A 136,324-nucleotide genomic window follows, 5' to 3' on the forward strand; every position below is an offset into this window, starting at 1 on the left:
TCTTGATGTCATCTTATGACATTAAAGAACCAGCTTTCAATAGGTATTCCAAAGCCAAAGACAGAAGGTGGTGGTGTTGGGGGTAATTTCCAAATTCTGCCTGGAAGCTTCTGTGTCGCCTTCTGGACCCAAGCTTGACTGTTGTGGTAAAGACCATGGCTTAATCAGGGCCAATGGCACATTGGTGCTGTATTCGATAAGTATGGAGTACAGTGTGGGAAAGTGGAAAGTGCTCTGCACTGGATTCTAGTCCCAGTCCTGCCATTATGGCCTGGACGATCTTGGGTATGCCCCCCAGGGCCTGTTTTTGCCACTTACAACACAAAAGGTTTGGACTAGACTAATTTTTTTTTAATCCATTTCAGCTCTAAAAGCCTACAATACCGTGACACTTAAATATATTCATTTGCTAAGTCCTATGCTTCACAAAGGGACTCTGATGAAGCAAATCTAACTCGAATATACAGTAACAATAACGCAAACACTTATATGGTACCTATTTGCACCAGGCATTGTTTTAAGTGCTTTATTCATGTTAAATCATTTAATCCTTACAGCAATCATTTGGAATAGGTGATATTATATGAGATGATAGATGTTAACCAAAGTTACTGTGACAATCATTTCGCAATATGTATGTCAAGCCATTATGCTGTATACCTTAAACAGTCTGTGTATCAGTTATAACTATAAACCTGGGATGGGGGAAAATGGGTAATATTATTTTCATTTTGCAGAGGAGGCAACAGAGGCACAAAGTGGTTATATAATGGGGTAGGTGCCGTTCTCATCCCTATTATGTGGATGAAGAAAGTAAGGCTTACAGGTGGTGATGTGCTGGTGGCAGAGGATGGGAAGGGTCCACATGACTGGGCCCAGGAGCACGTGCCCAGAGGAGTCTGGGGAGGCACACAAGTTAGGTCCAGCACAACCCCTCTAGGTCTCCGCGGGACTGTCTGGGTCTGAGCCACACCGCAATGGTACAAAGAGCAGCTCTGGAAAGCTACCGTCCAGCCCCCCATCTCCTGACCGTGCTGCCTGGCTGAGTCTGCTTCTTGGCCGTGGTGGCCCCAGGTCTGTGGGGGAAGGGGTGGTGTCTGAGGTGACCCCCGCCCAGAGTCCTGACTGATGCCCTCAGCATTTCCCCGGTCTCCTCTCACCCGTCCCGAGGGACCCTGGTCTCGACACCCCCCACATGGAGGTGGCACGTCTCCCTTCTGCCCTCCTACTCCTCTCTCATCGCCTCCTCTGGTCCCTCAGAACAGAAGAGGCAGGTTCCCAGGTTTCACTTCCACTATGTCATACCCTCCCGTCCCAAACGGCCAGCCCATGGCTGAGGCATAATGGGCAGAAGAAGGATCTTCCCCATTCAGTGGAAGAACTCCCCGGGCCGGGTCCTCTGAGACTGGCTCTCGACCTTGTTGGGAGAGGCGATCCGCCATGTGGGTGCCTGCAAGTTCCTACTGGGTGTGCCAAGAATGCGAGCGAGGCTCTCTCGCCTCCTCCTGGCCACTTCTCAGGGTTGAGTGTGTAGGGAGCAGCCCGAGGGATGAGGTAGCCTCTTCCCCAAAGAGCAGGCTTGCTCTGTAAGAGGTGCTTCCCTAAACTCAGTGTTCCGTGGTTATGGCACACACCAGCCTCACCACCGTGTCCCCAGCCTTTCTCGCGAGCACATGGGAGTCCAGTGAAGAACGTGCAAATGGGAACAAATATTGTTTGCTCCAAAGGGCTCTATAATCTTACATTAGTCACATTCAGCCTTTAGCAACTCATTAAGAATCTTAGTTAAATCCTTGTTACCAACTTCGACCCATCCAGCAGCATCTGTTCTGGCCAAACACGTGCTCATGGCCCATTTCTCCTTGGAGGTGCCTGTCTTCCCTTAGATTTCAAGTTCATGGGTTGACCTACAACCTCAGCTCTCTGACAGGTTCAGGAAAAGTTGTGAATTTGCAGATTTTTTGGCAGACCGTCACTGAATCGATTAAGGCCTAAAACCCCGAAGAGAAAGATCATGATAAACCAACTGAATGAAATGATTCAGCAGTAAATAGACAAATTAGAGAACAAACCAGTGAGCAAGAAGAGAAGTCGCCTGGGTATCAAAAACATAACAAGGAGTGAACTGAGCTGAAAGTGAGTGGTACAGATGACTTGGTTTTCATTGGAATCCTTTCTGAATTATGCAATCCACACCCATGTTCATATATTCCTCTGATAAAAGGGTTTTAAAGTTATGGAAGGACACAAAATCTTATTAATCACAAAGTCAGAAAAATAATCAAAGCATTCCAGTCATATGTTGTTGGTGGGTGCCTCAGTGTGGGAATATAACAGCAGAACAACAGAACCCAAATCTGTCTCACTGAGAGAATCTGAACCAGCTTCTCTCCAAGAAACAGAAACTAGAAATCCAGGAAGTGCTGGCCATCATAAACTTGGCATATCTATGCCTCCCCTTTACCTATTCAATGACTCATATTAAAAACAAAATGGAGTTTCAGTGGCACAAAGTCAGCATCTAAGAGTATCCTTAACATTTGTATTCATATAATTAAGTTGCAGGCTTCACACGCTGGGATTACTGTCCGGACAAGCAGAAACACTGCAGTGGTTACAACAGTTCATGTTGGCTTCATTCAAGTTTCATTCCAGCAAAGAAACGCTTTGCCATCTGCTGACACCCGACAGTTACCTGGGTTGGAATCCGAGTTCCCAGACAGCCTGGCACCCCTAAACTATCCAAGCCGTGTTAGGGTGCTACTTGTCTCAAATCACTTTCTTTAGGCAAGCATTTCCAGAAACACGTTTACAGGAAGGCATGAGTCATAATGATATGATATGTAATATTTTAGCCGTTAGTGAATTCCTTGGACACTTTCCATTTGGTTGCTTAGAACTTAGTTTGAAGAAGTTAACTAGCTTTCACTTACTATAAGATGAATCAGATCAAGCAGACCTTTGAAACTTTGGAAATGTCGAACAATCTTAACAGCTTAAAGGAAGGGGGAAGGCATCAAAATTTGGATTGCTGGTTCCCGCAGTGGCCCAGCTGCTCTTCAGAAAAACAAAAAACAAATTCCTATAATCTCATGTATCTTCACATAAACAGATAAATAAAAACCAAGAAACTCTAACAAAAAATATACTGAATGGAATCTGAGAAAAGTCTGATGTTACCAAATGATAGGCAGTCTATAATCTCCCTTCTTCCTGGGGAATTAGGGTGTTTGAAACAGACAGGGTCTTGAGCAGAACAGAGCTTTGCAAAGAGAGGATTCCTACTGCTTCCAAAAATGGATAGTGTTACTCATAGTCACGGCCAAGTTTTCCTGAGGTCAGAAGCTTCTAGTTGGTCAGCAGCCTCCCCTAATTCCAAGCCTCCCACTTTACTAGGCAGAAGGAGGAGGTTTTTTATTGCAAAGCTGCCAATGCAAGGGCTTTTCACACAGATGAGTTTCTAACCACAGCCAGCGGAGGAAAAAAAATATATTTTCTTTGGGTGGGAAGAACATTCTTCCAGTGAATAAAAAGTTGTATTCCTTCTGTATCGTTACTGAGCATATATGCAAGAGCAGTTTGTGAAGCTGCTAATTAGCCTGGAGGAGCTGTGTGATTAGAAGCGAAGAGTATGGGCTCTGAGGCCAGACTGCTTGGTTCAAGTCTTGTCTCTTCCCTTCTCTGTGACCTTGGAGAAACTGTTACACCTGTCTGTGGCTCTGATATTTTCATCTGTGTAATGAGAATAATAAGGCTGTAGTGAGGGCTGAGTTATTGCCTACAAAAGGCTTAGGACAGAGCCTGGGTCACAGAAAGCACTCAGCAGATGTTACCTACGATTACTTTAGTGGCAAACTTTTCACGTCTCAATTGCTTGCGAGGCACAAAGCATCCTCTACCGGCCAGCGGAGGAGAAACATGAGAATTCCCATTGGGTATTTGTTAACTGAGCCTTCTCCTAAAGCCCTGCCCCATAAAGCATTTTCCTCAATCATCTTCTGGTCCTTGAGGTCACTGGCAGCTTGGTGGTTCCATTATGCCAACTGAGGAATTTATATGGATACTTTACAGATCACATCTATAGCTTATATTGGGCCCACTGGCCCGATTCTTGGGTTACGTTAGGGTTTGTGCACTCATAGGACAAATTATTGTTGTCTTTCAGAACAAGAACCAGGATGCTATTTGTATGTCAATTCGAAGATTTTAGAACTTCAGCAAAATAGATGGTTGCCTATGTTATAATGTTAATATAAGTTCTTTTATTGAAGTAGAATACATATACAAAAAAGGGTACAAATATTAAGTGTACTGCTCCATAAGTTATCACAGGGTGTAGAAACCTGTATAATCATCATCCTAAGACAAGTCACTGCCAGAACCTTAGAACTTCACCACCCCACCCATTCTCTCTCCAAATGATCATTCCTTCCCTCTTACTCAGAAGTAACCACTGTCCTGGCTTCTAACATTATACATTAGCTTTTCTGTTTTTGAAACGTATATAAATAGAATAACAGAGAATGAATTGCCACCCATTTCTTTCATTTTATATTAGAATTATAAAATCACGTAAGCTGTTGCATGTAGTTTGCTCTGAACATTGATTTCTATGTCATTTGGTGCCCTTATGCAAGCATTTCTGATGAGTGTATACCTAGTGGGAAATGATCCATCACTTGGTATGTGTATGTTCAGCTTTAGTAGATAACGCCAAACAATTTTCCACAGTATTTGTACCAAAGTGCACTCGTGTTAGCCACGTGTGAGTTTCGGTTGTTCCATATCCTCACCAAAACTGGCTATTGTCAGTCGTGTGATTTTTCACGTTGGCCATTTTCGGGTGAGAGTGGAAGTGTCACACTGGGATTCCAATTGGCACTTCCCAGATGATTCATGGTGTGAATCATCAGATGCTCCTTTAATGAATCTCGGATGCTTTGTTGTATGCAATCTTTTATCCATTAAGATTATTAGATGTATTATATAATTTTTTCTTATTTTATAAATATGGTAGATTGCATGGATTGATTTTCAAAAGTGAAAATAACCTTTCACTCCTGGAATAAACCCAGTTTGATGGTCTTCATATTTTTGCTCAATTCAATTTGACAATTTAGGATTTTTGCACCTATGTCACAAAAGAAACTAACCTACAATATTTTTTCTCGTAAAGTTCCTAGGTTATGCTGATATTATAAAACAAGATTCAAAGTGTTAGTGTTATCTTTTCCTTAAATCCAGGCTTGAAGTTTTGCTTTATTTTGCTTTAGAGGAAGGCTGTTGTTGTTCACTTCTTAAGCAGAACCTTAGGAAAGTGCACGTAAGTATACTGCAGTACATTTTCACAAAGCGAGTAATGGCCATGTGGCCAGCACCCAGATTGAGAAACATAATCAGCACATAATCAGCACATAATTAGCATTCCAGATGCCCGTTTCTTGTCTACTTCCAGCCATTTATCCCCTTCCCAAGGGTAACTGCTATCCTGAATTCTGAGACCATTACAGTAAAACCTTGGATCATGAGTAACTCGTTCTGAGTGTTCTGCAAGACGAGCAAAGATTTCTCATAAATTTTAACTTGATAAATGAGCAATGTCTTGCAATATGAATAGTACATGATGCCGAATGTCACATGACCACAACCGAGCCAATGATTCTTCTCCGTCTCTCGCTCTCCCTCTCTCTTTCTGCGGGATTGTGCGTGATTGTCTCCCATGTTCAGATGCTTGGCCTCAGGCTGCAGTGTTTGGCAGAAATCAGTGACATTTCAGAATGTTGGAAGGTGACCACAACTGGCACTAGGGTATTTTTTGTCACTTCAAAGCACCTATGGAAAGTCCTTTGCTTTTCCATACAAAAGTAAGCTTAGGAATGCTTTGCTTCCTTCCAGGTCATGCTGCCTGCCTTTCCTCTGCTGCCTTATTGCCAGTTACATTAAATACAATATGACAAGAGTTTATTAATACTTTACTGTAGTCAACATCCATGTGCGAGCATATACAATGGCCCCCATGTACAAAAAGATTCCATTGAGCCAATAGAGAGCAGTGATTCTGTTAGTGATAGTGAAAGTCGTCCTACAAAATAACCCTCCTCTCTCTTGTCGCCCTCACATCAGCCACTAAGGGTTTCAAAGGTAAGTGCAGGCTAATTTGTTTATTTTCTTTATATTTTGTATTTTCTTGATTATTTTGTATTATATTACAGTATTATAATCATTTTTATATGAATATTTTTGGGTTGTGGAATGAATCATCTTAGTGTCCATTATTTCTTATGGGGAAATTCGCTTTGATATACAAGTGCTTTGGATTACAAGCATGTTTCTGGAACAAATTATACTCATATTTAGTTTTGCTGTTTTGGTACTTTATTGGAAATCTATTAGGACTTACTTTTTTAACAAGTATATGGTTATTTTTGGTATTGTTTTGTGTACACTTAAAAAATTGCCTATTTTGAAGTTGTTGAAAGCAGTGTGCTATAGAAGTCAATTAGGTCAAGTTTGATAACTGTGTTGTTCAAATGTTGAATATCTTTAATGTCTGTCTGTGAGCTTTGTTCAGTTAGTGACAGAGGTGTGATAAAATCTCCAACCGTGTAGATTTGTCAATTACAAATTTGGTTCTGTCACTTTTGGCTTCTTATATTTTGAAGTCATCTTATCAAGTTCATAAGATTTAGAATTGTTATATTTTCTTGATGGATTGAACATTTTATAGGTATGAGAGATCCCACTTTATCTTCAGTAACATGGATTGCCTTGAAACCCACTTTGTCTGATGTTAGAATTGCTTACCAGCCTTCTCTTTGTTAATGTTTGCAATGACCTATCTTTATCTACCTTATTATTTAAATATTTTGGTATTTAAGATTTGCCTCTTGTAGGCAGCATGTAGGGTGGCCTCTTGTAGGGCAGTTAGAGTGGTGGTGTTATTCTGAACATCTTTGACTTTTAAGTAGTGTAATTCATGCATTTACAATGAATCTAAATTACTGATATATATGGGTTTACATGTACCATCTTAATATTTATATTTATATTATATATACTGTGTTTGTTTATCTCTTATTTTAATTAATTAGATTACTCCATGGCTTCCCTTTTATTAACTTGTCCTACATTCTTTACCACTTATATCGGATAGGATTTCAATTTAGCCTGAACAATTTCGTTTATTATTTCTCAGACTGCAAAACTGCTGGGAACACATTCTCTTGATTTTCAGTTATCTGAAATGATCTCTGCCTTTATTTTTGAAGGATATTTTCACTGGGTGTAGAAATTCTGGGTTAACAACCTTATTATAAATTTATAGCCCACAAGGTGTTGGTCCAAGGTCTTCTCAATTTCATTGTGTTTGATGAGGAGTGATGGTTACTGAAATGGCTGTCCTCCTATATACAGTGTTTTTGTTTATACCCTGCTACTTTTGTGATTTTCTCTTTTTCTTTAGTTTTCAGCAGTTTGACTATTATGTGCCTACGCACGGTTTTATTCATAATTATTTTGTTTTGGGTCTCCTGAACTTCTTAAATCTGTAAACATATGTGTCGCAATAAATTTGGGGGAAATTCTAGTCTTTGGTTAGATCTTTGCTGTTGTCCCATAGATGCATGAGCTTCTATTCATTTTTTTAAAATGTCCCCCTCTTCTTCACATCGGATTAATATCCATTAATCTATCTTCATTTATATTGAATCTTTCCCCATGAATTTTTAGTATTCAGGTATTGTATTTTTTACTCCTAGAATTCCCATTTGGTTGTGTTTTATAGTTCTTATTTCTCTCTTGAGATCTCCCATCTTTTTCCTTATAACAACTGTTTTCCCTTCTGATTTTTGAGCCAGTTATAATGTCCACTTTAAACTTCTTATCTACAAAGCCTAATATCTGGATCACCTCAGGACCAGTCTCTGCTGATAGTTTTATCTTTTGAGATTTGGTTATATTTCTTGGGTCTTCATTATGATAAGTAAGTTGGGGTTGTATCCTGGATATTGTGATTGTTTTGTTGTGGAAACTCTGGGTTCTGTTAAACTCCTCCAAAGAGTGTTGGTTAATTCACTTAGATTCAAATAGCAAACTCTGCCTATTGTGTGGCACCTCAAAATGCATTTCAGTATTTTTATCTTTAGCTGTGCCACTTGCAAACTGTCCTGCATATGCAAGGTTTAGGGATTAGCTGAAGATTTGGGCAGAGTTAATACTCAGAATTTGGGACTTCTCCCTTCTGGCTCTGTTTCTGGGATTCCTTCTCACTTTCTAGAGGCTGTGGTTGTCCTGAAATCTGTCTTCTGGTTATTTGAAAGACTGCAGGGTTTCTATGAAAGTTTTACTCTCCCCATGTGGTGCAGACTATGGCATAACTAAAAGCTAAAAAGCTAAACTAAACTAAAAGCTATAAAAAATGGAAAACCTTTTTTTGTGCCATTCTCTTAATCCAGGTGTCAACTTACCTTCAGATTCTGCCTGGTTTTGCTTACTCTCCAGTGCCTTCAGGTTGTTTTTAATTTATTTACAGCACTTTATAGTTTCTACTCGTACATGTGGCTGCTTTTTAAGATTTTCTGTCCTTGTTTTTCTAGAAGTTTTATTCGTATGTTGCTTTCTATTTGTCCTCTTCAGGTATTTGCAGCATTCCTGAATTGGGACTTCTTGTCTTTCATTAGTTTAGGAAAATTCTTGAACAATGTTTTAAAATATTGCTTCTGCCACTTTCTCTGTCCTCTTTCTCCAGGACTAAAATTATTTGTATTTTAGACCTCTTCCCTGTGCCATAAATCTCTGACTTGTCTCTATATTTTCCACTTCTTTTTTTTTTTTTTTTTAATTTCTTTGGGCTTCAGTTTGGATTTTTTCTGACATATCTTTTATTCATTAATTCTGTCTTTGTTGGGTTTAATCTTCTATTAAATCCAATCCACTGAGTTATTTATTGCATCTATTAAATTTTTCAGTTCTAGAATTTCCATTTGATTCTTTTTTATAGTTTCCAGTTCTCTGCTGAAAGTCTGTCTTATAGATATAATTCATAGTTATTTAAAGTCCATGTTAGATAACACTAGTATCTCAATTTCCTATGAGCCTCTTATCTATTGGTTTTTCTCCTTTCTTAAAAAAAAAGTCTTGTCCTTGGGGCACCTGAGTGGCTCAGTGGGTTAAGTGTCTGACTCTTTTTTAAATTTTTTTTTTAACGTTTTAGTTATTTTTGAGACAGAGAGAGACAGAGCATGAACGGGGAAGGGGCAGAGAGAGAGGGAGACACAGAATCAGAAGCAGGCTCCAGGCTCTGAGCCATCAGCCCAGAGCCTGACGTGGGGCTCGAACTCACGGACCGCGAGATCGTGACGACCTGAGCCGAAGTCGGACGCTTAACCGACTGAGCCACCCAGGTGCCCCAAGTGTCTGACTCTTGATTTCAGCTTAGATCATGATCTCGAGGTGCATGGGATTGGTTGGGCCCTGCATTGGGCTCTGCACTGCCAGTGCAGAGGCTGCTTGGGATTCTCTCTCCCCCTCTCTCCCTGCCCCTGCTACACTTGTGCTTTCTCTCTCTCTCTCTCTCTCTCTCAAAAATAATCAATATGGGGCACCTGGGTGGCTCAGTCAGTAGGGCTGACTTTGCCTCAGGTCATGATCTCATCATTTGTGGGTTCAAAGCCCCTCATGGGGCTCTGCACTGACAGCTCAGAACCTGAAGCCTGCTCTCCACAGAACCTGTGTCTCTCTCTTCCTCTCTGCCCCTGCCCTACTTGTGCTTTTTCAAAAATGAATAAACGTTTAAAAAAAAAATAACAAACATTAAAAAGTCTTGGCCTTTTTGTTATTTTTGACTGATTAACATTTAACGAACATTGTGTATAGACAATGAAGTTGTAGACATAAAGTTCTGTATGATATTTCTTTTTAAAATTATTTTTAACATTTATTCATTTTTGAGAGACAGAGCGTGAGTGGGGGAAGGGCAGGGAGAGAGGGAGACACAGAACGTGAAGCAGGCTCCGGGCTCTGAGCTGTCAGCACATCTGACAAGCCCCGATGTGGGACTTGAACTCAAAGACCACTGAGAGATCATGACCTGAGCTGAAGTCAGATGCTTAACCAACTGAGCCACCCAGGTGCTCCCTGTATGATATTTAATAAAAGAAAGATTATTTCAAGGTTTCAAGAGTCTTAAAGGTACCTAAATGTAGACCTCAAAAAGTGGAGCAAAGACAGCTGGGAAAATGCATTCTGGTCTTAGAACTTTGGGGACTAGAGCTGCTTCAACTCTCCCTCAGGGACCTGCTCATCTCAAAGCTGCTTCTTACCGCTGCTCTGGGTTAACCAGCTTTCACTTGACTTACTGACATATAAACCATGTCAAATGACAGTCTACCTCAGATCTTCAAGACATTCTGGATCTCATACCCACCTATTTCCTCCTGACTGATTCACTACAGTTTAGTTCAAATTGCTGAAAAAGAGAATATGAGAGGCTCAGCCAACGGATTGGTACCCGTCGGGAATGGTGTGTATTCCTGGTCTAGTCAGTCATAGCCGTAACCATAGGTGTGAACTCACATGTTCAAAAAGGGCAGCAAGATCAGGCTTGGAGGGAAGTCCCAGCAGAACCAAAGATCATCACATCTAGTATAGTCTGAAAGCACTGATGACAGCATCATTAAATTTTATGTTATTTTCTTCATCTATTAGCTTTCCTGAAGATAAATTACCTCATTGTTTTAAATTTGAATTCCATTTTTCGTGAGTGAATAGAATTTTACTTCACATATGAATAACCCATGGGAGATACATATATATTTTTTTTCTTTTTTTTCTTTTTTTTTTTTCCAGAGAGAAGTTACATCTAAATCGGTCAGGCAGTTAGACTGAGGGCAATCACGTCAGGGATTGAGTTGATTCAGAACTGAGCTCTAGTCCTGTGAGTACTGGTCTATCTCTAGCTCATCCTTACTTGTAAACCCCTCTAGCTTCTCAGAGTCCTAATCGTAAGTCTGGGGGTTTACCAAAGCCCATCCTCCTCAGCAGACTCTGAACTCAAATTTTATCACCTCGTATCAACGAGTCCTTCAAAAGACTCAGTGAGTCATGTCAGTGAGCCCTCAGCCTCTGCTTTCACTTTCAGAATGGACTATTTTCTGAAGGGAAAAAAGTGACCTCAAATACTACCTCATCTCCTTTGGCTTCTTTCTTCTTCTAGATCTTTGCCCAACAAATGTTCACTTCCTTAGTAGCCTTTCAATTCCTCAAACAGATTCTAAAAATATCTTGCCTAACTTTTGAAGCTATCCTTATGAGGAAGTTGTCAAGACAGCCGCTGTAGGAAGCAAACTTCATCTGCTGTCTACATGCTTCCCAAGAATGTCACCAATTTATAATAAGAACTGGTCTTATTTCCCAGGACCTTTGGTCCTTCCATATTATAAAAGATTTTATAGCTAACTTTTACATTAATTGTTGCACCTGGTGGTTTTTCTCAAGGCCATTATAGCACATTCTGTCTTCTTGCCCCGTTGCCTCAGAGAGACCCCAAGTTTGGCCTAAGCAACTCATGAAGGTGGAAAAGGGTTATCTAGTGGGATATACATGTCCTCCTCTACTCCAGTCATCACTTTTTTTAAATGTTTATTTATTTTTTGAAAGAGAGTTTGTGTGTGAGGGGGACAGAGGATCCTAAGTGGGCTCTGCACTGACAGCAGCAAGCCCAATATGGGGCTCGAACTCACAAACCATGAGACCGTGAGACCATGACCTGAACCGAAGTTGGACGCTCAACTGACTAAGGCACCCAGACACCCCACTTTTTTGTCTTGGATGAGGGTTGTGATTTCTCCCACTTTGCCTGGCACATGGGTAATGACAAGTGTTAACCTAATGGGATAGTTAGGACAAAGTGAGACATTTGAGTGGACCCTATTTACCACCATGACATGAGACTTTCCATAAGAAAAAAACTATCACCTCTCCCCTTGTTTCCTAATATGTCCACAGATCATTCTGGCTGGTCTTACACAATCACAACCACCAATGGCCAGGCTTCTCAAGAACTCTCCAGCTCTTATGCGAGCTGGACTTTCAGCTCTCTCATCAAACAGGAGACACATTTGGAAAGTGACAGGGGTTACCCAGCTATCATTTGATTTCTCACATTGAGAGAACCTTCAGAATATGTTTTCCAATCCTTCCACTTGACTATCACATTGAGGTACAGTCTCTCATCACCTGAGGGACCTGATATTAGGACTCCTTGGTCCATGGAATTATTCCAGTTAGTCTCCAAAGCTTGGGTTTGCGGAGTACAGGGTTGGATAATGATGGGGAAAGTCAACCTCTGATTCTTTTTTCTCTATTAAGTGTGTTACCATGCCAATGATGTCACAGTCCTGGTGGGGAGGCCCACCCAGATGCATTCTTCAGCTTCCTCCCATTACCATCCATTCCATTTCTAGATTCCTCCCCACAGGAGTGGTTGTCTCTTACCTAGTTAGGTTCTTGGTCTCCTACACTTCCATCCTCCAGAACATCCGTCAGGATCTCCTGTTTGTCAGGTGGGACTCTAGCCCTGGAGATGGCCCGCAGGAAGAAACTAGAGCACCACTGGGTGAGTCCTCTTTATCTAAGTAATCATAAATTGTCTTTCTACCTTAGTATCTCACTCTCTGTAGAGCTTACTGTATTCTTGGGAAAATTTGACCTCCTCTGATGTTTGTTCCACATTAGTAAGGGATAGTCTGGTATTCCTCATATTGTAACTCTGAGCACAGCGTGCCCTCTCATCCCACTTTTTCTTTTAATCTACCAGATGATCCATGCCAGTATCCCAGAATAATCACACAAATGTCATCAACCATTGTGCCTGCAGCTTGAAAGCCACAGAAAGCCACTGGCTGGATGGCACCACTCCAGTAACTTAGGAAGTTTCTCACGCTTGCCTTAGTCTTTCTCTGCTACCTTCTTACACATGAGGTCTTTCTGCCCAAGTGTGTTAACTCTTCACAGGGATTGACCACAGGGCTGGTCTGGATTTGAAGACTAGTAGGCATGGCATCTCAACTATGGAGACTTCCACTTTGTTTTACCACCCCTTTACCTAGAAAACAATGCAAAGTATATGCAAGCCTTCAAGGATACATGATAGTTCAAACCAGTGGACATGGCGTTACTGGGTTTCCCTTACTTTTATTTCTCTCGAGGCAATTAGACCTATTCCTTAATCATTTCTCATTCTCCTCAGGGGCTCTTCCATACTCTATCTCTCTCCTTGAACCTCCTACTTCTCCCTTCCCTCTCTCAGTAGAAATCTTTGAATCAGTCTCTGCGATCCGGTCTCATAAGGTGACACCATTTAACTGCCGCCTACTCATAGACATTTCCCCCTCTTGTCTCAGGGGAAAACTGGTCCCTTGCCCTAAGTCTCCACTTGGCTGTAGGGTCGGTTCTTCCTCCTGCTTATCTCCAGTCCCTCATTCCATCACCATCTCCTTTCTCCCCTTTATCTTGAGAATAAAAAGGTCTTATACTCCACTTCAAGAAAGGAGGGAAAAGCAGCAGGTTCACTGGCCATAGTAACATGTAATAACTACTAGAACTGGTTTTAAACTTGTCCCTGCTGATCAATGACAGCTTTGTATCATCAGTACCCATGTGTGATATTGTGACTGATAGTAAGAAATGTGTATTTGGTTTTGATCCCAGATCCTGTCATAGTTCCTAAACCCCTTGGAAATTACCTAAGTGATGAGAGGATTAGGATACCTTTTGTAATGTTAATGAGGTGACTTTTAGAAAGCCCCTAGGTAACCTAAGGATGGGGCTGGCTTCCAGGGAAACTAACCATGTGATTAGAGAGTTGGAACCTTCAGTCCCACCCCCTTGCCCCCAGGTCCATAGAAGGTCTGGAGATTGAGTTCAATTACCAATGACCAATGATTTAATCAATTGTGCCTATGTAATGAGGCCTCCATAAAAACTCCAAGAGACGGGGTCCAGAGAGCCTCCCGGTTAGGGAACTCATGGAATTTGGGGGAAAGTGGCACACTTGGAGAGCATGAAAGCTCCATGCCCCTTCCCACATACCGTTCTCTATGCATCTCTCCATCCAGGTGTTCCTGAGTTACATCCTTTTATAATAAACTGGTATATGTAAGTAAATATTTCTCTGAGTTCTATGAGCCACTCTAGCAAGTTAATTGAACCCAAGGACGGGATGTGGAAACCTCCAACGTACAGGCAGTTGGTGAGAAGCACAGGTGACAAATGCTCTTGCTACTGGTGTCTGAAGTGGAGGGGGGATGTGGCGTGGTCTTGTGGACTCAGCCCTTAAGCTGTGGGATCTACCCAGGTAGATAGTGTCAGAATTGAGTTAAATGCTTAGTGGTGTTGGAAAACTCACACACATCAGACCATGCCTTTGAAAGCCAGCCCCACACTTCTGAGTTAGCCAATCAGCAATATTCTTATTCCAGTGACCTCAATTTCATGGCTGAAGTACAACCAATCCATAAACATTCCCACTTCTGAAAAACTGGCCAATCCCTGAACATCGTGTGTTCCTAGAACTCGATAAAATTCACAGGAGAGGGCCACCAATAACCCTATCAGAGACCCAAGCAGCACACACAGGGCTGCCGTGCCTCAACTTTCCTCGTGGCAAACTTTTCTCTACACCACGTGGCCCCCTCAGCAAATTGTTGGAGGTGGACGCATCCGAGTTGAATCCTCACTCTCCCCACCTTCCAGCCACGTGACTTAGCACAAGTTATATAAACGTTCTGAACCTCCATTTCTTCCACATGTTTCCCATGACAGTTGAAAGGTGTCTCAGGAGGTGAGCATAAAGCATGTTGCCTGGCTGGCCATCTTCTCTTCTGAAAGGAGCTAAATGATGCCAGTAAGCCACCAACTGGCCTTCCTGTCTTCATCCTTCAGATCCATCACAGCTTGCTAGCAATCAACTCTCAAAACAAAGTCCATGAATATACGCATGATATTCAGCATCTAAAGTAACAAAGATGATTGTGTTGAACCGGAAAATCTAATTGTTTTCTGGTTCCCTCTCATGAGCCTGTCACCTACAATGTCATCTCATAGTGGTCAGAATTCAAAAAGTACTCTGCCTAAAAGACCCATAAAAGTCTATTCCCTTACACCCCCCGATTTCCACGTTTGAGCAAGGGGCGGGGGGGGGGGTGGTTGTGGGTGCCTTCTAGCAGCCTGTTCTTTTAACAGGGAGGGTGGAGGTGGGGTAGGGGGAGACCCAACTGCTTAGCTGCAAAGATTCTGACAGACTCCACAAAAGAACATGCTGTATGAAGACTGACTCAATTCTGATGACGCGGAGAAAGCACAGGCTCTCTGCTAGCCTGTGTGTTCTCCCTGCTACTGAGACTCGGCTCTCTGAAAATCTGTTAGCAGGTGAACTCCCCACTTTCCGAGCACTTGTCCATACCTTGGTCCCGCTTGCCCCACTGCTCCCCACGGAGGTTCTCCTCCCCTAAGTCCCTCTGCCGTATTGTCAGACCCTTCTCACCTCCCAGCATCTCAGCTTCCGACTCCCCATGCTGAACCTCGGGGGTCTTCCTCCCAGGAGTGTCCTCCCTTCTATGGAAAATGCCTAGTGGCTGGGCCCCGGGGAAGGATACTCTTGGAAAACTGACACTCCCGTGCCCCTCCTGTGCCCCTCCTGTGGAGAGCGGGCTGGGGTGCTCTGCACCAGTTTCCTCCATCTGCTGAGTGGGCAGGCTCAGGGCCGATCTCCAGAAGATGGCAGAGGTCTACGCCCTCTGTAAGAGGGCAAAGGGAGCATCTCACACCTGCTAGAAGCCTCACACTGTGTGCAAGTTTTCCACTATAGTCAGCCTTCCCCAGAGTGAACTTTGGGACTCTAGGAAGGTGTGCCTCCACCAGGAAACACGCTTGACTGTGCCCCTGCTTGATTGTAGCTGCCTCGGTACATTCCTTATCATTTGTCAGGAGATACTTCTTCTGTTAGCATCTTTTCATCAGTTGTATTGCTACCTCTTGGTGACAACCACAAACTCCTGTCCTGAAAAGCCTAATCTAATGCCGCCCCTATTGCTATCTTTGCATACACGACTAGACGCCCCCCGAGAGCTCTCCTCGGCCGAGTCCCCATCTATCCCTATAATGCCCTACTCTCCAGAGGAACTCTAGGCTCCGACTGTGCTGGTGTCTTTCTCATCTACCATTTATTTGTAAGTGGCTGATGCCACTTACAGCCAATGGGCACAAGACCCCCAGGTCCTTTCCAATTCTTCAGTCTGGTGATTTTCTATTTACTCCAGTCCCCACTCTACACTTGCACGTTAATGCCCGTGTTCCCAATTTCACACAGGAGCCCTGCCTAACATATAAAGTTTGTTGATACAATGATTATACTGAGAATCTGAAAATCAACCTTGATTAGAGCAATAAAGGAGGAATAAGAACTTGAAGCGTTTATGAGCACTCTGAGACATGCAGAATAGGCTGCTAAAATGCACGTATTAATCTATCGGGATTATGTGTGATGGAGTCACAACCCTCGTCCAAGTCCCATTCTCAAAATGGAGTGGGTAGGAGCCCCTACAGGCAATGAAGCCGAAACACGTAAGAAGCAAGGAGACATGAAATGCAGTGGCCCTTAATATACTATTGAAAGTTGGCCAACACTTTTTGGTGAATTAGCTCACTGGCTGTGAGTACAGCTGCAGCTCTCCTTTATCATCACATTTATCGCAAGATTTCTAGAAAACGCTAGCTTGAATTTCAGATATTCAAATGTAGGCAATTCTGAGATGTCTCTGGAAAAACACAAACGCTCCTCAGCTTACTTCCTTCCTGCCCTGGTTCTTCACAACCCACATGCTTCAGGGAGTGATTGCAAAGAAATTTTTTTCAAAGGACTGAATACACTTCTCCAGGAGAAGAGATTTACATTTTAAATGATGTTTTAAGACATTTCCATTTAATTACTACAGACAATTTCTGTTTTTCGGTCTCCAATTATTATTCTCAGCATAGTCTACTTACTCACCATAATTTCTAAGCAAGTACTTGGACACACGGGATGATTTTATTTGTTGTTACAATTGAAGATAAATGTTAGGAATGAATTCAGGGTGGGGGGAACCCAAACTATTTTTTGCTGAATGGGCCAAAAGTGGTAAAAGTGGTCTATTTTGGATTATCTTCTGCCCTAAATGCTTAGATAAGTAGACAGGGCCAGCGAGCTTGATGTGTTCTTTCCTTACGTGATAGGTTTGTTTCCTCCCTAGCTGTAACTAAGTTCCACTGGCAATTCTTCTCTAAAGGAATCATGAAAGCTTTTCTCTCACCTTCTGCTTGAAAGTTATTCTTCACACTAAGATTTGGGGATAACGTTCAAACGAGTCATATAGGATGATGTAATGCATACTGCACCACAGAGAACACGTCCTGCCTCCCTGTTGGTTCAAAGAAAGCAAGAAAGGTGCTGTCCAGAAGTAGCTAATTCTCTTCCTCACTTCTGTAGCCCTGGGGTGGACTCGGTGACCTTCCATCTTTTCCTGTGGGTGTTTGTCATTTTTCAGTTCACTTTCCTCTTCATCCCATTATTGCAAAAAGTGGTCTTTAAAAATGCTCTTCCTTTGAAGCAAACTTCCTATAAACTTTTTTTTTATTTTTATTTTTTGAAGTTTATCCATTTTTGAGAGGGGGTGGGAAGGGACAGAGAGAGAGAGAGAGAGACATAGAATCCGAAGCAGGCTCCAGGCTCTGAGCTGTCAGCACAGAGCCCAATGCAGGGCTCGAACTCATGAACTGCGAGATCATGCTCTGAGCCGAAGTTGGGCGTTTAACCGAATGAGCCACCCAGGGGCCCCCTGGAACCCTTCTTCCTTCAGAAATCTGCTGCAACACACCTCAGCTGGGTTTTTTGTCTTGAGCAGGCATTAGTGATTTATTCTCTCCCCAGTCTACCCTGTTTGTTACATTGCTGGAGAACTTTATTTCAATTCCTCTGAATTTTTTTAAATGTTTATTTTTGAGAGAGAGAGAGAGAGAGAGAGAGAGAGAGAGAGAGAGGAGAGGCAGAGACAGAGAGAATCCCAAACAAGCTCCATGCTGCCAGGGCAGTCCGACATGGGGCTCAATCTCACGAATGAGATTGTGTGTGACCTGAGCCGAAATCAAGAGTTGGACATTTAACCGACTGAGCCACCCAGGCACCCCTCAAGTCCTGTGAATTTTCATATAGACTAGTATTGCCCAGAGAAACACATCTCATATTCCTATTTTGTAGCACTGGATGAAGCGGCCTGTGGTTTTCTGCTGTTTGCTGTATCCCAGGTTGGGTCCTCGGTCCTAACACTGGCCACCTCCCACTCCTTACTATCCATATAGAATTAACCTCTTCCCTTCATTCCACCCACCGCCTTTGTAGGTGTCTGCAAGAGTATCTTCTTGATTTGATCCTCAGCTTTTGGTCCAAATTATCGTTGAAACACCATCGACAGCACCAGTTTAAACAAAGTACGTCTGGATTCTGTATGATAGGAATCTTGTCTTTGACCTCCGGTCTTACTTTCAAGCTTCTGGGAGTCTTAAAGTCTGGATCAGTCCTTGAGGATCTTCTCATCTTTACGCGAGGTTTCTGAGCTCCTGGCAATTCTCTGCCAAGTGCCAACTGTGTGACTTGCTTCCTTCCGCGTACATTTTCTGGGCACCCACTCCGGGCCAGAGGTCCTGCCATCAGGGAGCAGATATTCTAACGTGAGACACTTTCAGAGAGCGGTAACCAGGACTGACACATGCTAGAGACTAACCGCACGGTAGCGCTGGAGGCAGTAAAAGTGGTCATTTCCGTCCGGCTCTGGCACATAGTAGACACTCTGTTATCCGCTCAGTATTTTAGAAATATATAACCATGCGGTTGTAGATCTTCTTATCACAGTTTGGCTGAGGAGCGTTTGTACTGTATCTGGAACCGTTCTAGCTTAAAAGAGACCAAAGAGGAATGACAGCCAGATGCAACGCTTTCCTCCAGATTACGAAAACAAAATTGCTATCAAGGCCAATATCGGTACAAACAGAGAGATTTTAATCTGTGCTGTATATTAGGTAATAGTCTTGGGTCAATGTGAAATTTCTGGAGTGTGATCACTGTACTGCGGTTATAAAAATGTCCCTGTTTCAAAATTTGAGGTCTGGAGCTTCATAATGTAATTTACTCTCAAGTTCAGAAACAAGCGTACCTATCCACAGAGAAGGGCGTATGCACGCGTGTGTGTGTGTGCGTGCGCACACACCCACACACTCGGTGGTACAGAAAAGGTGGCAAAATGCTAACGAGCAGAAATTCTGGGTGACAGGTATATGGATGGGTGTTCACTGTATTCTTCCGTTTTTTTTTTTTCTGTAGCTTTGAAATTCTTTAATATAAAGAATTGGCGGGGGGGGGGGGGGCGGGGAGAGGAGAAAATAAAAGATAAAAATACTCTGGAACTACCTTCAGTGGTTTTTGAAGCAAAAGCCCGGGAAGTGAAGAAAGAATTGACAAGTCAGTTCTGAAACCAAACACAAATACTTTTTATTTATGGGATATCATTTTACATCAATTCCATGAAAACCTAAAACCAGTTTGCTGTACTCAAGTTAGGTGGCATAACAGTATTGTAGTTAAGCTGGAGTCACAGGACTTGCACGCGTTTATGGATGTAATGCAAATACTGACGACACGAAGCGTTCACAGTTACAGGTTGGCTGCTGTCCACTTAACAGTAACCCCCAAGGGAAAGGATTCTATGATAAAAAGCAACCCATGTTTTGGTCTCATTTACAGACACCCAACGTTTAGTTGGTCAATGAATTCTATACATTTATTATACAACATATGAAAGAATAAAAGATAAGGCTTACAGAGGTATTTTAGCAGTTGTAAGAATAAAAACCAAGGGCACAAACTAACTTGGAAAGCTTTCTGTATAAACTTCAAAAGCACTGTTAAAACGGAGACTTGAGAGGCAACAGATGTCCGTTGTTAAATGAGAATCTAGAGGGGTGTCTGGTCAGATTTTGTAAAAACTTAATTCAGAGTTCATGTTTCAAAAAAGCGGCACGTAACATTACAGTGGGTGTTCATGGCAAATCAAATCATGAAACTTCTGACCTACCAGGAAACACCGAAAACTTGTATTCCATGACAACGGAGTATTGCAATGTGTAGTTCAAAACACAGCGGAAAGAGAGAAATGGTGTAGACAGGTAAGAAAGAAAAACCAGAAGAAGGCACCCTAATTTCTTTAACATTAACCACTAAATAAGTGTCTGATGACTGCTCAATTTTATGTAACTTAGGAACATTTTTAAGAGAAAAGTATCTTATTACTCATTTGGCCCCTTTTCTGCTCCCTAGAAACAAGTGCTGACTGCATAAAATCAAGAACTGAGGGCAAGCACTCCACAGTCACAGAGGCTTATTTTTCAAGGAAGTTTGAAAATTATTTGGAGTTTTCTAAATATGCAAGATTATCATCACGTTGGAATACCTACTTTCACATTCTGTACCACGAACAGTTTTCACTCGGGTTTTCCGCCCATCATCAAAATGGTCACTATGGATGAAATGTAACGTCTCCCCATAACAATCCTTTTATTTTAGGATTAACTGTGCTTAGTGTTTAAAACATTCTCCAGTTTCTAACAATAACTTTTACAATAACTTTATCTGTGATTCATACTTGTTTAAACAAAACTGTAATTGATCAAATGTAAGAACTGTGGCCATTAAAGTGTGTTTTTGTTTTTTTAACTTTACAGGATACTTTTGGAAACAAATCAAGCTCTTCGCCAATTCAGACTTGGCGATGGCCAATCGCCACTGGAGTAACAGGCACCCGTTGGAACGGAACCCCTTGCAACACATCGGTCCCAAGAGCTGTGCTTGCCATCAACACCTTCCATGCTTCTCAGGTATTAATTTGTGCAAACTGGTATGAATTTGTAAGGTAGAAGTGAGTCTACAATTCCTAAGCAAGGAATGATCAAGTATGCTGAATCACTACAGAGTTTTTCACACTTCTGGTTTATTTCACAGCAAACCAAACATTTCTATTTGGTAGAAAAAGGAAGTAATTTCACTCTACCATATCATGATTTTGTATATGCACACACACCGTATATACATACAAAATTTCTGTCTTTGGTGGTTCAGTTAGGGAAAAAAATAATATGAAAATCTGAACACTGTTTGCAAATAAACTGTGAAATAGTGGTCAAGAGTAGCATCGTCTGTGTGCTTTACTCATTTAATGCCATTTAAAGGTTCACATTTAATCCAAAAGATTTTTTTGGCCAGATTTTGAAATAACCCAAACCTCTTCCAATCATTATTTAATCATGGATCCTGCTCACATCTATAGGATTCATTTGTTCAAATGCACCATTAGCTTTTTACTTGGTTTATATCATTAGACTTTTACGTTTTCACAAAACTTTAGGGACTAAATCAGGCATTCAATAGCACCAGTTAGTTGAGGGGAAACATGTTACCTAAAAATTTCCTCAAGAAGGGTAAGGCAAGGGTGGGGGGGGGGAGGGCAAAAAAAAGACACAGCATACAAACCCCCAAATACCGTCCTGTTTAATCTTGTTTCCTCATCCACATAAATAATGGCTATCACCTTTCTGTACAAATTACCCAGGTAATGAATGACGAGTGGCCCCTCCAGGAAAGGTCCTACTGCGTAATAAAGTTAGCTCAATGCTGGTGGTTTCGTGTCCACTGCCTGCAATGGACATTCTGCCAGGGAAAGCCTAGCATGAGAGAAACAAAACGAAACGAAACGAAACCTCTCGCTTACAGTAGAGTTCTTTTTCCAAAAAACTAGAAAATTAGACACCGTGAAAGCTTAACTGAAAATCCAAACCACAACTAAAAGTGCTCTGCGGTGACAAACTGCCAGCGAACCATTCGGCTTCCACGGAGGAGGCAAAATCAAGGTTACTTCGAATGGCACGGGAAGCATCGGCAGACCCAACACTGACTAGGAGAATGCAAAAGGAGAAACAGAACCGCTAAAGGAAGCTTACGAGAGTGTCAAGCTCTTTTCAAAACGTGCGATTTTCATTTGTTCACGTGTACCTATATTCGAACTACTCCGGCTTTAACCTCAGAGGATAAAATCCTACACCTCGCATGGTGGAAAGGCTTGTGGCATGGTGCGTGTCTGTATGTTCAAGTAATTAGAACTTCCGTCGTTTAAAAGCGCTCATATTTAAGTAAACCAAATTATATTTGGTATATGCCTCTGAAAATGTATGACTCCCACCTGCTTCACGAAAGTTGGCCTCTTAAACAAGAAGGTTAATTCAGGTAACATTTGCTTGTAGTAACAGTTGTTCTCTCTTGTTTTCTGAAATGCTACATTTGAGACCAAATAAAGTAGAATTGGTTCGTCTGAGAAAAGGGACTAAGAAATATGCCACAAAAATTATTTTTACAATACAGTTTTGCAGAAATAATCTCTAGGTGAAGCTTTTTCTTTTTATACACATATACAAAATTTAAACAGCAATATACACATCATCACAGTGAGGACGTTGGCAAATTCACCAATCTGTAGTGTAAATACAAACCGCAAAGCAGCCTTCCAAGAGAACAATGCTACACAGCAAGCAGAGCTGACCCGTTCAATAGCAAACACCACAACGTCCCTGCAGAAGGGAGACAGTGCAAGAAAAGCAGCATGCGCTTGGATACAAACAGCAATTTATGGCTAATGGTTGACATATCTGTGGTAACAGTGACTCTCTCGCTGCTATGCATAAAGTCCTAGGACATCTGTTTGTCTTTATACCACTCCACAAACTCGTCCAACAAAACTGGCCCTAAAGAGAGAGAGAAAACAACACGGCTATGAGGCTCTTCCTCACAGGGGGATGGATGTGCGAATGCACGGTGGCGGGGGTGTGAGGGCGCCCAGCGCCGGTACTTACACGCTCCATCTTCGTCGTAGTTGCTGAGGTCAAGGTTAATTGTCCTGCTAAACTCTAGCACATTGCACCACTGGTCTTTGTTAATAACTTTATATTTTGATTGCTGATGGAGGGAAAAGTAATATGAATTACCGACACTCAGAATTAACAAATGGCACGGTTTCAACTGCTGTATGAATCAACATAATCAAGTTCACGAAGGTTAACTCTTTCCACTTGAGGGATGTTAAGCACCAATCTAGGACAAGGATGAGAGAGAGCAAGAGGACTGAAGATGACAATTTGCATTAGGAAAATATTATGAGGGCTCAACACAAAATGACAAGCACATCAAAGAAACGTGATTTTTGTCCCTAGAAGTGAAATTCCTAACCTGCAGAAGTCCTTTTACAAAAAAGAGGTAATTAACCTACTTCACAGAGATACTGCAAGAATTAAAAGAGAGAATCCATGTAAAGCACTTCACTCGGTGCTTGGCAGAAAGCAGGGGCCAGAGAAAGAGCCGCTCCCATGAGTAACGCTGTCCTGAGCGGCACGGCTCACTGCCGGGTGTCAGCACAAAGTACACACAGCAGCGACTTACTCTACGAGAACTTACGAAGTGCTACCAGCGGTCTCAGAGCTAGGTGCTCTGTCCAGCCACTGAAGAAAGTTACTGTTCTAACAATTCAAAACTTGAATCTGATCACAAAAGTAACAAATCAAGGATACCCATGAAGTGGTTTTTCCATTCCTCTTAGACCAGAAATATGCCGCAGGTAGATTTTGAAGTACACGATTCCTGTAGAAAGACTGAAAACTAAAACCCAGATTCAACGGCTTTGGAATCCTAACCACTAAAAATCAGGAACACCGGAAAACAATACAAGTACATCAAAAAGCAAAGAGCTGAGCCAATGGTTTTGAGGATGCAAACACAAGAGAAACTCAAATGAAAGGATCGCTGTGTCCTTTGAAAAGAAAAAAAGCAAACTAATGTAAAAGAGAGAACAAAGCACAGACTACAAGTTGAACTTTCTAAGCAGTGCAAAGCAAACATCGGTCACGGAAACAGTTGAAGATGTTTCTGGAATTGTGCAGTCAGACCTGCCTGCGGCAAGGTCTCTCAGCTAAAACGCACCTCCCACTCAGGCTCAGTCTCCTCAACTCCAAGAACAAGGACCTATTTCTACTCATTTTCCAAAGAAAGCTAACATGTCATGGGATGGCCAGAGAAATTAGAACAGACCATTTGCAGACATGGATTGCCGTGTAAACAGACACTTCTCACAGTAAAACTAGAGTTTTTAGACCTGTTTTGAGGATTCCTGGTTAGGAACATCAAAAGCAATTTTTAGTAACAGTCCTCAAAGAATCGTATCAGCTGGAAGTGTTTCCAGACCCATACAAAAAGTGGGTTGCACAGAAGATTACGGCAGGAGTGAAGTCGGTCAGGGTACGGCCCGAGCTTTCCTCAAGGACTCGGCACCTTCATCCTTTCAAGCAAAGGGCACCTTTTAAAGGGTTTGGGGCTGGAGGGCAAGAAGGATGCCATGTAGGACAACCCAAGTAGCTCAAACCTGCATCTCAGATACTCGCAGGTCCTACAGCATCCCACAGCATCAAAACCAGCTCCTGAGAACCAGCAGCTCAGCACTTCTGATCATTAACACTTAAAGCAAACAAACAGCGATGGAGTAAAACGCTGGCGTTTTTCTAACGCAGACGTAAAGCAAGTGGAAACTGAGGGGGATACAGCCAGTGCGCCTAACGCTCAGGTTGGTCTAGGTCCCCAAGTTCCTGGAGAGAAGACAGATCCCTTACCTATCTAGACGAGACTAGACAACAATATATCACAAACTTCTTTTAGTAAGAAGGCAGAAGGCTGTTTTTTAACCTTTGCTCGCTCAAAGTGGAAATTCATCTAGAGCCACAAAAGAAAGTGAATCTTGCTCATGCAGAGTAGGAAATCCTGACAGAAGTAAAGCTTTCCGAGCGGGGCGAGAGAAAGGAAAGGACAGAGCTCCAGCTGTCTCGCTTGCACCTGCGCCGGGGAGCGATGCGACACATGACCCCACACACAGACACACCCCAAGAAAACGGGTAACTGCTCACGGACAGCAATTACACGTCACCATAATTCCTAAAGGCAGAAAAGTACAACAGACAAAATTACGTGAAATGGTTAAATAAAGTATACTTGGTAGTTCTAAGCAAGCAAACATACATTCCATAAAATAGCAATTTGGTACCTCTAAGAATTGGTGAAAAACTGGAAAAAGGGGCCAGATTTTTCCTAATAACAGTCCCAACATGCACTTGGCAGTGTTTATGTCTAGGCTGCGCTGGTCCTTTTCCTGTTTAACAAACAAAAACAAGGATGAGCCAGATGCCCCCAAATAATAAATTCCAATAATCCAAATTTCTATTTCACTTCGACACAAAATTAGTTAACAGCTCATTTATCATACACCATAAAAACCCTGAACCAAGACTAAGGGAGGGGGGAGGGGAGGCAGTCAAACGCAACGGAGGGCTTAATCGTTTGGGTACCGTACCAATTTACCACAGGAAATTCATGTCAGCTGAGTGATCGCCCTAATGCAAAGTGGATCAGTTATGTAGTAACAATACCGATGATTATTTCACGGGATAAAGAAAAAGCTACAACTCAATCACTCGCCATTTGACATTTCTGATGATCATCCAAATCATTAGTATTGACCCCAAAGCCCGTGACTTAACTGAACGGAATTTAAGGGTTTCGGTTTCCATGCTTAGGAATCAGGTTTCCTTAATAAAAACCATTTTTTCCAACAATTTCATTTCATTGGTAAATGTTTTTCTTGTACCTAAACATGCTGGAATTAAATTCAACTCATAATAAATGCTGGGGCTCTGGGGATTCTAAGAGGACGAATGCATCCCCCTACTCTGCGGGAAAACAGTCTAACCTATTACAGTCCTTCTTACCTTGGATTTATTAGATGTGAAATCTCTTAGCAGAATACACGTAACTAGTAGCCCAGTGAAAAACAACATTTTGTAAGGAAACCAGAAGAGAAATATTACATAAACCTGAATATGGGCAGATTAAGCTCAAATTCACTGATATTTGCAGTTAGGATCCTCCTCTCTCACTGTCCCCTTCTGTACAAGTTTCCATTCCGGAACTACAAGTGGGCACTTTCTATGCAAAGGGACAAAGGACCTGGGACCATAAGCGGTAACCTCACACATCCAAAGCTAGCCTCCCTGTGGTATTTTAACTACCGTGGCAATTTGCAGAAGTACTTTTCTACAAAGGGAGAAAGTGCCTGGCTATCTCACTCGGGGTGGACTCTAAACGTTCGCCAAATTAACAGACGATGCTGTGACCACCACTGTCAGCCACATATGCAGCCACACATACCTTCCGATAAAGTAAATTGTTACCTCGAGGACTTAATGCTGAAATGCTCTTTAGTACACAGAGAATTTCTGGCCATGACACCGGATTTAGAAGTAAAGGACTAAAACAATACAGCAAATGTGAGGGCCTCACTCAACAACAGCAAACAAGGTAGATGCAGATACAGGAAGATGTGCAACGGGGTCTGTCTTTCGGTCCCGGTCATAAAGCATAACGACCGTTCTCGTACAGACCAGGTCAGATGGCTCCAAGTCACCCTTCTCTGTTACAGGCCACACAACTGAGTCTGAGGATGGCGGGGGCCCAATTCCACAGTTCAATGCCAACAGGTGGGACCTCCTTTCCACGGCGTTCTCTGCCTGTCTCCCGGCCATGCATATGGGTCTTGCTCAGGGCTGCGGTACTCACTCCCACGGAGAGGAAGACAGTAGAAAAGGTGCTCCCGAGATTGCCCACCTTTTGCCCACCACCTCATTGGTTTGTTGCATTTCGGGGGTTCATACTTCTGTGATGCACTGTGCAAGCAAATGGAAAACTTCCTCTTACCCTGTAACATAGGTGTGGCAGACAGCAACAGCACACCATGCTATAAAGCAATCCACAGAAAAATAAAAAAATAATAACGAGTAAACTGTGGAGAACACACGCGGCACCACAGGACTGGGCCCAAACGTCGTTTGTTGAACAACAGCTCGTGCAGCACAGGGCTGACGCCACCGGCATTCTGGAAAAGCTTTCCCTCTGAGCAGTTTGTCATCATTCACCACACCTAAAATCACTAGTCTTGCCTTGATACATTTGTGCCTTCTTCCAACATCAATGCCTCTGTCCCCATCACAATGGACATACACTAAGGTGACAAAAAAAAAAAAAAAAAAAAAAAAAAAAAAAAAAAAAAAAAGATACGAAGGACCTGGACAGACTCTTTGCAACAATATAATCATCTGACAAACTGATGATCATGAAGGATTTCAATGCATGTGTTTGGCAGTGATGCCAAAACATGGAGGAAAAGGCATCAGACTCACAGGACCGGAAGCTGAACAGCACTCACTTACTCCTGCTCTGCCAGGGTGCCAGCCGGCAGCTCGCAATCACTAACACCATCTTCTGCCTAGCAAATAAGAGAAAGATATTATGGATGCACTCACGGTCGGAACAGTGGCATCTTGCTGGTAACCAACATTGCCAGTGGGGGGACTTGACTAAGTGCGAATGACCATAACTGGAAAGGCTCAAAATTCCTGGAACAGCACAGTTGAGAGATCTCACAGCAAACATCTCCTAAACAGCAAAATGGGAGACACACTCAGGGGGTTCTGTGACAATGATCCTAATGGCAGTCTCTGCAAAGGAGTCCCAATTAAAAGTGAAATGAATCTTCTAGAATGCCATGAGGCAGCCATCAACATCATGGGCAGTTTAAAAAAAAAAAAAAATTCACCTTAACAAATTCAAGGAGTACGGCAAAGACACACAGAAGCTCCTCACGAGAATTTAAATAGTACACTATCAACACCAACCCTAAGACCCTCTGCTCATAGAGCACCAAGGAGCGAGGGACAGATTTCCGCATCTCAAGGTCAGAATCTAAGCAGAAAGTGCCTTGAGAGAGACAGGCAAGAGTCGCTCAGTATCCCCGAAGGCCCATCAAGGTTAAAGGAGAAGAAACGAAACTTTCCTTCCTGCCTACTCCTGACCCAAAACGTGTAGGTATATATTTCACGCACTTGCATTCAACGTAAGATAACACATTAAAAAACAATTATATTTTTCTAATAATAGGAACCAAACAGGTTTATACACCAAAGATACACTAACTCCCTACAATACACAACTAGATTCTGCCTTGCTGCCTCCTTAAACACAGATTTTTAAAAAGCAGTTACAGATGAATCAGGCCTCTTAGCGGTGCCGCGTAAAACCAAAGGAATGTATCTGAAGATTTGAGGAAGTTATGTTTTGTATATGGAATAAATGCATTCCTCAGGCTGAAGTCTAACAATAGCTAACGCAGAGAGTAATGAAGTTCTATTAAGGTCTGATCTAAAGTTCTAATACATATACTTTTAAGAAGCACTCATGTTTATATAAGACTGTTCCAGGATAGGTCTTCTTGTAAAATGTGAAGATTAATCATTTTTTTCCTTAAATGGCTCAAGTGACTTAAGAAACAATAATAGAAACAAAGCAATTAACTGTAAATATGTAAATGTAAGTATGGTATTATAAAGACGAATCTGCTAACGTCTTTCACGTCCAGTATCCAGATATGCTGTATCAGAGGCCCCCAACTGTTCCAGATGATCTAGTTCCAATTTTCACAACGTGTTCACAGCTTAAGACTTGTATGTGAAAAGGGGGATGGACCTTGAATTATTAAAATGATGAAGGAAAAAAACCTTCAAAATAAAAAAACTCCCTAAAATTTGCGAGACAGCCTTTACCAGATGAGCTCAAGAAACAATACATGTGACCACAATTCACAGACATAGATGGCAAGAACCAAGTCGGAAATCGGTGTGTGAGATCCAAAGGCCTAAACTGAAAACGGAAGACACGCGTCCTGCACTTCTCGCTTGAGACCACAAGGATTACAAAAAATAAAGAGAGAACGCAGTCCTCCTCAACACAGCTACCTAAGAAAACAAACGTAAGGGAAAAATAATGCTAAAGGACTCAAAGCTTACTGTGATTCAGTTTACAAAACTGACAATGCAGTAAATCAGTTTTTTGAGCGGGAGTTTTTTTTTTTTTAATGCACATTAAAAACAAGCTAAAAGTCCAAAAAAACCAAGAGTCCCCTCTCATTGGGAAAAATGAAACTAAATAATTATGCTCTTAGAACTTACCCAGCAACTCACTTACAGATAACAATGTTTGCAAGGCAATTACTTAATTAAGCTAAACTATTGACACTTCCTTTAGAACAAAAGAAAAAAAATCTGCCAACAGGCACAGTCTCTCCTTGTCATTTTATTTGGCACAGACTGTATTACTGTAAGCACTATTCTTGGAAAACAAGTCATTATTTGAGACTTGAGGTATGCAGACAACCTAAACAATGCCCGTGAAGAGTAACACAACAACTATTTGCAATTCTATGGGTAACTTTTACGAAAAACTTAATCTGTGCCAGAAACTGTTGTAAGTGCCTTAAACTCATTTAATACAACAACCGTGTCAGGACAGGCATTATTAGAATCCCCACTTTATAAATAAGGAAACTGAGGCACGGGGCACTAAATAACATGAACCAGGAAGTGTGAGTCCAAGCCTGAGCTCTTCACCGAGTACCACGTCGCTTCCCTGAGAAGGAACGAGGAGAGAGGCTGAAATACTGAGGCATAGGGTCCAATTAGCTTTACGAGTACCTGCTGGGCAAACCTGGGTGTCCACAATAATCACAGCGTAATCTTAAAGATAAAACTGACCAGATTTTCAGGGTAACCAACCTGGGATTAGATGACTACATATTCTTCCTTTCTTCCTGCTTTTGTCCTCGCCCAGGACAAAACCTTCTGTTTTCTTCCTAATTCACAATGAAAACATGAGAAGTGGAGGGTGTGTGTGTGTGTGTGTGTGTGTGTGTGTGTGTGTGTGTGTGTTGGGGGGACTGTGTGGAGAGGGAAACTAGACAGACACACTGGTTAAGAAGAAATTTATTAGGGGAAGTGACTCAAACCACCGCAACAGGTGTAGGTTAGAGTTGGGTGGGATTCTCTGATAAGAGGTTGCTGAACGAGGCCTAGGAAAACTTTCCTTAGTAAACTCTATGAGTGACGTGCTCAGTCACGTCTAATTTGCATGGACAGACATGACTCAGCTGCTATTTTACTGACAGGAAGACGACACAGGAGCTTCGATCTGTGGGGCTCCCTACATCTTCCCGAAACACCCCCTCAGGAGTGGTCACAGAAGCGCTGGGAGCCTGAGGCCGGCAAAGCACGAACAGCCAGGGAGGCTGCGGGAACCACCTGCGGGAACCACCCTGTCGCCCAGTAAGCGCCGCCGTGAGAGCGCCTCCCAGTAAGAGGGGCTCCCAACGGGCTCTTCTGCCTCCACAGAACCCTCTGTTACAACTTCTTAAAGCTTTAGTTTGAGGACTGCAAGGGCAAGGACTCCCCCCAGAGAAATCGCCCGCTGCTCCCTGCACCCCCGCGCCTCACAGGGAGGGCCTCCCTGCTCTCCACCTGGCAGCTCGTCCTGACTCCACTTTCCTCCCCACCCCGTGTGGCTGCACCTGTGTTGGTCTAGGAGGCCTCTCGAGTCCCTCTGCCCCCCACGCCCACAGCCTCCTCACTCAATCTGCCCCTCATCTCTCCTTTCTGCACCAAGTCCAAACATCCCGCCAGGGGAAGGCCAAGAACGCCCGCTCTTCTCAGGGCTAAGACGCTGCTGCTCTCAGGCCCTCTCAGCCCAACATCTGTCCTCCTCAAAACTCCGAGGTGTCCACTCGCTCCATGACTTCAGCACGCTACCTGCCTCTGCCACAGAGAACGGAGAAAAATCAAATTTAACGGACATTTAATAACTATTCCCAGATCAACAAAAACTTACTATAGTTTTTTACCTCATTCCATTGGTACAATCTTACTGTCAATAGGTCCTTTGTTTAAAAAGGAATCAAGAGGTTCCTGGGTGGCTCAGGTGGTTAAGCGTCCGACTTGATTTTGGATCGGGTCACGATCTCACCGTTTGTGAGATCAAAGCCCTGAATGGGGCTCTGTGCTAAGAGTGTGGAACCTGTTTGGGATTCTCTCTCTCTCTGCCCATCCCCCGCTCACACTATCTCTCTCAAAACAAACAAACTTAAAAAAAATTAAAAAGGAATCAAGAAAAAATGGCTGTTTTATTTAAAGGAATTCATACAATGATATTTGCTTGTATAATAATACCTACATCGAGGAAAAAACCCTTCCACATAAAAATACTCAGATGAAATCCCACTTGTATGGAAAAACTGGCCATTTCAGCCCCTGAATGTATGTCCCACCATCTTCCTCCAACAAGACACCACAGGGTGGTGACAGTTTCCAGTCAGGGAAGGCGCTGTGGCTCTGTGAGAAGACAGTGACGTGCACCACAGGGGCGGTGCTTGGGCCCTCCTGCCGTCCCCTCCTTTCTGGCTCAGTCTCATCATCTACGTAACAACAACACTGGACCAAGTGGCCTCATATGCTTTCTTTCAGCTCTAAAGCTCCACAATTCCACGGCATCCATAAGACTAAGTTCAAGTCAAAGTAAAATTAGGAGAAAAAGAATGCAACTTTACAGCCAAGCACTATTTTTAATTGGCTACAAGGTTTGAAAGTGAGGGGAAAAAACCCAATCACATCCTCAGGACTATAGTCTTGGTGGAGAGATGTCAAAGAGTTCATTTTACCACTTTCTAGTATTGTACTATAATTTATTTCCTGGTACATTAAAGTATAAATGAAAATATTTAACATATGCCATTGTTACTTACAACAGGGAATATTTAAGATGTTAAAACGATCAGAAAGTTTCACTTCTATTAAAAGTTTGATTTTTAAAAGGTCTGCTGTGTTAAGTACACATTATTACCTCCAGGAGTCATGTTTTAGTAGGAAAAAAGAAAACGTTAGAGGGGGGAAAAAGAAGAACTTGAGTTCTGCTTCTAACCAAGATGCAGTTAGAAAAATCAGATTTCCCCTTTCACTTCCAACAACCAGAAAATTGGACTGAATATATGAAGTGATGCCTCTCACACACTGGACAACGGACCATGACCACTGAGAAAAAGGAGACAGGAAGTAAGCCCTACGGTGATCCCAGCTCACTGTTGGGACACCCCTCTGAGGCCAGAGCACAGGAGGGGGAACGCAAACCAAGTCCAGTGGTCTTGCTGAGTTGGAAAAGACAAGAGTTCAAGGACACAAAGGTGGTTATAATTTGTAGGACAGAATACCAAGGTGGGACCTACACAGAGAGGGATCTAGACATTTACAAAGTGTCTCCCTAGTCACTGGCCAAGGACTTCTCTGTGTCTGTGCAAGAGGAAACTGCCTGAGTCTGGGGAAGGAATCACACGGCAAACAAGCAGGCAGGGTTCCTGCAGGGTTAGGAAGCCCCTGCATTCCTACCAGCTACAGTGAAAGGACCTAACACACATGGCCTGGGGTAGAATCCTCAAAAAGAGTCTTACGGTGAAGCTGAATCACCCCTAGACTGACAGCAATCTCCAAGTAACTATAATTATACGCCAGGAAAACTTTTAAATCAAATCTTATTTAAAGGAATACTAGAAAACCCTGGAACCCACAACATAAAATTCACAATATCCAGCATCCAATCAAAAAACAAAGAAACAAAAACTACTAGGAATGTAAAGAACTTGTGAAATACGACACATAATCAAGATAAAAATTAAGCAATAGAAAGAAGTCCAAAAACGACATACATGATGGTACCAGAAGATAAAGTTGTTAAAACAACTGTTATAAACATGTTCTAGATATTCAAGAGGTAGGAAATATTATCACATAATGAGGAGAGAAACATTAAAAAAGGCTCAAAAGGAACTTATAAAGATGAAAAACTACAGTACTTAAAATTAAAAATACACTAGCTAGGATTAACAGAACTAGACACTGCAGAAGAAAAAAGATTAATATTAGCAGATGTAGCAAGAAATATTACAAAGGGGATGGGGGGGACCCAAAAAACTGAACGTGGCATCACTGCCTTGTGGGACGGTATCGAGCATCTAACATAGGTGTAACTATAATCCCAGACAGAGGGCAGAAGAGAACGGAAAAAATGATGACCAACTTCCCAATCTAATGCAAACTATATGTCCAAAGATTCAAAAAACTAAACAAACCGTAACCAAAATACATATAAGGAAAATTATGCCAATGCATATCATAATCAACTTGCTGAAAAGCAGTGAAAAGAGAATAAAAAACAAGACACTATGTTCAAAGGAAAAATGAACATCAGACTTATCAGAAATTATACGAGACACCAAGGGAGAGAGATTGTTAAAAGTACTGAAAGAATATTAGTCAATCTAAAATCTTTTACCCAGAAAAGCACCTTCTAAATTGAAGGCAAATTAAAAGCTTAGAGAACTCATTACCAGAAAAGCTGTACTACGAAAAATGTTAAAGGGAATTTCTTGGGTAGAAGGAAAATGATACCAGGAAGAAATGTGAATCTACACAAAAGAAATAAAGAGCACAAAGACGGTGCACCAAAGATATTTTTGCCTATTTAAAGCAAAAATGGTAACAATGTATGCTATGGGGTGAATGTCTGTGGCTCCCCCAAAATTCGTATGTTGACATCCTAACCCCCAAGGTGATGGTTATTAGAAAGCATGGGCTTTGGGAAGTGGTTAGGTCACAAGGCTGGAGGTTAGTGCGCTTATATAAGGAGACCCCAGAAGCTCCCTCTTCCTTTCTGCCACGTGAGGTTACAGCAAAAAGACAGCCATTCAAGGATCAGGCTCCAGGCAATCACCAGATACCTAATCTTGCTGGCAACTTGATCCTGGATCTCCCAGCCTCCCTTCTACAGAAATAGATTCCCGCTACTTAGTCTCTGGTATCTTGTTGTAACAGTTTGAAGAGACTAAGTAAGACAATATATTGTGAGATTTATAGCATGTGTATGTGTGTGTGTATATATATATATATATATATATGTAAAATGTACAACAGCAGCAGAAAGTATGGGAGGGCAAAATGAAAGTCTACTGTTATAAAAGTTCTTCATTATACATAAAGTAGTAGAATATTATTTGTAGACTATGAAAATTTAAAGATGTATATGTAAAGCCTAGAGCAACCGCAAGAAAAATGAAACAGAGATGCAGCTATTAAGACAATAGTGGAATGGAATGATTAAAATGGAATCATTAGAAAAAACAAACAAAACTCAATCCAAGGAAGTCATGATAAAAAGGAAAAAGAAACAAAACAGATAAGACAAATAGGAAAAAAATACTATAGGAGATGTAAATTTAACCATAGCAATAATTACATTCAATGTACATGGTTTAAGCATCTCAATTAAGACAGGTATTGTCAGACTGTGTATATGGTATCTGTAAGAAACTATATCCTACCTATAAGAAACCCACTTTAAATAAAGATACATGGACAGGTTTAAAGTTTTAAAAGGATGGAAAGAGATCTATCATGCAGACTTTAATCAAAAGAAAGCAGGAATGGCTTTATTTGTCTCAGACAGAGCAAACTTCAAATTAAGGAATATTACCAGAGATAAAGAGACATTTCATGATGCTAACATGTCAATTCTTTAAGAGCATAGAACACCATGAAGTAGATCTAAACCTAGTTATCTGCTTCAAAATCCATGTTGGAAACAAGAGGAGGAACAGAGCTGGAGAGTTTAACAATCCCCTCTCAGTGAGGGGCAGAGCCTAGCAGGCAGACATCAGGAAGGATACAGAAGACCTGAACAACACTATCAACCGACATGACCTGACATTTATAAAACACTTCCCCGAACAGCAGCAGAATATTCATTCTTTTTATGTGTTTTACACATAACACATTCATCACGAGACCATTCTGGACCACAGATGAGGTCCCCATACCCCTAAGTGAACTGAAATTACACAGGGTATCTTCTCTGACCACAACAGAATTAAACTAGGTATCAATAACAGGAGGCTTATGTGGGAAGTCCTAAACACTTGGAAAATAACACCAACAACACGCTTGTAAATAACCAGTGGTCAAAGAGGAAATCACAAGGGAAAACAGAAAACATTTTGAACTCAGTGCAAATGAAAATACGTACATCTCAAATCTTGTGGGATACAGCTAAATACACCAAAGCAAACCAAAGGATTCAATAAAAAATCCATCTTAGGGGCGCCTGGGTGTCTCAGTTAAGCGTGCAACTTCAGCTTCGGCTGTGATCTCACCGTTCGTGGGCTTGAGCCCAACGTCGGGCTCTGTGCTGACAGCTCCGAGCCTGGTGCCTGCTTTGGATTGTGTGTGTGTGTGTGTGTGTGTGTGTGTGTGTGTGTGTGTGTGTGTGTGTGTGTGTGTGTGTGTGTGTGTGTGTGCGCGCGCGCAGCGCGCGCGCGCGCGCACGGCTTTCTCTCTGCCCCTCCCCCGTTCACGCTCGCTCTCTCTCTTGCTCTCAAAAATAAACATTGAAAACAATCTTTTAAATCCATTTTAGAGCATATTTTAGCCAAACTGAATCTATTTGGCAATGATTAAATATGCGTGCTTTTCACCTTCCATAAAGGGGCTTATTAATTCACTGGTAATGCTCACCAAAAGCAAAGACCTCTGCTGGCTGTTACTGGGGATGCGAAGAAAGAGAAGACACAGTCCCTGGCTCGGTCTGAGAAGACGAACGCCTGTCGTACCCAGACGCCACCCAGACGCCACGGCCGAGCCGGAGGAGGTCGCCAGGGTATGCAGCGAAGGCGCACGATCCCCCAGGACAGGAGGACCCGGGAGGCTGGGCCCAGGCGCCCGACGCAGGAGAGAGCTGGGAGAGCACCAACAGGACTCGGGCAGAGGCCCGGAGGGACGAAAGGCAGAAAGCAGAAAGGCCAAAAACGGCGGGCGGCAGGTTCAGCTGACTGGACTTCCCCACAACACAGGCGCCATGGGAGAAAGGAAGCCTGGGGTGACCGGCAGCCTGGACTTGAGGCCAGAACCCGGGTCTGAGTCCTGGATCCACTGCCGCGGACAGAGTGACCACGGTGCAGTGTGTCTGCTTCTCCGAGGCCCACTCTCCTCCTCGGTGTAGTAGACCGAAAACGCCCCTGCCTGTCACTCGAGAGGCTGCAGAGCAGCTGCAGGGGGCGCATGGGGAAGCCCCACGTGAGATCCGGGCACCGGGAACTGAAGGCTTCGCGGCGCCGGAAGGCGGCCCAGTTGGGGCTGAAGGTGGAGGAGTGGCACCCTGCTAATGTGATGCTGGAGGGGACGTGACAGACCCCGGGAATAAGGGGACCACAGCAGCGCAGGCAAGGAGAAGGAGGACCGAGGGCCTCGATCGGATCGGCAAGGCTGCGGTGGAAGGCGCCACAAGAGGCGAGCAAAGGAGTCCTCGGGGCACAGGCTGCGCTGACGGACCACGGCCGGCGACGGGGCTACGGCAGATACGTGGGCAACTCTGGCCCCCAAACAGAAAAGCTGGAAAACAGGCTTACTTTGGTGAGAAGGTAGAACGCTTCTACACAAACTTTACCAAACAGGAAGAAACAGCTGACTTTGGGAGGAAAACGATCTCGCGGGATGAAATACTTAATCCTACAAACTGTGTATCTATTCTAAAAGCATCTGGCAAATAACTTCTGCATACGATTACGCTAATGCCATTTAGTGGAACACTGTATCTGAATTTCACCATACCATTTCTGACATCTATCAACTTTCACGGGTTGGGATTTTATGTGAAGGTTACGAGAAATGCAAAAATGCACAAATGAGGACACCACAGAGAACTACTCATGTGCTACCGCAGATGCACCAGAATTCACCGTCGGGTAAACCTCTGGTGGGGAACTAGCAGAGCCGAAGCACGTAAGCAGTGAAAAAGACCGACATGGTGGTAAGAAAAAAGGGAGTCACCTGACACTGAATTCTCTGCTTTAAATCACAATCGATCAATCAAGCCCAATGCCCTGAATGCACCAAACACACCAACTTAACAGAAAACACGACACCGCTCTTGAATGGAGTGTGACCCTGTGGGCTGTGGACTGCGGGCGAATGAACACAATGCCAACTGGTGCCTCAGAATCCACTGCCTACGGTGACGAGGCTGAAAAACTGAGCCTTCATTCCGCTCCAGGAGAACCGCGGTCACACACTTAGCCCAGCCTCACGATGTGACCAACAAGATGCTCACTTTTCAAAATGACGACTGGAAATTAGGGTTGAATAATGTTCATTGCAATTAGCTTAGGTCAGAAATTCAAACGATTTCCAAATACAATACAGGAAGTGAAACAGAATCAGATCTGCAGTTTACTCCAATAACTCAATGGGTGAAGGTTTGTTGTTTCAGGAGAATGAAAAGCTTTTCTAAGCCTATCTAAAAGACATTTAGAAAAGTGTCTATTACATGCCAGTTTATAAATTACTTCTCAGCCAATAGCAAGAGCTATTCAAGGTCTGGCACCATAGCTTTTTGCTAACAAACTACATTTTTGCCCAGAATCAGGGTTAGTGTAGAAAGCGTACACGTAGAAAGAAATCCTAACTAGCACCCTGGGAGTAACTTACTCAACCTTCTTTGCTTGCAGCATGTAAAAGCAAACCTCAAAAGGCAATTAAAAAAAAGGGGTGGGAGGGAGGGCGGGAGGAGAGGGAAACATCTGGATAGGCTCCAGAGAACTCACCCGTGCAAAGTCAAATGCATATCTGTAAATAAGTTTAAAGTTTGTAGAATCATTTAATAATGATCTTAAGTAATCCAAAGTATTTCTGAGTTTTTCTGTTGTATCACATCTAGAAAAACAGAATAAAGGCAAATTATAACCTGAGTTTTTTACTTAACTGGGGCAGTAACATGAAACAGAAGACCAAAAGACAATAAAACCCTGGAGTTGCAACACATTCATGATGACCCATTTCCCTAAGTTTTTGATTTTTAAAAATTTCAAGTGTACAGAAAGACGGAAAGAATAATGAACAAGCACCCATATACCCATCCCCTCAGTTCATAACACACGTTGTCACATTTGTGCTCTCATGTGCACTTTTTTCCGTACCACTTGAAAGTAACTTACTAACATGATGACACTTCACTCCTAAACACTTAAATACCATCATCACTCCTAATATTCTGTCAGTGTAAACTTTCTTAGCTAATATACAACCCATATACAAAGTTCCCCAGTGTTCCCTCAATTTTCTTCACAGATGCTTTTTCTTGATCCAGGATCCAATCAAGGCTCACGCATTGCTTTTAGGTGTCGTATTTCCTTAGTCTCCAGAAGGGTGTCACCTCTCTTCTTTCTTGACAATGCCAGTTTTGAGAACGGTTGTTTCGTAGAATCTCCGTTTGTCAGATAATTTCCCTCTGATTATACTTAAGCTAAATGGTTATGACAACGCCGCTTGTGAGGCCCTTCTCAGTGCACCCCATGAGAGGACTTGTGACGTCAGTCTGTCCCATTAGGAGTCACGGTAAATGGACTCATTCAGTTAAGGTAACATCCCCCCGATTCTCCATGAACAGGTATTTTCCCTCCTCTGAAACAGTATGTAATCTATGGGATGATATCTTGAGACTGTGAATCTTGTTCCCGAACAACCTTCCATCCGGTGGTTTTAGCCTCCACTGGTGATACCACCCGAATCGGCTTTGCATTTGAAGATGCAAAACGGTGCTTTTTCTGACTCTATCACCCTTACCGGCTGAAGTTATTCTATAAAGAAGAGTTCTACTCACCACCTTTTGCGTTTTCTGGACTTAGGGATTTTTGCTTTTTATTCAGTGTTACAATCTTTTACTGCCTTTATTCTTTTTGGTGCACAAATCGTCCTCATTTGGGCAGTGGCCCATTCAAGCTGGTGCCAGTGTCCTTCTGACATGTGCCATCAGTCTCTGAGCACGTCCTCGCTTATGGTACAAGATATTCCAGCTCACCTTGTACTTTCTCTACCCTAGACTTGAAATCAGCTATATCTCCAGGGAGCTTTGGTGATGAAAACCTGTTTTTACAGATAAGGGACACACTGTTTATTTTTCCTAAGGAAGCAGACTGATTGGCTAATTTTACAAACTAATTTTCTGTTCCTCATATCTAGCCCTTAAAAATGAGAACCAAGAGTCACCATTTCCATCAGCAAAATCAAAGCTTCTCAATGCTGGACGTGCTTTCTTGTGTTCCCCTGTAGGGCTTTCACCTACCACTAAGCATAAGTAATACACAGTAAAAGTATTATCAACGTAAACAGTTTATATACTTTATAAACTAAAATACTGTTCATACGTTCACATCATAGATCAGCACACTGATCTATCTTTAGCAATAAATTTGTAAAGGTTTCTTTTTGTAGCTAACTACAAAATAGTCCCCATAATCTACTGAGATAATAAAACACCTAAAAGTCAAAAATTAGAGTAAATGTTTCACTTCTATGAATCTACAACAATTTAGAATGTGCTGAATTTCTTCCAGATGTTTGAAAACTAAAAAAGATAACAATTAGACTGTTTCAGAAGTCAGAAAAGGCAGGGGCGGCTGGGTGGCTCAGTCGGTTGGGCATCTGACTGCGGCTCAGGTCATGATCTCCCAGTTCGTGAGTTCGAGCCCCGCATCAGGCTCTGTGCCGACAGCTCAGAGCTTGGAGCCTGCTTCTGATTCTGTGTCTCCCTCTCTCTCTGCCCCTCCCCCACTTGTGCTCTGTTTCTCAAAAATGAATAGATGTTAAAAAAAAAATTGTTTTAAGAAGTCAGAAAAGGGGCGCCTGGGTGGCGCAGTCCGTTAAGCGTCCGACTTCAGCCAGGTCACGATCTCGTGGTCCGGGAGTTCGAGCCCCGCGTCGGGCTCTGGGCTGATGGCTCAGAGCCTGGAGCCTGTTTCCAATTCTGTGTCTCCCTCTCTCTCTGCCCCTCCCCCGTTCATGCTCTGTCTCTCTCTGTCCCAAAAATAAATAAACGTTGAAAAAAAAAAAAAAAAAAAAAAGAAGTCAGAAAAGGCTTCTTTAAGGGACTGAAATGTTAAGCTAATGGCTGAGAGCAGAAACGGGATATTTCTGGAGCAGAGGGTTTTCCAGATAAAAGGAACAGCATGCGCAAAGGCCCAGTGGCAGAAGGGAGCATGCCAAGCTCAAAGACTAAAGAAACCCACTGTGACCAAACGGAAGAGAGTAAGAGGGGAAGTGGTTCCAGGATAAGGCTGAAAGGGAGGTGAGGCCAGGCCATAAAGGGTTTTGTGGTCCATACTGTTTTTTGTTTTTTAAATTGAATCCTAGAAACACTGGAAGCCACCTCCAACCATGGGAGAGACCACAATCAGGCTTGCATCTTGAAAAATTCGCTCTGAATCTCTGTGGAGAAAGGCTGGGGAAGAAAAAAAAGAGAGATGCCGATAGCCTAGTTAGAGATCTAGCGCCAACCCCCAAAAGAGGGCTGGTAGAAGCTAACAGGGCACACAAGAAAGCAGGAAGTTGGGAGTCTAGGAGGCAGGAAGGGAGCAGGGCCTTCTCTGCACTGGGGACTCTACTGTATGGTTTTTTACTATATACATAAATAACTAATGATACTTTATTAACAATATGGCAGAGGGTCAAAGAGGAGAGAAACCAGCTAACCCCGAAATATTTAAGGCCGAGGTCTCTCCTCTTCACTGGAAAGGAAGGTTAAGGACCAAAGCCACAGGAAATTGGCCAGATTTTGGCAGGGGGTTTAGTTTAGTCCTGTCCAATGAGAGGAAGAAGAACAGATGTCTGTTTCAACAGATTCAAGGGCAGAGAGCACTCATTTAGACATCTGCTACATAGCTAAAAGAAAATAAAGTAGCCACGAGTCTTTGGGTAGAACCGCAAGGCAAAACGGAAGTTCGTTAGCATGCCTAGGAGTCTAGCTCCCACCCTGGCAAAAGATGTCCCCTGAAAGACGTTTTCATTTGTCTTAAGACGCTCAGAGATCCTGTCTGGAGTATAAAGCATAAAATACCAAAGTACAATTTTCACTTCACGTATGTAATAAAGACAGTTACACATGTTAGAGCTATTACCATCAATAAAGAGTTTAATCTGCTTTAAAAGGGGCCCTGCCCCGGGGCGCCTGGGTGGCTCAGTTGGTTAAGCGTCCCACTTGACTCGGGTCATGATCTTGCGGTTTGTGAATTGGAGCCCTGCATCAGGCTCTGTGCTGATGGCTCAGAGACTGCTTTGTATTCTGTGTCTCCTCCTCTCTCTGCCCATCCAATGCTCATGCTGTGTCTCTCAATAATACATAAACGTTTAAAAAAAAAAGGGGGGGGGGCGAGGGCCCTGACCCACAGAGCCTCTGGAGTGACCCCCAGCAGGGAACACGCCTCTGAGTCACCCGGTCAGAACTACAGGTTGCCATCTAGTGGCCACTCAACAAGATCAAGTGAAGAAACTGGCTGGTCGGGAAGTTGAAGCAAACCAGCCCGGGACTTCAGGAAGCAGCCACATCTTCAGCCTCCCCCCTGCCCCCTCCCCCCTCCCCACCCCCGCTTTCCGGTGTATCACACGTAAGAAAACTCCTGTTACTTTCTGAGTGACATAGTGCCACACCGCTCAAGAGCACCGTTTTCCAAAACAAAACGTGGCCATACTGTGGGATCATTTCTTCTGTGACTTCTGCTCCTGTTACAGATTCAGAAGCACCAGAAATTGGGACAATAAGCACCAAAGGTTAAAACCAAAAGGAGTTCTCCATTCCCTGGGGAAAGGCCTTCACCCCTTCAGTTAGCCAAAGGTATTTTTCCAGCCAATCCTCACTTCTATGCAAAGTAAGCTACAAGTCTAACACACTTTTGTTTAGCTTAAACAGCTTTGTAAATTTGATTCATTAGAAGTAACCTTAAACCCACGTGTTCGAACAAGGCGATAAAACAGTCCACTGAAATGAGTCGTGCCTTCTCCTGACTGAGAATGAGCTACAGAACGTGGAATGAACATATCGGCCCCCCCACCCCGCCAGATGCCCTCCGTCACTCCTTCCAGCACTGCCAAAACACTGGCCCTGGTGGGGCTTGCACACAGCTCACTCCCCTCCCCAGTGTCCAGGAGATGGAGTTCTGAGAGCCCAGGTGGGAGTCACAGAGCATCACTTCCCTTTCCTGGTTCTAGACGTGCTGCCAGAGACACCCAGGGAGCAGCGGAGCATAGTCTCCACTCCCTCTGTCCAGTAACCATTTTCTTCAAACCTAGCATCTTAATCAAATATTCTATTATAAATACAGGGATTGTCACATACACTTTAATTCCAGATTGAGTTCAAGACACTTCACTGGACAGGTTTAATAAAACCAAAAAAGGGCAAAAAAGACAAAAATCCAAACTAGAAGACAAAACAGGCAATTCAATAGACAGGCTACTTTCTATCTCTAGAGCATATTCGTCTGTGAGTATTCTTATTTACCGGGTGTGGACACCTTACAAATACAGTACTTATGTAATCAATTCGAGAAGCATAAAGAGAAGTGGCCTTACTATTTTTGGATCTTTTGGCTGCACTTTGCTTCTGAGCCCCTGCCCCAAAAGGACTGTCTTGCTCGTGAGTTTTATTTCCCCAGAATGCAGAATACTGCAGTTGGCACACGCTGCCATCCAAACACTTGCTGAACAAATGAATCTAGGGAGGTTAAGGGAAGGGGAGTCGAGGTTCTTAAAACTTGCAATTCGACTATTCTGAACCATAGAGAACCTTAAAGGTTGTTCTGGGTAATGATCTCTTCCTCATTGATGAGGAAACCAGTCTCCGAGTTTCGTATCACACAAGAAGAAAGCAGGCTCCTCCCTGCCCTTAGAGTGGACCCAGCTTGTCACCTCATCTTGAACTACAAGGACCAAGTGGCAGTACCCTAGAGGAACCCAACTGCCCCCGTGTGTGTCACACTGAGTGGCAAGCAGGGTTCCCAACAAAGAACCTACGGGGTGGGGTCCCTGCAATTCCCCTCTGCCCTCCCTGAACTTACATAGACCTCCCAGGAAACTGCATACTTCCCAGGTGGTGTGGCCCTCAAAACGCAAGGGAAAGGCCCGGCAGTGTGTAACATTCTTTTGTAAAGGCAAATGTAAAAAATAATCTAGAATTACTTAAAAATGGATATTATAGCCTCTTAAGACAAATGAAAATGTGCCCGAAACATACTAATGGTGCCTCCTCTGAAGGCTTGAAATAAAATCTTGATATGGCCATGCATTCATCATTACACGGGCCCCCCTTTAAAAAGTGCAGCCATTATGTGCTGTATTCAGAAGGCAGTTAAGAAAGGCAGGGGGGGAAACAGTGAAAGTTAGTAGAGTTAAAATTGTTAAGGAGATGTTCCCAACATGACAAACATAGTTTTTAAAGAGATTTCAGAGGACTTAACCCTAAAATTCTAGAGCATGATGACAGGAAAGCATATGGCTTTACCTAAAACTCATTTGCCATCAGACAACAGTTGTTAAAGGAAGAATGTGACTTAAGAATCAGAAGTCTTGGGGCACCTGGGTGGTTCAGTCAGTTAAGCATCCAACTCTTGATTTGGCTCAGGTCATGATCTCCGGTTAGGATCAAACCCCACGTCGGGCTCTGTGCTGAGTGTGGAGCCTGCTTGGGATTCTCTCTCTCCCTCTCTCTCTACTACTCCCCTGCTCGCTTGTGCTCTCTCTCAAAATAAACATTAAAAAAAAGATCAGAAGTCTTGGGTTTTCTTCCCATTTCTGCCACTTACTTTAACACATCATGTATCCCATGTGTCCCTTCTAAGCCTCAGTTTCCTCATTTGTAAAATGTGCAGGATAAAGCCTGATTTGTCTTCCTCACAAGGAAGGCAGCTGTGAGGCTCAAGTGGAAAAGCAGCAAAATGACTTAAGAACTACTAAAGCATGGTGCAAATAAAGCATTGTTATCGATAACAAATGGATAACAATTTTGGCAAATTCCAAAATTATTTGAATAAAACCATAAAACCATTTCCACTCCAATTTCAATCCAGTAAATGTCAAAGTCTATTATTCCTAGTAAAAGTAAAAAAAAAAAAAAAAAAAAAAAAGAGTCATTCCTAGATCAAAGTTACTATGTTAATAATCTCTTCTTCAGGTACCACTGAAATATTTACTTACCCATCTCAACTGTATCCTTCAATTCAGAATACAGAGTAACAACTGTTCACTTGAATGAAACTTTGTGTACACACACACACACACACACACACACACACACACACACACAAAATGAACACATAAAACCACTGTTTTTTTTCTCATTCTGGGTAACACAAATAGACTCTTTATTATTATTTTTTAACCATTGGAGTAATGAAGTTCCAATTTTGCCCAAAGGTAAAATCAGAATATATAAAATACATATTTTCATTTATAAGTTAAACTTCAGTCAACTTTTTCTCCCTAAATGTAAACCAGATGCTGATATAAGATGCCTTTGCTTTTTAAGCTCTGAGCCTGTGCTAATATGACAGTCACTAGACACATATGGCCATCAAGCACTTGAAATGCAGTTAATGCAAACTGGGAGGGATCATAATGTAAAATATGTACCAGATTTTGAAGACTTAATATGAAAAAAAGAATGTACAACAGCTCATAAATTTTGAAAATATTGATTACATGTCTGAATAATAAATAATATTTTGGATATCTGGAGTTGAATAAAATATATTAAAATTAATTTTACCTGTTTCTTTTAACTTTTTTTTTTAATGGGACTGCTAGAAAATTTAAAATTACATATGTGGCTCACATCTGTGAGAAGAGGACAGGCTGGTCTATTTTCTATTGGGCAGCTCTGCTCTAGAAGAATACTAAAATAAACAATACACATTATATAAAAATTATAATTGCAAAACTTCATGCATACTGTCTTCTCTTCATCATGAAAATGGGATTTGGCCTTTACACCTATAGCCACAGGTGAAGCTTGCCAGGTCACCCGGCTTTCCTGCAGTCACCCAACCCAGGCTCCTGACCCGCCAGGGAGGAGGCAGCCAGCTGGGGAGTGCAAGGACGCCACCCCGCCTCCCGACCAGGGCAGCCGCGGGACTTACTGTAGAGAAGTCATTCCTTTTAACCATTCCTGCAGAGTAAAATAACCCATGTTTTGTGCATCCAATTTCCAAGCTAGGACAAGCATAACTACCTGTATAAAAACAAACAAAAAAACAGACCAATCAAATCAGAACGACAGATCTCAGTAATTAATCATATTAACAACTCTCCAAATGCTTCTGTTCGCCGCAGTTTAGTCACTGGAATATCAACAAGGTAACTTCAAAAATGAGCTCTAGGCTGGGAAACATCCAAAAGCTTGGTAATTCATCTGCTGACAAGGGCTTGGGGAGACGTGAAGTCTTATGATGCAGAATGGTGGAAATGTAAAGCCATTAACCTCTCCACAGGGCAATTCTGCAATATTTATCAAAATTAAAACCAGTGTTTGACTCAGCAATTCCATTTAAGGAAAGTTATATTATACCTTATACCTGTGCACGAACACAAAGATGTATATTCAACAATATTTTCTGCAGAATTATTTATAGCAGCAAAAGACTGAGAACAACCAAACATTAATCAGGGACTAAGTACATACTTCCTTGCTGAATACTTTCTATACAAAGGAATACTATGCTGCCATTAAGACAAATGAAGTAGTTATCAGTACAAATAGGGAACAATCTCCAAGATTTAGTGAAAAGAGCAAGCTGTAGATCAGAGGGCTGAAAAATAAAAAGGCAAGTGGTGAGTCATACACAATAATGCAGCTGTACCACAAATACATTAGTGTTTGTGAGTTGAACTATACACACTGAAGAAAATTATTGTGAAGTGGCCCCACATCCCACTTAAATAGCGCTGTGCCTGGAATGGGCACAGGATGAGTGACAGGGCCCAATCACTTCTCAGCGGGGCGCCACTCTCGCTTTTAGTGAATCTTCTGAAACTCCGTAGGCATCAGGAACTGTAACAACTCTAGTTTATGGCACTGCTTGTCACTTAGCTGCTTTAGAGAAAAGATGACACAGAGATACTGCCAGTGAGTTTAATAAATACCTGAAGGAGTAAAGACAAAATTACATTTCAAAAGCGCATCTAGCTTCCAACTATCCAGGGCTCTGCAGAGGGAAAGAGCTGAGGCCATCCATCCAAGAAGAGGGTAAAGAAGAGGGACAGGGATTTCCGAGGACCATCCTGCCGCTCTGTGGGACTGCGTACCTCAGGACACTGTCCACACCTAACGCACATCCAAGTCCTGACCTGGGGATCACATATTCACTGCTAAATGGCTACATCTCCATTTGTTGTAACAAAACAAACAAACAAACAAACAAACAAACAAAAAATCAATGGTAAGAAAATAGATCTGTGAAAATTGGCCAGGGACTAGCATGTTCCACATTTGGCAGCTAATTTGATTTCTTTACACAGGACCTGAAGGCTTCATTTCGACGGCTGGAAGAACCAACCCAACCATTCATCTATCACCCACGTGCCCCACTGGGTCAGATGGCGACGGTGGTAAAAGGAATCGGGATGATGTAACACGAAAAAAGTAAGGCAAGCAGTCAATTAGAAATCACTCCAGATGATTTAATTGGCCTCTGAAAGCCACTACACAAATTAAGTACTGCAGAACAATACTATTTAGGAGGTTCAGAAAGTCGGTCCTTGCGTTTGCCAGCAAGCTAGCTTGTGGACTAAAAATGTCCAGCTTTGTCTAATTTATAACTGCAAGATTAATGAAAAGCTTTCTCTTAATGCTGACTCTATGGTTTTCCACGTTAGAAGTGATTAGCAGTGAGAACCCACTGAATCTCTAAGCCCTTTCATCAAATCTCAATTAAATCAGTACATATCAATTTTTAAAGTCACTAGGGTTTTTAGATTAAACAATCTAGATTACTAGGTAGATTACTAGCACTGATTAGTAAACCAATGTTTCTACATATGCACACCATCACAAAACAGCATTGCTTAATGGGTTAAAAATTTTTTTTTAATTTTTTTTTAATGTTTATTTATTTTTGAGACAGAGAGAGACAGAGCATGAACAGGTGAGGGACAGAGAGAGAGGGAGACAAGACACAGAATCTGAAGCATGCTCCAGGCTCTGAGCTGTCGGCATGGAACCCAACACGGGGCTCAAACCCACAAACCACGAGATCATGACCTGAGCCGAAGCTGTAAGCTCAACTGACTGAGCCACCCAGGCGCCCCTACGTTAAAAATTTTTTAACTTAAGAAACCCAAACTTCCCCAAAAGAGCACACATGTTCTTCCAAATATTTACACATTAGTGGATTTCCCCTCATCCCTCAGCTTTTCTTGGAATTCTGACTCCCACATAACAATTTACCTAGGTGAAATAACCCTCATTTTCAGTTTTAAAAAAACTATTTTGAGACAGAGAGAGAGAGAGAGAGAGAGAGAGAGAGAGAGCGCGCGCGCACGTGTGCACATGGAAGGGGCAGAGAAGAGAGACAGGATCCCAAGCGGCCTCTGAATGGTCAGCACTGAGCCGGATGTGGAGCATGACCTGAGCCAAAATCAAGAGTCATATGCTCAATGCCTGAGCCACCCAGGCGCCCCTAACCCACATTCTAGAACTCAAACTTCCTATGTTCTCAAACAATATATATACTAAATGCTCAATAAGAAAGATTTAAAGTTCCACATAAACACTTGTTAAATTAAAAAAAAAAAAAAAAGGTTAGGGCACAGAAACACACACAAGTATGCATGAAATGTGGCTAAAAAGTCAAAGTAGATATTCACGATGAGTATTTCTTTACACAAAATGGACTTTTCTTATGGTAGCTAATAAGGAAGCTAATTAGGCAAACAAAAGGTTTTGCTGTGGCCGTAGTAAATGACAGATTTGAATTTTACAAACCTGCTTAAATTTCCTAGGCTATAAGTATCAGGCAAGGTGAAGGTTTTAAGTACTTTAAAGTATTTGAAAGTGCTAACTCAACAACGAGGACAAGGCTTTAAAAACAATTTTACTTCTTATTTTTCAAATGTTAACATTTCTGAAATTGGGATGCATTCCAAATGGATGCATATCAGAGTTTATTTAGCAACATTTTTTCTTTCTTAGTGATGATATACAACTTCTATTAATGGCAGCTTAGAACTGAAGTACAGTAATAAATACTTTAGAATAATCTTCTGAATTCAGTTTCCTAGTCTTCAATGTGATTCAACATGTTAAGTCTAGTTCTATTCCTAAGAGGAGAACTAAGGGACACCATTGCCCCCCAAAAGGATAATAACAGCAGCTCTCTGTTACGGAGTACTGCTATTTGAAGAACTGTGCCTTTCTTCAGTTAGAATCAACACCAGCCCTCCCTCCCACCTGACAGGCCTCCGGGCCTCTGAGAATAAATGTTCAGACAGTGCCTCTGACACCTGCAGCCTGACCCTGGCCTCCCAATCTCCTCCCTTTCCGGCCCTGTTGCCCACCTCTGATCATAGGCTGATGACAGTCCCCTGGGCAGAACCTTTGGGTCTGGGGCACCTTGGTAGCTCAGTTGGTCGAGCATCCAATTTTGGCTCAGGTCATGATCTTGTGGTTCGTGAGTTCGAGTCCCACATCAGGCTTGCTGCTGTCAGCCTGTCAGCGCAAAGTTTGTTTCGGATCCCGTCCCCGTCCTGTGTCCCTCCCCGGCTTGCGCTCTCCCAAAACTAAATAAAAATTTAAGAGAGAGAGGGAGAGAACCTTTGGGTCTGCTCTCAGGTCCAACTCACTCTTGCCCTTCTTATTATTCAGTCCAGAAAATACTCTGCCAACGTTGGCCCAGCTGTCATCAGGAAACTTCTTTCATAAGCCAGTGTTTGTTTTTTTTTTAATCTTTAAAAAAAAATGTTTATTTTTGAGAGAGACAGAGACAGAGACAGAGCACAAGCAGGGGAGGAGCAGAGAGAGAGGGAGACACAGAATCCGAAGCAGGCTACAGGCTCTGAACTTTCAGCACAGAACCTGCCAAGGGGCTCAAACCCACAAACCATGAGATCATGACCTGAGCCAAAGTCGGACGTCCAACCAACTGAGCCACCAAGTGCCTCTGAAGTGTTCTTTTCTATGCTTATGACTAGTCTATGGGCAAGATCAGACAAAATACTACTGAAGTTCTCCCCAAACCTTTATACCAAAATGAATAGTTCATTAAGATACTGAACTAGATCACATTAAAATAAAAACTACAAGACAAAAATCCACGTAATGAGCAAAAGGCTCTTTAGAAAATGTAAGGTGCTGGAGGGAGCTGGGAGAGGACAGAGGCATACAAATGTCAAGGGTAAGAAAAGTTTTAAGAATGAAGTGTGAAGTCTTTAGAGTTTTGTTTTTTTTTTTAATTTTTCAAAGTTTATTTATTTATTTTTGAGAGAGAGACAGAGAGAGCGACTGGGGGAGGGGCAGAGAGAGGGGGAGAGAGAGAATCCCAAGCAAGTTCCTCTCTGCCAGCACGGAGCCCGATGCGGGGCTCAAGCTCACAAACCGTGAGATCATGACCTGAGCTGAAACCAAGAGTCGGACGCTCAACCGACTGAGCCACCCAGGCGCCCCAAAAGTGTGAAGTCTTAATTTCCAGTTTTAAGAGCATGACATATGTGCATGGGCAGCACCTATCTTCCAAGAAGAGTCTATACGAGGGGGATGATCTCTTGTGATCTCTTCCCCATCATAAACTCATTTAGGACCTTAGACATATTTGTTAAATTGGAGGCTAATGCAATATTAAACTGCATAGTTAATGAACCAGGGCACCTGTATGAGCATAACTTTTCATTTTAGTGTAAGAGAGATGATGTAGGAACAGGAAAAAAATATTCAACAATAACATGACGATAAGAGTTGGGAAAAATAATTAAGCATATAAAATAACTTCTCAAAAAAAATTTTTAAAGAAAATACTTAAGGCCTTTATACTAAAAAGCAATCCCTGAGTTAAATTTAATCGGAAGTGAAAGAGCTATGAAAGATTCTTCATAATTACAACTTATTCCAAACCCCTATGAATAACTAATTACTCAAAAATCTGGACAAACTCTACATTATGCTGAACTAGGGAAGGGGACAAAGGTACAGAATAGACTATGACTCGGCCCCCCAGCTCATGTCTCACGGGAGGTACACATGCCCATAACACTTTCTAAACATCTAGTTTAATTACTTTACTATCGTACCTTGTAGATACAAGAAACAAACAAGAGGAAAACATGACTGACTAGTTACACCATGCCAATTAAAACAAAAAAATTTTGCTTAGAAATCCAATTAGAATTGGAACTTGTTTCTTAGATTGCCTCACAAAACTAACACACCATTCCTTCTTTACTGTTGCTTTATTTGTCAAGGGACAAAAGACAAGAAAAATAATCAACCGATTTGCCCAACTTAATAGGCTAGACTTACATTTTCTGGTTCAACACCAATGTCTTCGCAAAATTTCTCCATGCCTTCAGGACCTACAATATCATCAGTACCTGCGATGAAATGCAATCTTACATAAATTAAATCTGACCACGTACATGATTATTACCACAGTGATATTACACTGCTGAAATATTTATTATTAAAATAAACGAAAATCAAATAATACCTACAGGCCAGAACTCCTTTCTGAAAAAAAGAAATCACCAAGTGTAAAGTGAAAAACATTCGGGAATTTCAGTTACTTCTTTAAAGGATTCGGCTCTGCACAATCATCTGTCAATGTATTGCCATGCCTTTCGACCTACGGACAGAGGCTACACATAATTTTTGTCTGAAGATAAGGCCACTTTGCTTCTTTAAAGTAGCGTACAGCTCTGCCTGATTTTGGTAATAATTTTTGGAAACATAGCAGAGAACCACACAATGTTCTTTATAAAATTAACTGGGAAATAACATAATCGTTTCTTTTACATAGAAGAAAAGCCAGTAGTCTTTTTGTTCCTGGTAAGGCCAAACAGCCTCTTCCTCCTCGGGCCTCAGCTCTGCTTCTTCCCAAAAGAACCCCCTGCATGGTCCATCTCCACTTGACCTCCTGTTCCTTCTTCAACCACTGCAATTTGGTGTCTGTTCCTCTCTCTCTCTCCTGAAACTTCTTGCAAGGTCACCAATAACACCTTACCTGCCAAATCTAATCAACAGTTGGATCTTTATTTTATCTGACCTTTCTATGGTATCTGAAACTCTGAAGCAATTCTTTGCAAAATCTGCCTCCTCCCACGCCTCGCAGAAGGACCCTCCCTCCGGTTTCCCTCCTACTTCTCTCCTCCTCTGGCTTCTTAATGTGTTCCTTCGCTTCTCCCAGCTTGTTAGATTTCATGTGCAGGGTTCCATCTTTAACCCTCGTCTGGTCCATTCTACACCTTCGCCCAAGCTTCAACCACGCTCGAGTTTCCAGGCCCACACTTTCCCCCTGTAGTTTTGGACTGTCTACCACATTACTGCCCGGCTACCCCACCTGCTGTTTCACTGCCACAGCTAAACTCGGGCTTCTGTCCCAAGCCTCTTCCTGCATTTCACATTTTCAGCCATCACCTCACGGAGAAGGACCATCTGTCCATGCCAAGCCTGCTTATCCTCCTGTACTCTGTCCCACTGGTGGCACCAGCAGAAACAGAAACCTGGGAGTCACTCTGGACTCTTCCCTTCTCTTACACTTTCCACATCCAGTCAATTACCGAGTGTACTGCCCGTTTTTCCTGCCAAACACTTAATTGTACCTATCCCGTGCTGACCTGCTCAGGCTTTATTCTCTCACTCAGATGACCACAGCGGTCTCCCCAGGATCTCCCTAACTCCATAGCCCTGTACCCTCCAGCCCCTCCTCCACACAGCTGCCTAAAGGAGGCATCCCAAACACAAATCCCACGCTGGCTTAAAATCCTTCAATGGCTCCCACCACCTGAAGATAAAGTCCAAAGTCTCAACCTTACCAAATAAGGTTCTCAATGATCTAGTGCCTCCCTTCCTCTTCAGCCTCCTATCTTTCCACCTTTAAATCAAGTTTCTTGAAAATAAATGAATCAATAAATATTATTAAATGAATAAAAACTGAGACCCAGAAATACTTACCTATGGTTTGCTCTGCACACAGGTCCTGCCACACACCCGATACCAGACTGTTCTTTCTGGCCTCGGCCCATCTTCCTCTCCCTTCCCCGTGTTATCTGGCCAACTCATTCAGTCTTTAAGGGGAAAGCAGACGGGAGCCCTCCCGCTCTTCCTGACTCCCACCTGCAGAGGCTGGGAGGGGCGGTCCTCTGTGACCCCAGCAATGCTAGGAGTGGTTCTCTCACACTTAGCACATCTGTGTTAAGTCCCAGCTCATCTGCCTTTCCCTCTAAGTTCCTCAAAAGTAAGAGCTATTGTAGTTCTTGTGTAACCTCAGCATACCACCTGGCAAGGAGCAGCTGCTTTTATAAAATTTACTGAATAAATAAATGAATGAATACCTGAATACAGGAACCACTCTACCACCTTTCCACAGCCTCTAGATCCAGTGGTCCTGCAGCGTCCACTCCTCAATAGATCTCAGTTTCACTCAGGTAACATTTACTGAAGCTATAGACTGTCGTAACTGCTAAAGATTAAGAAAGCATGGTCCCTGCCCTCCAGGAAGACCGAGTATAGAGTAATTTCTTTTTTTATTTTTTAAAGATTTTTTTTTTTTTTTTAATTCAAGTTCGTTAACAGTCAGTGCAGTCTTGGCTTCAGGAGTAGAACCCATCGATTCACTTCTTACATGTGACACCCAGTGCTCATCCTGAACAGTCCCCTCCTTAATGCCCATCACCCATTTCACATACCCCCTACCACCTCCTTGCCAGCAACCCTCAGTTTGTTCTCTGTATTTAAGAGTCTCTTACGGTTTGCCTCCGTCTCTGTTTTTATCTTATTTTTCCTTCCCTTCCTGCATATTAATCTGTTGAGTTTTGTATGCAGAGAAAGGGAAACCCTTTAGCACTGTTGGTGGGAATGCAAACTGCGGTAGCCACTTTGGAAAACGGCATGGAGGTTCCTCAAAGTTCCTCAAAAACTTAGAAACAGAACTACCCTACGACCTAGCAATTGCACTACTAGGAATTTACGCAAAGGATACAAAAATGCTGATTCAAAGGGGCACATGCACCTCAATGTTTACAGCAGCACTATCAACAATAGCCAAATTATGGAAAGAGCCCAAGTGTCCATTGACTGATAAATGGATAAAGATGTAGTATGTATATGTCCATATATGTATATATGCATATATACACGTATATATACGTACACACATGTACACACACACACACACAATGGGATACTACTCAGTGACGAAAAAGAATGAAATCTTGCCATTTGCAACAACGTGGATGGAACTAGAGTGTATTATGCTAAGCGAAATAAGTTAGAGAAAGATATCATATGGTTTCATTCATATGTGGAATTTGAGAAAGATTTTATTATTTTTTTAAAGTAATCTCTACATCCAACATGGGGCCTGGACTCACAACCCCAAGATCAAGAGTCACGTGACCCACCACCAAGCCAGGTGCCCCAAGAGTAATTTCAATACAAAATAATAAACAGGAGGGCCTGGCTGGCTCGGTCAGTGGAGCGGGCGACTCTTGATCTCTGGGTTGCAAATTCAAGCCCCACGTTGGGTGTAGAGATTACTTAAAAATATAATCTTAAAATAGTAATATATAAAACACAATAAATGTATAAAGTAGTTGTCCTCAACAAAGGATAAATATTAAAATCACCTAGAGGGCTTGTTGGAAAGTCTTATGTCATTCCTCTGCTTCAAATCCTTGGCTCCCCTAAAGTCACACTCAGGCCCTTTCCTTGTAATCTGGCCACAGCAAATACTTTTTTTGCATGCTTTATTTCCCTTGTAATCACAAATGTGCTGTTTTGTTACAAAATGTTTTGTTTCATATTTTCCAATCCGTTACCTTTTTCTGGGGTTTTCTATTTTCTCCTTTTATTTTACATGTTTGTCCAAGTATTCCTAATTGTCTTATCTTGATTATTAGGGGAATAGCTATTATTCAAATAAAAGTTTAAATACTGAAATATTTAAATAATATTTAAATATTAAATATTAAGATAATAAAAGTTATTCAAAGAAGATGACTTCATTTTTAAGCTAGTTATTTTTTGCTACATTAACACATAAACATGATACAAAATTTCATTTAAAAGTGAAAGTGAAAAAATTTACAAAGCAAGTTTCCCCTCCAACCCCTCCTTACTCCTCAGAGACAACCATTTATTAAAAATTCCTGTAAGCAGCTTTCCCAAAATAACTCGTTTATAGAATTCTACATGCATATAATATATACATATTTATTTGTTGCTTCTAAGTGTTAATGAAATTTCTCTGTGGCTTTCCAGGTAGAATTTAATCATTTCATTTCCAACAAATGATCATTTCTGCCTACTCCTTCCCAATTATTTATTTATTTTTAGCTATTTATTTTTATTATTTTTTATCTTTGAGAGAGAGAGTGCACGCACTCGACAGCGGGGCTTGATCCCCTGACCCTGGGATCAAGAGCTAAAATCAAGAGTCGGATGCTCAACTGATTGAGCCACTCAGGTGCCCCATCCTCCTTTCCAATTATTTATGCCCCTTCTTTCTTCCTTTTATCTAATCACACTGGCTAATAATTTCCAAAACAATGGCAAATAAGCATTCCAAGAGTGAGCATGCTTTTCTCATTTTCCACTCAAAAATGGAAATACATTTTGCATGTTATCATTTGATAGGCTGCTAGCTTTGGCTTTGAGAGTGCATATACCCATGTGTGCCCACATGCACATATTATACGAATGACACAGTAATGCGTCCACATAGCAAAATACTCATATAGGCAAAGTCAGAGCAAAATAGACTAAAAAGAGAAAACCGTTTTCTCCCTTTCCTTACCAGTCAGACACGTGTCCTGAGACCTTTGTGCTTATATTTATGTATACGCAAATATACAATGAAATCAGTTTTAAATTTATCTACACGCAGGGGTTCACGCTATGCCTATGAATCCTATACCTGGCTTTTGTCACTGAGTACGCCTGTAACCTTCCCGTGGGAATGTCTATACATCTACTTTGTTAGCGGACTCTTCTTACCTTACTCCACTGCATGTATGTGTGTATGTTTCATTGTTTTTTTATTATTCTCCTACTAAGAAAGAATTTTGGCTAGGAGATCAAAGAATAATTAGTCTCATAAGGAAATATTCGCCTATTCCTATTGTGCTAAGAGGTTTTATTTTTAGGAACAGATGCCTTTTTTTGGTACCTACTGAGAGGACTCCCTGGGAGGTAGTTGCAGATTTGAAAGAAAAAGTTACTTTACAATTCTTTTAAAATTCCTGTCTTTGGTTTCCATTCCTCCTGATTTAAAAAAGCTCTTTCCCCATAACCAATTCTTTTTTTTTTTTTTCTTTTGAGAGTGAGTGCTAGTGTGCGCATGCGAGCGGGGAAGGGGCTGAGAGGGAGAGAGAATCTCAAGCAGGTCCCATATCCAGTACAAAGCCCAATGCGGGGTTAAATCTCATGACCCTGGGATCTTGACCTGAGCCCAATTCATGACCCGGATTTTTAACCAACTGAGACACTCAGGCGCCCCCACCATAACCTATTCTAGAATCTCAAGAGCCACCTGCCTTCCCCCTATCTGTGCACAAGACCTGGGTGGGTCCCGGCTTACTCCCCCTCATCCGCCCTCCAAACCTGGCCACTGATGCCTCTCTCTGCCAGCGTTCATCCTAAAGACGATGGTTCTCTGTCTGTTTGCTGCACAAAAAAATGGGTGGAGTGCGTCACCCCAGCAAGCCCTCAAAGGACGTTTGCTGAGGTATACTGTGCAGGAGTAATGTTAAGTTCTCCATGCTTTTCTCTTTTCTTCCAGATTCTGTGCAATGCCATTGTCATATTACTTGTATGCACCTGCATCTATGTTTTTATTTTCCATTGTTATTTTTTACCTATTACATTGACTTTATATCATTCAGGCTTTCTATCTCAATGCTATTCGACAGAAATAATACTGTAGACAACATACGTGATTTAAAGCTTTCTAGTAGCCATGTTCAAAAGTAAAAAGAAATAAGTGAAATTAATTTTATTTTGTTTTTTTAAATATAACTTATCGTCAAGTTAGCTAATATACAGCATATACAGTGTATAGAGTGTGCATCTGTGTTTTTAAAGAGTAAGTTTTTAACCATATGATTTGCAAAGGCATGACTCTGCCAAAAGTAGTATTTTATCCTAAAAACAGTAAAATATAGCTTGTTAATCAACAAGCTTTTCCATATCTTTTAAATACCCACAATTCTGCTTCTTAAAACAACGTTTCTTTTTTTGCCATTATCTTTCCCACGCACACAGTTAGATTTAGCTGTAATCACACTGTTATTTGGGATTTTGACTGTATTTATACTAAACTTATAATCCACCTGTAAAATTGACCAATCTTAATTCTAAAATTAAGAATTGAGAATTCTGAATATGTAACTGGCTAACACAAGGCGGGTTAGAAGTGAAGAAGGAGAGGATTTTAAGAAGTTATATCTAAAATCCTAAGCTGTGGAATGTCCTGGTAACGAGACACTGAAGATACGTTCAGAAGACAGATATACTGACAACACTCTAGGAAAAAGTGGTCCTCCCACTTTCCCTGCCATTTTAAGCAGGGGCCCATAAAAAATATATGTGACCTTTTTAACGATGGCCCAAGACCCTCACGATAAGGTTTCCATAATGACACCACACTGCATCCCTGAGGAGAACAAGGCCACACTGTCCCTTTTTAACATCTCTTCCTTTGCTGACAGACCACTTCGTCACTCAGCACCTGCTCCTGGGTCCCTGATCTCATTTTAGTAAACCAAAAAACAATTCCATCATGGAACTTAATCATAAACAGAAACTAAGGGCCTACAGTCAAGACCTAGAGAACTTTCACGATCTACCTATGTGAGATTTAGTGTAACTTTGAAGTCAATGTTGGCACGGGTGTATTTGGCTTAATTCCTTATTCTTAGATATATTTCAGAAAGTGGGAGTTATTAGGTAAATTGTATATTATGTAAAACTGGTTATTTTCATTCTAACGAAAAGAAATGGAGCCCCAGTTTCAGATGGAACCAATCCTTTCTAAAGTCACAGAGAACTAAGGTAATCAAAGCACAGAAGGGCGTAAACCTGTAACCACAGAGAACAGGAGGAGCCCCCAGTGGAGTAAGTTTCCCTATTAAATCTCTGAGAACCAGAAATGGAGTTGACAGGGATTCTAAAAGGTGGGAGGCTGCATCCTAGAATGTGTAAAGGAGGGCTGGGGTTAACCGGCTGGGCCAAAGCTGGGAGGAGAGGGGCTCAGGCTGCAGGAGCCATGGATGGTGGAGGCAGGGTAAGGAGTGGAATGGAGAACTCTGGGAAGAACAAGGCGGCACCCATGTGAAGCAGCTCCACTACCAAGGCCTCTACCCACCCCTCCATTCACTCTGGATTAAAGTGCAGGGAGTCAGCCCACACCAGCTGACTTTTTTCTAAGGAAACAGGATGCACCACAGCTTGTGAAGCCTTCCTCATTCTAGCATCCAGGGAGCCTGTGGCCTACAGACTCATCCTACAGCACAACCTGACAGTCACACCGGGTCATTTCACCATTGGTTTTTCTAAAATAATAATGATCTACAGTTTTTATTCATGTGGTTCGATATTAAAAGTGAAGTGGGTGTCAGTTGGGGCTCTTAATTATTTCCACTTTCAAGGCATTTTCCCTATTGATACAGGAAAAGAAGAAAAGGGTGGCGGGGGGGGGGGGTGCTTGGTAAAAATAGGGATGGCCACACCCACAAACACTTTTTGCAGGGATGAATGCAAGGAACCACCTGGCAGGGATCTCCAGGATCCTAAAAACTGTGGCTTAATCTTTATCCCAAATGTCACCTTCCTGAGCCAGAGAAAAGAAAACAAAAAGGAAAACTGTAATCTGCTCTCTTTTTAAAGGAAACAGAAATGTGATCATGCCATGGAAAAATTATGTTTGCTTGTAAACGAAGACACATCCACACAAAAAATCAAAATAGCTGTGCTACAATGGTGGGATTAAGTATACTTTTTGTCTGTTTAAAACCTCCTTTTCACCAACAGACACACTGACAAGATGCTAAATGTCACTCATCATCAGGGAAATACAAATCAAAACTACAATGAAATATCACCTCATGCCGGTCAGAGTGGCTAAAATGAACAAATCAGGAGACTACAGATGCTGGAGAGGATGTGTAGAAACGGGAACCTTCTTGCACTGTTGATGGGAATGTAAACTGGTGCAGCCGCTCTGGAAAACAGTGTGGAGGTTCCTCAAAAAATTAAAAATAAATCTACCCTATGACCCAGCAATAGCACTGCTAGAAATCTACCCAAAGGATACAGGAGTACTGATACATAGGGGCACTCGTACCCCAATGTTTACAGCAGCACTTTCAACAATGGCCAAATTATGGAAAGAGCCTAAATGTCCATCAACTGACGAATGGATAAAGAAAATGTGGCTTATATATACAATGGAATACTACTTGGCAATGAGAAAGAATGAAATCATGCCATTTGCAGCAACGTGGATGGAATGGAGGGTATTATGTTAAGTGAAATAAGTCAGCCAGAGAAAGACAGATACCATATGTTTTCACTCATATGTGGATCTGGAGAAACTTAACAGAAGACCAGGGGGGAGGGGAAGGGGGGAAAAATGTTACAGAGAAGGAGGGAGACAAACCGTAAGAGACTCTTAAGGACTGAGAACAAATTAAGGGTAGATGGGGGGTGGGGGTGGGGGAGAGGGGAAAGTGGGTGATGGGCATTGAGGCAGGCACCTGTTGGGATGAGCACTGGGTGTTGTATGGAAACCAATTTGACAATAAATTATATTTTAAAAAAACTAAAAAAATAAAACTTCCTTTTCATAACACATTTCATAAAAATAAATGTGAACCAAGATAAGAAAGCAAAAAACTTTCATAATCAAGGTGATACGAATACGAGAAAACTCTTCATTCAGTACCTATATATCAAACACCTGGAAAAGTGCCACCCATTTTTCCTAGGGACACGAAATGTCTTCAAAAGATTCGTATTCTCATGATATAAACATGGGAACACACACATTCTAATACTGCGTTAAGTGTTTATACTAATGTCCGTGCCTGCAAACAAAATCTAGCTCAAACTAGTTCAAGTAATAAAGGAGAATTCATTAGAAAGATACTGGGGTAGCTCACAAAACCAAAGACCTACAGGAATCAGGATCGCGTCCTTTCAAACCTTCCACCCGAAGAGAAAGAAGCCCTTCTCCCTCCCAGCTTCAATCTGAAAATCCTGGGAAATTTTATCTGTCGGCCTGGCCTAGGTAACCCGTCAGCCCCTACAACAACTTCTGTGGCCAAAAAGGCAAGGCTGTTATTAGAGAAGGGCTAGGGTCAGGTGGGGGTGGGGAGAGGTGGGAGGGGTGGCAAGATCAGGCCATAGGAGGAACCCTCACTTTGACCCCCAATAAAAGGGTATCAGAACTAGTTAGGAAAACTGTCCTGTGCTGTGTTAAGTACAAAGAAGGCTATTAAGCAAATTAAGGGGCTCAGAAGATGTACAGCACAGCTGTCAGATGGAAAAGTGGAGAAAAAACACTCCAGGTAAGGGGACGGCAGTGAGTCAGATGTCTTTCAACCCATATATAGGTAGCAGGGATTTTTCAGCAGGGGGCGAAGCTGGAGTGGATTGTTAGGGAATGACGTGTATGATCTACCTGTTCAGTTTTTTGTTTTTGTTTTGTTTTTTTAAATGAGACAACGGAAGGTGCGTGAAACCTAGCTGGGAGCAGAGACACATGATACGAAAATCGGTCTGAAAGTGGCTGAAACTGTCAAGTTGATAGGGCAGGAGAGGGCCTGAAATAAGGTGAAGAGGAAAAGTAAAAGAGCCTTGAGCTCAAACTTATCTGGACATATTCCTTTTTCTTTTTACACCACGCACAGCTACAGTGACAAACAACCCCTAGACTCCAGTATTATATTATCCAACCAGTTACTGTCAGCTGCAAAAAACAGGACTGAACTTAAGACATTTTAAATGACAAAACAAACATTCTCCACCAAATGATCTTTCAAAACAGACACTTAATATAAGAAATTCCATTGCACAAAAAGGTTCAAAGCAAGCAAAGCTTATTTTAACTTTGATATACAAACCAAATCATCACCCACTACCAGCATTCTAAATAGGTTTCCTAGCAATCCAGAGTATTTCTCCCAAGTGCATTCATCTTTTCAGTTCCGTTCTAGTGTTCTGAATTCTTTGGCTTAGCTGCTGGCTATAAATAGGACATTTGGTGATTTGTTTCGACTGTGTTCCCTCCCTCAAACAGGAAGAGACAGCACAGAAACCACATTAGAAAAGTACACATTTTAAACTTCTTTAATCTCCCCTAAGGTATTCCTTATTTTTATGAGGATCAGTATTAGATAGTATAAGCGAGGACCTTACCAGCATATTCGTAGAACCACTCTAAGCATCTCTTACTTGAAAAGGCTTCTTCTTCAGTCTTTATTCTAGTTGAATCGTATTTTCTATACATGCTAGAAATTGAGAAAGGAATCTGAAATTATTTAAAGATGCTGAATTTCTTTTCAGTAGCAGATAGTTTTTACTCTTTTACCCAAACCAGATACCTACTCAATCAGATTCCCAGTGTATTTTAAACATTTTACTTCCTGCATTCAGAAGCTTCAGCTTTTATAACTACAGTTTTAAACACAGTCATACCCATAACAGAATTAAACAGTAAACACTTGATACAGGTTCTTCTCTGATTAACAAGTGATCAGTAAGAACTGACTGGATATCCTCCCCTCTACCCTACTAGCCAGAACCAACTACAGAATGATATAGTGAGACATGGTCAGCAACAGCTGAGGTGTTTTCTTCAAGTAATGACCCTAGAACCCACTCATGTCTCTGCATGAAAAGCCTCCTGACTTTCATGTCCTACAAGTCAGGCTGGGCACAGAACACAGTCTAGGGAAGAACCTGTCAGTATTAGACATGTCAAGGGACCATGAAGCAAATAAAAAGAAACATCAAATTATGTCTCCACCTCCAGGAAAACACCTCAGGAGAGAGACGTACAGAGAAGCCTTGGTTTCTGCCACTCTCTTGCAACACCCCCCTACTGTGGGGACGGCTAGCATGAGCTGGAGAACTGAGTCGGGAGGCAGGGTGGCTTCCTCCTCCAACACTGTGACTTGCTGCAGAATTCTCTATTTTATGATGACCTGGGGCTAAGGACCAAGATATTCCCTACCTGGGGAGGGGAACGAAGGAAGGATCTTGAAAATAGTCACTTTAATAGAAAAATTAGGAGCGTATACTTTTTCTTTCTCTCATTTCTATATAAGTTGCCTAAATAGGTGTGTGTGTGTGTGTGTGTGTGTGTATATATATATATATATGAACATTTATGAATGTAGTTTTATATAGTATATATTGTAAAGGTCACACATAATTACTTTTTAGTAAGTATTTACTCATGACCTAGGCATTTATCAGAGTAACTGTATGTACCTCTGATTAGAGATTCTGGGTTTTGATACCAAACATGGCTACAGGGTATTAAGATACTGAAACTGCAAACCACCAGTGTTCTATTTCTTCTAGAAGAGTTAGCCATACTACCCAGAAACAAAGGGGAGTACTGGCCAAGAGTTCAAACGCACAGGTTCCAATCCTGGGCCTAGACATTCTTAGCTCACAGTCTATGTAACAACACGGAGACCTCCGTATGACACTGTAATGTCTGAATGGCCTAAAAACACCCCACATAAAAAAGGACAACTGAATACCATCCCATAAATAAGAGAAAAATATTGACACATGCTACTACATGGATGAACCTCTAAAACGTCATGCTAAGTGACAGAAGCATGACACATGAAGACCACTCACGTGAAATGCCCAGAAAAGGCCAATCTGTAGAGAGAAGTTGGATGGGTGACTGCAGTGTCTGGGGGCAGGAATGCGGACAGACTGTGAATGGGCATCAGGGATCGCAGTGGGTGGTGGGGACCTTCTAACACTGCCTTGTAGGGACAGCTGCGTAATTCCTAACCACTTCGTAAAAATCACTGAGTTGTACACTTAAAATGGATGAAAGCTATGGTATGTAAGTAAACTTGTTTTTCAAAAAAGACCAAGAGGGAAACTGAGCTAAAGCTACAGACCCCTACCCCCTGGGTGGCCAATGAAATGCTATCAGTAAGAGTACCTCACATCCTTCTGCAACACAGCTACCAGTTTCCAAACTAGCTCCTTCATACTAAGTTCTGTCGGACTGTGGGGAGAAATAACAAGTCTACATACACCGTCACAAAATGCTATGTGATTATCAGAACTTAGTAATTCTTTACACCAAAGGGGCGCCTGGGTGGCTCAGTCAGTTAAGCATCGACTTCAGCTCAGGTCATGATCTCACGGTTTGTGAGTTCGAGCCCCATGTCGGGCTCTGTGCTGTCAGCTCAGAGCCTGGAGCCTGCTTCAGATTCTGTGTCTCCCTCTCTCTCCACCCTTCCCCTGCTGGCATTCTGTCTGTCTCTCTCTCAAAAATAAAATATTTTAAAAAATTTTTTAATTAAAAAAAATAATTCTTTACACCAAAGAAGTATCAAGTAACCTGGCTTCCCAAAGCTGAAAATCACTGGTCTACACACTGCTGGTGCTTATCTTCTAAATCACCACTGTCTTCTTAGAGATCATTATTTTCTACTCATCTGGGATATGAAGAGTCATATTATTTTCACATTTTCAGAGTCTATCTCTCTATCCTTCCAACAGAGTTGGAACCTATTAAGTATCACAGCAAGAAAAAAAAATGAAAAAATCTCATCTAATCTCCTTGATTTATAGATGTGAATATTCAGGCCCATCAGTGAAGTAACCTGCAGGCCAGAGTGGAGGAAAATGTAAGAAAAGCAGCAAAGACTAAAATTATGATGTTTGTTCATTGTTAAAAGAGAGAGACAGAGAGAAAAGGAAAAATGATGTATGAAAATCAAGGCGCAATGATAGAGATGCCTCAAATCAACAAGTCTAATGACTTTTTAGAGTTAGCAAAATTAAACAGTTCACTTGTCGGAAAAAGAATTCGTTGACAAGGTCTTATTTTTTCACAGTTCCTAACAAATTCTCACTCATCTGAGACTCAACCTCTGCTCGGCTAATACTCCGAGTGGGCTCAGAGCGTTCAGTCCCGGCAGCGCTCTCTAGCAACCCAGCCTGGGTCCCTTGCGAAAGCAATTACGGATTCCTGTGGTTGTGTGCTCAGTGAGACCTCTTAAAGAACACACGCATACCAATCCCGCGGTCCTCAACACGCACAGATGGCAGGCCCTTCAAAGGAAAGAAAAACTCTACACGAGTTTTGGTGGATCAATGGACTAAGATAAAACTTCGGTTCCTAAGAACTCAACTTACCGAAGTTTGTTTTCGTTTTAGAAACCCCCACACGAAAGAAGAATCGCAAGATAATTACACCTTGAAAATACACCTGGCAGAACCAAAACAACATTCCAGTGGAATCTGCGCACGACCAGACCCACAGAGGGCTGGGTAGGAATGTGCCTCTTTGATACACATCATCCGCGCTGATCTACGACATACCCGTCATGTCTACTTTTCTTGGCGGACAAATCATCTCCAGAGGCAGGTCTTCTCTTTTTCCTCGGCGGCATCACTTTACTAAAGCAGTCTGAGGAACTGCAAGACCGCAGGCTTCCTACGAACAGAGAGTCAAAGGGCACAACATCAAGTTTAGCCACATCCTAACATTTCCAAAGAATACCACCACCAAATTAAAAACTCTCACGGCTTGTACTGTAAAGGGTTTAGAGGTTATCTGTAAATGTTATAAGGTGAACAAAAGGTTTTTAGTTCCTCTTTGAGAGAATGTTACAGTCAAGAAATAAACCTTGCAGTGACACAAATAAGTTAACACTGTCCCCACAAAACCACATCAGAAACGGAAGTTATCACAATTTCCATTTACTCTCCAAAAACATTAATATAAATCATCAAAGCTTTCGGTCTCTCTTATTTGTCAACGTTCCTTCAAAAGGAACTGCACTGCTATCTCAATTGCGTATTTCATGAGGCAAGGCCAGATCAACCAGTAACCTTGAATCTAAAATACAAACAGGCACCTCAGTCCCAATACTCTTAAGCTTCAGGGATATCTCATCTTAGAAAAACAGGGTTTAGGGGCGCCTGGGTGGCTCAGTCGGTTAAGCATCCGACTTCGGCTCAGGTCATGATCTCTCGGTTCGTGAGTTCGAGCCCCGCGTCGGGCTCTGTGCTGACAGCTCAGAGCCTGGAGCCTGCTTCAGATTCTGTGTCTCCCTCTCTCTCTCTGACCTTCCCCCGTTCATGCTCTGTCTCCTTCTGTCTCAAAAATAAATAAACGTTAAAAAAAATAAAAATAAAAAAATAAAAGAGGGGCGCCTGGGTGGCTCAGTCGGTTGGGTGGCCGACTTCGGCTCAGGTCATGATCTCGCAGTCCGTGAGTTCGAGCCCCGCGTCGGGCTCTGTGCTGACAGCTCGGAGCCTGGAGCCTGTTTCAGATTCTGTGTCTCCCTCTCTCTGACCCTCCCCCGTTCATGCTCTGTCTCTGTCTCAAAAATAAATAAAACGTTAAAAAAAAAAAAAAAAGAAAAACAGGATTTAGATTTTTTGGACAGAAGCCTGACATGATCTTGAGCACAATTTCCATACTAATTTTGAGTTTGTTTCTGCCACTTTCAGTCTGGGTTTTCAGACGCATAACTTCCATTTGGTAAAAGATACTAAACTATAGTAACAACAATCACAACGTAGAGCACTTACAGGGACCTCCCTGTGAGCCAGAACCCGTTCATATGACCTACTGACCTGTTACCTCCAAACAGGCTTATGAAAAGAGAATAACCTTTGTTGCCCATGCAGATGAGAAAACGGAGACGGGGAGTTAAGTGGCAAAACTGGGGTACAAACCCAGACAGTCTCGTTTCAGACTAAAACCGTTATAAATTAAAATACTTGTATCCATCCTGGCACAGGGGTAATCAGATATACCATCTGGTCCCCACAATAACCCCAAATGTCAGGCAGGGGAAAGATCATAATCTGTACTTGACATATGGGAAAAACCAAGGCTCAGGCAGCCACGTGATTTTCCAAGGTCCCAAAAGTGTTCAGCGGTGTATTCTGGACCCCCATGACTCTCTCCTCCTTCTATCAGCTCCTTGGTGGAAGGCTCTGGGCTCTCACTGAGTCAGAGACAAGAGGCAGCATAGGGGGCTAGTGTTTAAATGACCTGCATTCGACGAGTAAGTTCTGGCTCTTCATCTAACTGTGTGGCTTGGTCAACCGCTACCCTATTCCGGTTCCTCATTTAAGGAGTAAGAACTGTGATACCTACCTCTCCGGATTTTTACGAAGGAAAACATCCATTCAGTGAGTGCCTAGGTGCCAAGCGCTATGTGTAGACAGATGGCAGGGACATAAAGAAACACGCTCTAACTTCCATACTGGAGGTATGCGGGCAGTGCTCAGGCTGCATCGCAACCCTGCGATGTAGGTATGATTAGCACCCCATTTTTACATACTAAGAAACTGAAGAAGACAGATTAAGTGACAGCCAGAAAGCGGTAGTTGAAATGGATGGCGGAAGCCAAGCAGCTTGGCAGCAAAGTCCAAGCCCTCAGCCGCTATTTTCTGTAGCCACTGAGGCCATCCAGGCAGAGATGAGAAGCAGGAACTCAGGACACAGCCCTGGGGAGTACGGATGTTTAAGGGTCAGGGAAAGACCCAGACAGGGAGAAAACCTAGGAAAGTATAATGTCCTACAAGCCAGGAAGAGACAGTTTCGGGCTGCGGTCAAGTGCACACAGAGGTCAGCTCAGGGAAGGAGCAAAAGGGACACACCACAACGGGCAACGAAGCACAGCAGCGCGGGGCTGGTGAGGGCGGGGGCCACACTGCGATGGGCTGCGGAGGGATTCGAGGTGAGGGAGCGAACACAGTGCACACAGACAGCTCCTTCTAGAAAACTGTTCTGTGGGCAGGAAGAGAGTTGTCAATAGCTCATGGTCACAACCACAAGAAATGCAATGATCAGGACTGGAACCTAAAGCCCAGTTCACAGTGAGGCTTCCACACTGTGCTAGGTTCCCAGGGTGATATGCTTTAGGAACGGAGCAGCCAAAAGCACCTTTTCTGTTACAAACCAGGACCACAGCCTGAATGAGGCTTCTACCCAATGCCAGGTCCTGAACAACACGTGAGCTCGAGGGTCCTGCTTGCTCCTTTAGCACGGAAGCAGACCCCAAACAGGGCTAGAAAGACGACCCTCAGTGGCCCTACTCCAGGTCCCAACCAGATCCTGTCCTTGCAAGAATGCAAGCAGGGGGGTTTTCAGAGACACAAGGCGTACCGTGTCTCTCTCCCCGACAACAGCAGCAATAACCCGAAGAGAAAGCCAGAGAAAGTGTTGCCCACCACCACACACACCATCTTCCCTATGAAGGGGTGGTCCTGCTTATAAACAACACGGGAGCATACAAAAAGGTCCAAAGAGTTTCAGAGCGACCCAAGCTTTTGGAGACTGCCAACACACAAGAAAAAGATTCATTCTTGTCCGTTAACGCTTTGGGCTGGGGCCTGCAGAACGTAAAAGTACATCCTGCCTAGCTGGAAAGCCTGCCACACTGCTCAGAAATAACAGTCTGTCCAAGAAATAACAAATGTTGGCGAGGATGTGGAGATAAGGGAACCCTTGTGCACTGTTGGTGGGAATGCAAGCTGGTGCAGCCACTGTGGAAAACGGTGTGGAGGTTCCTCAAAAAAATTAAAAACGTAACTACTATATGACTCAGCAATCCCACTTCTGGGTATTCACCCAAGGAAAACAAAAACACTATTTTGAAAAGAATATATGCACGCCTAGGTGTGCTGCAGCACGATTTACAATAGCCCAGATAGGGAAGCAACCTAAGTGTCCCTCAACAGATGAAGGGATAAAGCAGATGTGTGCACATACACAATGGAATATTATTCAGCCACAAACAATAATGAAATCTTGTCATTTGAACAACATGGATGGAGCTAGAGAGTATTATGCCAAGCACAAGAAGTCAGAGAGAGACAAATCCCACAGAATTTCCCTTGTATGTGGAATCTAAAAACTAAAACAAATGAACAAATGAAAAATAACAGACTCATAAATACAGAGAACAAACTGGTGGCTGCCAGAGGAGAGGTGGGTCGGGGGGAGGTGGGCAAAATAGGTGAAAGGGATTCAGCCGTACAGACTTCCAGTTATAAAATAAGTAAGTCACAGGGATGCAAAGTACAGAATATAGCGAATAATACTGTAATAACCGGGTATGGTGAGAGGCGGTAACAACACTTACCTCGGTGAACGCTGTAACGTACAGAACTGCCAAACCAACATGTTATACACCTGAAACTAATACAACATTGTATATCAACTATAACTTAAAAAAAAGAAAGGAAGGAAGGAAGGAAGAGTAGTCTGTCTTAAACCTTGAGGCTCACTTTCCCCTCCCTGAATGTGTACGTATGAAGAAAAGTCATTTCCTTCCAGTGCCGGTCATGGCTTAGTTCTGAGCACCTAGTCTGGCAATAAACTCTCCCTCACACCAGTGTCTGCAGAACACAGAGGAAAATGTACTATCCCCTCAGCCCGTGGAACAGCGAACACTATTTAAACTAACGTCTTCACAATATTCGCCAATAAAGGTTAACCCACTCGATCCTCTCCTACCCGCTTCCTCATAGACAAACAGGTATAATGTCTGGCTTTCACTGAACCCTACTCAACAAGAGCATCATGTTTTTGGGAAACATACAAACATCTTAAGTTAACTAACGTTTTCAACTTTCTCTTTTTTCTTCCTTATTTGATGCTTTCTGTGAAAAGGTTTCACAAATCACTTTTCCTCGTGTCCATGTAAAACGCACTCATATTTGAGCCCCAATTTGGCATTTTATTCTTTTATTTATTTAAAATGTTTTCCTTCTAGCCAAGAACTATGGCTTCTGTTCAGATCTCTCTACTCTAACGATCAGCGTAAGTGAGTGGCTACTGTGAGGCCATCTTTCACAAAGAAACAACATCTGTTCACCTTTCCAGCACTCACTGGCTCACTGAGCCTTTCAACCCTGCCTCAGAGGAAAGACACATCCAATTCCCATGCCAGGGAAGATACAAAGGACGACACAGCACAGCTTCACAGGTAGAACCCGAGATAGAACCCATAACGACAGTGAAAAGTTTCAGGCTACATAAAAAGCAATTTTTTAATGCAAGGAAAACAAGTTTACTTGAAATACTTTGCCAACACGAACCAAGTCAACGAAATACACAGAGAGCACACAACTCAAGGCGTATTTGCCCCAATACTGCTCCTCTTCCCCCCAACACGGCTCCAGGGATCCCAGCTGAGCAAGAGCAATAAACTAGGGTTTTTAAGCGCACATTCCAAATACGCCCTGGCTTGCAGGGCCCCGTTTGGTTTACCTGTGCATAGACAGCAGGCAATACAGTGTCTCAGTACAATAATAATAAGATACATACATTATTGAGAATCCAAAAGGAGACTCTCAATAAATATTTGTTAAATAAATGTGTTCCTAAAACATGTATAAATCAAATTCTACTTTAAAAAGTCAGTACATTTCGGGGCACCTGGGGGGCTCAGTCGGTTGAGCGTCTGACTCTTGGTTTCAGCTCAGGTCATGACCTCACGCTTCTGTGAGAACGAGCCCCGCACCAGGGTCTGTGCTGACAGCGCAGAGCCTGTTTGGGATTCTCTCTCCCTCCCTCCATCTGCCCCTCCACTGCTCATGTGCACACACACATTCTCTCTCTCAAAATAAACAAACAAACAAACAAAAGTCAGTACGTTTCTTCAGTACCTTTCCAGAGATTTAAAATACCTATGAACAGATAACATACCATAATTTCAGATTTTTTTCCCATTCATCAGGAAAATAAGCACTTCACTTTAAGTCTCCTGGAAAACTAGGATTTTTTTAAACAAAAATATTCAAGAATGTCTGCCCCTTAAAATAACTCTGTGATAAGTCTTTTTGTAATAAAAATTGTATTTGTTTAAATGAATGTTTTACAAATTTGTATTTATTTGCATCATTATATTTATGCAACTTATATCACATAATCTACTTCAATTAAACTTTATCTTTAAAAAAAACAAAATAATAAGTAACAAGAACGTTATGAAATGTTTATCTGCTTCAAAGAACGGACTATTTGGGGCACCTGGGTGGCTCAGTTAGTTAAGCATCCGACTGCTGATTTCAGCTCAGGTCATGATCTCACAGTTCCTGTGATAGAGCCCCACGTCGGGCTCCAAGTAAGAGCTCAGAGTCTGCTCGGAATTCTCTCTCGCCCTCTCTCTCTCTGCCCCTCCCCTGCTCACGCACCCTCTCTCTTTCTCTCAAAATAAATAAATAAACTTTAAAAAACAAAACAAAGAATGGACTATTTTAACACTCTGTAAGTATTTACTTAAACACAATCAATCTGACATTACAGGTAGAGGCAAAATATTAGGCAAAATATTAGAGGCAAAATATTATTATTAAAATATCTGGCATTTTAAAGATAACTCTGAAGAACTTTCAAAGTTATGCTCACTAATCTGAGAGGTTTATTACTGTCCCAATTCTACAGATGAGAAAATTGTCCCATTAGGTTGAGTACCCAAAAATTCCTACATCAATAAATACTTAACAAAGAAAAGCAACTTCCTGTAGATGAACTTTAAGAAACCCCAAAATTCATCTGAAATGATCAGAGCTGCAAGTTTTCATTCTTTGCCAATCACCCAAGAAAAAGTGGTGATGAAAAAGATTTTAAAGATCTATCTTACATCAGGAGAAATATTTGGCAGATACATATGAAAGAAGAAAAGCCTTCTGATAATCATAATAAAGCAGGAGAGAGAGAAGACTAGTATCAACTAATAATCCCAAGCTAGAATTCTCACTCCTTATAATTATCTTGATGTTCTGGTGTTCAGTCTCAATACTTCTACACTAGACGGCCAGTCAGTCTGAAATCTAGCCTGAGATGCTAGGGTCGATATATGATCCATAGGAAGGCAATAAAAATTGTTTATATTTTTTACCCCAGGTTATGATTTGAGTTCATTTCTTTTTGGCTTAGTTTTAAAAGAACTTCAGATCACTAAAGTAGATCTAAAGTGATCTAAGTTGTTACAACAAATGAAATATTCTATTAATTGACCGCATTTTCAAATAAATCAGGTAGTCAATGAGTTCTTCCCACATTAAACAATTAGAAATACTGCCAACATTTTTCAACATTTTTTTTTTTTAAATAGCTGATCCTAGAAAATCTATTTTAAAGAGAAACTTGAGTTCACCTGTTTGGACCAAGGCCCTTTAATGACTATCCAGCTTGTTGTCTTGATAATAATTTAACTAAATTATGTTATTCTTAGTAAACATTATTTAAGTAGGTGCACCACTGCCTTTCCCTTTTTGACCTTTTTGTTTGTGGGCCTCAAGAGGCCCATAAAATTACAGAATTATTCTGACCTTTCCTAACTTAGTAGAAATGCATGTTCCAGTACAAAACTTTCACTGTCTGGGGTGCCTGGGTGGCTCAGTCAGTTAAGCATCCGACTCCTGGTTTCGGCTCAGGTCGTGATCTCACAGTTTCGTGGGTTCAAGCCCCAAGCTGGGCTCTGCACTGGCAGTGCGGAGCCTGCTTGGGATTCTCTCTCTCTCTCCCCCTCCTCTCTCTGCCCCTCCCCAACTCACACTGTCTCTGTCTCTCCAAAAATAAACTTAAAAAAATAAAAAACTTTAAAAAATTCCACCATCTAATTTTCCATTTTATTGAGTTTGTTGCATCATAACCTCGTTTCACTTAATAACATTTTACGTGGTTCATTCTGCCACTTCACTACTTTTTATGGAGCTATCTCACCTCACTATTCACTGAAGAATGTCACAAAGACATAGTGATTTAAGTTGATAAATAGATCGTGTTTGAAAACATCTTTCCAGTACCTAATATTTTCTTTCATTTCCTTGAACAGATCATTGAACTACTTGCTTGCTTGAGTGAAACTATTAGGGTCCAAATGTGCAATTTGCATCCTACTACTTAAGACAAAAAAAAATTTTTCCTTTCCTTTGTCTCTAAATATTGACTTCTGACATCTACCTTCTTTGTTACTCATTTTTTTTGTCCTCCCCGTCCACCATTTTTTATTCACTCCCTATAATTCGGATTTGGGGCTACTTGTCCAAGATCAATTCTGTCCGTCTGTCTGTCTGTCTCTCTTTGGTGGGAGGAAGACTGAAAGCACCAAAGGAAAGTGCTGGAAGAGACAGAGCAGGAAGACCCCAGCCTCTTTCGCACTTGGTTGGCTCTTCCACATACAGTTTCCGGCAGATACTGCTGAGACCCCGTTGTGCCAAAACATTCAGAGCAGCATTACAGTGATTAATGTTCTCGGATTTCCAAACGTTACAGATTTTATGTTGTTTAATTTTTTGAGTATACTCAGGTATGGGAATCACAAGTGATGCTATAACCAAACGGGGAAACGTTAACGAAATGGACTATTCGAAGGAATTACTAATGCTAATTGGCACTGACTGGCACGTCTGGGGTACCAGGCACTGCCCCAGCATGTCACATACCAAGTGTCACACATATCCACTATCCCCAAGGGGGCAAGAGGAGGCACGAGGCCAAACACACTTTCCACTTTCATTTTCTTAATTACAGCTTCCAGTTATTTAATTGCTATATTCAGGTCAAATATTTAGATATAAAATTACTATAGTAACAACATTCATTTAAATCTGAAGTTCAAAGTTAACTGCATAATGTATAGGATTCAGAACTCAGAGGTCTTATTACCCCAGCTAAAGAAGAGACAATCTCCAGGCTATACAAACACAAAAAGCAGTTTTAAATCAAAACTACACTAACTCTTAAGTTTAAAAAATCCTCAGAGCCACCAACATATTGTTTTAGAATTGGAGAGAAATGTGCTTTACTACTTAACTATTAAAGCTGGCCCTGAAAATTTTATTTCAGCATTGCTTGTAGCAGCCAAGTTAAACACACTTAAATGTGTATCAATAGGAGGCTGCAGAAACATATTATGATATATCCATGAACTTTAAAAATGCAGAGACATTAAGGTATAGAACACATGCTTTATAAATGGGCTGCTATGAAGAGATCAAGATATACTGAGTGACAAACACAAGAGGCACATACAAATGTATACAGTATTGGGGGGGAAATATCATCATCTGGGACATAAACAGAAGACTGTAAGAGTTACCCCTGCAGAGTCAAGCATGGAGTACTAGTGGGGATGAAAGCTGGGGGTAATAAAATGGAACAGAAATTTTCATTTTTTATTTTACACCTTCTTTTTTTTTTAATGTTTATTTATTTTTGAGACAGACAGACAGACAGATGTGACCAGGGAGGGGCAGAGAGAGAGGGAGAGAGACACAGAATCCGAAGCAGGCTCCAGTTGTCAGACCCCGATGTGGGGCTCGAACTCACAAACCACGGGACCATGACCTGAGCCGAAGTCAGATGCTCAACCAACTGAGCCACCCAGGAGCCCCTATTTTAAATTACCTTTTCGACACTTCTTTTAAAACCATGTGCACACAATGTTTTTAAAATTTATTAAGCAAATTGTTTTTGACTGCCCTCGAGTTGATTTGCTGACACAAAAAGATCAGATGAAGGGAGCCTCTGTGGCCTGGCCTTCTAGAACACTCCTGGCACAGACTCTGCTCTCCTTCTCTGACTCCTTGCCCTGGAAGGAGGACTGTCTAATCCAATTAGTGGTCCAGGGAGAAGGAGCTGAGCAGAGCGGCCCAGCCCTCGTCTGAACCCCCTCTTCAGACTGACCTGCCGGCAGAAGTTCAGACTCTTTGGGCTGTCATGAAGTGGGGAGTTGGGGGTGAGTGGGGACAACAGGTGTGCTGGCCTGTGCTCATCTAGTTGTGCCGGTGACTGGGTGTAAGGCTATTTATTTAGTTCAGGTAAAATACTACAACTCCTCTGCATTCTTGCTATATATCTAAGCTGTGTTTTCCAACAAAACTGGTACTTCAATCTCCATCTTGTGTCTAATTTTCAACTGGTTCTAAACCAATGTGGAGGAGAGGGTGGGAGAGCTCTAAATCCCCAAACCTCCAAGGATATACCATTACATGAAAAATGAAAGATGCTGTATAATATGTACAGGTACGATCTTAGATGCTAAATTTTTAGAAGTCCTATAAAAGTATAAACGCACGCATAAAAATCTCTGAAAGAACAAACACTGAACAGCATACTGGGGGAAGGCTGGATTGGGAGAAGAGAAGGAAGACTGTCACTTGTCACTCCATTCGGTTTTGTGCTATTCAACATTCACCAACAAGCATGTATTCCTGTATTCCTGTATAATTATAATTACCTGAAAATTACTGTGGTAATTTTCAAAAAATCTAAATACATTTTAATAACTTTTGTTGGAAGTCATAGAAACCATAGAACAAGTGCAAGTTTCTAAACGTTCTGCTTCTCAACAGTTTAGAGAAGCGGTTCTCAGAGTGTGGTCTCCAGACCAGCTGCATCAGCATCATCTGGGAGCCTGATAGAAACGCAAACTCTGGGGCCCCAGCCCAAATCTACAGAATCAGAAACCCTGGGGGTGGAGCCTAGCAATCCGTTTTAACAAGCCCTCCCTGGCTGATTATAAGCCAGCTGAAGTTTGAGAACCACAGGACCAGAGACCGGCTCATAATAACTGTTTCAATGTTTCCATTTGTAAATCCTCTGGACCTATACCACCCACCCACCCACACCCCTACCCACCAATCAAATTATCTTTCGTCTCAATTCAACACGCATTTATGGAATACCTTTCAAACTGCATTACTGTAAGTTTTTAGTATAAACTAAAGCACTTTAGTAAAGAAACGGTATCGTGAGGCCACTAGGGAGAGTCCCCAGCCTCTTTAAAGGGACTGAAGTAACTCTGACATAAACCAGAGACCCACAACGGAGCTACACCACCGGGAAGGAGCTGCAACATGGTTTCCTTCACACACCCTGAAAAACATCCTCAACCAAGTAGCGACTTGTCAGTGTATTACAACACACATCATTCTCAGCTAGTATTTCTCCTTCGTAACTTTGTATTATGAAGCTTATTTAAAATTAAGTAAAAAAATAAAATAATAATTTAAAAAATTAAATTAAATTAAATTAAGTAGCATAAGCATTTGTAGATACCTGTTGGGTGATCGTCTTGGCCAACGTCTTCTGTTAGATTCTGCAAGAAACATGTTCATGATTACCAAGAAATCACATACCATTCAGCAAGTTTTAAAATTCAGTATTTGCATAAACAGCTGGCATCTCAATATCCATAATCTGAATTTTTGCCAAATACACTTAAAACAACTACTTTAAACAGTTGGTGGTCTTTAAAAGCTTGACTTACTAGCTTATTAAGGGTGTGGTAGATCTTATGAATATTTGCCAGTGTTGAGAGATGAGAGTTCAGCTGGAAGTCTTTAAAAGAAAAAGAAGAAAATTCAGGGTCATTTATTTCCCATGCTGCCAAACAACTGTAAGACAAGAAAACTCAGAAGTGCAGAAAAACAAATGTTTTGATACCACTGAATAGTACCTCGTTAATTTGATACTTACTAAATAAAATTCAACATGCAACTATTGACCTAGCTCTTAGAACCAAAGTCTGACAATAAAGTTAAATCCCCAGCCAAATGTTTAAGTTCATGAGATTTTCATGTTCACTTTCTCTTTCTCTTTCCCTTCCCCAGAATTACTGATACAGTATCCAATCAAGCTCCTGGCAAGAAAATAACAGAAAAGCATCTCAGCCATTTGGCGTTTCTTACAATATATTTATTTTGCTGGCTCCTATAAAAGAGAGAGAGCAAAAATGGAACCGAAGTCCCTCCTCTCCCATCAAGCAAACACAGGCACATTAAAGGACTGTGCTGCAAGCAGAGTCCACGCGCCCAGAGCCCGAGGATGGAGGCTACAGTCACTCGCACTGCAGAACTGACAAGCGCCACAGAGCCAGGAGGGAAGCAGCAGAAACCGGGCTCACAGACGTGTCCAACTCAAAGAACATATCCCGCCCCCCAGCATCTCTGATAATTTCAGGACTACATGCTAAATCATACATACGTCGTAGAATCCCAAACAACATAAAACTTTCAACTGTTAGGCTTGTGAATCTCTAACCTCAAATGCTTCTTTTAAAGTCAAGTATGCTTGCATACATATTGGCGACACAAATGCAAGTTAAAAGTCAATGACTAATTTCACATTTGAAAAAGCATCAAGGAAGTATTCTCATAAAATATCAAGATTTATATTGGCTCCTTTCCCTACTCTATCGTAAAGGCTAGTCTGAAAGTAACCTTGAAAAGATACTGTAACTCCCCAAGTTATGCCATTTGGATAAAAAAGAGAACAATCGCCCTTCACGGCACTAGTTCACTTGGGACTCGTATTGGGTGCCAAGAACAGAGCAAACGGCAGACACTACAATACAGCCGTCTGTGCTGGGCTGGACTCTGGGCTGGACTTGGGGCTGCTGCTCCGAGTCTGGGAGGCACGCTGACTTCGCTGCCAGTGTTTAGAGAGCTTTACTTTCTTTTCTCAGTTGTGCCAGGAATCCAGCTCTGGACTGGCCTGCAGAGCAGAGGGGCTGGCGGGCAGCAGGGCCTCTGGCCCTCACACGTCACCATCAGGAGCGGCAGGCCACACTTGCACACAAACACGTGGACTGCTCTGACCCACCTGGCGGTGGCCATGGTCTGACACTCACAGCCACTGAGAGCTGCCCAGAATTTTTGGCTGAGAGACGATCAGAGCAGGGCCTCAGACTCTAAATGGGCTTCAAATACAGACAAGTGTTAATTGTTTAGCATCTGAATGGTTTGGCCGCACTTAAGGTAAATGATGACATATTGTGGCACAGAATCTTGATTTTCCATCTTAATTAGTACAGTTGCATAGAAAAGGTATAGGAAAGCATTTGGAGCATGTGAACGTGTGTGTTTATTTACTTATGTTTACATTTAATAAACATTGATGGGGTCTCTAAAGCTAGAAGCAACAGCCCTCTTCTGAGCCACAGGAGGCTTTGGGGAGCTTAAACATCCGCAGCCCCCTTGACCCACATCTACCACCACACCATAACCGCCCCTTTTCGTACTTGCAATTTAAAAACTGGAGGACAAATGATACATTCCATTTCCATCTCCAAATTAAATCCTGAATTAAACTCCTGCCCCCCCCCCCCAAAAAACAAAAACTAAAAAAAAAATTAAGGGTCTAGATTCTCTCTTCACTGAGGCCACATGGAGCAGGGAATAGAAAAGGGGTCTTGCCAAAGATCATTCAAGCACTGAGGTTTCCAGAAGCCCCCCCCCCCATGCTATACTTTTTCCACCCCTCTGATGTTAATTCAATTGTCAAAATTCACATAAGAGAATCTAAATGAATTAAAATTTCTAAATCCTTCTACACACACACACACACACACACACACACACACTTCCATACAAAAATCACAGCCAAATAAACACCTTGATTTACAACCTCTCTGTGGAGTCTGAGCGCTTATCTGAATCTCAGGTCTACCAGTTATTTAAATCTTGATTTTTCTCATCTATAAAATGAGATTACAACACCTTGATGTGTCATTCATTCATTACAATGTCTGCACCATATTAAGTGCTCACTAAAAGAGACCAACGATCACTACATTTGCTGATATCATTTTCCAAATCACACTTCTATCTAAAATGGTCTCTAATTCCCATAGGTCCAAGTCAAGCCCCACAACAGAAACTCCACAAAGTTGGAGCTCCCTCTGTGATTGAGGCATGTGGCCCAGTATATCGTTACAGCCTGTGATGGCCTTTCTGTATTCACACACCACCAACTGATGTCCACGATGATGGTCAAAGGTAATCTCAACACAGTGGAAAAAATATACAAGAGCGTTTAAGACCAGGTTCTAGATACAAAGTTTCACTTCACAGGCAAGGAGAATAACAAGGCTTATTTCCCAAATCACATAACACAGTCAGCAATTCTCCATTTCCATATCCACTATCATCACTTCACCGAAAGGAAAAAGAAAAGGAAACAGCAACACACATAATTTTACTTTAGCTTCACCAAGGTAAGAAGAAGCTAAGGAGGTGGCACAAATTCAGTGGGAAAAAAAGACAAAAATGGCATTAAAAGATAAATCCACAAAGGTTAACACATATTGAATTTATGGTTCATCTGTTCAGTGCTCAGGGCAAGTAATAGACCTTGAAATCTAAAATAGATTTCACATCCTTAAGGAATAGATGTTAAGGCTAAAGATCAAATGCTTTACACAGAATGTATTTAGGAAAGCACTAACTGATTCATAAAAATTTCCTTCTGCTCATATTTCAATTCCAAAGGATAAATGCCAGGTTAAGTCACCTTTACTCCAGGACCACATGGCTCTCCACAGTAAAGCAGTGACTGGGTGTCACTCTCCTGTGTGACATGCAAACCCTAGATTCTGTATTAAAAGCAAAACTGGCTCTGCAAAAAGGCACAGCCCGCTTGATAAACAGCTTGCCTAAATTATCTTCTGGGTATTCTGGGTATTCTTAAAACGATCAACAAATGGTGACTGGGCATAAAGCTCCCTGGTTTTTTGTTTGTTTTGCAATTACCATTTGGCATGACCTACATAATGGAAAAGAAAAGAATGCCACTGAGGGGAGGTCAAAGCCCGTGTCCCCAAAGTCCCCTGGGTTTAGAGCTCCACAATATAGACAGGGACATAAATATTAGGAATGAAACAATTATGTGAGTTCAGACAACTGACCGTCAGCAACAAGAATCAAATTTAAAAATGAACAGCCCTTATAGGAGTTTACTTCCAGAAAAGGATCAGACACAAATTAAACACTTAAAAATCAAATCCTTTCCTTCATACCATCCTCACTTGTAAAATATAGCTGGGAGATGATCCCCATTGTAATAGCAACAAAAAGCAATAATACCTACAGGAATAAACTAATATGTAACATACAAGTGAAAAAAAACAATAAAAGTTTACCGAAAGACCTAAACGTAGAGATATGACACTCCTGGAATGGAAAGGCTCAGTATTGTAAAGCAATCACTTCCCCTTTGCACTAAACTACAAATTAAATGTAATCAAATTCCTATTCTTCCTGCCTCCCAGATCTCCACCCCAAAAGAGGTGGAGAAAAGGAAGGGACTCGGGCAGATTGATTCTAAAGTTCATCTGAAAGAACAAACATGTTGGCCTTGCCAAGAAATTGTTGAAAAAAGAAGAATGAGGGAGAACCTGCCCTATCAGATATCAAAACAGAGTATAAAACAGAGGTTGGTAAGCTCTTTGTAGAGAGCCGGATAGTAAATATTTGTAGGCTTGTGGGCTATGCAATCTCTGTTGCAACTACTGTGCCACGGTAGCTCAAAGCAGCCATAAATACATAAACAAAGGAGTGTAGCTGTGTTCCAGTAAAACTTTATAAAAACTAAGTGGTAGGCCAAATTGGCCTGTGGGCCACGGTTCGCCCATGCTTGGTATAAAGGTACAACAATTATAATAGAGAGGTACATGTGCAAGAAGACAAATCAGTGAAGACCACTGATGAACATATGTGCGTGTCTATAAACACACATATTAATTAACATATGATAAAACGGCATTTCAAATAAATGAGGAAGAGCTAATCATTCAGCAGAGGGGCAACTAGCTAGCAGGTGGAACAAATTAAAGTTCACTCCAACCTCACCCAAAAGTTACATACAGATAGAAGGGGAAGGCACTCAAGGCAAAACAAAAGGCCTTATCTTGGGCTCCGGGTTCTGCTCTGACTCTACCCACCTCTCCAATCTCATCTCCTCCCTGGTGCCTGGGTGGCTCAGTTGGCTAAGCAATCTCATCTCCTCCCCATCCTCCCCATGCTGCTTCCTCAGCCACAACGAGCTTCCTGTTGTTCAGTGACCATCCCAAGCACACTCCTACTTCAGGACCTTTACACATGCTTTGCCTTGAGCCTTCTTCTAATAATAACACAGCTTGCTCTCACATTTCACCAGGTTGCCATTTAAATATCACCTTTTTTTTTTAAGTTTATTTATTTAAGAGACAGAGAGAAAAACCAGCAGGGGAGGGAGAGAGTGAGGGGGGGGACAGAGGATCCGAAGCAGGCTCCAGGCTCTGTGCTGACAGCAGAGTACCCAATGTGGGGCTCAAATTCACAAATGGTGAGATCATGGCCTGAGCCGAAGTCGGTCGCTTAACTGACTGAGCCACCCAGGCGCCCTTAAACATCACCTTCTTACCAACCTTGCCAGACTAACGAGCAGGACCCTTTCTTTGATCTTTCACCTTACCATGCTTTCTTTCTTTCTTTCCTCTGTATTTGTCATCTCTCTCTCCCAATTAAAGTGTAAGTTTCACAGAAGCCAGGACTCAGGTCTTGTCCACTACTGTATCCCTAGTACCAACTTAGAACGCTCTCTGGCACATAATAGGTGCTCAATAATTACTCTGTGAATAAATGCAGATACAAAGGCACCAAATCTTAATTTTGATGTATTCAGGGCATTTCAAATGCATCCACACCATTAGACCTTGAACTGTGAGAAGCAGTGTGGTAAAAGAGAAACTCATAAGGAAGGCAAAGGTCAGAAAATGAAGGCAAAGGTCAGAAAATGGTGAACCCTGCTCACCAGTTTCCATTTACTCTCTTAAGGACTCGTATGTCCCACTGGGCCACCAGAGGGTATGCAAACCAAGCAGATAAACATGATGCATTCAAGCAGCATCGATTCTACTCAACAGAAGGCACCTCTAAGAGTATTCTATGAACACAACAACACGGTTATGGCACAAGACTTTAAAGAAACTTCATCACACCGAGCCATGCTGCCAAGACCCTGTGAACACTTAACTCCCTGAACCTCTGCCATGGCAGAGTGTTGCTGGAGAACTCGGAGAAGCACTGCTGGGAGCGTGGGTGCTGCACAGGGTCAAAATGTTTAAATCAGGAATTCTTTAGAAGGATCACTCTGCGGCAAGAGCGTGGCCTGGACGGTGGGTGGCCTCTCATGAAGACGACTGGGAGTGACTGAGGTGGGGCACAAGCAGGGCCTCACGTTACACAGTGAGGAGAGGAGAAATCCCGGTACAGTGGGAGTGCAGAGGATCCACGCTTAACTCACACAAATTCAACTTCATTCACTTGCCAAAAAAAAAAAAAAAAAAGAAAGAAAGAAAGAAAGAAAGAAAGAAAGAAGGGAGAAGAAATTTCAATTGTCCCACAACCGCCCTCCATCCTACTTAACGAACTGGAGACAGGCAATACAAATCCCATAGCTGCTCCTAAGTCTCGGTTTCCACGTGCCAGTCACATTTTGTGCATCTCACGACACTTGACGAGTCTAGTATTTAAAAGTGGATTTCCCATAAAACTCGGTCCCTCAATGCAGGCCAGCTGCTTCGGCTGGTGCTCCACTGAAGAGCCAGTGATCTGCTCCCATGCTGGAGGAAAGAACTGGCCGTCCTGGGTGGATCTGAGAAAACCCCTCGAGGGGCACCTTCTCAAAGTGTTCCCAAGTGCTATCTTTAATACAGGTGACTTTGACCTTACACATGGACGCAGAACTAACCTCTTTATAAAATGTCACTGTACTAGGAGGAAAAACCACTATGACTGCATTCAGGAGATGCGAGAGGAGTTCAACGTTTCATGTCCGTTTGTCCAATTCTCCTTTTACTGGCTCAGGCGGATCACACAGCTAGCTGTGGCCAAGCCGGGAATGATTCACATCTTCTGATTCCCCATCCAAAGTCCGTTCCTCCATTCTAGCTTATTTGTAATCAGAGCAAAAATTGACCTATCTCCATGCTCCATAAAAGGAAAAAGCAACACCATTTCCCACCCAAAGTTGTTAATAATCAGTTACACAAATTAGAGTCACATTTTCTTAAAAGTTACTAAAACTGGCTGAATCCAAAATAACCAACTTTTTAAGAGAAAAGATGTGCAAAGAAGCTACCACTAATAACACCTGTGTTATTTTGATTTGAAGTACACTTCTTCTAGAGCACTAACGATGAATGAAAGTATTTTATTAGCTAAACTCTAGTTGGGCAGTGAGCAATGCTCTCAGGTCTAGAGGTTTTCAATGCAGCACTATGCACAGACATGTACTTAATAAATGCTTCCTGATGACCATGAATGAACTAAACCAGTAAAGGCTCTTGAGGAGGGGAGGAGCAGAAAAACCATGTTATTGACCAAAAAAAGTGAAACAAGATCGGACAAAATTAAAGGTTATCAAATCAGCATGGGTCCCTGATGTTTCTGGGGCAGAACAACAACATGGTCGAGCAGAGTGGGCTAAGGCCTAACTCAGGTTCAATATGTAATGCTACGGGTTCTCCAAGCTACAGGTTACATGGCCCATTCTCCTGAAATGTCGATTTTACTCAGTGATAAGGAAAATGAAAAAAATTCTGTTGTCAAAATCAAGGGTAGTTGAAATTTATTCTTTAGGTTTGCCTTGCCTCCTTCCTTCTAGAAACAGAAGCCCTTTGTCCAGTGAGTTTCAGAGAGACGGAGAATGAGAATGCCAATGATGTCAAGAGGAGACCCCTGCCAACCTGCAAAGAACACGGAACAACCTCTGATTTCAAGCAACACAATTTTGGATTTGTTACTGCAGCATAAAAGAAAAAAAAAAAAAAAATCCAAGTCTTCAACAAGTCCTTACAAGGCCCTACATGATCTGACCTAAGTCATCTCATTCCATTATCCTTGCTCACTCCATTCCAGCCACTCTCTTCCTTGAAGACTCACGTGAATTCCTACCTCAGGGCCTTTGCATTTAATATGCCTCTGCGTCAATGACCTCTGGTGTCCACAAAGCCTGCCAGCTGACTTCACTGAAATATCTATTCAAATGTCACCTCATCAGAGAGGTCTCTCCTCTCCTGACTCTATCAAAAGCAGCACCTGCACACCCCAGCTTTAGATTTACTGTATTACTCTAAGTTTGTGTGCTAGGTTTGTGGGTCAGTTTCATACTACATGCCCTTCGTTGCTAGTGGGAATTTCTTTATGAAACAGAAAATAGCAGCGCCTGCCTCACAGGGCTACTGTGAGGATTAAATGAGTTGATGCTGGGATGGGCTTGGAACAGTACCTGGCACACGGTAAGCACTGAGCGCTGGCTGGGACGTCACACAATGAGCAGGAATGGCTGGCTATCCGCCCAGCGCCCTCTCCCCCGTAGCCCGAACCAAACCCAGCTCGCTAATTAAGCTTCTTAAAGCTAATCCAGTGGCTGCACATAAGAATCACCTGGGAAGCTTGAAAACCGGCCAGGGCCCCAATCCAGATCAATTAGATAAAAGTGGGAGCAGGGTCGTGGATGTTTCAGTAACCCAGGTGATTCTAACATGTAGCCAGGGAGGGGAGTTCCAGCCCCAGCCTGCCAGCACAGCCCAGAACGAGCTCAGCACAGAACAGACCAGAACCCAACTCATTCACGGGGACCCCGTCAGCATGGGAAAAAGAAAAGCTCCAGATGTAGGGGAAAGATTGTACAGCTGGAAAGATTATAAGGTGAACATGAAAAGAAACAAAGTAGCAGTAGGAAGACGTTAACATCATTCCTCTCATCAATAAACACTTGCTACTTAAAGGCACAAGAGCCAAAAGGTGAGCCACACAAAGAGGACGCTGATAAGGGGTGGGAAGCAGGTCACTGTAGGTGACTCAGCATTTTCACTGAGCACAAGATCCAAAATTAAAGCTGTCCAAGCATACTGCTGCTGGCTTTTTCCTTCTAACTCTCACAGGACCCGTAAAAGAGGCTGCGAGAAGCCATCCGCCCGGGAGAGGCGGTGCGCCACCTAGCCCCGTCTTCCACTCCACGACCTGTGCCTGCTGGTGCCGTCTCAAAGGAGTCGGCCACTTCAGGACACCCTGTCTGGCTGCGTTCCAAGTGTGACAAGGTACAAGGGGCCCTAGATTCATTCCCTTTGCCCCACCCCACCCACCGAAGAACACAGACCCACTCCGTGGTTCAGAGTAAAACTCATCCTTTAATCTCACTGATGTCACAAGAGCCCTGACGCTCTGGCATCAGAAAGGCCCGGGTTAGAGTCTCAGCTCTGTGACACCCTAGCTGAGTGACCCCTTGTGACCCAATCTCACTGTGCCTCAGTGTCCTCATCTGTACAGAAGCACGGGCCCCCCTTCACAAGGCCATTGTGAGGAGCAAATGAGATGGTGTGTGCCAAGCACTTAGCACAGTGCTGGCCCACGCTATGCACCCATTACGGTTCACTGTTTTAACCCCTGTTATTATTAGAACACAGAACAGACTAAGACACGCTGAACCTGGAAGATCAAAAAGTAAAGACAGGGCAGAAGGGATGACAAGGTGACAGGCCTTTAAAAGTGTGGCGCCAATGGCCAGTAGCCTGAACTTGACCATGCCACTATCCTTCCCAGCCTCCCGTTTAATTAAGAACAAGTAATCTGTGGTCTAACTGCTGGGAACAGCATCTGCAGAAAGGGATACTGAAGGGGAAAAAGAGTCGAACTCAATCTCAACTACAGAAAGAAAGAAAACAATTTCAAAGATGTTACACAAAAACATGTAAGTAGCTCTACTGAAAGGTAAGTTTTAGGTTTTCTCGCTTTTCTGCAATGTTGTTAGGTATGTCCTAGATTTAAAAATAATATAAAGAGTATGTTTTAGGGGTGCCTGGGTGGCTCAGTCGGTTAAGTGCCTGACTTCGGCTCAGGTCATGATCTCATGGCTCGTGAGTTCAAGCCCTGTACCGGGCTCTGTGCTGACAGCTCAGAGCCTGGAGCCTACTTTGGATTCTGTGTCTCTCACTCTCTCTCTCTCTGCACCTCCCCTGCTCACACTCTTGTCTCTGTCTGTCTCTCAAAAATAAACAAACATTAAAAAAAATACATATTTTTAAAAAGCATGTTTTAGAAGTAGTTAATACAGGTTTATTTAAAATAGACACCCAGGTGGCTGGAGCACCTGGGTGGCTCTGTCAGTTAAGCATCTGACTCTTGATTTTGACTCAGGTCATGATCCCACAGTTCGTGAGACTGAGCCCCATGTCGGGCTCTGTGCTGACTGTGCAGAGCCTGCTTTGGATTCTCTCTCTGCCTCTCCCGTGCTATCAAAAATAAATAAATAAAAACTTTAAAAATGTAAAAAAAAAAAGAAAAAAAGTAAAATAAGATCTAAGGAGATGAAATAAAAACGACTATTCCGTGAGTTAAGGTATGCAATACTTTGCCACAATCAGTCCCCCAGTTAGAATCAGTTTTTAAATGCCATCTGTCACTGAGAGAAGATGGCAGCAAGGAGGAGAGAGGAGTGGCAAAGAAGGAATTCATCCTCCATGCTGATGCCGTTGAGGCCCACTCCAAGAACAAAAGAGCCAGAAGCAAAATGGAGACGATGAGGTCAGCTGGCTCTGCCGTCACCATCCACAGGCCAGAGACAAAATCGGGGGTTCCAGGATACCTGCAGGGCTGCCATAAGGACTAAACCAAAGGCACAAACAGAACGTTGAGTATTATTTCATCGGCAGTGGTGGGGCATCTAGCCCTGCGGTCAGAATGCCTGAGTTAGAATCTCAATTCGCCACTTACTTACAAGCTGTGTGACGTTACGAAGACGACTAAACCTTTCTCGGCCTCAGCTTCCTCATTTGCGAAATGGGAATAATGGTACACAGCCTGCTTCTGAGGGCCGTGGTGAGGGCTGAACGCGTCAAGACGGGCAAAGCAGCTGGAACAGTCCAAGGATAATCACCAAACCTGTCTCAGCCCCTCTCCATTCCCCCTTGTTCCTCCTCTCTCCCTGGGCCCCACCTTGTCTGACTTGTGCTTCCCTCCTCTCCTTCCTACTCATACTCTCTCCCTGGTCCCTCTTCGCAGCCCTCCGCCCGTGTGGCTCCTGCCCACCCCTCCACCTTGTCCCCTTCACTCTAGCCTGCCAAACACCCATTCTACTGCCCCAGTTCTCAGTACTGTCACCCCTGCTTGTCCCCACTGCTGGGAAAGCACCCTCCTACCTAATCCTCCCCCCAGGCACACCTAGATCTTTTCCTTCACACAGGAAAACTTCAAAAGCAAAACCCAAAGTATAAATACTAACCTTTCCGTGAAGTCTAATTTTAATGACTTCCCATTTGGTCCCAAAGCATCCAACTAACTTAGCTGCCATCGTGTCATACTCAAACCGTCCATTACTTCTCTGCCTCCACCCCTAAACCCGCTGGAAGAAGCTTCTTAGGCACAGGGACCCCCTCATTCTCACAGTCACGTGTGTTACAGCAATGCCTGGCAACAAACAAGAAAGCCTCCAAAGTTTGGTGAATGGCTAACTGAAGGAATGCCTCACTTGGTTCTTTTCCTTCTGATAACCTCTCTTCCTCTCAAGGGTCTCCTTTCATAGCCTAATGAGGAAGGCGTCATTACACAGCAGTCATCAGCGACAAAAACAGAAAAGAGCCACACACGTCTCTAAACTGCGTGTTTTATCTCATTTAATCCTTGGGATCACTCAGACCTTGCCTCCTACTTCTTTCTCTCTGCCCGACCCCCAACTCCACTCGAAGCACAGCAGCCTCTTTGCGATTCCTTCCTCGGTTCTGGGCCTGCTCCCACCCAGAGCCTCGCATTCATCTCCCCTGCTGCCGGGAATGCTCCTCACTCCCATCAGGTCTTAACTTAAAACCTGACCCTGCTATTTAAAACCACAACGTGCTCCATTCCTTTCCCCTCCCTGCTCACACACCTGTGCTCCCCCCACCCTCCACCGCTTTATTTTTTTCTTTACACAACTTATCACCATCTGACACACTGCATGATTTACCTGCTCATTATCTCCCTCCCCCACACTAGACTGAGAACTTCACGAAAGATGAAGAACCGGGCCTGGTACGTGGTAGATGCTCAATAAACACTGCTAACTGACTGCACAACTCCATATTCTGCGGCAGGGAAGTTTTATACGTGAGGGCTCTGAAGCTCACCGAGTAGCTGACTAACTTACCCATGGTCACACAGCTAATATGTAGCAGAGCAAGGATCTGAATCCAGGCAATTTGACTCTAGGGCCCACACTTAACTATTATGCTTTCCTGTCTCTCAACCTGAGCCAGATAACAATCCAAGACATCAACACATCCAGGGAGCAAACCCTGGATGTGACCCTCTTTGGGCCACAGAGAACAGCCATCCACTGGAAAACTTCAAGAGAACAAGTCATTTCACTCTAGACAGTTCCACGTGGTAAAGCATTACCAGATTTATAATTTATACAGTACTGATAGTTTTTCTTTGGATTTAACAGTTCAGTAAAAAAAGGGAGAGAGATTAATACTGTACTGTATAAATACTTTTTATACTGTAACATCCCCATGAACAGCAAAGTGACAAATCATCAACTAACATGGAAGCGGCCTACAATAACATAGATCAAAAGCCAAAAATTGTGGTGCAATGTGGAGGAGAGAAGTACGGACTGCAAGGGGGCACAAGGGAACTTTTGGGGGTAATGAAAATGTTCTATATCTTAATTTTAGTACTGGTTATACCAGTATAGATATTTATCAAAAATCATCAAGCTATATACACTTAAAATAGGCACAACTTTATAGTATGTATATTATACGCAATAAATGACTAAAATGCAATAAAGACATTCAGATAGGAGTTTTAGGTAAATATTCTACCCAAAAAAACCACAAATATTATTTCCATAGCTAATACTTCCCAATCAGATCCAAAAAGACACACTAGAAGTTATACATTAGTTCCTGAGCATCAGACTTTGTTTGTTTGTCTGTCTTCAGGGCAAAGAGGCAATTAGGAAAAGACAAGCAGTGAAAAGCTCTGTATACTGAGATCCAGCAGGGTGGCTGATGTGTGGCCCAGAGTCCTGACTGACCACAGGCAAGACAGCACCCACAACCGACGTCATACATGCCTATGTGTCCTTTCTGTCCTTTGAGTAACCTGGGACCAGGAACCTAGGACTCTGAACAGAGTCCAGTCAGGGTGGAAAGGCACATCACTGCTCTTCTCCACAAGGGCCTCTGCCACGAACGGTCCGGTGACAGGTCTGGATGTTGATCTTCAGAATTCTTAGTTTGTCGAGCACCAGAAACCAACTAGCTAATATAACAGGATAACGACTGCTCTTTTAAAGGGCCACCGTATAATTCACAGCACGTCTAGGAAATCCAGAAAACCAAGTTACACAACCAAAACAATTGCTTACGGGCACACGGCAGAGCACACAGACACAGCCAGAACTGGCTGGCCCCTGGGACCAGGGCAGCTGCCCCCACTGCCCATCCCCTCCAAACGGCCTCAGGGCACTTCCCCAGCTTCTTTCCATCCCTTGCCTCCAGCTTCAGATTCCATTGATTCACATTCAAGTTCTGTGGTGGGTGTGTGTGAGCAGGTCTGCCTACAAAGGTAGGAGTTTCCCAACCAGAGAAAGAGCCAGGGCCCCGAAGACTGACAATGCCCATCACAAACACAAACGGATGGCACACCATCTCTGGGAATACTGGCGATATGGGCCAGCAAGTAGCAAAAGGTTTTCAAAAAAAAAAAAAAAAAAAAAAACAAGAAAAAAACCCCTCGGGGCGCCTGGGTGGCGCAGTCGGTTAAGCGTCCGACTTCAGCCAGGTCACGATCTCGCGGTCCATGAGTTCGAGCCCCGCATCAGGCTCTGGGCTGATGGCTCAGAGCCTGGAGCCTGTTTCCGATTCTGTGTCTCCCTCTCTCTCTGCCCCTCCCCCGTTCATGCTCTGTCTCTCTCTGTCCCAAAAATAAATAAACGTTCAAGAAAAAAAACCCTCAAAGATGGAACTAAAAGGAATCATACCCAGAGGTAATGCTATTTGGGGAGGGTGGGGGTCTTTTTCATATCGTTTAGTGTTTTAGTATATTAGTCAGTTGCAAAAACTACAAGCCTACCTTCCTAAACTGAAAATAACTCATTAAGAGTGTTTTCTAAATAAAAGAAAAATAATTCAAATCTGGAGTAGTAAATTCTTTGTTTGCTAGAATAATGGACACAAGAGGGGAAAAACAAAACACTTAGGTCTGAAACAGTAATGCAATTATTGCCAAAATACATGATTCTATTTAAAATGCGTTTGGATATCTTTTTCTACTTAAAGCATATTTTTTAAATGTATATTCTGCTTAAAAGAATAATTCTCAAGAGATACTTCTCCTAACCTGAATCTCAGAATAAGAAAAAAGAACAAGCTCTGAAAAGCTATTAATACGAATGCAAGATGACCAACTATAAAAAGATATCAGCATTAATGGCACATTCTCAGAAAATTCACCTTCAACTAACAAAGTTTATTATCTAAATGAAGAAAGCTTCCAGCAATCTCAATGTACAGTTAACATTACGAAATAAACCCTAAGGACCAGAATCTGGTCACAAAACAAAGAGAGGTAATGCCAGTCTTCTCAAGCCCTGCCTTAGCCTTCTCCACACAGACTTACACACCAGATCTGAAATGGAAACATGTGCTTTCACACATAGACTCCTGGTCCCTTAGCACATCACCAGCATTTTACTTTCCCCTTGAGAACTTCTCCGTGCCTCAGGCATTCTTCAAAACTGATATCTGCATGTATTTAAAAAGAAATATTATCGGGGCCCCTGGGTGGCTCAGCTGGCTAAGCGACCAACTCTTGATTTTGGCTCAGGTCCTGATCTAATGGGTGGTGGGATCAAGCCCCAGGTGGGGCTGTAGCTGGGCGTGGAGCCTGCTTAGGATTCTCCCTCTCCCTGTGCCCCTCCCCTGCTCATGCTTGCATTCTCTAATATATTTATATTTATATAATTGAAATTGGTTTGCTTATGGCTGACTTTGTTAAAAAAGAGAATGAATAAGTGAAAGTTTGTATTCCCTGAAGACAATCGGAAGATAATGAAAGACTCAGAAGCATACTAAATAGGAAGGAGAATTAAAATTTTCTAGATAATTCACTATTTAAGAGTTGACCATTTAAGTGCAATTCAATACATACTTGAGGACCTAAACAAAGCATCATCTTTGATGACAAAGTGGATACTAAGTCAGATAGTCCCAGATCTCAAGGGGTAATAATCTAATTGGGGAAGGGACAAATAAGTAAACAAGCAGCTACTGTTATAGAAGTTAAAACTGAGAACAGAAGTAAACAGTACTTTGGAGATTCAACACAGAGAGAGAGGATGAGTCTGCTAGAGAGGGAACAGGAACCCGGTAAGGAAAAGCTCCCCAGAAGTAGCACTGATGACAGTGGACAAGGAAGCAGCAGTTCAGGGAGAAGAAAGCAAGCTTCAACTACAGAAGCTGGTTCAAACCCAGGTTCTGAGGAGTCTGTATCTCATGCAGCAAACGGGAACCCTCGTTTTGTCTAGGGGAATCCTAAGGACAAAGATGATTGGACTAGCGATGAGGAAGGCAAAGGGAGAGGAGGCTGAGGCTAGCAAAAGGATTACTGCCCGTTCACTACAACGTAAGGAAAGACGGATCAGCCCCAGGGTGATGGCAATAGGTCTGAGAGTTCAGTAGACATGGGGAAGGATGAGAAATATCTAAGCTGCCAGCTTGGGTCAGTAAATGAATTGCAGTTCATGAACCAGAGGAATAAAACTAATTAGTCTTGTTTTCCTCTTTGTTTTGACTGCTAGGATGCTCAGAGCCAAAATATGGCCTGTTTCTAACATACAGCAAGCATTTATATGCAGCCTGTAAATCTACAGTTTATTTTCCTTCTCTTGACAGGCTTTTATTTATACTTAGTAAGTCACCTTTGTTTTAAAATGAAGCAGAAAATATAGTGACAGATAAAAAAAAAAAAAAAAAAAAAAAGACTGAGACCAAGCCAGAAACAGCTGGACAAAGTAGCTGGCTCAGGGATATAACCTGTAGGCTGCCGACCCAGAGCATTTTCCTCGCTGTTCTTACACCTAGCACAGGCCACATCTCACAAAAGCAGCTGAAAAATGCCAGACTTTCACTTTCTCAACCTTCCTTACAAGTAGCAGTGCCATAGGATCAGTTCTATTCAGTGAAACTGAAAGGGGGGGGGGGGGGGTGGGAGTCTCCAAGGTGACCTTCTAGAAGACTCCTCTCTGCTAAGGGGGAGTTGTAAGAAAATATATTCCTTTCTTCCCTGTCTTACACAGGCATGATGTCTGAGGCCCCAGCAACCACATTGCCAACAAGAGGCAACGAGCCCGAGGCTTTCCAGAAGTCAAAATATTAAGGAGAGAGGAAGAAAGCGATGCAAAGAACCTAGAGTCTTCAAAGGTATCATTCAGACACTGCACCAGAATCACCTATTCTCTACATTTCTTGCTACTGGGCAATAATAAGTTCTATTATTTATGCCATTTTTAGTTGTGTATTGTTACTTGCCAATAATGGATACAACAGAGGTCAAATCATGAGGTCGGTTTCTGACAGGCTGATTTTTTATTCTGCTGATTTAACAAGATCCTTATTCTTGAGATGACAAAATACCAAACATGTATTATTAGCCAGGAAGAAAGCAATAAACTATAAGAGCTGCTGGGAGCGGCTAAAGATAAAAACAGAAAGGGATATAATGATAAATAACATCTGGAAAAATGTGATCAAGTACAGGCAGGGGCACTTCTTGGAGGAACAGAGGAAGGAAAGAGTAAATGTACAGAAGTTCTCTATGATGAAGAAAATGAGGGAGACTTTGCTGGCAGTGCTATAGACAAGATAACCTAAAAACTTTCCCAATATAAAACTGTGAAAAAATACTGGGCCAAGGGTAAGAAACATCTGTTTAAATGCATAGATAAGTTCACATGAAAATAAAGGACCTCCATTGGGGCGCGTGGGTGGCTCAGTCGGTTAAGCATCCCACTTTGGCTCAGGTCATGATCTCGAAGTTCACTTGTTCCAGCCCCACATTGGACTCTGTGCTGACGGCTCAGAGCCTGGAACCTGCTCTCCCTCTCTCTCTGCCCCTCCCCCTCTCATACTCTGTGTCTCTTTCTGTCAAAAATAAATAAAACATTTTAAAAAATTAAAAGAAAAGAAAGGACCTCCCCAAAGGCCAAAAATTAAAGAGGAACCTAAAATCCACAGCATAAAATATAAGCTCATCAGGTTTAGAAACCTAGGGCTTGAGGGGCTGGAGAAGAGGGGGACTGTGTGTGTGTGTAAAGGGCAACTGCCCTTTGGGATATAAGAGATAAAAAGGGAAAAATTACTAAGCTAATACTTCTTTTAAAACACCACCTTGAAGACAATTATAACTCTTGTTTTCATCTTCATACACTTTACCCTTTGTATGAGAACAAATTCCACTATTAAGTGCATATTTTAAAAAACATGTCCACATTACATAGTTACACATCACAAAAGGCTTCCTGAATATTTCGTCACAAGATTAAGCGAAACGTAAGATAAACAGAAATCTTTCCCTGAAAAAATTACACACTGCCCAATTTTTCAGCCATCATTTAACCATTAATCACTTAATCAAGTATGCAAGTTCAGTATATTTGTAACCATAGTAAAAGGTTTCCAAATTTTAGGACTTTTTGGTAAAATTTTATCATTAGGATCATTATAATATTCTTCTAGTGACTATGCTACCAATAGTTTCACAATACCTTATATATCACATAAAATCAGTCTGTCATCTCTGAGCTAATCTTACGGCCCTCTACATTACAGATTCTGTGATGTACAGATTCAGTATTTAAATGGTAATGGGAATCTGCAAAAGATGTGGCATTTAGGGCACCTAAAGACTGAGAGGGTGGTCTCTAATATTAAAGAGGCAAAGAGAAAGAATGACAGCAGTTAAAAGCAAACCAAAAAAAAAAAAACAAAAAAAAAAACAGTATGAAAACTTAAGGCCCTCCACCAAGTTTACCTTCTTCTAGCTTCCTATGCTCCCCTATTCCCTTGAAAACTGAAAACATCACATATTCCCTTTGTTCGTCTTCATGCTGGCTTTATGAATGGGCACACTTCCACCCTAAATTCCATTAAGACTCCTCCATCACTCAAGACCATCTTTTTTCAAAAAGTCCTATCTCTGGGCAGTCCAAACAGCCCAAGAAATACAACCACATAATCTATACTACCTTCACAAGGGTTACGCTGGTCTCCACTGCATTCCGAGATTTATGTAAAATTAAGCCTTTTAAACTAGTGTTTACATACACTGGATGCCACAATAAACACAGCGTCCTAAACTCTGCTTTAAGATCGTGCTGAATTTTGAATGTTTTTCCAAACCTATGGGCTAGATGATAAAAGACTAAGCATTACCCTACAAATTACAAATAAGGCCACCAAATGCCGGAGGAAGTAATCAACTAGTGAATCAAGAACCCAAGTGCAAAAGGACTGTGTCTGGCTCGGTTTTCCCCCTCCCGCTGACACAGAGAGGTCTAGTGAATCGCTCCAGCCCCAGGGGACAAGAGAAGATTCCCAAGAGCGCGCTCGGGTCCGCCGGGGAAAAAGCACGAGTTAGCCGAGCCGGGAAGCTCCGAAAGGCGCGAAGCATTCTGGGACTCGTTTCCACAGTTACCCACGTGCACCCAACCCAACCGCGGCCCCGCGCGGCGCGGACTACAAGTCCCAGAATTCCGCGCGACCGCCTTTCCCCTTCACACCCGGCCACTAGAGCCAGACCCTAAAGGAAACCCCTAACGCATCCTCCCCGCAAGCTAGGCAGAGGTCGCGCTCCGCAGGCGCTACGTGGAGCCTGTGGTCCAGCCCCCCCGTGCAGGGAAGCGGGTCCCTAGGTACCAGCGTCCACACCTGACGACCAGAAATTAGACAACTGCGTCACAGACTGCCAAACCCACGGACTGCCTGGGACCCCAACACCTCCCCTGCGCAAAACCCCCCACCTGGTCTCCAGGGCCCGACCCCTCCCGCTCCCGCCGCGGAAAACCCGCAGCCCGCGCCCGTGCCCCGCCTCCCAGTCCCGCAGCCGGAGCCCGCGCCAGCGCTGACCTCGCTTCCCGCCGCTCTGGGGGAACCGCGGCCAGCGCCAACCTCAGGGCACCTCCCCGCCCCCTCCACCTCAGCCCCGCCCCCTCCTCTCCCGGCACCCCGAAGCTCAGGGCTCCCCCTTACATGGACCCTATCTTGATCCGGGGGAGGGAACACCTCCCTGAAAACTGAGTTTGCCACCTTTCCCCTGAGCCCCGCGCGGACCGAATGTGGACTTGACAGTCCTCCCCCTGCCCCCGGCCCCTCCCAACCCCCCTTTCCTCCCAACTAGCTTTACACCCCCACCGCACCTCCCCTACCCCTGCCCCCATCCTGTCACCTCAAACCCTCCCCTCCTTCCTCGCCTCTAACTCCCAATATTACCCTCTCTTCCCAACACCTGCTCAATCCTATTACCCCAGCGTCTGCCCCCCTCTTAACCACTCCCAATTACCCTACCACCCTCCCTATGCCTCTCCAGCCCGCCGGACTCCCCAACTATCCCATCACACCCCAATCCTTCCCACCACCTCGCTCTCCCGTTACATCAGCCCTCATCTCCGCGCCCGCCCTCCAGCCCCGCTCGGCCGCTGCCCCCATTCCCCCACCGCATTGTTCCCCCCCCCCACCCCCGCCATCCAGCCTTCTTCCCATTGTCCCCGCCCCCGCGCTCCCCTAGCACTCACCCGCCTTTCTCACGGAGCCGCCCGCACCACTCAGCCCCTAGGAAATCCTCACCCCTGCGCCCCGCTCGCTCGCTCCCTCCCTCTCTCCCCGCGCCGGTGCCACCCCCGGCCCTGCCCGCTAGCGCCCGCCGCCGCCTCCACCTCCATTCACCCCAGGCACTCCGGTCCCAGCCCTTCATCGCACGTCCCGCCCCCCCTGCCCCCAACACTGAAAAGGAGCCAGTCCCCACCCCCCTCACCTCCGCCCTCCCCCATCAGGCCGGCCCCTTCCCCCCCACGCCCGCCCCCGCCCCGCGCCGCCCGCAGCGTCACCGCCCGCCCCGGCCCCGGGAGGGGAAGGGGTGGCTCCCGGGCAGGGACTCCCGGCGCGTTTCGGGACAGGAGGAGCGGGGCGGGGACTGCGGGAGCGGAGTGGAGAGTGCTAGCAACCGCCCGGCCCCGGCCAGCTCGCTCTCTGTTACTCACTGACAGCGGCGGCATCCGAGTGCATTTTCGGGCAGCTCACACCCCACTCGCCGCCCAGGCTCCCGCGCTCGCCTCGCGGTCCCCCCACCGGCTCGCCGCACCTCGGCTCGGAGCTGAGGACCAGCCGCCAGCACTCCCGGCCTGCCCACCTCGCCTCCAACCATTGGCTGAACCTCGGTCGAAGGACCGCCCCTCCGCGTCTCTCATTTGACAAAAGGAGTAAGGAGGGCGCCGGTCTGGGGCTGGCAAAGAGGCCCCGCCCCTTGAGGTCCAATGCGATTGGTCCTGGCGTCTCGGCCCCGTAACGCCCCTGGCGGAGGCCACGCTCTGGAGCAGCAGGTTGGGCCCGGCTGCTGTCACTCATCCCCGGGGGTCCGAAAGCGCGTGTAGGGGCGAGGCTGGCGAATTGGTCCACCTTGACCCTGAAGCCCCGCCCCGTCACGGGCGGGATTGGTGGAGCTGCAGACCAACCGAGAAAGAAGGGTCGGCTTCTGAAACAAAGCACGCGTGGCGTTGCGTGAAGAGCGGTAAAGGGAAAGCACAGTTGGGGCATCTTGTGTCCCGCTACAAGGAGTAGGGGAGTTGGCCCCAAACTTGCGGCACCCACTTGTCTCGCACGCCTCGGAGCGGTCCTCAACAGAAGCCCAGTCCGCTCCGAACTTGGACTGGGACTTCTCTTGTTGGAAACTGAATAAAGAGTCATCGCGTTCTCGTTTCCAGCAAACCCTCTAAGGAACAAACTCCTACTTCTTGTACAACAATTACAACAATCCATCCTCTTCCCGGTTTTGAATTGCACTTCTTTTCCAGAATCAACACACTTCTCCCTTGGTCACAAATGGGCTGTTCTAAAGGCTTCGAATGCTAACAGGCATTGTCCGTCGTCCTACACACATCTGAATACGCCCCCCCCCACCCCCCAGCACGCAGGAAATCAGGGCCACGCTCTCAGCTTCAGGCTCAGTCTGCCATGTTGGCAAGTCCAGAGGATAGGTTCTGAGTCCTCGAAGGACAACTGGCTGAATTGAGAGACTGTCATTCATTGACGCTGAGAGGGCCTCATTTGGCTGTTAGTTGGCAGAGGAAGGTGTTAATTTAAGTGAATTCCTAGGATCACTGAGTTTCCTAAGACAAGAACTGACACCATTCTTATGAGTTCCAACCATTTTTTTCAATGCTTTTCAACCAAGTCGTCACACTTAACCATAATGTAGCAGAATAATATTTTGAGATACTTAGGAAGGATAGCCCTCTCCTACCCCAATCACGGGCACATCCACCGCTTACCTGTATCCCAAGGCTCTGCCCCAGCCTACAGCCAGGGCATTACACGCGCACACACACACACACACACACACACCCGCCGCCTCCAAGAATATTACAAACAACTGGTAACAAAACATTAGCCGTTTAAGTTTTAGATTTCTATAGCCAAGGCTTTTGAGTTTCAGAGTTCTGAAATTTAGGTTTCAAATCAGTGGATAAATGTTACACCAAAAACAAGATATTTTGAAAGAACAGGATCAAACCAGTTCATCTGTCCACACCACTCCTGTTGTAGTATACTCTATCCCTATAAATCCCTAATGTCTCCCGAGTAAATTACAGCCTTATAATTTTGTACCTATCATTAACACATTTATGAATCACTTCACCTTAATTATAGAATCTCAGAATTGACCTGAATTTATCCACTTCAGTTTTCTTCTCAAGAATCTCTTCCATATTGGTGACTTTTAACCTAACAGGTCTGTCAGCTGGGCCTCACAGAGATGGGTAAGTACCTCCGGACTCTGAAATAGGCCATTCCTTGTTGGGCAGATCTAATTCTAAGAAAAGTCCCTTCTTACTCTGAACTAAGAGCTGTGCTTGCAATCCTTATCACACTTATGTGTTCAACCGACTCTATATCTAGGAAATAGTAAATTATATATAGTTTACACAAATTCATAATATTTTGTATATATATTTGTATGTTTTTTATTGATCATGGTAATTTAAGGGCTGAGACACAGTTATTTTGCAAAGAAAGGAGGTTGCTTCTTGACACCACCAAATTAAAATAAACCCACAACTAATTTGTTCTAGGGAGCCATTTACTGTATTGATTTTTTTGCACCAAACTTTATAATGTATATAATGGCTAAGCTACATGAGGGATCTGCCCGCTGCTTTGCCCCTAGCACCCAGCACTTCACTGGCTCAGGGTGTCCACGAAAATATATAGGATGTTCAGCCTTTGTTACTTCTCAGCATCACTTTCAGTCAGGCCTGTATGGTTATTTTCAAATGAAAAACAGGCTTAGTAATTAGTACACATCTTTCTGGTAGGTCAGCTACAGCCTGAAGGTTGAGGGGCTAAGTTCATTCTTAGTTTGCTAAGACTTACTGCCCCACATGTTGAATGAATAGTAAAACAGGTATAACTAAATGATTACATAATATTCTGTAAATATCACCCCATCATTTTAATAATCCACAAGACTAGAAACCTTTGAGGGCAGGAAACTTGTTATATATATCTTATGTCCCCAGCACCTAGTATAGTGCTTTCAAATAGTAGGCACCAGTTAGTCGTTCCTTAAAGTGAACGGAATGTTGACTGTAATGTGAAATTTTAGATCTAGGAGAAGCCTTGGGAAAACCCAACTTCCTCATTTTAAGAATATGAGACTTGAGGTCCCAAGAAGTTAAATGTCTAATCTAAATCACTCAGCTAGTTAATAGCAAAGCAGTAACTAAACTCAGGTTTCTCACCTCCTAGACCAGGTCTTTCCCCCCGTACCACACTGTCCCATACCATACCTTCAAACTCCAAGGATGGGTAAGCTACTCTTCCTTCCCATTTGAACGTTATTATAAAAACCTGATACAAGTTCTATACTTCATAGCTGGAATACTGCCTTCTTTTTTATGAAACGCAATAAGAATTTTTTTTTCAATATGTAATATAACATGTAACGTTTTTCTCTCTGGTGCCATTTCCAAATTACTTGATCCTTATGGGGATGCTTACAGAGATAATAATGTTACACTTCTGTGCATTTATATTCAAATCCTTGGAGGGAAAATTAGTAAGTATCTTGGGAGTGTGATGGTAGAGTAAAACTTTTCTCCAAATTCTACACATCCCACAATAGCAGGCTTTTCTGCATGTGTCGGGGATGGGGATACAGAGTGGAGAATGGCATAGTCCTACGACTGAAATAAAGTTGGGCCTGCTTAGATAAGTAGATAAATGTGCCCCTGGTAAAATTTGAAGAGAATGGAAAAGAACACATGTCAAGGAGGAATCAATTCAGCCTCAGATTGCAATGCGAGAGTGTGTAGAACTCCACTCTTATCAAAAGTCAGGCTACCTGGGTTTACATGGAAACGAAAACAAAACAAAGTAATATATCTGTAGAGGTCAGGATAATTCATTTCTCCAGACTCATAACCAACTGACAGTTTGCTAATCCAAATGATGACAACTTTTTTTTTAGTTGCTTCCCATGTGATCGTGCTTTGCTTGTTAAAGTATTCCACCTAACCTTGCAACACTCCAGTAGAGTACTAATATTATCCCTAATTTGCAGATAAGTTAACAGAGGCTTAGACAGCTTCAGTAACTTGCCATCTAGCTAATGAGGAATAGTGTCCCTAAGTGGTGAAACTCCCTGCGTTATAATGTTCCCCCTCTTTTTAATCAGGTTAATATATGCCCTGCATACCTAAGAGACTTATGTATAAGGATACAATGATATGGATATGAATGTGCTTTTAAAAGACAGTGAAACCTGGCCTTATTCTCAAGTTGAATATCTAGACTCAGGTTTTCTTTGTAGATATATATTATGAAAAACAGGAGTCAGAAAGATTAGTTCCAGGTTACTCTATCCTTCTTACCTGTTTTATCCTTTGACCTGATTTCAATAGCAACTATCAACTTCATGGTATTTTTTTTAATGAGATTATTTATCTAGAGTATCTAATGAGGCTCTGCTGAATGTAATAAATTCACTACTCTGATATACCAGTGGGAAGGGACAGCCTCTTCGGCCTACTGGAGTTAACCTTTTAACCATTGAGGCCTGTGTTATTGGGAAACAGTTTTGGCTCTTAAGCTTTTAATTTCATAGGAATGTCACTGTAACTTATGCTTCTTTTCACTTATATACATAGAACAGTTTTGCAATAGCCACTTGCAGATGCTACTAGGGTAATAAAAGTGTAGGTTTCATTTTTCAATACCTGTATATAGTCATGTCCCAATTATTAGGCTAATGGAAAAGGCTTAGAAGTAGACATTTTCCTCCATTGTCACCAACAGGGACAGTCTCTCCTCAAAACTGATGATGATTGGGGCGGCTGAGTGGTTCAGTTGGTTAAGCGTCCGACTTCGGCTCAGGTCGTGATCTCACGGTTCGTGAGTTTGAGCCCGTGTCGGGCTCCGTGCTGACAGCTCAGAGCCTGGAGCCTGGAGCCTGCCTCGGATTCTGTGCCTCCCTCTCTCTCTGCCCCTCCCCCACTCACACTCTGCCTCTCTCTGTCTCTCAAAAATGAATAAACGTGGGGGAAAATTAAAAAAAAAAACTGGTGATGATTGACAAGCTGAAAAGATGGCATCATTTGCCATATATCTTGTTTAACACACTTTTTCTTTCATCAGCTTCCTTTTCCCCTGCCCCTATTATGCTAGAGGTTAGAACACTGACAGTGAAACACAAGCAAGTGACCTCTATAATCATCACAGGTTACTTCGTAGAATTGATAACCTGTCATGTGGGTTTATAATGCACATTAACGGGACTTGCATATTTTTCATCAGCCTCTATTGGGTCAGTAATGTAACTCCCAAAGTGAAAAGAAGAGACCTTAAGAGATGGAACTTTTTAGAACCAACTCTGTACTGGGCATTTTTAGACATGGCAGAACTTTTGACATTTTTTTTCTGAAGCAAGACATAGGCTTAACCCAGATGGCCTGGATTAAAAACCCATCAGCTCCGCCACTTGAGAAGACAAATTATTTTGGGGCGCCTGGGTGGCTCAGTCAGTTAAGTGTCCGACTTCAGCTCAGGTCATGAGCTCATGGTTTGTGGGTTCGAGCCCCGTGTCAGGCTCTGTGCTGACAGCTCAGAGCCTGGAGCCTGCTTCGGAATCCGTGTTTCCCTCTCTACCGCTTCCTGCCTCGTGCTCTCTCTCTGTCAGAAATAAATAAGCATTTAAAAAAAAAATTTTTTTTAAGAAGACAAATTATTTCACCTCTCTCTGTGTCTTAGTTTCCTCATCTGCAAAAGAGTGAAAATAACATGAACTACCTCATAGTTATGTTGTGAGAAGTAAGCATATGAATAAGTACAAGGAAAGCATATGAAAGTACCTGGCTCAATACCTGTTAGTTGCAGTACTCATCATACTCTTGAATAAACCCTTCCCCTTCACATCCACCTTGTCATCCCAGATCCTCCTTTTCCTCTAAGCTGGTCTCTAACTCCACAGTCACTATGTTTCATTAAGTTGGCTTCCTTTCTCCTTTCTAGAGTTTACAGTGAACACTGAGTTGGGATACAAAAGCCTTCTTCACCAAGACATGCCACCAATGTGAAATTAACCTAGTTTGAAACTGACATGTGAGACTTTACACAATAAAGAAGAAAATGGGGACCCCATATCAATGCTGCGTCATTCAAACTCTTTGAAAACTAGCTTAATGAAAATTGATTGATACTGAAAGTTCAGATGTACGTAGGAAATTTCTAAACAATTAAACAAATTGTAGCAAATTACAGGGGATTCTACATAAATAGAAGCATATATTGTGTTCCCATAGTGAATAATTTCTCTTCCTTGTCCTTTGAAGTAATATTACCCTTCTCTGAGTGCCACAGTTACTGGCATAAAAGACTTTGAATCTGCTATACCAGAGGCAAAATGTCTTTAAATACTACCCTTGAGCCAGCCTGGAATAAGATGCAGACCCTACCACTTTAACCCTTGAACAGGAATTAAACTTGTCTGGGCCTCAATTCCTCCGTCTATAAAAATGGGAGTAATATCTTCCAGAGATAAATATGATAAAATATGTGCAAACATTTATAAAAGTAGGAAAGGGAAGCAGAAATAAATGCATGAGCACCAATTATGTGATGCATCCACATTTTTCTTTGTGAACCTCATGCAGTCTTGTGAGGTACAGTTGGTTGGCTAATTTTTATGCTTGGGGCTATTTCAAGCAAAAATGAGTCTGTGTTTTTAAGTTATCTAGAAAATCCTGGTTTCCTTCTTTATGGAGCTGCCATTTTAGGGATCTCTCAGAAAAGCTAAGAATTTTCCAATTCTGATGAGATTTGACATCAGTATTTCAATTTCATTTTTTTTTTTTTGCCTCTCCTGGATATAGAGAAAAAATTTCATTTATTTTTAAAACTATTTCCAACTTCCACGATTTCTTGACACATGACTACATGACTATTAGGGTAGCATTAATAAGCTTTTTTTTTTTTTTTTTTTTTTTTTTTTTTTTTTTTTTTTTGCTAATCTTTTTCTCCAGCCCAACTATACAATGCTTCAACTGGCACTTTTTTTTTTTTTTAATTTTACCCAGGGCCTTTTATTTTACAGAAATCACACCTGCCTAGGGACTTAACAGAGTATTTGAACAAAAATGTATTCATTACCACATGTTCTTTTCTGAATTGGGTATTTTCACCTTATTCGCACTGAGCTAATCAAGTCCTAATGATGTTGCCTTAAATTAGATCTCAGAAGGTATAATTTTCCAGTGGAATCTAAACAATGCATGACGCTTATAGTGACTTTCATGAATATAGCATTGCTTTAGTTACTCCAGCTAGCAGGGTTTGGGCAGAAAGAATAACCATTTTACTTGTACAATGGCTTCTGTGCTGTCAGGCTCTTCGTTTCTCCTCGCCTTTTCTAGCCTGCTTCCATGAATACAATGTCTTTTTAACATCCCTCTCAGGGCAGTACAGGAGGCCCCATCCATCTCCAGACGTCGGTGGCTGCCGAGCATCTCATTATGGCAAAGTGGAGCATTCTGGGAGAGTGGATGGAGCCGGCAGGCAGCAGTAGGAAGTGGGGGAGGGAAGAGGAAGACAGGAGCTGAGGAAAATATATGCTCACTTCCTTGGTGATAACATGTTATGGAAGTAAGAACTTCCTGTTCTAGAAAGGAAGAGGATGTAGGGTGTGAAAACACCTGTGACTAAGCAGATTCCAGCTCCTATAACCCAGTTACATCTTCCTCAGCTACTGCAAGTCTCCTGACACTCATACCCGAACCCCCCAAGAAGAACCCCCCAACAACAGAAGCCATGTTGTGGGAAGAAAGCAATGAATCCAAGTATTTAAGAAAAATATCTGTGGTTCCAAAATAGAAAAAGAATCTGGAGGCCTGCATGCACACACACACACACACACACACACACAGGCACACATACACACACGTACAAATCGCTAATTTACCCAATTGAAAAATATTTTCTTCCAACTAACCTGAATGCTTATTACACTTCACTTTGTTACACTGCCTTCGTCCAAATAGGTTAAAGCAAATGCCCCCAACATTTTGGGAGTCACAGACCCCTTTAGGAAGCATTGAAAATGATGACTCTGTCAAAGGCCTGAAACCCACCTATGCCCACCCCATCACCCCCCCTAAATTAAGAATTCCTAGATTAGACATTCATTTGAGTTTATATTTCCTTTTTAAAACCCAGGCACTTTAGGGATTAGTCAGTGGCTATGAGTAATTTGTTGATGAGAGAGGAGTTCCACACTACCCTCCCGAGTCTGGCTGACCTCTGGGCCTGCACTCAAGTAGGGGGACCTGAACAGTTTCAGGCTGTGGAGTCGTGGGAGAGAAGGGAAGGCTTGGCTCGGGACAGGGGGCAGCATTTTCAACACGGTATGGAGATATTGGACTATTGGACAAAGAGCAAGAGGAGGTGCCCAAGATTTCTGTTTCTAAATTTTGCTCCCCTCCAGTTCCAAACGGGGTTGCAGTCAAAACTGCTTTTTCTGCAGCCACCCACACTCAGACTCGGGGTCCTCCCCAGCGCACAAGGGACCTTTTGCCTTCCCTCTCATCTAATTGTTTCACCCTCTCATCCATTCCCTGACCCCAGGCCCTGATCAGCCCCACTGCGCCCCGGGCCTCCCAGCTGCCCTGCCCCACCCCCACAGTCTGGTCAATTTACTGGGGAAGTCTGACCTTGAACCCCTGCCACTGCTCCATTTCATTCTGCATCCCTCCACCTCCCAATCATGTATTCTGGCTTCAAAGCTCTAATACCACCACCGTAGTCTGTTCTAAACCTCCATTCAAATTTATAACTATAGCTTTGGGACACATTTCAGATTCGCAGATGATAGACCGGCGGATATAAATACTGTATTGGCAAACACTTAAGCACCACTCACTTGGCACCGGGCACTGTTCTAGTGTTCCTGTCAACCCATGTAATCCTCTCGACAATCCCAAGAAGTACAAACTTTCATTAGACTCATTTTACAGGTGAGGCGACTAAGGCACAGATAGGTGAAGGAACTTCCCCAAAGTCATACAGCTAGTAAATGGCTGAACTGGGAGAAATTAAACCCGAGCAGACTGGCTCCAGATCCGTATTTTCAATCACTTTGCTATATTGCTTCTTTGCATAGCATTGTACAGATGGCTGTGTGCCCACCCTCTCCACCCCTCCCCCAACACACAGCCCAAAGTCCTCTGTTGCGGAGGCTGTACCTATTTTTCCAGCAACAGTAGGCAGTCACACCTAGCATAGCTCTAGGGGGCTGGGGCAAATGTCCTGTGTTCTCACTGCCCATCATCAGTGGCAACATGAAACATGGTTTTCCCAGTTCCAGGGTATGGAAATTTATTCTCTTCCTTGTTTTTGGTTTTTTTTTATTTTTTCCAATATTTACTTATTTTTGAGAGCGAGAGAGAGAGCGAGCCTGGGAGGGGCAGAGAGAGAAACGGGGACGCAGAATCCAAATCAGGCTCCAGGCTCTGAGCTGTCAGCACAGAGCCTGACGCGGGGCTCGAACTCATGGGCTGTGAGATCACGACCTGAGCCGAAGTCAGACGCTTAACTGACTGAGGCACCCAGGTGTCCTTACTCTCTTCCTTGTTAAACCTATTTGGGGACCTGGTAACAGGACTACATGTTGGGGGTCTGTAAGAGTAGGGCCAAAAGTAGCAGAATATCGTTACAGGCAATTCGACTTTAAAGGGTTGCCAGTGCGCGTGGGTCAAAACTGTGCCTCTTGCCCCTGCCTCCCTCTTGACCTTGCTGAGCCTTCTCTCCCTTTTCCGGCTCCCTTTCCAGCAGTCCAGGGCCCCGTTGTGGTGCCTGGTGGCCAGCCCTCCAGGACAGAGGGCGCCCATTTTCAGGATGAGGTCCGCCCTTAGTGAGTAAGGAGAAACCTCTCTGTTCCCTGATAGGAGCAGGATTGAAGAAGCCAGACTTGAGTTTAAACAACATCCTGGAGGGCAGACACAGAGGGGTTGCCTGAAGAAGTGGAAGGAGAATAGGCCAGTCCTGAGAGGTTATTGCACTCTGCGGTCGGTCGCAGGAAGGGGGTTAGGGCCCATTCCTCCTGCTGGTCTTTGCATCAGCCAATGGAGACACTTCTTTCTTCCCTGTCTCTGAGTCACTCTGCCACTATTGGAGCCCAAGACACAAGGGCACCGTGTAGACCCCAGGGCGACCAGCCTGCTTCACACACCCTAGAGGCGCTTGTATTGGGGACCTATTTTGATGATTAAAACTTACCTGTCCAATGTCTCATTCCCTCAGCTCCTTGTGCATGACTGGCTTGCTGTTCTCGGGTAAGCTAGTTCAGGGGAAACATAGATGTATTAAGATAGTACCCCTTGCAAAGATATTTACATTTGGAAAAAAAAAAAAGACTCCCGACAAACACCAATAACATACTTCCCACAGCCAGCCTCCCACCCCAGGTCTGCCCACGTCTGTCTCTCCTTTATAGCTCCTCCCACTCCCAGCCTTTCCCACTCAGCACAGGCTCACCTCCATTAAGCCTTCCTTGACTGAGGCTGCCCACAGTCATGTCTTTTTCCACTTAGTACCTTCAGCACTAGGACGGAACTTGGCAGGAGTGAATGGAACCAGAACAAAAGGGAACAGAACGTTGGGCGGGACAATCTCAGAGATGAGCTGGGCACAGTCCCTCATCTCACAGGTGAGGAAGCACAGACACAGAAGTGACTGGTCAGACACTGCCCAAGGCAGGCCAATGGCTGGGTGGGGACGCTTGGACGCTTTCCTGCCCGGCCTGCCCCTCTTTTGCTTCTTTTGGGGAACTACTCACCCCACCATTCATCAAACAGAGTTATGATAGCCAATCAGCATGCCTCCCACTCCCAGTGAGCACATGATCTCTTGCTAGCTCATTCATTTATTTATGAAATGACCAGTATCAATGGCCTTCCATGTGCCGGACACTGCTGGGCTCTAGAAATTACACGTTGAGCAAAAACAGACCCAATTGCTGCCCTCATGGAGCTTATGAGATTTCAAAGGAGGCATACCTTAAATAATCATGCAAGCAATGTAAAATTTTTTTGTTTTTGTTTTTGTTTTTTTAGAGAGAGAGAGAGAGCACGTGTGGTACAGGGAGAGAGAGAATCTTAAGCAGGCTCCATTCTCAGCGTGGAGGCTGATACAGGATTCCATCTCACAGCCCTGAGATCACAACCTGAGCCAAAATCAAGAGTCGGATGCTTGGCCAACTAAGCCACCCAGGCCTTCCTAAAATTGCTATTTTAACAAGTAATAAGCAGAAAAGGTATACAGTTGTTGTTGTTGTTTTTTTTTAAGTTTATTCATTTAGAGAGAGTGAATGGGAGAGGGACAGAGAGAGAGGGAGGGAGAGAGAATCCCAAGCAGAAGTCAAGTGCTGACAGCATAGAGCCTGATGTAGGGCTGCAACCCATGAACCGTGAGCTGAAATCAAGGGTCCGAAGCTTAACCGACTGAGCCACCCAGGTGCCCCTCAAGAGCTTACAATAGGGGAACTGGCTCAGCTACTCTGCACAGGTATACAGTTTGTGCACTGCACAATGGAGCACAGCCATGGGGGCAGGGGGCTGGAATACCACTTAAACAGCCTGCTCACCAACCCATGGGGCTTGGTGTGAAGCTGTGTTTGCTCAGAGGAAAGGGTACTTTGTTCTTGACACACTGGGCACTGTCCACCCAAAAGGGTCATCATTTTCTAGTTCGTCCCAGAGGCTCAAAGAGGCCAGCCAGGACTCTGGGTGTGATTCAGTAAGAGAAATGAGTGGAAAGAGGGCAGGTTGCCCCGAGGAGGCAACTGGAGACACATGAATGATGGGTAGTAAATAAACTTAAGTGGAAAGGAAGAGCTTTCCAGACACAGGGAACAGCCCTTGCAGTGACTTCGTCATGATGGCTCTCTAGTTCCTAGTTCCAGTCACTTCTGAGGCTTGGCTGATGCCTCGCCTTTCCAGGGCCTTGCTCTCACAACATCACATTTTCTATTTACAGTTCAAATTTGGTTTCTGTCACGTGCAACTGGAGAGTCCCAGCTCATAGAGCCAAGCTGGTCCAGCTCTCACTTCTCCCAAGACTGTTGGGCCTCCTCCCTCGGCCACGCCCCCATCCCTCCATGTCAGAAACCTCTACTCTCTAAGACTGCCTCATCTTCAGAGCAGGAACTCTGTCTTTGATGATCTAGTATTGCCTCCAACATGTAATGGAAACTCAGTACAACATCAAGACTTGAGTCACTCTTACTGGCGGTCATTCTGTCCACTGGGACTGGATGAAGTGAGTATTAGAGTACAGAGTAGCTTTTCTGTGTGTCTCTCGTTGCCACCAGTTCGCCTGTGATTTCTACTGGGCCTGAGTGTATGCAGACTCCAACTTATGCTTATGTTAATAGATGGCTCTGGTTTGTCTAGAATTTGGCTGTGGAGGGCTGGTGGGATTGATTTCATAAGCAAGAGTCAGCAGCTTTTATTCTGTCTCTGCATGCTGAGTGCTAGTGGGCTGCCTTTCAGGTGAAGCATTTTCTAGATCTGACATAGCTGGATGTTAAATATGCCTAACGCCCTGTGTAGGGGTGTCAGGCAACTTGAAATCCTCTGTCGTTTTGTCAGCCAAGAACAGTCCACTTTCCCATTGGTCTTTGTATTATTCCCAAATTAAGGACAGTCCTTCTTTTGGGTATATCCTTCCCCTTTAATTCCAGGGCCTGAAGAATTTCAGCTGCATGCAATATCTCATGCCACTGTGGCTATTAGCTTTGTTAAAGGAGCTGGTATTTGAGGTTTTGTGAGACTCGAGTCCCCTTTTAATAAGCCAAGCTCTATTGGCTTGAGATGCAGGCTGTCCTATGGAGGCTGCTGAATAAGCCAACATTTGGAAATAAGATTCATAGAATTAGGTTCCTTTTCTTCCCTGTATCTCAAGATCTGAGAGATTCTGCCATTCTTTTCTCAATTCATCAGACACGAAGGGAAACACAAAGATGATGCATCCGTCAGATCCTTTCCATCCTTCCTTCACCACAACTCCCACGCCAACAAGGCTATTGAAGCCAGGTAGAAGGGTTATGAAAACATAACGCACCCAGACTTCGGAAAGGCAGCCAAGGCTTGAACGTTGGCTCTTCGGCTCAACATGGGACACATTATTTGAACTCTCTGTGCAATATTCCTTTATTTTCGAAACGAGCATGACAGAACTGTTGTGAGGACTCAAACAGATGAGACGTGTGGTAGACAGAGTAATGGCACCCCAAACGTGTCCACACCCTCATCCGGGAAACCTGTGAATATGTTACTTAACATGGCAAAAGGGACTTTGTACATATGATTAAGAATTCTGAGGTGGGGAGATTATCCTGGATTCTCCCAGTGGGCCCTCTGTAATCACAAGGATCCTTACAAGTGAAAGAGAGAGGCAGGAGGGTCAGAGTCAGAGAAGGAGATGTGATGAGGTCGGGGCGAAGCAGCTGCTGGGAAGGGCCAAGGAATCCTGGCATCTTTTAGAAGCTAGAAAAGGCAAGTAAGTGAATTCCTTCCAGGAGGAACACAGCCTGACAACACCCTGACTTTACAGCCCCATGAGACTCATTTTGTACTTCTGATTCAAGAACTATAATAAGTATGTGTGTTTTAAACCACTACATTTATGGCATTTTGTTACAGCAGCCATAGGAAACTAATACAACAGTATGTAAAGTATTTACCTGCTAACATACCATAAATCGTGGCTGTTACTATTATTTTTATTTCCTTTAATCAGATTTCTTTTGTTGTAAATGACAGAAATTCAATCAATGTAGCCAAGACCAAAAAAAAAAAAAAAAAAAAAAGGGGGTGGAGAGGGGAATTTTTTGGCTCAGGTAATCAAAAAAAGGCAAAGCAAGTGTAATAATAGAAGCAAATTTATTTATTGAATGCTGGTCCTGGCACTGAGAGGAGGGCCCTGGTGGCTGACCTAGGGCCACATATGAAAAGTAGAGGCTCTTATCCAGGACTTCACCTCTTAAGAAAATGGTGCAGAGGTCCAAGAGTGAATTAGAGATGGTTTCTTGACTGCAGGAAGGTTGAGGGTCCAGGGGCAGAGAATTCAAGAGTAGCAGGGTCTAACACAAGCCGGAAGTCCAACCAAAGCACAAAACTTCTACGGCAGGATCTAAATCATGCTCTACCCTCCTTGGCTCTCGCTTCAGCTAGGTTTTTCAAACTTCCCATGCATTCTGTGAGCTTCCCAAAGCCTTCCCATGAATTCCTCATCTGTGTAATTTAACCAGAGTCGTTGCATTGTATACAATTGAGAATCCTGCCAAGCTTAGCAGAGATAGTCCAGCCTCAGGGGCCACTGGATCCGGGAACTAGAACTCAACAGGACACTCTTCCCATGGTTCTCAACTTGGTAGGGTGCATTCTTTTACAGTTGGGGTCACTTCTCAAAACGTGTGATCTTAGGACAGAACTCTGATTGGCAGGGCCTGACTCACATGATCATACCAAAGCCTATCAGTATGACAGGAAATGGAATGGAATTGGCCAGCCCTGAATCATAAACTGTCTTCTGAGGCCAGGGGTATTGGATACTATGATATGAAGCCCCAAAAGAACAACATGAAGTTAGTAAGGGGTAGTTTTCTAAGATAGTGTGAGTGTTCTTTCCAGAAGAATAGAGGGAAGGAATGCTAAGCAGGTTTTTTTTTTTTCCAGAAATGTCTACTTCATAATTATTATTGTTGTAATTTTATGAGAATTTATGTATTTATTTAAATAATACTTGTTTAGCATTTACCATGTGCCAGGACTGTGCTGAACTCTGGGGATACAGCGATTAACAAAACATAAAAATTCATGTTCAGCTATTCAAGGGACCTCAAATAGCCAAAGCAATCTTGAAAAATATGAATAAGGTTGGATGATACACACTTCCCAATTTCAAAACTTACTACAAAGCTACAGTAGTCAAGACGATGTGGTCCGGACATAGTGATAGACATATAGATCAATAGAATAGAATTGAGAGTGCATAAATTAAAATTCTGAGCATTAATATTTAAGTGATTTTCAATAAGGGTGCCAAGACAATTCAATGGAGAAAGGATAGTCTTTTCAACAGTGGTGCTGGGTGTCCACAGGCAAAAGGATTAACTTGGACTGCTCCCTCACACCATATACAGTAATGAACTCAAAATGAATCATGGGCCTAAATGGAAGAGATAAAACTATAGAACTCTTATAAGAAAACATAGGCATAAATCATTGTGAACTTGAATTAGACAATGCGTTCTTAGATAAGACACCAATAGCACAAGCAACAAAAGAAAAATACAGATAAATTGGACTTCATCAAAGCCAAAAACTTTTGTGCTACTAAGGACACCATCATGAAAATAAAAAGACAATCCACAGAATGGGAGAAAATATTTTCAAATTATTTATCTAGTAAGGGACTTGTATCTAGCCAACATAAAGAACTCTCATACCTTTAAAAAGATTATCTGTACTCTGAAAACTATAAAACACTGATGAAAGAAATTGAAGAAGACACATAGAAATGGAGAAACATTCTATGCTCATGGACTGGGAGAACAAATATTGTTAAAATGTCTGTACAACCCAAAGCAATCTACACATTTAATGCAATCCCTACAGCATTAATGCAATTCCAATAGCATTTTTCACAGAGCTGAAACAAACAATCCTAAAATGTGTATGGAACCACCAAAGACCCCAAAGAGCCAAAGCAACCTTGAAAAAGAAGAGCAAAGCTGAAGGCATCACAATTCCAGACTTCAGCTTATATTACAAAGCTGTAGTGATCAAAACAGTATGGTGCCAGCACAAAAATAGATACATATATCAATAGAACAGAATAGAAAACCCAGAAATGAACCCACAACTATATGGTCAATTGATCTTCAACAAAGCAGGAGAGAATACCCAATGGGGAAAGAGTCTCTTCAACAAATGGTATTGGGAAAACTGGACAGCAGAATGCAAATGAAACAGGATCACTTTTGCGCACCAAACACAAAAATAAATTCAAATGGATTAAAGACCTAAATGTGAGACCTGAGACCGTAAAAACCCTAGAGGAGAACACAGGCAGTAACCTCTTTGACATTGGCTATAGCAAATTCCTACTAAATACGTGTCCTGAGGGGGCACTTGGGTGGATCAGTGGGTTAAGTGTCCGACGTTGGCTCAGGTCATGATCTTATGGTTCTTGAGTTCAAGCCCCACATCAGGCTGTGTACTGACAATGCAGAGACTGCTTAGGATTCTCTCCCCCTCTGCTCTGTCCCTCCCCCACTCACACTTTCTCTCTCTCTCTCAAAATAAATAATAAATAAATAAATATCCTAAAGCAAGGGAAACAAAAGTAAAAATAAACTATTGGGACTTCATCAAATTAAAAAACTTCTGCACAGCCAAGGAACAAATCAACAAAAATAAAAGGCAACATACAGAATGAGAGAATATATTTGCAAATGACATATCTGATATCCAAAATATATAAAGAACTTATCAAACTCAACACCCAAAAAACAAATAATCCAGTGAAGAAATGGACAGAAGACATGAATAGGCACTTTGCCAAAGAAGACATCCAGATGGCCAACTGACATATGCAAAGATGCTCAACATCACTCATCATCAGGGAAATACAAATCAAAACCACAATGAGATACCACCTCACACCTGTCAAACGGCTTAAATTAACAACACAAGAAAGAACAGAGAGAGAAAGGGGAACCCTCTTGCACCGCTGGTGGGAATGCAAACTGGTGCAGCCGCTCTGGAAAACAGTATGGAGGTTCCTCAAAAAGTTAAGAATAGAACTACCCTCTAACACAGCAATTACACTACTAGGTATTTTCCCAAAGAATATAAAAATACTAATTGAAAGGAACACATGACTCAATGTTTAGAGCAGCATTATCTACAACAGCCAAATTATGGAAACAGCCCAAGTGCAAGTGTCCACTGACTGAAGAATGGATAAAGAAGATGTGGTATATATATATATATATATATATATATATATATACACACAATGGAATATTACTCAGCCATAAAAAAGAATAAAATCTTGCCATTTGTGATGACAGAGATGGAGCTAGAGTGTATTATGCTAAGTGAAAAAAGTCAGGGAAAGACAAATACCATACAATTTCACTCCTATGTGGAATTTAAGAAACAAAATAAATGAACAAAGAAAAAAAAGAAAGATAGAGAGGGAGAGGGAGGCAAACCAAGAAACAGACTCTTAATTACAGAGCACAAACTGATGGTTATAAGAGGGAAGGTGGGGTGGGGTGGGTGAAATAGGTTGTGGGGATTAAGGGGGGCGCTTGTCATGATGAGCACAGGGTGACGTATGGAAGTGTTGAATCACTATATTCTACACCTGAAGCTAATTACACTGTATATTAACCAACTGGAATTTAAATAAAAACCTTAAAAAAAAGATACGTAACCCAATCAAAAAAGAGCAAAAGATCTGAATAAACATTTCTCCAAGGAAGATACACAAATACCCAATAAGAACATGAAAATGTGCCCAGCATCTTAGCTATTAGGGAAATACAGATCAAAACCTCAATGAAGACATTTAACATTTACTAGGATGACTATATGAAAAAGACAGATAATAACAAGTCTTGGCAAAAGGGTTAGAGAACAAGTGTTGAAGAAATTACATTGCTAGTGAGAATGTAAAACTTACAGCTGTTTGGAAAATAGTTTGGCAGTTCTTTAAAGGTTAAGCAGAGAATTACTCTATAACCCAGTAATTCCTCTCCTAGTTACATACCCAAGAAATATGAAAACATATATACACACAAAAACTTATATACAAATGTTCATGGCAGCATTATTCATATCCATTAACTGATGGATGGATAAATAAAATGTGAATATCTATACAATGGAATACTAGTGAGCCATGAAAAGGAATGAAGTACAGATACTCTATGGCATTGACCTTGGAAACATGCTAAGCAAAAGAAGCCAGTCACAAAAGACCATGTATTGCATAACTCCAATTTTATGAAATGTCCAGAATAGGCAAATTTATAGAGACAAAAAGTAAATTAGTCACTGCCTATGGCGGGTGGAGGGAGTGGCGGATGGCAAGAAAGAGAGTGACTGCTAATGGGCATGTATTTTGCAAGGAGAAATGAATGAAAATATTCTAAAATTGGAATGATGGTTAGACAAATCTGTGATTATACTAAAATGCATTTGTGTACCTTTTATTAATGTTTATTTATTATTGAGAGAGACAGAGTGTGAGCAGGCGGAGGAGGGGTAGAGAGAGAAGGAGACAGAGAATCTGAAGCAGGCTCCAGGCTCTGAACTGTCTGCACAGAGCCCATGAACTGCAAGACCATGACCTGAGCTCAAATCAGATGCCTAACTGACTGAGCCACCCAGGCACCCCCAAATTGTATACTTTGTAGGTAAATTGTGTGGCATGTGAATTATATCTCAATGTTAAAAAAAAAAATCCATGCCCTCATTGAGCTTGCACTCTATTGGGAGATGTTTATATATAAATAAACATAATGTTTTCAGTGTTGCTAAAGCAAATTCTAAAGCAGAATGGGGGAGAGGGAGGTCTGGAGAGTGGGCAGAGGCTGCAATTGTAACTAGAGTATTATTGAAGGCAAAGAAGATTACACATGAAGAGACCTACAGCAGATGAGGGTACAAGCCCTGGGGAGATCTGGGATAAGAGTGCTCTAGGCAGAGGAAACAGTAAGTGCAAAGGCCCTGAGGCAGGAGTATCCCAATCACATTGATGAACAGCAAGGTCAGTGTGGCTGGGGAGACTTTCTTTCTTTCTATTTTTTTTAGGGGCCCCTGGGTGGCTCAGCTGGTTGAGCGTCTGACTCTTTATTTCAGCTCAGGTCATGATCTCATGCACGGTTCGTGAGTTCAAGGCCTGCATAGAACTATCAGTTCAGAGCCTGCTTGGGACTCTCTCTCTCTCTCCCTTTCTGTCCCTGCTGTGCACTCTCTCTCTCTCTCTCTCAAAATAAATAAATGAAAGAAAGAAAGAAAGAAAGAAAGAAAGAAAGAAAGAAAAAGAAAGACCAAGTGTGGACAAGGATGTGGAGAAATTGCAACCATTCCATTTCTGGAAGGGATGTAAAATGTTTCAGCCACTGGGGAAAATAGTTTGGCAGTTCCCCAAAAGTTAAACAGAATCACCATATGACCCAGCAATTCTGTTCGTAGGTAGGTGTACCCCAAACAATTGAAAACAGCTACTCAAACAAATACATGCACATGAACAAGCAGCACTATTTATAATAACAAAAAGGTGCGAACAACCCAAATATCCATGGATAGATGAGTGAATAAATTAATTTGTGGTGCATGCATACAATGGGGTATTATTAGCCATAAAACCGAAGAACTGATCCATCCACAATGTGGATGAAACTTAGAAACTTGGAAACATGTGCTACATGAAAGATGCCATACACAAAAGGTCACGTGTTGTGTGATTTCGTTTTATGTGAAACATCCAGAATGGGTCAGTCTGTACAGACTAGATCAGCAGTTGTCAGGAGCTGGGGGTAGGAGAGAGGAGAGAGTAACTGCTTAATGGGAAAGAGTTTTATTGAGGGATGATGAAAACATTTTGAATTAGGCAGAGGTGGTGGTTGCACAACATTGTGCCACTAACTTGCCCCTGAATTGTTCATTCTAAAATGGTTAATTTGTTGTTAATTTACCTCAATTAAAAAAAATAATAATGCATTCAAATGTAGGCCTTTTATTATATACCTCAACAAAAAAACAACAAAGCATTCAAATTTTGGCCTTTTATCATTGTCTTTAAATGTTTGCTTGTTTTTGAGAGAGAGAGAGAGAGAGAGAGCGAGCAGGGGAGGGGCAGAGAGAGAGGGGGGGGGACAGAGGATCCAAAGTGGGCTCTGTGCTGACAGCAGGCAGCCCGATGCGGGCCTCGAGCTCACAAACCATGAGATCGTGACCTGAGCTGAAGTTAGACGCTTAACCGACTGAGCCACTCGGGTACCCAGATCTTTTATTATGAATATGAAATAGCCTAGTAACATACCTGTCAAGACACCATAATCTAAAGTGCTCTACTGTAGCAATATTGCTTCCTCCCCCCCCCCCGCCCCCCCAGCAATTTCACTTCTATTTCCCTTTAATTCTCAGCTAAGTGCTTGCCACTGTGTATCACCTAGAGATGCGTGGATTGTCAGGTAAGTGTGTTCTTATAGACATACAGGTTGATTCTGCTCCCTTTTCTAGCAGCTGGCTTCTTTTGAAGAGGACCTACTCTTGATTACCTTAATTCACTTATCACTCCTATCTTAGCAATCTCAGAGATACCTGTAGGTCTTATTTCCTTGCACTTGTTAACATCTCAAGCCTACTTTGTCTTGCCACTGTGCTAGCTCCTCAAAAGTGGAAACTGTGGACCAATTGCATCAGAATCGCCTCACCCCAAATCCAGACTTACTGAGGCAAACTATCTGGGGGGCATCCCCAGAATCTGAACTTGTATTAAGCAGCCCTGCCATATGCTTTTGTGTGTAGACATTTAAGACCATTACCTCTGTTCCAGATTCGCCTTTAGTGGTTAATTTACTAACTCATTCAACCATTCATTGAGTGCCCATCCAAGCAGTTTCCTAAATACTACAGTGAAAAAAGAAACGGAAACCACAATTGGTAAAAAACAAACAAACAAGAAACCTGTATTTTTGATTTGCAAAATAGATCAACTGTACCAAATCATAATATGCAATATGAACTATCTAAACGCAAATTATTTTAACACTAGCTCATTCAGACCCATATATTCCAAGATAAGACTATAGTAACAGTCACTTCACGTGGATTCATTTCTGTGTTCCAAAGACCGCAGACAGTTCTAGCAACCTGCCAGATTTACAAATTCTGTCGATCCTGACCTAACCCCAGTCCTACAAACTCTGCAAGTACTCTTCCCTAATTTTCCTCTCCGGAGACCCGACTGAGATTCCATCCAGCTCATGTTCTTCCTTGCTCACAATTTCAGTAAACTCAGCTTGTATAAGCAGCAGGTGTCCGTGGTGTTCTTTTTGTTGGGCTTCAACAGCAGGTACAGATATGAAATTGTTATTTTCTTCTATGAATTATTGTTTATCTCCTTTACTGTTATTTTGCATTCTGTTTTATGTGATACTATTCCTAGAATCTAAATTTAGTGTTTCTGTGCATTTTCCTCCGGAGGCACATCGATCAAGACACATCCATTGGCTGCTTACTCTCTACACCTCGAGAACAGAGTATAGGAGAATTATTTCAAGAGTTAAGTTACTGAAGCAATAACAATCCCACAGTCTTCAGCAATTTGAAATGTGTCTAGATCCTGTGGAAATGAGGGCTGTGATTACTGAAATGTTGCCAGGGTGTCTCTCAATGTGGATTTAGTCTCCTTCATCCCATTCAGGATTTGGAGGATACATTCAATCAAGATTCCTCTTTTTCAGCCCTGGACATTTTTCTTCTATTTCTTTATTTCTTTCCCTCCAGTCTCTTCATTACTAACCTCTACACAAAGGCATAAACTTCTAGACCTATCCACCATGAGTCTTAACTTTTATCCCCTCTTTAACCATTTCATTTCATTTTGTTTTTATTTAAATTTTAGTTACCATACAGTGCAATATTGGTTTCAGGAGTAGCATTCAGTGATTCATCACTTAGATACAACACCCAATGCTCATCACAAGAGCTCTCCTTTTTCTTTTTTTTTTTTTTCCAGTGAGGCATTTTATTAGTATGAATGTATTACATCCCTAGAAAAAGAATCCCAGGACTTTCCCTCCTGTGTGTTTTCGTCTTGCTTCTTCATGGTCCATGATGCCAGCCGAGGTTGTCAGTACAACGAAACCAAACTGGCGGGACGGGAGCAGATTATTCTGCCATTTTTCTAGATCTTTGAGTTGTACATCACACCTGGGGCTGATCACTCCACACTTGTTTAACCTGCCTGTGGGGTTCACAATTTTCCCAGCTCTGTGATCATCGATGATTTCAAATTCACCAATGTTGCCATGCTTCATCATCACAGTCAGAAATCAGACGATGACTTTGGAGAGTGGCCTAATAAGAACCTGGCATTTGCCTGTCTTTTCATCATTGTTTATGCCCTTGAGAGCATCTGCCAGGACATTCATGCACACCATTATGGCAGCACGGAAAGATGGCGGACAGAGAGTGTCCTCCTTACTCCCCATCACCCATCTAGCCCATCTTCCACCCACCTACCTCTGTCAACCCTCAGTTTGTGCTCTATTGTTAGGAGTCTCTTGTGATTTTTTCCCTCTCTTCTCTCCCCCTACTTCTCATATGTTCATCTGTTTTGTTTCTTAAATTCTACATATGCATGAAATTATATTGTATTTGTCTTTCTCTAATTGATTTCACTTAGCATAATATACTCTAGCTCCATCCACATCATTGCAAATGACACGGTATCATTCTTTTGACAGCTGAGTAATATTCCATCATATATATATATATATATATATATATGCCACATCTTCTTTATGCATTCATTAGTCGATGGACATTTGGGCTCTCTCCATAGTTTGGCTACTGCTGATAGTGCTACTATAAACATTGGGGTGCATGTACCCCTTTACATCTGTATTTTTGTACCCTTTGGGTAAATACCTAATAGTCCAATTCCTGGAGCATACAGTAGTTCTGTTTTCAGTTTTTTGAGGAACCTCCGTACTGTTTTCCAGAGTGGCTATGCCAGCCTGCATTTCCACCAACAGCGCAAATGGGTTCCCTTTTCTCCTTCCAACACCTATTGTTTCCTGTGTTGTTAATTTTAGCCATTCAGACAGGTGTGAGGTGATATCTCATTGTGGTTTTGATTTGCATTTTCCTGATGATGAGTCATGCTGAGCATCTTTTCATGTGTCTGGTAGCCAACTGGATGTCTTCTTTGGAAAAGTGTCTATTCATGTCTTCTGCCCATTTCTATTTCTGCCCATTTCTATGAGCTATTTGTTTTTTGGGTGTTGAGTTTTATAAGTACTTTATATATTTTGAATACTAACCCTTTATCAGATACATCATTTGCAAATATCTTCTCCCATTCCATAGGCCGCCTTTTAATTACTTTGATTGTTTCCTTTGCTGTGCAGAAGCTTTTTATCTTGATGAAGTACCATCAGTTCATGTTTGCTTTCAGTGACATGTCAAGTAAGAAGTTGCTCCTGCCTAGATCAAAGAGGTTGTTGCCTGTGTTCTCCTCTAGGATTTTGATGGTTTCCTTTCACATTGAGGTCTTTCATCCATTTTGAATTTATTTTTGTGTATCATATAAGAAAGTGGTCCACTTTCATTCTTCTGCATGTTGCTATCCAGTTTTCCCAGCTCTGTTGTTGAAGAGACTGTCTTCTTTCCATTGGATATTCTTTCCTGCTTTGTGCAAGATGAGTTGACCATATAGTTATGGGTCCAATTTCTGGGCTTTCTATTCTGTTCCACTGATTTACGTGTCTGTTTTTGTGCCAGTACCATACTGTCTTGATGAGAACAGCTTTATAATATAGCTTGAAATCCCGTAACCGTTTTCATTTTGAGTTCTGGCCACACCCCTTGGGTTGATCTCCCAACATAGTAATTCACTTGTCAGCTGTGTGCTATTTAATAACCCATTAGCAAAGGGTTGTTTTGTGGATAAAACGTCTTTGCAAATCTCCCTGAATCAGGTTCTGCCATGAGGAATTGTTACCAACTGAATGTTTATATCACCCTAAAGTCTATATGTTGATGCCCTAACCCCTAATGCATTTGGAAGTAGGGCTTTTTTGGAAGGTAATTAGGTTTAGACGAGGTCATGAGGATGGAGCCCCGGTGATGGGATCAGTGTCCTTACAGAAGAGAAAGAGATACCAGAGCTTGCTTTCTAACAGAGACTTTGAGAAAGCCTGAGTTGGTAAAAAGGGCCCTGACCCAGAACCCAAGAGACCTAGATTCCATTCCCAGGTCTGTGCCTCACTAGCTGTGTGATTTCAGCTGAGCCACTCACTTCCCCAAGCTCCTGTGTTCTCATCCAAAAACCAAGAGGGTTGGCTAAATTAGAGGCCCTCAACATGAGGGTTGCAACATGTGACAAAAATCCAGAAATAACAGTGGCTTAAGTTAGATAGAAATATAATTGTCTACACACAGACAGCCCAAGGATCTCATGATAGCTCCGGCATCTTCATGGACCCAGGCTCCTTCTACCTGGTTCTCTCCTTTGGCACCCTTAACACATGCTTTCCACCACATGGTCCAAGATGGCCGCCATAGCTTTCATCTCCACGTTTCAGGCACAGAAAGGAGAAAAGGGCATGGCCCCTTTAAGGACACCTTCTGAAGTCTCATACACTCCTTCCTTTTATATCCTGGCGTCAAGAACTTGTGCCATGATCGTTGTAGCTGTGAGAGAGGCTGGGAAATGTAGCCTTTTTTCTGGGTGTCCATGTGACACAGGAAAACCAATATCAGGGGACAATGACAGGCTCTGCCACAATGTCTCCATTGTGATTTGTATACCAGGAAACCTACTGCTCATGAACTACTCAAGATTACTAACGAATTGTTTTACAAACGTGAGTGGATTCAAAGTCATCCCTGTGTTAGCACTTATGCTCTCTTCCTTCTACTTTTGATAAGTTTTCTTGAGAGGCAGTGTTTAATTCAGTCATACCGAATCAAGTAAAACACAGTCTTTTCAATGACTCAGTCTGCAGTGAATTACTGTCACTAATAGTCCTTACCAACATTTGTGGTTTTGTCAAATGTGAAAATATTAATAAGAGAGTGCCATGTGTGTATCTTGATGGCAATCGTGTTGGCTTTCATGAAGGGAAAAAGGTTAAGAAATCTTAAATGAGCTCTAAAAGTGCGTATCAGCTTGAAAACATCTGCGATTCAGGGAATATAAACTCTCTCCTTCATGAACCCCTTGCAATGTGAAGCCTGCAAGGGGGAAGCTTGTTAACAATACAAGTCCTAGGCCCACTTCATACCAACAGACTAAAAATCTCTGGGGGTGAGGCCCAGAAATGTGCCAGTTTCACCAGCTCTCCGAGGAGTGATTCCTATGTACACAGGGTTGGGAGTATTTCAGGTCTTTTAGGGAAAAGCTTTGGCCGGCCACTTTTCATTCTGTCCCACTGACTGATTCAGCTGCGTCTGGCTGCCGGGCTGTATGCACGGCTTGAGGCAGAGGTGACTTGCTCTATCAGGATCATCAGCGATGTCGTGGTTTTACCAGGTGTCCCTCACCACAGCATGATGTTAAACTGCTACCGTCAGTCTCCCACTGCATCACTGACACTGCTGTTCTTTGCAGCTCGGAATTCAATGGAAAGTCAGGTGCCACTCATGGAAGGGGTGAATATGTTGAATAAACTGACTCTGCCTTGTGCACCTGTCTTTATTGTCAAGGCTAAACCAAGTGTAATATATCAGGTTACAGTCTGTAGAGGTAAAGGATTTTTTGGGCTTCCATACATATAACATACTGGTGGTTTGGGGACTGATAGGTGTACCCTAGCAGGCGGAGAACGTAGGTTGTTGTGTGCTGGGGTCCACAGCTATCGGGGAAAAGACAAACCAAGCATCTGGTTTATGCTCAGGGCTCACTCCGTGTTTGTAGTCTACACAAGTGCACGTAACACCCATGACAGTCCCGTGAGAGAGCGACATCTCACTTTATCCTCATTTTCCGGGGTGGTCAAGTAACTTGCTTAAGCTCGCCCAGGAAGTAAAAGAGGCTAACTCACCCTCCTCACCTCAGGGTCAATTGGGAAAGCAGGAAAAAAAGGCAAAAGATTTGTGGTTCTTGAATCAATGCATTTCTACCACACCATCATCTTCAAATTTCTGTATTTGCACGTCCCATTGGGAAAAACTTCTGTGTCTCCCATATGTATTTATTTGTAAGTATATACATTAGAGGGGCCCCTGGGTGGCTCAGTCGCTTAAGGGTCCAACTTCGGACCAGGTCATGATCTCGAAGTTTGTGAGTTCAAGCCCCACGTCAGGCTCTGTGCTGACAGCTCAGAGCTTGGAGCCTGCTTCGATTCTGTCTTCCTCTTTCTCTGCCCCTGTCCCACTCATGCTCTGTCTCTCTCTCTCTCTCAAAACTAAAAAATAAAATGAACATTAAAGAAAAAAGTATATACATTAGAAAACAGTTTGCTCTTCAACGTTAGTACCAGCATCACCCGGAAAACTTATTTAAGCACAGCTCATCGGGGCCCATCCCCAGAGCATCAGACATCCTGTGGGTTTGAGACGTGACCCAAGAATTTTTGCCTTTTTTTTTAATGTTTATTTATTTTTGAGAGAGAAAGAGCACACAAGTGAGTAGACAAAGGGCAGAAAGAGAGGGAGATAGAGGATCTGAAGCGGGTTCTGCTCTGACAGCAGAGAGCCTGATATGGGGCTCAAACCCACAAACTGTGAGATCATGACCTGAGCCGAAGCTGGATGCTTAACCAACTGAGCCACCCAGGTGCCCCAAGAACTTGTACTTCTAACACATTCCCAGGTGGTGTCAATGCTGCGATTGATGGACCTTCCTTTCAGTAGCATTGCTATAAGCATGACCCCAAGGTAGAAATTTAAATTTTTTTAATGTTTTATTTATTTTTGAGAGAGAGAGAGAGAGAGAAAGAGAGCGTGAGTGGGGAAGGGGCAGAGAGAGAGGGAGACACAGAATCGGAAGCAGGCTCCAGGCTCTGAGCTGTCAATACAGAGCCAGATGTGGGGCTCAAACCCACAAACAATGAGATCGTGACCTAAGCCGAAGTCGGACACTCAACCAACTGAGCCACCCAGGCATCCCCCAAGGTAGAAATGTAAAGCACTAAAATATTATGGAATAAAATAGTAATTCTAATTAATATTTTTCCTTCACCCAGATAATTGTCTTATAAAGCTCCAGGAGTGAAAGATCCCATTTTGGAAACCAGTGCATTAAGCTGAGCCACTCTGTCCTTTGCCAGAGAGGCAGGCTAGTCGGCACTTCAGAAATCACAGAAATTTCCCAAACCTCAAACATTGAGAACAAAGGAGATAATAAAAGGACACATCAGATGGGCACAGCTCTCGGTCCCACTAATCCCCCCCCACAGGGCTCAAGCACTCTGCTTTTCATTTGCAGCTAACTCTACTCATATCATCTTTCTTCTGCCTTAATTTTTTTCCCTTTGTGATAACAGCTACCATCACTTTTAGGTAATGCAATCTAGCACCCCTGTTGTTCCTTTTATGGAAATTCTAGCCACTGCAAGTACATGTGGTACTTGATATCCACAAAGCAAAAATGTTCTGAGTGAACAACGTTTTGATTGAACTTTAATTTTGCTGTTACTTTGAAGTTCTGGCTCTGCACAAGCGATGTTAGGCATGGGTACTTTCAGAAGCACTTGCAAAGGAATTTTTCCCTACTCACATATGATGTAGATTTCCAAAGTGCTCTTGTGGATTTCTTCCGTGCTTTTGCTGTTTGGTGAAAAATGAGGCAGGTTTACATGCAGTGAATAAAACCAGTCCCAGCACCTTGAAAGAGAAGAGACACAAGTATTTGCAAAAACTTGGTGCATAAATTTAATACCTATATTATATACAATCTATATGTCTAATATAATGTAATATCTAATACAGATAATATCTAAAGGGTATTATAGCAATAGGCTATAATAGCAATAGCAACAGCAATATAATTATAAATAGCAATATAATAGCAATTGCAACAGCAATATAATTATAAATAATAGATGATATAATTAAGATATACTATTATAAATACTCTAAATTATAGCAATAGGCTATACTATAATTATAAAAAAACAAGGTTAGTTGGCCATTGCTTCACTGGAAGAGAAAAGAAGCCTCTTGTGAAATTTTGACATAGAGGAAAGTGGAAGCATAGTTATTAGTAAAGACAAAGTGCCGTCTGCCAGAGATAACCCCAGAATTTCCTGTGACCAAATCTGAGCAATAGAGAAAATGTCATGTACTAGAAGGTCCTTCTCAAAAAGCCATTTGTACCATACAGGAAGACTGCTGTGACACGCTCTGGCTTTTGTTGAATACAGTCTCAATTTAAAACCAGATTCCAAAGGACTGATGCATATTGGCCCATGAAACTGCTCATGCGCATTTCTTTGCCCCACAGCTATTTATTTTTTCACCAGTTTTCCACCCCCATTCGCCTCAAATATATGGTGTTTCTTCCAGGGTTAAGCCTTTACTTGCTCCGAACTTAAAGTAATGTTAACTCAGCAGCATGCATTAAGGGAATCATCTCGCACTGCTACAATTATCCAGTTCTTACAAACAGCCTTCCACCTTTTACCTCTTGCCTCTCACCTCATTCCTGCCTCCGAAAGGAAATAGGTCAAATGGGAAAAGAGAGGCACTGGGACCATGTAGCATCAGAAACAGACACATAAGACCCGTCTGGGCCCTTAGATACCCGGGACTTCTCCAATGACTTTTAAAAGAGGAGGAGCAGGGGTGCCTGGGTGGCTCAATCAGTTAAGCGTCCAACTCTTGGTTTTGGCTCAGGTCATGATCTCACAGTTTTGTGGGTTCAAGCCCCCCATCGGTTCTGCACTGGCAGCACGGAGCCTGCTTGGAATTCTCTCTCCCTCTTTCTGCCCCTCTCCCACTTGCCCTGTCTGTGCCTCTCTTATAAAATTAAAATAAAATAAAATAAAATAAAATAATGAAAGAAGAGGAGCAAAAATGAAGCAATGTTAACACACTGTGTTCCTCAGAAAGTATTTATTTGAGTCCAGTACGGTGTCCAGCAATGTATCTATGTCGGTCTTAGAATCACATTACTAAGTGTGCTGTTCTGGGCAAGTCAACTCCATTAGCCTGAGTATTAGTTTCCTCAGCTAGAGAATGCAAACAACACCTCCTGAAATCTAGGTGTGGCAGGTTAAAGATGGCCACACACTTTTTGACACCTCTCCTATTGAGAGGTGGAGTCCAGTTCACTATCTTTGAATTTATCCACTACTTTGGTGAATAGGATACGGCAGAAGTGACACTGTTCCAATTTCTGAGCTTAGGCCTTACTCTTCTGGAAGCTTCCATTTTCTATCTTCTGGGATACTCACTTTGGAAGCCCTGAGCCACCATATAGAAAGTCCAACTACCCGACATCAGACAGAAAACAGCTAAGGGGTTCAGCTAAATCTAGCCTTCCAGCTGTCCTCATCAAGGCACAGTCACATAAGTAAAACTAGCTTGGACATGCCAGCAAGTGACCCCAGTCAATGTTACCCAGCCAAGTTCCTTTTTTTTTTTTTTTAATTAAAAAAAAAAATTTTGGGGGGCGCCTGGGTGGCGCAGTCGGTTAAGCAGCCGACTTCGGCTCAGGTCATGATCTCGCGGTCTGTGAGTTCGAGCTCCGCGTCAGGCTCTGGGCTGATGGCTCAGAGCCTGGAGCCTGTTTCCGATTCTGTGTCTCCCTCTCTCTCTGCCCCTCCCCCATTCATGCTCTGTCTCTCTCTGTCCCCAAAAAAATAAATAAACGTTGAAAAAAAAATTTTTTTTTAATAAAAAATAATTTTTTTTAATGTTTATTTATTTTTGAGACAGAGAGAGACAGAGCATGAATGGGGGAGGGGCAGAGAGAGAGGGAGACACAGAATCGGAAGCAGGCTCCAGGCTCTGAGCCGTCAGCACAGAGCCCGATGTGGGGCTTGAACTCACAAACTGTGAGATCATGACCTGAGCTGAAGTCGGACGCTTAACCGACTGTACCACCCAGGCGCCCCTATGCAGCCAAGTTCTAAGCCACAAAATCATGAGACATAGTTTACTATATAATAATAGGTATTCCACATTAGTTACAAATATGATTGTGAGACTCAAAAAGAGACTATAGATGGAAAAGGACTTGTAGACTGCAAAGCAACATGTTTTGTCAATAGTGTATAAAAGAACAAATACAGTCTCCGAACACGGGCATTTACTCAGTATTAACTTTGGTGACATTTGCCATTACTACTTAGGGATGCAAAGTCAGTTGCGGTCTGGTGATAATAGTGGAGATTAAGAGAAATACATTCAGCATCTAAATATTTATTTTGAGGAGGGCCAAGGCTTTGTAAGCAAGGGATACTAATGCAAACTCCAGCAAAGCAAAGAATACCATTAGGCTCTAAGTTATTTATTTCATAAAGGAAATTTGGAACAATGATTTCTTTTCCTAGGGTTATATTCATTCACCTTAGAGTATTTTGATATAATAAAATCAGTTAGCCAGAATATTCAAAAGCATGGTACTGTATGTGAAAATTCCATCAATGCTTCTTGTTGAAAATCTTTCCAAAATGCCATAATAACTTTCTTGCCTCTTGAAAAGATTGTGAAAAGTTACTTTATAAGTTGAGTGTTTGAAACTTAAAATGCATTTCCCACTGAAAGAGCACTATAAATGATAATAAAATTTGCAGACACAAAGCCAATAGAATTCCAAATGCTTTATAATGCTGCATAATTATATATTTTAAGGTTTAAAAAAAATTCCCCAACCAATTCCATGCAGTGATTTCTTTAAGTCTCATAAAATATACTCGTCCTTATCAAGTCCTTTTCAGTCAGACCTAGGGGGTTTGCAGGATGTCAGAGCCCAGTTAGAAGGCAGCTTTAGAAGGTAGAGTTTGCATGCTGTTGCCAGTGTCTGTCCAGGGCTTAACACAGTGCCTAGCCCAGGGAGGCACTCGGCAGATGTCTACTGTTGAGCCCTGAAACGGCGACTAAAACACGGTTCAAGTCCAAGAGACCTAGCTTGGATTCTGCCCTGCTTCTTGCTTGTGGCGACCGTGAACAGAGCTCAGCGTCTGCAAGCCTTGCTTTCTTCAACAATAAAATGGGAATCAGTAATGCCAACCACACAGTGCTCCTGCAAAAGTTCAATGGAACATTTCAACAAAAGCTTGGTACTATGCCTGGCACACTCCTGTGCATCCTCCAAAAGTGGCAGCAATTATTATTACCGTTACTGAACTCAGACATATCCCATTTGTGGGTCCATTCACTGCCTAATTCAGCAGTTCCGGGGAGTGGCCAGGGCAGGAAGAGCAAGGAGAAACAATTACAACTTCTCTGTATTTCTTTTTATCCAAAAATATTGGAGATGAATTAAGCTTTACTTCTATTTGATACCTGGATTTATAGTAGTATGTATTTGTAAGTTATAAATAAATATATTGAGAGTATACACTCCATTGTTCAATTTTAAAATTTTAAAGAATGTGGCTGCACATCAAAATGTTTGAGGAGCATTGGCCTGATCCTTCAAATAAGTCACTGGAACTGAAGCAAGGGCAGTGGTAGACACTGGCCTCAAAGGAGCCCAGCTGTGGGTAGAGGGAGCTAAAAGTCCTTAGCCACAAGAGGGATCTTGAGTCTCTGTCCCTGCAGCCTCCAGGAGAGGCATAGTCCTGCCTCCTTGAGGCAGCAGGGATGCTGGAGGGGAGAACAGAGAAGGAGAGTAAGCCAAAGTGGGATGAACTCTAAACAGCCAGCCAGCCAGGCAATCCTTCGGTGACAAAGTTAGCCAGCAAGTGGGCTTGGGTTCCCTCTGGTCAAGGGACTTCACGAGATGGAGGAAGTCAAATTTCCACAGGGCTGCTGACAATGGGTCTGACCAAGTGAAGGGGAGAAATGAGGTCAGAGGGGTGGCTGGGAAAGAAATCTGCATCGGAGATTCGGGTCCTGTGCTAGTTCCTGGGTAGGGGGGGCAAGCGGTAGGTGGAAAATCAGCTCTGTCCTAGTAGGGTGGTGAATCCAGAACCGGGGCACCGTCTGTGTATTTGAGACATGTGCAAGACAGGCAGACATAATTCAGTTTGGAACACCTGTTTTTATGGTGCAGAGGTTTGGGCAACCTATCAGATCTTCCTGAGACTCTCTGGAAATATTTTCATTTCCAAACAAATTTTATAAGAGGCAGGATCATGAAGAAGGTGGAATGCTGGGCCAGGGAGTCAAGAAAACTGTATTCCTGTTCCAGCTTCTATTATTTAGCTGTATCCTTCCATGAGTCGACTACCCAGGGCCTCTGAGTTCCATTTTCTCACCTGCACAGCCAGAGTTGATTTACCCAGTCTCTGGATTCTCCTCCAGCCCTGGGATTATGAATTCCAGGATTCTGAAATGGGCATATTCTCTTATGATTTGCCTCTTATGCCTAAAAGCTGAGTACAGAGAAAAATTACAGTTTACTAAGGGTATCTGATTATTTGTGTTTTCAATGTTTGATTTAGTGGCTCTCATTCTAGAGTCTTCTTTAATGTCTTTTCTCTAAAATAACAGCTATATTACTGCTCCGGTTTGCTGCACACAGAATGAGGGCAGCTTGCAGCATTAACTCTTCCAGAACTCCGCAATACAGATGAAGGTAGTCTAAGAGTGAGAAAGAGAGAATAAGAAATTGAAATATTAGCTCATAGGAAGCTGTAACTAAAATAATCAGATGCTTCCCAAAAGCACAGGAATGAAAATAGCTACTGACCCAATTGTATAAAGTAAGATAAATTCACCACTCCACAGCAGATAAGCAGTTTTCCCTTTTTTTTTTTTTTCCCTTGTCTTTTCCATTGTTCCCAGAATCCATCTGATCATCTAAAAAGTGTCCTGGAATTCAAAAACAAATGAGGCAAGAGGACACAACTCTTGAATTGCCAGATTCCACTAAGTAGAAAATCGGTTTGGAGAGCAAGCAGAGAAGAACGGAGAGCCCGGTCTCCAGAATGGAGGAGACAGTTCTCACAAGGGTGTCCATTGTCAAGTAGGGACAGGGATTTGGATGTGTCCATTTTTCCCCATGGGACTCTGCTCTCCTCTCTCTACCGACCACCCCCACCCTAGGGTGAGAATCATCAGGTTATCAGATCTGTCCTCCCAGTTTGGGTTGCTGTAACAAATTCCTGCGGACTGGGTGTCATAAACAACAAATATTTCTCACCACTCTGGAGACTGGGAAGCACAGAATTAAGAGGCCAGCTCTCTTCCTGGTCTGTAGATGAACGTCTCCTTGTATCCACCATGCTGAGGAAGAGAGAGAAAACTCTTGAGTCTCTTCCTTGCAAGGGCACTAATCCTAAGCATGACAGCTCCACCCTTGTGACCTCATTTCCCCTCAAAGGCTCTTCTCCTGATACCATCAAATTAGGGGGCAGGATTTCAACATATGAATTTCAGGGGAACACAAACATTCAGTCCATAATACCTGTCCCCCTAAAGGCATACTCAAGAAATAAGTGAAGATGAGAATCTTAAATTTAAAAGGAATCTGAGGGAAGAAAGAAGGAAAGAAAGAAAGAGAAGAGAAGAGAAGAGAAGAGAAAGAAAGCAAAAGCCATATTTAACATATTGCTAGCTAGCTAAAATTTTTAAGGGGGAAAAAAACCTGAATGGAAAACCGCCAGAAATGTTAGAAAATGTTTACAGGGATATTGTTAGAAAGTTTCTGTTATGACCAAAAAAAAAAAAAATGTTTATATAGTGTTTTACTCTGCCAGGAAGCAGTGCAAACATGAAGAATCTGTACACTTTCCTTCTCTACAAAGTAAGCTACAACTGAAGAGGAATTAGGTCTCCAGAACCCCTAATCATCCTGTATCCAATTATAGAATATGAAGTGTGGTGTTCTCATTAACAAGAACCCCAAATTCCCATAGAATTGATTTAATTTCTAACCCACAGATTTCCTCAGAAACCCTGAAAGCAAAGAGAGCTAAGAACATGTTGTGTTTTGCTGGGTTGACCAATTACACCAATGTATTAATCATCTCAAGGTCAGCCACCTTCTCAAAGTCTCCAAAGAAGTCCTCGTGATCTCCCAGGATGGCAACCTTCCCTTCCTTCAAACTACCACAGGCCTTAGTCTCCTACTCCAAGGGGTCTGCTAGGAGGGCCCGGCAATCAGAGAAATTGTGGTCGGCCACACCCTCACCCCACCCAACACATCAGGACCTTGGTTTTACCTCAAGACTCAGCAATAGCAATCGAGGGCCAGGCCAGATGGTTAGAGGCACTCTGAGTTACTAAACTTGCATTGGAATAGTAATCATTGGGTTAAAGGGGATTACATGATACCAGTGCTCCTCGTACTTTCTGCTAAAACTAATGGAAGGTGTAGACTTTGACTTGCACAAAGCACATGACTTTGAAGCACACTACTGTAAAGGTATAAAGAGATTACGATATATGAGCCCATTTATCTTTAGAGTTTATTTCTTGGGGCACCTGGGTGGCTCAGTCGGTTGAGCGTCCTACTTTGGCTCAGGTCATGATCTCATGGTTCATGAGTTCAAGCCCCGAGTAGGGCTCTGTGCTGACAGCTCAGAGCCTGGAGCCTGCTTCGGATTCTGTGTCTCCCTCTCTCTCTGCCCTTCCCCCACTCATGCTCTGCCTCTCTCTCTCCAATTATTTTTAGGTTTATTTCTTTTTGAGAGAGAGAGAGAGAGAGAGAGAGAGTGTGTTTGCACACAAGCAGAGAGAGAGGAAGAGAGCAAACCCCAAGCAGGCTCCGTGCTGGCAGCGAGACTCAAATTCACAAACCATGAGCCGATATCAAGAGTCAGCGCATGACCCACTAAGCCACCCAGGCAGCCCTGAGTTTATTTAAACATAGGCAAAAGATAGTGTCTTTGCAAAAATAAAATGTATGTGTTTGTCTTTTCCCCTTATCTCTTATTTCTTGGGAGACTTCCATCTCTAGATCTGAGTTTCTTCTCACCGATCTTCCAGTTTTTCAGCTATTTCTCTATTCTGATATTAAGACATTTTACTGAATTCTTGATTTCAGCTATGGTATTTTTGAGAATTCTAGAATTTTTCTTTTTTTTCAAACCTGCCATGTCACTTTTTTATGGTCTTAGTTTCCTGTCAGAATGTTCAAGCATGGCTTTTATGTCCCTGAACCCAGTAAGCCATACTTTCTATAGTCTGTCTCTGATAAATCCTATTCCCGAAGTCTCAGTATGTCTGTTTCTGTTGTTTCTGCTGAACATGGTTTATGGTGTCTTATCTTCTACTGTGCTCAATCATCTCTGATTGTGAGGTGGACATTGTGTATGAAAATTATTTGTAGAAATAATTTGAGATATATTATCTTCCCCCTAAGAGGATTGTTAATTGTATTTTGTTTTATCATATTTTATTTACTTATTTTGCCAGGTGTCTAGGGGCATGAGCCATCCAGAATCACCTTAATCTTGGTTCAGGGCTTCAGATTTTTTGGTCCACCAGGATCAGGGCCTCTCAAACTGACATACTTTGTGGATCTTGTTAAAATGCAAATTTTGATTTAGTAGAACTGGGGCAAGGCTTGAGACTCCATATTTTTAACAAGCCTCCCGGGTGATGTCAGTTCTTGTGATGGTTAATTTTATGTGTCATCTTGACTGGCTACAGGATACCCAGATTAAACATAATTAAGGGCTTTCTGGATGATATTAGCATTTAGATCTGTAGACTCAGTATATTTCCTTCTTCAGCATAGATGGGAATCATTCAATCTGTTCAGGGCTTGAATAGAATAAAAGGTGGAGGAAGGGAGAATTCGCCCTTTCTTTCTTTCATCCTAATTGCTTGAATTAGGATGTAGGTCTTCTCCTGCCCTCAGCATTCCTGGTTCTCGGGCCTTCAAACCCAGACTGGAATCTAAACCATTGGCTTTTCTGCTACAGGCCCTCACACCCAAACTGAATTACACCACCAGCTTTTCTGGATTTCCAGCTTGCAGATGGTAAATTATAGGATTTCTCAGCCTCTGTAATTGGATGAGCCAATTTCATCTAATAAATCCAGAGGTAGATAGATAGATCGATCTCCATCTTATTGGTTCTGTCTCTCTGAAGAACCCTAATAGTCTAGTGCTGATGGTCCATGGTTCTGTACTTTAAGAAAGAAGGATTTAGAATGACTTGAAGCAGGCTTGAAGTTCTTTTGAGAGCTTATTTCCAGTTTCTCCTAACATGGGTGTTTTCCATCTGATTTCCGCTTCCTGTAATTCTAAATTTTTGTTTAATGTTTATTTATTTTTGAGACAGAGGGAGACAGCGTGAGTGGGGGAGGGGCAGAGAGAGGGGAGAGACACAGAATCTGAAACAGGTTCCAGTCTCCGAGTGGTCAGCACAGAGCCTGATGTGGGGCTCAAACCCACGAACCGTGAGATCATGACCTGAGCCGAAGTTGGACGCTTAACCGACTGAGCCACCCAGGCGTCCCTGCTTCCTGTAATTCTAAAAGTTTATCTGCAGATTCTGATGAGTTTTCTTACAAAAACAATCATATGTTCTGAAATAATGACAATTTTATTTTTTCTTTTCCAATTCTTACAGCTTTATTTTTGCTTTTCTAGCCCTATTGCACTGCCTAGGGCCTCTGGTACAATCGAAGTAGTTGTAGCAGGCATCCATTGATCTCATAAAAAAAACCATGCCTGATCTCAATTAAAAAAAAAATTCAATAATTCACTGTTGTCATGTTCACTATAAGATTTTATATGTATACTTTATTAAGTTAAGAAAGTTTTATTTTTATTCCCAAATTGCTAAGGTTTTTTTTGTCTCAAAAATAATGAATGGGTATTAAGTTCTATCCAATGCTTTCTTACATATATTTTCACATATATTGTTGACATGGAGAATTATATTGGTTGACTTTCAAGTGTTAAACCTACCTTGCATCCTTAGAATAAACCTAACTTCGTCATTAACACATCTTTTTATACAATGCTGGATTTGGTTTGCCGATATTTTGCTTAGGAATTTTGCATCTGTGGCCATGATAGAGACTGCCCTTTAATTTTACCTTCATTTAACATTCTTTTCAGTTTTATATTGTACTAGTCTGGGTTGTCCAGAGAACAGAACAATAGGAGATGAAGATGGTAGATAGATAGATAAGAGAGATGATAGATAAGAGAGATAATAGATAGATAGATAGATAGATAGAATAGCCTATATGTAGCATACATACAAATAGATACAGATACAGGTATATCTGTATGGATTGGATGATGCCCATTAACAGGAAATAATTTTGGCAAAGCACTTGGCTCAATAGAGGGTCAATAGTCTATTTAAGTTACTTGTATCTAAATCTGTATCTTCCATTGTTTCTGTATCTCTCGATATGCCGTATTTTCACTACTATTTGGTTCAAAATATTTTCTAATTTCCATTGTGAGCTCTTCTTTGACCTATGGATTACTTAGAAATTTATTATTCAATTTCCAACATTTATAGATTTCTCATTATCTTTTTGTTATTTGTTTCTGACTTGGTTTCATTGTCATTAGAGAATATACTCTATTAATTCAGTATTTCGACATTTGTTGAGTTTTGGTTTTGGGGACAGCATAGGATCAGTTTAGTAAATATTCCATATGTAAAGAATGAATAATTTGAAGCTGCTTGTGGCACTGCTCTGCACATGTCTATTGGGTTAAGTTTTACAGTGTTGTTCAAATTTTCTGCTTGTTCTGTCATTTACTGAGAGAGGTGTATTGAAATCTCCACCATGGAAAAGCCATTTAAGATGTAAGGTAGGTCCTGTGGTGCCTGGGTGGCTCAGTTAAGCGTCCGACTTCGGCTCAGGTCATGATCTCATGTCTCGTGGGTTTGAGCCCCGCATCGGGCTCTGTGCTGACAGCCCAGAGCCTGGAGCCTGCTTCAGATTCTGTGCCTCCCTCTCTCTCTCTGCCCCTCCCCTGCTCTCAATCCCTCTCTCCCTCTCTCCCTCAGAAAAAAAAAAAAAAAAAAAAGATGTAAGTCCTGAGAGCTTAATGAGAAAGAAGGAGACAAAGAAAAAGAGATAATCTGATCTGCAGTAGAAATTAACAGATATCTTGGGTGAATGTGGAAATCAAAGAAGGTAAGTGGGAGATTCCTAACCTACATGATGTGGAGGAAACAAAAGATTTGTGAAACAAGAGAATATCTATTCCATTTGAAGATGTTTAGGGTTTCTATAATGTAAACTCCTCTCTCTTTCCAAATCTTCAGTAAAATACAGTATCCACTGAAGCACATGGTGAGACTATTTTACTTTGTTTTGAGGAAGTCAAGGGAAGAATCAAGTTCTATGTTTACTTGTCACAGTCCATAGGTGGCACTTGCTGTCAGTGTAGATCTATTTGCTCAGAACTTTGGGAAGTACGGAGCACCTGCTGAGTGCCAGGCACTGACGAGGTGCATTAAATGCACCCTCTCCTTGCATTTACCTTGCTTTGTAGCATAACCCAAGTGTCAGAAATGCAAGAGCAAGAGCATCTATGAACGGAAATGTGACAGTGGAAGACAAATGAGAGAGACCATAAAAATGTGAACTTTGCCTTTCAACCTCCTACAATTCACAGAAGTCTTGGGGAGGACGCTCTCTTCAGGAGGGAGTGGAATGTGGATTCTGGCCATCTTATCCAGAGCTGGAAGGGAAGGAGACCTCACTTGGCATCTAGGCTACATGACTTTGCAGTATTGCTGTCAGGAGATAGTGTTGATAAAGCACTTGGCTCAATAGACGGTCAATAGACAGTAGTTACTCTTCAAGATGTCTTTGTATCTTTCTGTCTCTCCAAATTGGCAGTTAGGATCCAGAGAAAAGGGCAATGTCTTTTGCAGTTAAGTGACACCTCCTACCACCACCTCATGCTAGCAGAGAACTATGGCCCTGACACTAATACATTTGCTGTTGTCGGGTTCTCAAAGTTCCCCCAACATGAATAGGTTCAAGGACTATACTTGTTATCTATTGATGCATAACAAAATATTGCAGTACATATGTGGCTTAAAACAATAGTTATTGTCTGTTAAGAATTTAGGAGCAGCCAAGCTAGATGGTCGGGCCTAGGTCTCTCATGAGTTACAGTCAAGATATCACCTGGGGCTGAGGTAGAGTTTGGAGCTTGACTGAGGCTGCAGGGGCCACATCTCAGGTGGTTCACTGACATGGCCTTTGGCAAGGGGCCTTAGTTCCTCACCACTTTTCCTCAGGGCTGCTCATGACATGGAAGCTGGCTCTTCTCAGATCCAGGACAGTGAGACTAAGGCAGGAGCTGCAATATCTCTTACAACCTAAGCTTGGAAGTCACAGGCCCTCCCTTTCGCTTTACTCTCCTCATCAGGAGTCAGCCATTAAGTCTGTCCCAAACTCAAAAAAGAGAATTAGGCTCTACCTTTTCATGTTTATTGATTTATTTTGAGAGAGACAGAGAGAGAGAGAGAGAGAGAGAGAGAACAAGCAGGGGAAGGGCAGAGGGGAAAGGAGAGAGAGAATCTCAAGCAGACTCTGCACTGTCAGCCCAGAGTCTGATGGAGGCCTTGATCCCTTGAACTCTGAGATCATGACCTGAGCCAAAATCAAGAGTTGGACACTTAACCAACTGAGTCACCCAGGCACCCCATGGGCTCTGCTTTTTGAAGGAAATGCCAAATCATTTCTAGTAATTTTGCTTTTTACTTAATTAAAATTTTTTTTATCTGAGTATAGTTGATGCACGTGACATTAGTTTCAGGTGTACAACATAGTGATTTGACAAGTATAGGTTATGCTGTGCTCACCACAACTGTAGTAGCTACCATCTGTCACTATACAATGCTATTACATCAACTGTATTCCCTGTGCTGTGCCTTTTATTCCCATGATTTATTCATCCTACAACCGGAAGCCCATATCTCCCACTCCCCTTCACCCATTTTGTCCAACCCCCTACCCCCTCTCCTCTGGCAACCATCAGTTTGTTCTCTATACTCCTAGGTCTGATTCTGCTTTGTTGTTGTTTATTCATTGCTTTTTTAGATTCCACATGACTGAAGTCATATATTTGTCTTTCTCAGTCTGACTGATTTCACTTAGCACACCCTCTAGGTCCAACTATGCTGTCCCAAATGGCATGATCTCACTCTTTTTTATGGCCGCATAATATTCCTGTGTGTGTGTGTGTGTGTGTGTGTACATATCACATCTTCCTTACCCATTTGTCTATCAATGGACACTTAGGTTGCTTCCATATCTTGGCTGTTGTAAACAATGCTGCAAATTTCAAATCAGTGTTTTCATTTTTTTTCATCAGAAAGTTTTTATTGATAAATTATATAGGAAGTAAAGTATAGAAATGATTTGTTGTATTTAAATATTTTAGCTATTTTAGTTTATAACTTTTTTTTAGTATGAAATTTATTGTCAAATTGGTTTCCATACAGTTTTCATTTTCTTTAAGAAAATACCCAGTAGTAGAATTATTGGATCATATGATACCTCTATTTTTAATTTTTGAGGAACCTCCATACTGTTTTCCACATTGGCTGCACCAATTTACATTTCCATCAACAGTGCACTAAGGTTCCTTTTCTCCACATCTTTGCCAACACTATCATTTCTTATCTTTTTTATTTTAGCCATTCTGACAGGTATACATGATACTTCATTGCAGTTTTGATTTGCGTTTCCCTGATGACTAATGATGTTGAGCATCTTTTCTGTGTCTATTGGACATCTGGATGTCTTCTTTAGAAACATTCAGGTCTTCTGCCCATTTTTTAATCAGATCATTTTCTTGGTATTGAGTTGTACAAGTTCTTTGTATATTTTGGATGTTGGCCCCTTACTTGGATATATCATTTGCAAAGACCTTCTCCCATTTAGTAGGTTTTTTGTTTTGTTGATGATTTCCTTTACTGTGTAAAACCTTTTTATTTCGATGTAATTCCCGATAATTTGGTTTTGCTCTTGCCTTAGGAGACATATCTAGAAAAACATTGCTACATCTAATGTCTGAGAAATTACTGCCTGGGTTCTCTTCTAAGGACTTTTACAGTTTCAGGTTGCATATTTAGGTTTTTAACCCATTTTGAGTTTATTTTTGTGTCTGGTGTAAGAAAGTGGTCCACGTTCATTCTTTTGCATGTAAGTGTCCAGCATTCTGAATGCCACTTATTGAAGAGATGGTCTTTTCTCCGTTGTATATTCTTGTCTCATTTATTGTAAATTAATTGGCCATGTAAGTGTGGGTTTATTTCTGGGCTCTCTATTCTATTCCATTGATTTATAAATCTCTTTTTCTGCCAGTACCATATTGTTTTTATTACTACAACTTTGTAGTATATCTTAAAATCTGGGAGTGTGATACTTCTAGATCTGTTCTTCTTTCTCAAGATTGCTTTGGCTGTTTGGGGTCTTTTGTGATTCTATGCAAATTTTAGGATGATTTGTTCTAGTTCTTGGAATATTGATAGGGATTGCATTGAATCTGTAGATTGCTTTGAGTAATATGGACATTTTAGCAATATTAATTCTTCCAGTCTATGAGCATGGAATATCTTTCCATTTGTTTGTGTCATCTTCAATTTCTCTTATTCATGTTTTACAGTTTTCGGAGTACAGGTCTTTCACCTTCTAGCATAAGTTTATTCCTAGATATTTTATTCTTTTTGGTGTAATTATAAATGGAATTATCTTTTTCTCTTTCTGCTACTCAGTTAACAGTGTATAGAAATGCTGTCAATTTCTGGGTATTAACTTTGAATCCAACAACTTAATTCATTTGTTACTTCTAGTAGTTTTAGGTAGAGTTTTTAGGATTTCCTATGTACATTATTATGTCATCTGCAAATAGTAACAGTTTAACTTCTTTACCATATAGATGCCTCTTATTTCTTTTTCTTGTCTGATTACTGTGCCTAGGACTTCTAGTACTATGTTGAATAAAAGTAGCAAGAGTAGTGGACATCCTTGTCTTGTTCCTGATCTAAAAGGGAAAGTTCTCAGTTTTTCACTATTGAGTTATTAGCTGTGGATTTTTCATATATGGCCTTTATTATGTTGAGGTATGTTCCCTCTGAACCCACTTTGTTGAGAGTTTTTGACGTGAATCAGTGTTGAATTTTATCAAACGCATTTTCTGCATCTATTGAGATGATCATATGTTTTTTATCTTTCATTTTGTTGAGGTGTTATATCACGCTGATTGATTTCAACATATTGAATCATCCTTGCATCCCTGGAATAAATCCCACTTGATCCCGATGATCCTCTTAATGTATTGTTGAATGCAATTTGCTAATATTTTGCTGATGATTTTTGCATCTATTTCATCAGGGATATTGGCCTATAGTTTTTTTTTGGGGGGGGGCGCGGTTTGTGGTGTCTTCGTTTGGTTTTGGCATCAGGGTAATGCTCACCTCATAGAATTTATTTGGAAGGTTTCCCTCCTCTTCTATTTTTTGGAATAGTTT

General features: G+C 42.5%; 1 protein-coding gene and 1 pseudogene across 11 annotated transcripts; both read right to left on the bottom strand.

Moving 5' to 3' along the window:
* Positions 1 to 19,554: 19,554 nt before the first annotated feature.
* On the bottom strand, positions 19,555 to 104,597 carry DCUN1D4 (defective in cullin neddylation 1 domain containing 4). 11 transcript variants are annotated; one of them, XR_007151546.1, is made up of 13 exons: positions 104,512 to 104,597; positions 104,254 to 104,314; positions 74,680 to 74,750; positions 74,469 to 74,508; positions 63,755 to 63,869; positions 60,587 to 60,678; positions 50,474 to 50,544; positions 45,105 to 45,196; positions 37,746 to 37,854; positions 27,529 to 27,661; positions 25,218 to 25,322; positions 22,987 to 23,089; positions 19,555 to 22,878 (listed from the first exon to the last, which is right to left on the bottom strand). XR_007151546.1 is itself a non-coding variant. In XM_047855824.1 (12 exons), the coding sequence occupies exons 1-12, from the start codon at positions 104,515 to 104,517 to the stop codon at positions 22,823 to 22,825; spliced, it is 921 nt and encodes a 306-aa protein (XP_047711780.1). In that variant the 5' UTR covers positions 104,518 to 104,597; the 3' UTR covers positions 19,555 to 22,822. The 11 variants fall into 11 exon arrangements, 10 of the variants coding, with proteins under 10 accessions (XP_047711780.1, XP_047711785.1, XP_047711787.1 ...); XM_047855824.1 differs by lacking the exon at positions 27,529 to 27,661; XM_047855829.1 differs by lacking the exons at positions 27,529 to 27,661; positions 104,254 to 104,314; positions 104,512 to 104,597 and adding exons at positions 84,951 to 85,085; positions 85,455 to 85,975.
* Positions 104,598 to 115,782: 11,185 nt separating this feature from the next.
* Positions 115,783 to 116,227, bottom strand: LOC125164121 (40S ribosomal protein S15a-like; annotated as a pseudogene).
* Positions 116,228 to 136,324: the final 20,097 nt, after the last annotated feature.

Source organism: Prionailurus viverrinus, chromosome B1 (assembly GCF_022837055.1).
Source record: "Prionailurus viverrinus isolate Anna chromosome B1, UM_Priviv_1.0, whole genome shotgun sequence".
Lineage (NCBI taxonomy): Eukaryota > Metazoa > Chordata > Mammalia > Carnivora > Felidae > Prionailurus > Prionailurus viverrinus.

Bases quoted from the DNA above. Each gene is read 5' to 3' on its own strand.
- DCUN1D4 (XM_047855824.1), bottom strand. The intron at 74,751-104,253 runs GTAAGTTTTAAT...TTTCTTTTAAAG, and splicing joins GGGAATGAGACATTGGACAG to ACTTCCAGCTGAACTCTCAT. The intron at 60,679-63,754 runs GTATGTCGTAGA...CTCAATTTCTAG, and splicing joins AAGAAAAGTAGACATGACGG to CATGTATAGAAAATACGATT.